At 34.9% G+C, this 144,179-nt stretch overlaps 1 protein-coding gene and 1 non-coding gene across 2 annotated transcripts; both read right to left on the bottom strand.

Moving 5' to 3' along the window:
• Positions 1–4,631: 4,631 nt before the first annotated feature.
• On the bottom strand, positions 4,632–114,065 carry HCRTR2 (hypocretin receptor 2). The gene is made up of 7 exons (XM_072832553.1): positions 113,643–114,065; positions 43,239–43,417; positions 35,917–36,160; positions 28,563–28,678; positions 14,755–14,975; positions 11,486–11,607; positions 4,632–9,400 (listed from the first exon to the last, which is right to left on the bottom strand). The coding sequence occupies exons 1-7, from the start codon at positions 113,863–113,865 to the stop codon at positions 9,171–9,173; spliced, it is 1,335 nt and encodes a 444-aa protein (XP_072688654.1). The 5' UTR covers positions 113,866–114,065; the 3' UTR covers positions 4,632–9,170.
• Positions 114,066–141,974: 27,909 nt separating this feature from the next.
• LOC140637476 (U6 spliceosomal RNA) lies at positions 141,975–142,081 on the bottom strand. Its single transcript, XR_012034577.1, has one exon. It is a non-coding gene; the product is annotated as a U6 spliceosomal RNA (small nuclear RNA).
• Between the last annotated feature and the right edge of the window lie 2,098 nt (positions 142,082–144,179).

A 144,179-nucleotide genomic window follows, 5' to 3' on the forward strand; every position in this document is an offset into this window, starting at 1 on the left:
AATTCAATTTATTGAGAAATATTAATATCTTAATATAATGAACTTACTGAACTGGTACTGCAGGATTCTGAAAGGATTTCTAATACATTACTGAATTAATAATTTCTGAGAGGACAGTTGTTAAGACTTTTTAAAAAATGTTTACCTTTTCAGTCTTAAGAACACCAGAACTGAGTTATTCATCAGGATTTGAAACCTACCAGGTGGGAAAGTATTTAAGTGGATTTGACATTTTCAAACAAATATGATAAAATATAGCTGCAAGGGAGGATACATACTTAAAAGAGAAGGGATAGTTTTCTAATAAGAAATATTTAGTTAAGTCAATTCTTAAAAGCCAAAATGCTTGACAGAGAAAGAACCCTCCTCTTAGAGTAGGAAAAATGCAGTATGATTAACTTTATAATCCAAGGAAGGGAGCTCTGCTGCCTTTTCATGATGCCAGAGTGTGGTAAGTTCTACTATTACAGGAGCTCTCAACAGAAGGAATAAAGCCATGGGATTTATAAAGTAAAAGGGCCTCATCTGCAGAGATATTCAAAGCGGCTAATTTAATATTTTTATAAGATGAATCAATAGGAAATTATTAATAGCTAGGCAAGAAAAGAAGTGGGATGACCTACTCCTGCCCTCAAACATACACAGTTAAAAGCAAAGACTGGACAGTAAGAAGAGCTGTAGAGGATTTACAAGGTCACATTAAGCAAATTTATATGGTTTTAAGGATAATTGGTAAGTAACGTAATTATTTTCAGAACAATTTCTGATGCAGGATCAAAAACACAAAGGGCCCCTGAAAGCTGAGAGAGTGTAAAGTAAGTCATGTGATTCATGCCAAGGCAGACTCTCCACTTGGAGATGTGAGTCTCTGGTATGCAATCCCAAATAAGGGAAGGGTGACTGGGGCTGATGGCCTGTCAGTCTAACTCAGTAAGTCTCTTATGCATTGCTTGAATTATTTATTTTCAACACTATAGCACAGCAGGAACTCTTGCATGGAAAATGTCCTGATTTTCATTAAAGCAAACAGAATTTTTTTGAACCAAATAATGTCTAGTAATGAGTTCAGGACTCATTTTTCTTTAGATGGGGAAGAAAGTAAATCCAAGATGTGACTAATAAACTGAGGATAAAATAAAAGGGTAAAGAATCCAATAGTCCGTTTGGGTTTGAAGGAAGGTATGGGAACACAAGCATGAGATTAAAGGATAATAAATTGTCAGCTCGGAATAAACTATCAGAGTTTTGCATTTCAGAGGAGGATATGTTGCCATAGGGGATAATAAGGCACAAAGTGCAATTCATAGACTACCAACTGCACTATGCAAACCTATGAGTGGCTTGGTGAAGAACAGTGGAAATCAAAGTCGTATATATTAAGGTAACCAAGGGAGTGTACAGCTGGATGCTGGGTACATCATCTACATGGACCTGGGGCTGGAGAGTGTGACTTCGATCTAGGAGCTAATGTATGTGAATGAGGGGATGAGAGATAAAAAAAGGCTGACAATGCTGGCAAAGAAAGAGAGAGGTAAATAATGATAAAGCCCTCAGAAAGGCCAGGTTTTACTGATGAATAGAAGAGTAGTCATCTGGGCCTAGGATGAATGACAGGGAGAATGCTGGTGCTACTTCCCAAATCCATGGTGGTTGGAGAAGGGGAATTAGTGTTCCCAATATATGGTTTAATTTAGATTAAAAAAAAAAAGATCCAAACAGTGTAGACTCTGGGAATATAGGGCATTTTGTTCTCAATGCGAAAAGGGTTTCAGAGGGATCCCTGGGTGGCGCAGCGGTTTGGCGCCTGCCTTTGGCCCCAGGCGCGATCCTGGAGACCCGGGATCGAATCCCACATCGGGCTCCCGGTGCATGGAGTCTGCTTCTCCCTCTGCCTATGTCTCTGCCTCTCTCTCTCTCTCTCTCTCTTTCTCTGTGACTAAATAAATAATAAATAAATAATAATAAATAATAAATAAATAAAAATTTAAAAAAAGGGTTTCAGAGAGCACATGGAAAGAATTGAGAAAAAATAAAACAAAAACATGAGTTGGGGAAAGAATTGCCATGTGATTATTATTAATTCATTAATTCAAGAGATACTTATCAAGTGACTTCTATATACCAGGCATCATTCTAGAACCCAGGGATATAGTAGTAAATAACACAGAGAAGGTCTGTGGCACCAAGAATCTTATATTTTTATTTATTATATGGAATTTTGGAGGAATTGGCAGTTATAGACTTTTTTTTTCACTGTCCCAAATTGTTATAACTATATGAATACCAGTCAAATAAACAAATACAGAAAGGAAGAAGAAGAAAGAAAGAAAGAAAGAAAGAAAGAAAGAAAGAAAGAAAGAAAGAAAGAAAGAAAGAAAGAAAGAAAAAAGAAGGAAGGAAGGAAGGAAGGAAGAAAGAAAGAAAGAAAGAAAGAAAGAAAGAAAGAAAGAAGAAAGAAAGGAAGGAAGGAAGGAAGAAAGAAGAAAGAAAGAAAGAAAGAAAGAAAGAAAGAAAGAAAGAAAGAAGAAAGAAAGAAAGAAAGAAAGAAAGAAAGAAAGAAAGAAAGAAAGAAAGAAAGAAAGAAAGAGAAAGATTATTTTTATGGAAAATGCTGTCTAGAATAGAAAAAATATGAAACCTAGATATTTGTATAAGAGAGTAAAACTAGCCACCAAACTAAGAAATATAATTGAAGAGAGGAGTAAACCAGATGAAGAAAGGAAATCTTTAAAAGGCTGAGGCATGAAATTAGCACACATTGGGTACTATTCTCAGACTAAATTATATATATATATATATATATATATATATATATATATATATATATTCAGGGTTTTTTTTTAAGATTTATTTATTTTAGAGTGAAAGAGAGTGTGTGAGAAGTGGGAGAGTGGGAGGAGATAGAGAAGGAGAGAATCCTCAAGCAGATTCCCTGCAGAGCACAGAGCCCAGATTTAGGGCTCAATCCCAGGACCCTGAGATCATGACTTGAGCAGAAATCAAGAGCTGGCCTCTTAACCGACCTTGACACCCAGGCACCCCTAACTCAGATACACACACACACACACACACACACACACACCATACACATATATATAATCACTCAGACATACATATATATACATGTGTATATGTGTTGGTAATACTCTAAAATGACAATTTTCCCCATTCTTTAGTAAATACTCTTCATGATATAGACATGACTTCATAAGCAAGTTCTCTACTTCATCTATCTATACCATATAAGGAGAACTCTTCAATCTGTGTCCCAGTGAAAAGAGAACATAACTTCTTTCTGGGCATGATCTTTTATCACATCTACAACAAATTAAACTTCATGTTGCCATACAGATTTCCCAGTTCCACAAATACTTTGTCTGTATCCTTTTTTCTTTGGAAATTATCAGTCTAACTCAAACTTTGTGAAATTAATTGGAAATTGATTACATAATAAGCAATAGTTTTTTTTAATTGAATATTATCTTTCTGCTATTGCATTGGGGCTGAACCTGTGAAAAGCAATGGATGAAATAGATATTTTATTTTAAAAGATGAAACAAGTACCACTTTTTTGGCATAAATCCCTAGTGACCTGCCATGGCCTTGGCCTAAGAATCTCAAAGTTGAGATCCCTTCCAAGTTGAAGCAGCAAGCTTAGCTAGGGCTTGGAATGGAAACTGATACAGATCCAATAGACCACTGACCAATAGACCAATAGATATTCAGGAGAGAAAATAAATGGCCTGTTTGGAGAGGATGTAAAATTAAAATTTTTGGCTATAATAATGCAAATATTTTTTTCCTTTTTCCTTGAGCTCTGCTTCATTTGTTCTTAAATTAACCATGTGTCATGGTTCATTTCAAGAGATAACAAGAGGCACTGAGTCATACCTATTGTTTGGGGCTGGTCTGAAAGGAGACAGGGAACTCCATAGGGTGAGGTGGGCTGTAGGGAGAGGTCTGCTCATGCTTAGCTTCCGGGGAGGCTGGGGTAAGGACTAAAGCTGGAGAGTAAGGAAATAGTAAAAACAGGGCAAGATCAAAGAGGTGCTTCAAGAAACTTACCTCATTACCCATTTCCCATTCATGGCCACTGGCCTAAATGAAAGCGGAGATGAGTTACATCTCTTCAGGGCTGACTCTGAGAGAAGTAGCCAAGTACCTAGTCTATGATAATAGATTACTCAAAGCAAAACACCTTCACCCCTGAAATAGCTAGTCTTGGGATTTTACTCTGTTTCACTTTGTCTCTAGAAACCATCCCATACTCAAGTCACATTTCCCTAGATGGAGTCAAGTATGTACCTTGCCCAGTTACTTTGACTCCATTTTTGATACAAGCTAGAATAAAGAGTAGTAAATAAAAATGAACTTTTAAATAAAAATCCTTGGCAGTTGATGCTGTCATTTATCAGAATCATTTAAGAAATGAGAAGCAGAAAATATACATTTTAAAATTTATAATTAACTTAAAAGAACCCTAAAAGTTTTATATATAATGACCAAGAAAAAAATTGCTTAATTTTGGAAATGCCATACTTATTAGTCTAATAATAAATTGAAAATCACAAGGTCATAATTTTCTTTAAATACAAATAATATTCAGTCTCTTGAATCTGATAAAAGTTCCAAAATTTAATGATATATGTCAGTGGCTTAACATAATTTTTATGAAATATTTCTGTATTAATCTTAACCATCCTTAGTTTAGTACCTGCTCTTAAAAACAACATTAAAAATCTTTTATATCATGATTATCCCTGGTTATATAAACTTATTGGGAAAAATATTTTTATCATTAAGTACCACACCAGAGGGCTTAATTTAATCCTTAACTGTGAAGATTTGACACTAGTTATGAGTAAATATCCAACGTATCTAATCAACAAAAACAAGATTTTTCATACAATAGAGAGGGCAGTGTAAATGTGATTATCGAATTCTCAATATGGTTTTTACTTAAAAAGTACATGACAAGCATCCTTCACAGTAGTTGGTGTGTAATCCCATTGGATTTGATAAGAAATTTCTTCATGAACACACAGTAAATCAGGCATAAAGAACTTTAAATGTATAACTATTAAACAAGTGACATGATGTTACATACATGGAATACAACAATTATAGAAATACATTTCAGGAACTTAAAAGACATTCTAACCCCAAAGCTTATAAAGAAATTGTAAGAGAATAGAAATACGTGGCAAATGGGAGGGAGTGTTTTGTTTTGCTCCCTCTTTGATTGCAGCAGTATTCTAGAATACAATCCTCTTTGAATCTGGGGAGATAACACTGTTTTCCATACCTTTGCACTTCATTTTCTGAGGTACATGAAGTAGTAGAATAGATTTAAGTTAATAATATTTTTTGTTTACATATTATCACTAAAAAATCAATTATTTTACTTCATGCCATTTGGAAACTAATTGTATATAACCTAATGGAATTTTCTTTTTCTGACCTGTAACTTGTAGAAAGTAGAAAAGTTGTCTATTGTAAAATTAACTGGAATTGAAAAACTTTCTAAGTTGCAATAAATAACCAGATTTTTTTTTTTGAAATGCAGTTGATTACTATTATCAAGCATGAAAGATTCTATTATTATACTGGTAATAAAACAATAATAGCCCTCCTCACAATTTGTGTCCATAAGCATGTTTAGGTGTTTTCATTGTGATAGTTCAGGTTTATGTATATTCAGAACTCATTTTACAAACATATTTACTTCTTTGATAAAAAAAAAATGCACACTGGGAGTGAAATTCAGTATCACTATGCCTAATACTTTTGCAATTAACTCATCAATGATTTGTAATAGTTATTTGATATCTAAGAATCACTCCAAGTCTTGCAGCACTTAAAAGTCATTTTCCTCAGAAACTGGGAGTCATCTTTTGCCAAGAATGAATGAATTCAAATATCAAAGTGTTCATGGGTTTGTAGAAATTCAGAAATAATGAAGTTCAAATGTATTCTATATTCGATAAAATTATCTCATCCTTATTGATAACAAAATTTCAGTAACATTAATGACATCTTACATTAAATCTTTGAAATACAGCAAAAAAGACAGATGCATATTATATGTATAGCATAAAACCTTTGTAACATAGTCTTTACATAAGAAGTCTCTCTTTTGTGTTATTAGCGCATAATGAGGGGACTAGTTGACCCTTTGTTCCATAAGATTGGCAGGTTTTGGAAACAACACCTTCTCTACCCCTTGTCCTAGGAAGGTAACCATACTTCATCCAGACCTCTTAGTAGGGGGTTCCAGTATTAACATGTTGAAAGCAAGCAACACATACAGTCTGCTACTCCATTACCACTGTTTCTTATAAGTCCTGGTGTTTGTTTTCCTTCCAGGCAATGATCATTCTTAGAAACTGTCTACTTCCACAAGACCGTCTTTCATAAGTGTAAGTAAAACTGGAGATTTAAAAGTTTTAGTTAGAAACTCAAGTCATCCAGGTATCTGTAAAGTACACAAGGGCTTTAAAACCAGTCTTCATTCACATTGCGCTTGTCACTCCGGGGCAATTGGTTCATATCTGTCTCTTTGAGATGACACTGCGTGACATTTAACATTGATATTCAGCCTCTTTTTCCAGACATCCAACCAGGTTGACAGTAGTGATGACGATGGTCCCTGCACAGATACCTGTGCAATAAAATACTTAATTTTGCATGGGCTAATTAGCAGGTGCCAGGTGGTATTATTTGGAGCAGTGGTTCTCAAGTTTTCAGGTGCTTCAGGATAATCTGTAGGGTTTGTTAACAAACAGAGTCCTGGACGCCACCCCCAAAGTTTCTGATTCAGAAGATCCAAGATAGGATGGAAATTTGCATGTCTAATATGTCCTTAGATGAGGCTGATGTAGATGGTTCAGAACCACATTTTGAGAATCACTTATTTAGAGCAAAGGCATCTTAACTTATGAGTCTGTCCTTCACAGGCAATCATACGATGCTGCCTCCTGGATCCTCTCTCTCTCTCTTTCTCTCTCTCTCTCTCTCCTTCTCTCTTGCTCTCCCTCTTTCAATCTCACTCCTTCTTAAACAATAAAAAACAACTAGATATATTACAGTCTTAATAATTTAGCTCTTATTCTGAGATACCACTTAGACATTAAGGCATACTATCAATATTACTTGAAGGATACTCAAACTATTAAAAATGCTAGCTCTCATCACAATCTGAGTATTAAAACACTCCTTTCACACAGCATAAACAAGAAAGTTCCCAAATGTGCAAAGAGAAGGAAGGAGAGAGTTATAATACTTTGCTTTTGTTGTTATCTTTCTGTTAATTAGCAATATAATTTCAATAAACTTTATATGTGAGGGTGGTTTTTGTTTTGAGTAGGAAAAAACACAAGGTAGTCCCATACTCTAAAATAGGAAAACAACTTGTGGACAATTTGCTTGTATTACTTCTTTTGGAAAATGATGAGTTGGAAAATAGCATGCAAATGAATGAGATAATTTTTATCTTCTATAAAAATCTTTCTTAAATATTATTCTCTATATCTTTTGTTTCAATAAAAATAAGGATATCTGCTGCTGTAATATAAGAAGAGCAGAAAGTTTCATGAACATCTCTTTTACTTCAATTTTTAAAAAATATTTTATTTATTCATTCATGAGAGACAGAGAGAGAGAGAGAGAGAGAGAGGCAGAGACACAGGCAGAGGGAGAAGCAGGCTCCCTGCGGGGAGCTGGATGTGGGACTTGATCCCGCGTCTCCAGGATCATACCCTGGGCCGAAGGCAGACGCTCAACCACTGAGCCACCCAGGTGTCCCTTAGTTCAATTTTAAAATGAATATTTGAATTAGAAAAATTTTGCAGAGGGACAAGTTTGAAATATTCAGTGCTTTGGATTGCAGATCTCACATTTGTACAAAACACTCTATGTGGCTACTCATTTGTGTGTGAGTTTGGAGCCAGTACTTCCAGCCTAATCACCTGTAGGCCTACGTGGAATTTGATGACATCAACCATGTCACTGTAAGAATCAGAAACAAAACAGGAAAGCTTTACTGTTCATGTCTCATGTTAGTTGCTTCACTGCCCCACCCACATTTGAATCTGTCCTCAAGAGTGGTTTGCTGTCTGGTGAACTCTATCAACATGTCTCCCTCAGTAACCTAGAGCTCTTTTGAAGGCACATGTACATCTTCCCTAGATGTACCTCATTCTCCAGCACCTAGCACAGTGGGTGCTCATATTTAATAAATGTTTATGAAATTTAAATAAATGTAAGTATTTACCATCAAATCTCCATGGCAGTAGTAACTGTTCCATAGGGGACCCAGCTCTGACTCAGTAGTCCACTACTCTTTTTCTTTGTAAATTGCATTCTTAATTTAATCCAGCAAGGACGACTACATCATTTTTATTGGTTAGAAGAATCCTATCTTATTTTCAAATGTTGAAGTCTTTTCTTAGAGATGGAGATTGTTATGTATTTGTAGTTACTCCAAAATTATTATTTTAATACAGTCTTACTGGCCATATGTTGTGATGAGAAATGTTAGCAGTGGTAAGGTTACAAACCTGAGAAAAATGTGTAAATGGGTGATAAAATTCAGGGAAAATAAAAGTTTAATAGTATGTATTTTTAAATAGTTTTGAAAGATAGCTTTTGAGTTATCTCATATAATATACTATTTTGTATATAAATATTCTCTCAGATGTCACATCATAATGACAGTCTTTTGTGATTTTTGAAACTACGAAGTCAACTAACATGTCTGTTGTAAATTCAGAGTTAGTAATTGCTACTTCTTTTAGTAGACAAAAGAAAATCATTGGATAACTCTTGGTAATTTTTTGCAAACAATCTGCAGGTGAGAGATTAAAATAACAATTAGAATTTAAAATATTCAAACATTTAATGGACATAAATCATAATACGTGAAGCTAAAAGTGAAATAGCCTAACGTAAATTCAGTTGAAAGTCAAACTTCTAACATGTTTAAATCCAAAGCTGAGAAATTATTTTAAACTGACTTTTTTTTTATTTCCAAAAAGCAATAGATTAAAAAACAAAAAAGGTCCACAACGTAATTTTAGCTTCAGATCATTAGGGTAATAAAGTTTGTGTACACAGAGATTTTTAGAAAAGAGTAGTTTTCCTCAGATATCCCTGTCATATGAATGAATGTTCTACCAGTTTTGAAGTGGCCCTGCTCCATTGGCTGCTGGGAGTGTGCTTATGCTGGTGAGCACAACTTGCTCTGAGAGTTTTGATACGTTGTCGAAATTGCTGATCTGGGTGGTCAGAGACTTCCGACTCTCTGTACTCGTCCGGCCCCGGGTGAGCCGGTCCTCCTGGCGATGGTGAACTCCAAGGCAACAGCAAGAAAATGCAGCTTTAAATTCCTCTCTAAACTTTCCTGGCAAACCAGGGAGAAAGAAAGGAAAAAGAATTATGTGTAAATATGATTCAACAAATTGTGCATAGGGTACCACCCAGTTGCTCCCTTGAGCCAAACTAGCAATGAGGTGCAGCATTTTGCAAAAAGGGGGAAATGGGAAGAGGAAATGGCATTACGGGAAGCTTGCTAGACTCTTGAAACAATAAGCTATTTCCATAAAGTAATCTGACTGCCTTTCATGTGGGATGTTTGCAGTTTGTTTCACTCTCTCTTAGAGTCCCATCTTCTATATTTGTGATTGGGGGCTATTATAGATAGCTATAATAAAAATGATCATCGGTAGGATGTTCAGAGATACTTAATAATTTCAAAAATGAGGAAACCTGTGTTGGATAGAGCCTGAATATTTTGAAATTACGCCTACATTAGACTCCGAAGAAACTGTTCTACTGGCACACTCAGTTCAACAAGGTTATCTAGAAAAAACATCTTAAAATATATAGAAAATTTCTAAAATTTCATAATCTCTATAAGGCAGTAGAAAAAACAAGGAAAAACTACAAATTTTAGAAGTTATTTCTTATCTTTACATTACTGATGTGAAATTGGAGAAGTATGAAAATAAAAGTCATTCTTTTAAGGATAAATGAACGGTTTTGGTGGTCATCATTTCTCCTCTCTGAGCTTCCATTACCAAACTGGGTGACTGAGTGATTACACAAGAAGAGAATGTTCAAGGGACTTGGACAATCACAGGCACATATCAAGTTCCCAGGGATTCTCAGCCACCTACCCTGCCTCACTCCACCCCACAATAGCACTTTGACTTGGTTCTGTTGCTTTGACTTCAAACACTTCTCTCTATAGACTTCTGTAGGTTTGATCTGCTTAGTGCAAGGCTTGGGGCTGTAGTCATCTCTAACCCCAGTGGCTTCTCCACTGCTTTCCAAGCCACAATTCCACATGGTCCCTTGACCCCTCAAAGGAAGCACATGAGCAGTGAGTGGAATTTGGTTATCTCAGATCTAATGATGTCTTTATTCTGGAGATGGGTTGGATGTGGCAGGGGAAGGCAAGAAAAGGGGCAATCCAAGCCAAAACAAACCCCACATATACACCACCCGAGTCTCTGAAAGATGAAATAAAGCAGCTATATTAAGGGTATATGTCATGATTGAGAAAAAAAAAATTGTTAAAAAAAAAAATCTCACTGACTGGGTAGTTGGTCCTTTTTTTTTTTTTTTTTTAAATAACCCATACAATCTACAAGGCCAAAGATGAAGTTGGAAAATACACATACTTTATTAAGTATGCAATAAAACGAATTGCCTTTTCTTCCATATCAAATTATCATATATTTGGAGATAGCAATGAAACAGAAATAGCCGAGCAGTGAGAGAAGACAGTGTCAAGATGTAGCTAATTAAAACACAACTATAAAGGTCAGTCAGGCAAAATGTTTGTAAATAAAACAACTAGATAAATGATTTTTTACAATTCTGTAGGTTCCATAAACAGAGAAAGATTAAATCGGATACAGATGTGTGTCTGTGTGTGTCATTTAGCTTGTGTGTTATTTAGAAGTAATATCATTTTTTGTGGTCAGTGAGAAATCTTGAGATAACCCCACGAGATGTTACTCACAAGAGAAATGTAAATACAGAAAAATACCCCAAAGTGGAATGGTTCCAATTCAGTCTCAAGGAGGCAATCTCAATGTTGGCAAAGGAAATAATATAGCAAGCCTGTTCTTTTTTTTCAGACAAAATTATTTTACATTTTGGTAAATCATAAGTTTAATATATGACAAGCAAGATTCTGTGTTCTCCAGTTCCTACAATTTTCACTTTCCTCCTATTCAACATTTCTTTTAAATTTTACAGGCGAATAACTTAGATGATTTTCTCTGATGAGTTAGGTAACATGTGCTCCCTTTCATAAGGGAAAAACCTCAAGATGAATTAGTTCGAGGGAAAAAAATATCTCATTGTATAGCAATTAAGCTCTTCACATATTCCGAGAGCATTCAAAACCTTTTGGTCATCGATCCGTTGCGCTTAGCTGGGATTGTGGCTTATGTTGAAGGAACATTTGAAAACTCACCACTGAGAAAATTATAAATAATTGGGTTCGCAGCACTATTAGCATATACAAGCCAGTGTGAAAATGTAAACCAGGCATATACGGTCTCTCTGTCTTCCGTGTGGGTAAACATCCCAAATACTCTGTGGGAAAAACAAAACAAAACAAAAAACAATGATGGGAAATCCAGGGTGATTCTGAAAAGTATTTTTTAAATAAGAAAATTATGAGTGAACATAGCCCTTGATGGAAGCTGCCTAACCTGTGTCTTCCTCGGCAGCAGGCATTGGTGTATGGCACTGTACTGGGTTTAGAAAAATTTCAGTGCCTGAACAAAATCTCCATCGCACAATTAGTAAATCAAAGGCCAAATGAAGTCAGATAATGATCTTTCGCTCCTATAAACAACAAATGCAATAATACTATTTCTGGTGGGTAAGAGTATAGACGTTGAATACATAGGTGTCCCTTCTTTCATTTTGTTTCTAAATACGACTGAACAATTTTTGTTACTATTCCATTTTGTGTGTCATTTATTTATTTTTTAAAAATATTTTATTTACTTATTCATGAGACACACACACACACACACACATAGAGAGAGAGAGAGGCAGAGACACAGGCAGAGGGAGAAGCAGGCTCCATGCAGGGAGCCCGACGCAGGACTCGATCCCGGGTCTCCAGGATCACACCCCGGGCTGCAGGAGGCGCTGAACAGCTGAGCCACCAGGGCTGCCCTTGTGTGTTATTTAAAGAGCACTCCCAAACTGCAGTCTTTGAGAACTACTTCCTACCTGCCTTTGTGCATTGATCAAAGTATAATCTTCCCAGCCTTGTTGTAAGTTGCCTTCTGGGACTTCATTACAGCCAGAGAGAAACTAGTTTTCAGTAGGCAAAATTATGGTAACTTCCTAAAATTCCTGGGTTTTAGTATTTTCATTGATTACTTAAACTCTGAAAAATATTTCATTATTTTAAACTTAAATATCATTTTTAAGGGCAGCCCCAGTAGCTCAGCGGTTTAGCGCCACCTTCAGCCAAAGGCCTGATCCTGGAGACCTGGGATCCAGTCCCACATCAGGCTCCCTGCATGGAGCCTGCTTCTCCCTCTGCCTGTGTCTCTGCCTCTCTCTCTTTCTGTGTGTCTCTCATTAATAAATAAATAAAATCTTTAAGAAGTATATCATTTTAAAGATTTGTTCCATACTCAGAAATATTCCATCTATCAAATTCTATTCACTAGCCAACAGCAGGTCACTTGTAACTACCCAATAAATTTTATAGGCTGAAGATTATGATGCATTTCCTGCCAGAGGCTCCATCACTGATTGTGTAATTCGATTACATGTGATGGTGCCCATGATAGAAATGCATTTCTGGAATAAAGTGATGCTCTGTGGAGTACTGGAGTTTTACAAAAATACAATATGGAGGGAAATAACATGGACAAATGGAATTAATGGTATGTTATGACCCTCTGGCATAATATGTCTTTGAAATCCTAGACAAACTAGAACTGCTTTACAGAGGCTGGTTTTAAGGAGTCAGACAAAAAACTGTTTTAAGGAAAACAGTGTAGGAATGTATTGGTAAGAGACAGGAAACACAAGCATAAGGTACAAGGGCAAGCAAAGGGATAAGCATTTGAAGAAAATGTGTGTGGGAAAGAAAAACAATTTCCAAGGCTATTTAAAGTTTTTCTCAAATTTTGTGGAAAAGAGCAGAATGCTAAAAAAAAAAAAAAAAAAAAAAAAAAAAAGGAAATAATTTAACATAGACTTTCTTCTTAGCTGTTTATTTTCATTGGAAAGGGAGGTCTTTAAATTAGAAAAATAAGGAAAATATTATGGACAAATAAATATTTGGAACTAATTAAAGAGCAAGTACAAGTGCTGAGATGCAGGGAATCCAAATGAGCAGTGCAGAGAGCAGTGAATCTAACTTTCATTGAATTTAGACAGACTACCATAAAAGTACAAACATTTTTCTAAATGACTACTGAAAGTCATTCAGTAGTATAGCATGTTTACAAGATTCGTAAAAGTAGAAAACAGCATCTAGCCAAAGATCACAATAGATTTGTATGGGATTTCTGTGGTCCAGAAAAATCAGACAGAAACTAGGAAGAGATGTGGAAGGCAGAGGAGCTTTCAGTTTCTCGTGAGCCAGTATGTATCTCAAGGCTTCACGCTGCCGAAAATCTGACGCCTTTAAGGCTATGTCTGTACTAAATAATACTACCAAACAAAGATTCATTTTCCATCAAAAAAGTTATTAAGCAATCAAAAACAAGGGCCAAGAAGAATGAGAAATCTTTGCAGCTGGTTATACCACCTTTACTGTGTGTGACTCCAGCCAAAGCTGCGGCTCTCCAGAGCCTCCAGCTGTGAGGAATATGATATTGACTCTGAATCAGGGAAAAGTGAGAGGAGCAATCCTAGTTTAAGTTCGAAGCCTATTATAAACAAAATTACTATTACCTTGGGGCCAGTCTGTTTGCAACAGTTATGATAATTCCCAATAAAGTTGGCTGGCTGTGAAGTTCATGTGTACCGTGGCCCCTGCATCGCTGTTCGCTGTTCGGTTGGTCAGTTGTTTTAACTGAACAGTGTATCTGTAGCCTAACAAATAACACACTTTCTCACCGAAATGTTTTGTGCTAATTTTTATTAATAGTCACCCTGAGCCCTTGATTCAGTGCCTTCAGGAAATGGATTTTTTTTCCCCTATTTAAACATTCAAAACACAGTTTGAGCTGTGATTCCATTTTTTTGTATGTGCTTACAAATGCACTTTTAAGTATAATTAGAATGCTAACAAAACATCCCTATCTCTTTTTATCTTTCTGTCATAATTCCCTATGTATGAGGACAAAGTTTTGGAAAACCTGTTTGTTCTGATCAAAAAAGAGCCCCAAGCTGTAAATGAGGTTTGTTTTTTGGTTTTTTTTTTTTTTTTTTTTTTTTTTTTTTTGCGTTAGAACTTTTTCTGCAACTAAGGCTCAGCAATTAGCTTGAAGAGGTCAGGGGAACATCTGTTTTTTGTCTGCCATTCAACACGGAATTTCCAGGACAAGAGCCTGTGGAGTCTGAGCATTCTAAAAGGCTCTCTGCCTTACCTGTTGGGAACAACAGCACTTTGAGTTATCTGGCCTAACAAACTATCTGGGCAAAGGGCTAGGGTTTTACTCTGGTTTAAGAAGAAGAAAAAGAAGAAGAACAAGAAAAAGGTATTCATTAAGAACCAAGAAATGACAGTCACTTTATTTTCAAAGAATACATGAACTTTACCTCTTTAGCACGTTGAGGATGCTAATTGGTAAGTAGCAAATTGCAAACACCAAAAGTACAACCATTAGCATCCGGGCTGTTTTCCGTCTGGCTCGGATCTGCTTTATTTCAGCGGCCACAGCGCTAATCCTGGACTTGGTCTGCTGTCCTGGCCCTCGAGGCTGTGAAGCAGGCTGCAGGGGCTTCCATTTTCTCTGAACTACAGATGATGTTCCAGGGATCTAAAAGGAACAGAGACTCTTTATTGCTATCTGACTCAGGGAAGTTCCACTTTGGAAAACTAACTAGAAAATACAGGAAGGAGAGTGTTCTGGATACTTGTGGTCCAGAGAGCCGTGAGGGCCTGTTTCCCTAGAACGTTTGCTGAGCTGAATATGTTCTGGAGTAATACAGTTGAATATCAAATAGGAGTTTGGTTGGAAAAGAAGCTGAACATCCCATTTTTGTCAAGGTCTAAAGAGAGCTACAAATAGCTCTTTATAAACCGAAAACAAAGTTGTACATCCAGATGATGGAATATTATTCGGTGCCAAAAAGAAATGAAATGCGAAGCCAGGAAAAAACATGGGAAACTTAAATGCATATTACTAAGTAAAAGAAGCCAATCTGAAAAGGCTACAGATCTAAAGGCTACAACCATATGATATCTTAGGAAAAGTGAAATCAGAAAGACAATAAATAAGTCAGTGGTGGCCAGCGGGTGGTGGTGAGGGAGTGTTGGGGGGCAAATGGCAGAGCATAGAGGATTCTTGGGGCAGTGGCTAAATGTCATTATACATTATACAATGTATTTGGATACACTATCCAAACCCATGGAATGTACAACTTTAAGAGTGAACCCTTAGGTAAGCTATGGACTTTGGATGACTCTATGTCACTGTAGGTTCATCAGTTGTAACGAATGTATCACTTTGGGGAGGGATATGGATAATGGGGAGACACTGCATGAGTGGAGGTAGGAGGCATTTGGGAAACTTGCGTATCTTTCACTTGATTTTGCTGTGAACTTACAACTGCTCTTAAAAGCAAAACAAAGCAAGCAAACAACAACCAAGCACAACTCTTAATTAAAAGGAGAGAGAAGTAAAAACTGGCAAAGACCTGTAAAAGGACAACAATATCATCTTGTTAGGAATTCAGGCTCAGCTCAAATACCTCAGTTTAAAGAGAGGGGAAAACCCAACAGGTAATTGCAAAATAACCCGAATGGATTTTTTTTTCATGCATCAATACTGCCATCTGCTGCCAGATGGACAGATAGGACGCAAATACCTAGTGCTTTTTATTAGATTTTATTTCTCAGGTTTGGCCAAGGCAAACCTTGAATGAGGGAATAAAAAATAAATAAATAAAATACTCTCTGTTGCTTACTATTTCTTGTTATGAAATTGCTTGAAACCAATTTTGTGTTCCAGCCTGGCCTTTAAAACGCATACAAATACAGTGAGAATCCCTTGTGGTCTTACATTAACATTTCAAATAGCTGGAATTTGTAATAACAGTTATACAACTTGTACTTTTCCATTTCTTTTCAAAGTTATTTGATAATAGCAGGGAGTCCTTCCAACTATAATATTTTCTTAATTGCAAGCTCACAAAGATTGATAGGGTTTAGTGAGCAAAACAATAAAATTCAGCACACGTAATTTTTTAAGAGGAAAATGTGCCAACAAGAACACCATAGCCCTGTGTTCATTCTAAGACTCCATGGTCCTCTTTGTTTTGTTAAGATTATTCAATTGTTGCTTTTATCTCTGTGCAGCTAGCCTGCACAGAGCCATGCGCTCCTGTATTCTCTAAGAATGCACATTGGATGGGCTCTGTTGCTTTATACATCACAAGAACCAGGTGTGTTAGATAATCTTTGCAAACAGAATTTTACTTTGATTTCTACACAGACAAATTAATATGGAGCTTCTTTTGACCATAACTATTCTCTCTCAAAAAGAAACAAAGTTAATGAAAATCTGCCCTTAAATAGAAAAACATTTGATAAATTATATCTCTTCTGGATCTATATGTTCTGTCATGTAGACTCATCTTTCCACATAATGGTGATCTTATACATTTTCTTATCTATCTTACTGGTGGCGTGTGTGGGGAGGCACCGAGGATCCTTCTTCCTCTGTGAGTCTCTTTTTAAATAGTCATTTAAAAAATAACTAAGAAGAAGCTGCAATGGATGTTGAAAAGTTCCAGTAAAACTCTAACATGAGTAACCCTATAAATATCTGCTAAATGATCTTGAACTGTTTTCTAAATGAAACTTTGGCAAATCTATCACTGAGTGCTCCCCTGAAGGAAAGAAACAAAATTACGCATCTGGTAACTTCCTCAACCTTCAGAAACAGAATCCTCATGAAGGAAAACTGCCAGTGGGAGTATGGCTATGGTCCCTGCACTCAGAAGGAAAAACAAAGAAGCAAAATCAGTCATAATGTCCTCTTTTAGATGATGATGATCTAAATAAAGGATGGAAGATGTTTAATCCTGAACTCATCTTGAGGAGACCTACAAATGTCCCCATCGAGAAGTTGTATATGTCTACAGAAAGTCAGCATGATGATAATAGAAATCACTGATACTAATTGAGCTCCAGGAACACTGTATAGTCTTGAGTAATTACTAATGTGTTCCTAAATGTAGACTATTATAAATCCCACTTAGAGATGATCAAGCAGACAGTGAGAAAGCTTAAACAAAATGTCCATGTCTACGTCTAACAAGTCAGAATTGGCACTCAGGTCTGTCTGATTGCAAAGCTCATCTTTTCCCATTCTCACTAAGGCTTCCATTTATCAACTTCAACACAATGTATTATGGAAGTCAGTAAATTTTTTAATATATGCTTAGTTACACGAAATAATAGTCATACAAAAGGGCACTGAGAAATCCAACCTGGAAAGCTGTCCATGTAGGAAGGCCTTTCCCTGTCACCTCAGGAAGAGCTCAACAATCCCACCGTGGAAAGCATGTGCATGCATGCACGTGCGCACACAGTCACATGCATACATACACACACACTCTCTCTCTCCCCACTTTTATTCCTTCCACTATTATAAATTTTCAAATCATCTTTGATCATCCTGGAAGAGGTATGAATTCCATTCCAATTATGAATTGGAAATATCAAAGCCCATAAATAATGGATTTTGAAACCTGCTCTTTCATAAGAAGTATTTGGACCAGGATTAAGTTATAAGAAAAGGCAAACATGCTGCATTCATTAAAAGAATAGAGAATATTATGAATAATGAATAAATTTCCAAACTTAAGTGAGATGGATAAATATCTTGAAAAACAAAGATTACCGAAAATGACACTAAAGATGACCAAATTTGATGCTATCATACCAAACCTTGCTACATAAAACCTCCAGGCCCAGAGAGATCCAGTGATGAATTCAATCAAACAGTACAAAATAAATAATATCCTTCTTATTCAGACTCTTTCTGAAATTCAAAGAAATAATACTTTCCAACTAATTTTATAGGATTACAGTTACCCCAATAATCAAGGACATGGACATGATAACAAAAGAAAGCAATTGACTATCTCTCATGAATGGCGATAAAAAAATTGCTTAAAATATATTATCAAATCATATTTAGAAACATACAGAAAGATTAATAAAATTCACTCAACAAACCGGATTTATTCTAGCAATTCAGTGTTCATTTAACATTCGAAAATTAATGCAATTTATCTTATTAACAGAATAAGAAAAAATATGACTATCTCAATATAAAGGAAAATCATTTGAAAAATTCAACACCTTTTCATGATAAAAATTTCAGTAAACTTGTAAACTTAGTGATAGCAGGAAACTTTATCAACTTGGTAAAAGTCATATATAAATAGCCTTTAGCTATCATCCTACCTAATGGGGAAAGATTTAAGACTTTAAGACTGAGAAAAAAGCAATGAAATTTCTCACTGCTTCTACTCAACAATACACTGGAGATCCTAGCCAGGAAAAGAAGACAAGAAAAATAGATAAAAGGCATATAGATTGATTTTATTAAGGAGATACTATTGTTTACAAAGTAAATCCTAAGGAATTTCAAAGAGTCCACTAGAACTAATATGTAAATTGAGCCATAAGCAGAACCCCAGATCAATAAACAATCAGTTGTATTTTTGTGATATAATGATGTTATATATATATATATAACATCATTCAGATGACCAAAATATACTTCCCAGATAGATCTGATCTCCATCTACAATTCTTAAAAATGCTTCAGAGCTGTAAAGGTGTAATGGGTCTCTTGTTTAATGAAGGTAACCTAAGGTCCCGAGCTAGTGGCCAGAAGGACCAACTATTAAAGAATGGTAACTTTTAGTCCGATCCTCTGACCCCTGAGGAGGAGAGAGAAGCTGGAGTTGTATCAGCCAATGGCCAATGACTTAGTCAATCATGACTACATAATGAAATCTCTATAAACATCCAAAAGGACAATGGGTTACAGAGAGCCTCCAGGTTGGTAAACATATGGAGATGTATGGCGAATGGCAAACCTGGAGAGGACATGGAAGCTCCTTGCCCTGTGTATCTCTTTATCTGGCTGTTGATTCATATCCTTTATCATATCCTTTAATAAGCTCATATCCTCTGATTTTGAGATTTACATTAAAATCATATACAAAAAAAAAAAAAAAACACACAAAAAAAAAACACACACAAAAAAAAACACAAAAAAAAAACAAAAAAAAAAACACAAAAAAAAAACAAAAAAAAAAACACACAAAAAAAAATTAAAAAAAAAATCATATACATAATGTATATGTATGTATATGGGATTGTGTGTATCTCAGAAAAAAAAAAAGAGAACCAGTCTGAGAAATAAAATTTGGGAAATCACCCCATTAAAAAGTGCCTAGAAAATACATCACCTAAAAAATGCTATACAGTTATGAAGGAACCTAGTAAAGAGTCACTTAACAGTCAGAGAAGGGTGTAGAAATATTCAAAACAAAGAGAAGCAGAAAGACAGGAGAGCTATGGGAAGGTAGTATATAATCAGTGAAACCATGAACAGCATTGTTCAATGCTGGTGAATGATCAAGCAAGAAATCCTTAGGGAAATGGGTCAGTTGGTTAAGCATCTGCTTTTGGCTGAGGTCATTATCCTGGAATCCTGAAATCAAGCTCCACATAGGGCTCCCTGCTCAGCAGGGAGTCTTCTCTTCTGCCCCTCCCCCTCCCCCTCCCCACTTCTCTCTCTCTCTCTCTCTCTCTCTCAAATAAATAAATAAATTTATATGCCATAAATTCACCTTGTATGGGGTAATTAAGTAGGCTTTAGTGTATTCACAGAACTGTGCATTTATCACACCATCACCTGGAAATGAAAATCCAAATCTATTATCAGTTACTTCCCATCACCCCATTCTACTACCCCTTGTAACTATAAATCTTTCTGGCTCTATAAATTTGCTTATTCTCTCCATTTCATGTAAACAGAATCATAAAATATGTAGTCTTTCGTGTCTAGTTTTCATTTAACAATAATTTTAAGATGCATTCATGTTGTAGTATGTATCAATATTTCATTATTTTTTACCACTAAATAATATTTAATTGTATGTATATACCACCTCCATTCATTCATTAATGGACATTTGGTTTATTTCCACTTTTTGGCTACTATGTATAATGCTGCTGTGAACAGTAATGTATGAATTTTTATGTGGACACATTTTCAATTCTCTTGGGTATATACCTAAGTATTAAACTGTTAGGTCACACAGTAATCCTTTAAGATTTTGAGGAATGAAAAAAAAAAAAAAAGATTTTGAGGAATGGCCAAACTATTTTCCAAAGCAGCTGCATCATCTTCTACTTTTATATTTTTCCATTTTCCAGCCATATAATGAGAGTACTAATTTCTCCACATTCTCACCAATACTTATCTTTTAAAAAAATATTTTAGTCATCCTATTCAGTATAAAAAAGTATCTCACTGTAGTTTTGATTTTCATTTTCCTAACAATTAATATTGCTGAGCATCTCTTCCTGTGCTTATTGGCCATTTGTATATCTTCTTTGGAGAAATGTTTATTCAAATTTTTACTTACTTTCAATGGGTGATTTCTTTTTATTGTTGAACAATAAGAGTCCTTTATACATTATACAAGTCTTTTATCATATGTGTGATTTGCAAATATTTACTCTCATTCTGTGAGTTGCTTTTTCACTTTCCTCATGGTATACTTTGAAGTACAAATGTTTTATTTCAATAGTATCCAATTTACCCATTTAAATTTTTTTTTTTTTTGCTTGTGGTGATGGTGTCATTTAAACCATTAGCCTAAACCAATGTCATAATGATGTTTGACTACCGACATACAATGAATGTGTTTTCTTCTAAGAGTTTCGTAGCACAGATGGTCCCTGATTTATAATGGTTTGACCTTTGATTTTTCAACTTTATGATGGTACAAAAGTAATATATATTCAGTATAAATTGCACTTTGAATTTTGATCTCTTCCTAGATAGTAACTGTAGTGTGATATTCTCTCATGATTCTGGGCAGTGCCAGTGAGTTACAGCTCCCTATCAGCCATGCACTCATGAAGGTAAACAACTGATACATTTACAAACATTATTGTTTACCTTTAGTAAGTATTTAATAGATTAAATGAGATACTCAACACTTTATTATAAAGTAGGCTTTGTGTTAGATGATTTTGCCCAAATGTAGGCTAATATATATGTGCTCTGAGCACATTTAAAGTAGGTTAGTCTAAGCTATGATGTTCTATACAGGTTAGGTACTTTAAATGAATTTTTGACTTAGGTTATTTTCAACTTATGATGGGTTTATTTGTATGTAACCCCACTGTAAGCTTAAGGAGAGCTGTATTAGTTCTTACATTTAAGTCTATAATCTATTCTGAGTTAAAGTTTATGTATGGTGTAAGGTGACATCCAGTTCCATTCTTTTGAGTTTATAGAATTGTCCCAGCATCATTTGCTGACAAGACTATGACTTTCCCCATTGAATTGTGATGACAGTCATGTCAAAAATCAATTAATCATAAATATAAGGGTTTATTTATAGACTTTGAATTCTATTTCATTGATCTATGTGACTGTTTGCAAATACTACACTATTTTGATTATTCTAGCTTTATAATAACATCTGACATTGAGAAGTGAGTTTTCCAACTTTGTTCATCTTTTTGAAGATTATTTTGTCCATTCCTGATTTCGTGCATTTCCGTAATGATTTTAGTAGTTTGCCAATTTGTGCAAAAACAAACAAGACAGCTGGGGGATGGATAGGGATTGTGATGAATCCATTGATCAATTTGAGGAATTTTTCTATTTTAACAATATTAAGTCTTAACAAAATTATGTCATTTCATTTACATAGTCCTTCTTTAATTTTTAAATGATACTGTGTAGTTGTATATGTTATATACTTCTCTTAGACTTATTAAGTGTTTTACTTTTTTGGTGCTCTTTTAAATGAAATTGTTAATTCCATTTTTGGATTGTTCTTTGCTAGTTTATAGAAATGTAATTAATTTTTGTTTACTGAACTATTTTTCTCAAAACTTACTAAACTTGTTTTCAATTTTTTGCATGTGGATTCTTTTTTTTTTTTTTAAAGATTTTATTTATTTATTCATGAGAGACACAGAAAGAGGCAGAGACATAGGCAGAGGGAGAAGCAGGCTCCTTGCAGGGAGTGCGATGTGGGACTTGATCCCGGACCCTGGGATCATGCCCTGAGTGGAAGACAGATGCTCAACCACTGAGCCACCCAGGCGACCCTTGCATATGGTTTCTTCAGGATCTACTATATACAAGATCATGTAATCTACCAACAGAGATAGTTTACTTCTTTTCAAGCCTGATGCCTCTTGTTATTGTTCTTAATATTGTTTCTTGAATAATTGACCAGTATAGAATCTATCTCTATTCAATATTAAATAGAACTGATAAGATCAAACATCCTTGTCTTGTTCCTGATCCTCGCAGGGGAATATTAAGTCTGTCACTATTTTTTTAAAGATTTATTTATTTATTTATTTATTTATTTATTTATTTAAGAGAGAGAGACCGAGATCCTGACTGAGATAGTGAGAGAGAGCGTGAATGGAAAGGAGAGGGAGAAGCAGGCTCTCTGCTGAGCCGGGAGTCCAATGCAAGGCTGGATTCCAGGACCCTGGAATCATGACTTGAGCTGAGGGCAGATGCTTAACCGATTAAGCCACCCAGGTGCCCCAGTCTTTCACTATTAAATATGATGTTAGCCAAAGGGTCCTCCAGACCTTTTTATCAAATTGAAGAAGTCTCTGTTATTCCTTATTGGTTAAGTGCTTTAATTTTGAAAGGGTATTGTATTTTGGCAAATGCTTTTGCTGCACGACCACATCATGTGAGTTTTGTCTATTATCTGTTAATGTTGTATTATGCTGATTGATTTTCATATGTTAAACCCTCATTGCACTGCTGAGCTAAATCATACTTGATCATCATATATAACATTTTTTTTTACATAATAGGTTTGGTTTGCTAGTATTTTGTTGCGTATTTTTATTTTTATTTTATATTTAACCTATTTGTGTCTTTGAATATGAGATGTGTCTTTTGTAGATAGCATAAAGTTGGATTATTTTATGTTTGTTTGTTTGATCTATTCTGCCAATCTGGAGTGTTTTATCCATTTACATTCAATTATTTAATTTAATTATTTAATTAATTAAATATTTGAAAAGGAATGATTTACATCTCTCATTTTGCTTTGTGTATATACATATACATATATAATGTCTATTTTGTTCCTCTATTCCTCTATTGCTGCTTTATTTTGTGTTAAATAGATATTTTCTAGTATACCATCTTTTTTTTTCCCTTCACTATAGGTTCTTGAGTTATTTTCTTGGTGGTTGCCTTGAGAGTTGTAATTAACAACTTAAACAATATTTGGATTAATGGCAATTTAATTCCAATAGTGTATAAAAATTTTTCTCCAATCTTGCCTCAGTTCCAACTCCTGCTTTTGAATTACATATTTACATTATAAGCTGAATCTCTACAGTTTTATAATTATTGTTTTCTGCTGTTGTCTCTTAAGGCAAATAGGAGAATAAAGAATTACAAACAAAAATACATTTATACTCTCCTTGTTTACCTAAGTAGTTACTTTTATTAGTGCTCTTTATCTCTCTCTGTGGACTTGAGTTATCACCTTTTGATTCTGCCTTTGCAATTACAGTTTGCTATTTCCTCCCACTAGACTGACTTGTCATCACCTAACATTAATTATTTTAATTTTTCTTGGAATAATGTTGAAGAATAAAGAGCAGTAGAAAAGACTGAGAAAAATTGAAACAGGAAAAGTTTTTCAAAGTTATAATCCTTGGTAAATTGAAATTAAGTTCAGACTCAAATATCAATTATGGTTCATCGCCAGTTCCTCCCACAGTACGAGACACATAGTCAGTACTTAATAAATACTTTTGGAATGAGTTAGTATGAGTTCACATGATGATTGAAATTTAAATGTTGAATTATCTGAGGCCTAAACCTGGAAAGAATATTGATAGAGTCACATAAACTAATATTAAGTGGGTCTTAAAACGATTTTTTAGAAAAGAGTCTGTAGAATTTCTAGATTGACTGAGTTCCCTGAATCACATTCTCAAAAAGGAAATTAAGACATTGATTATAGCAAAGCACTGGTTAATTCTTTTAACAAAGCTGAAAGCTTTTGAGAAAGTCAGACAAGGTCACACACTTTGCTCACTAATAATCTTACAAATTCCAAAGTATGTAACAGATTCCATGCATCTGTAATTTTAAGCAAATAGGATAGGCCCTCCATTTGATGGCTCACTTGATGTAGCCTATGGCACACAAAATGCCTTGGAACTCTGTTTATAGACATTAACAGTTGGAAATTGAGAGTTGCTCAAGCAGCATTCTACATAATCACCCATTTGGGGTTAATTTACTTTATTGTGGCTGCTAAAATGAGCTAAGCTGAACTTGTCATTTTCCATTCCAATCTGTTTTGTAAATGTTTTTAGTTTCACACCCTAAGCATTTTACTGCAAATCTTCTGGATCATATGGTTTGTGCTAGAACATTTCATCAAATGAATGTGAATTTCTAAACCTGTAATACAATTTTGAAGTTACTTTAGAGTTTGAGAAATTAAGAACTATAAGCTTAAATAAGGGAGAAATAAAGTAGCTGGAGTTTAGTAATTATCTATTCAATATTTTTTGGAATACTTTCTTAGTGCAAGATACCTTGTTATTTGTTGGGAATTCAATGATGAACAAGACAGATTTAGGTACCCACAGAAGTTTAAAGTTATGTCAATTTGTAAATAAGTGAATAAACAAATAAAAATATCTATTATATGTAATGCACACTTACTAGTGAAAGTATGGAAGTAGGGGATGCTTTTAACACTGAACATTTCTGGCCAAAATCTCAATCTCAGTCTAAAATATCTTCATTCCTACATGCTCATTAAATGCTTTTAATATTTCAAGAAATTTTTCAAATTCCAATTTTTCTATGAATTGTTCTCTGAGTAGTTAAGCAATGGATTCCTCAATATTTTCTTCTATTGAAATGTTCCAGAACTTTCTCTTATTCTTCTACTCATTTTTTTTTCTTATAAAGTACTTATTAAGCAACTGATATGCTCTAAGCATACACAAGTTGGAGGGATACAAGATAAAGGCTAGAGTAGACAGGCAAATACAAAAGATCATTGTAATGTTATTTTTAAAATCCTATGAAAATGGGGCGCTTGGGTGTCTCAGTTGGTTAAGCATTTGACTCTTGACTTCAGCTCAAGTCTTGATCTCAGGGTCGTGATATTGAGCCTGACATCAAACTCCATTCTCAGCATGGAGTCTGTTTGAGATTCTTTCTCTCTGTCTCCCTCTGCTCCTTCCCCCTTTTGCACTCTCTCTCTCTCAGTAAATAAATAAAATCTTTTTAAAAAAAAAAGTACTATGGAAGAGATCTACTTAAGAAAGTAGTCACAGGGTGATGGGCACTGAGGGGGGCACTTGGCGGGATGAGCACTGGGTGTTATGCTATATGTTGGTAAATTGAACTCCGATAAAAAAATAAAAAAAAAAGAAAGTAGTCACATACATTGATTCAACATATACTTGTTATTTTTAATATATAAGCAGAATTAACTAAAAGGATGAATAATATGTTAGGGTATTTTTTTTTTTTAATTTTTTTTTTTTAAATTTATTTATGATAGTCACACAGAGAGAGAGAGAGGCAGAGACACAGGCAGAGGGAGAAGCAGGCTCCATGCACCGGGAGCCCGACATGGGATTCGATCCTGGGTCTCCAGGATCGCGCCCCTGGCCAAAGGCAGGCGCTAAACCGCTGCGCCACCCAGGGTTCCCTGTTAGGGTATTTTAATTGATAAGCACTTTCTGTGCTCTAGACATTGAATTAATTCATCAAATAAGTGTAATAATTCTTTGAGGTAGATGTTACACAACCCCACTTTAAAATAATGAAAGAGAGGCAGAGAAATTTAAAGAATTGACAAAATTTATGCATCTATTAAATTGCAGAGTCAGGATTTAAACTCATACAGTCTGGACCTTAAGTCTGTGTTTTTGACTTCTCTGTACTATATCATTTCCTCAGCTTGTAAGAAGATCCTATTGCCCTTTGACTTGTAATGTCTTTCTGTGAGAAAAGTATCCTTTCCTTCTCCATGATCAAGCTTAACCAAAATATACGTGTTTTCCCTAAAGTATTAAGAGACTTAACATATGCCAGTTCAAAGCAAATATCAAAGAGACATCACAAATTTCTTCCCACTTCCTTGCCCTTTCCCTCAGTCACAGAATGGCATGTCCCAAGAATTGCTGTTCCTTTAGACTGAGTTCTGAAATAAGATGATAAGCATCCACAGCCTGTCCTCACTACTGGCATGGAACATGAGTGAGATACACTGTTGTTGTAAGCCACCCACACTGGGGTTGTTTTTTACAGCAGAATAACCTAGCAAAAACTGACTAGTATAGTAATACTTAGCAAGAGGTGGGTGCAATGGTAACAGACACCCTAAAATATGTGATATCATGGCCAGAGTATTGAGAGTATTGAGATAATTATACTAGGATTGAAAAACATAACTCATGTTCTACAATGGTACACATTTGTTACTTTAGTTGAAAAGACTGGGGGTCAGAATGCTAGTAAGTATTGGTACTGGCTACAACTTTAAATAAAAGAAACTGTTTCTTTGCAAAAATAGAGGAAAAGAAAAAAAATTGGAATTATAAGATATACAGTGTTGAAAAATGAAACTGTGGCCTATATTCAACCAGTAAAAGATATCTTGAAAGATGCTTTGACTAACAAAGGTTGAAGGAGACCCAAATTAAGACTCATTCTCAAGGACCAAATACAAAGTTTGTGAAATACTTTTAATGAATTAAGTTAGCCCAATAAATTCTTTCAACTAGGTAAAATATATCAGAGCAAACAGACTAAGGGCACAACTTTTCATGTGCCTGATAAGCTCTAAAATACTTAGAGAAGTACATCTCCAAAAAATGTGGAATTTTATTTTTTTTTAAGATTTTATTTGTTTATTCATGAGAGACACAGGGTGGGGGGTAGAGATGTAGGCAGAGGGAGAAGCAGTCTCCCTGCGGGAAACCCGATGCAGGACTCTATCCCAGGACCCCGGGATCACATCCTGAGGCAAAGGCAGACGCTCAATTGCTGAGCCACCCAGGCATCCCAAAATGCGGAATTTTAAAATAAAATGTATAAATACAAGAGGATGAGCTGTATACTTTGCCTAAACTTTTATAAACCATTACACGGTGTTTGTTGGTGATTTACTTGGAATCATCAATGTTCAGCTTAAATGTTTCCTGCTTTGAATTAGATACCCTTCCAGCAGGTCTTCCTCTGATCCCCTGGCTTATACTTACTAAGATGATTTTCACTCTGCATCTGACTCTTCCTTTCCTCTAGTCTATGAATTCATCAATGAATTTGACAGGAGCTTTTAGCTTTTTATCAGATATATATGGAAAAAATATGATAAATAGTTGATGATTGAATAATAGAGAATGAATACACTCACTGACATAGAAAAAATATCTAACAAACTACAATACTCCCACATCAGCATTATAAACAGTTTCTAAAAGTCTAAATTCTACTGTGCTACAAAAAAATAATAAGATCTTTGATGTCAGAGACGTAACACATAAAATAAAAATGTATCACATAAATCTCATTGAAAAGACAACATTCTTTACATACAGTCCAGGAAACATTAAAGAAATTTTTGTTAGTTTTCATACAAAGTAAAATTTATATCAGTCCTAGCAAAAAAAGTCGATTAATCACAGAGCTTTAAAATTTAAAGTCATTAAGGCAGTTCAAAAAATACATTCCCTAAATACCACCCTAAAAAAATGTCTAGAACAAGAGATATTTCCACGGTTAGTGCCTTATTTTAGAATACACACTCCTTTGGTTACCATATTATATTGGTTCAATCTACTCTTAAATTTTATTATTTTTAAAAATATTTCATTATTTTACAGAAAGAGAAAGAGTACATATTGGGGGAGGAACAGAAGGAGAGAATTTTCAAGCAGATTCCCTTCTGAGCGCAGAGCAGATGAGATTCAGGACCCTGAGGTCATGACCTGAGCCAAAATCAAAAGCCTGCCACCCACCCAACTGAGCTACCTAAGCACTCCTCTTGAATTTTATTTCTGAGTACATCCTAAAGAAAACACAAGGAAATTATTTGAAATTACATACCTGGCGACACCAGAGTTTACGAAATATTTGCAGATAAGCCAATACCATAAGACACAGTGGTGCCATGTATGTCACCAGAAAGAAACAGATGTGATACATCTTGGGGTAAATTTCACCTGGAATGAAAGCCAAAATAATAAAATCTTGTTTTATAAATCACAGAATTTTTTAAAGGTATATCTGTCAATGCTTTGCCTTAAAAGTACACATTAACTTCTATATGATTTGACTGGCATATTATACACACACACACACACAGGACACACACACAAATATTGTAATATAGTATTAATTACTTACGCTTAGTATATACACACTAAATGTGAAATCTTAATTTAACTTAATGTACTCAGAGGAATAACAATTAGCCATTTCTTAATCTGTGTTAACATAGGCTATCCACAGTCAAGCCTTCATTTATCAAAAAGAACTTTTTTTGTCTGATTACCTCTGGCTAATTAATAAAAATTAATTTGGATTGTGCTGTACTTGAATTTGCAATAAGAAACAAGACAATCAAACCTAATTGCTAATCCTTTTGGGAAAAGAATGTAAACTGAGGTGATTCCTCCTCATTAGAATTAGAAGTTTCCTGAGAAATGAGAAGCTATTCCCAGTTGTACCTCCATATACAAACGTGGAATAACTTTGGAAAATTAAACACAGTGAATATTTAATGATTCTTTTTGTGGATTACTAGTACAATATAAAATTCCTCTTTCAGTAATGTTGTGTGTATATATATATATGTATGTATGCATGTACTTTTAATAAAAGTGATATTTTATGGTTTTTTAAAGTTAATTTTTAAACAAATATGGATTTTTTTATATTCATCTCATTTATTTAGTCATAAGCACTCTAGGATTTCAGTAATTTCTTATCATTCAGTCTATGCACACAGGTGATACCTACCACAGATTAGGCCTTTGTTAAAGAGTCAATTATTCAAATAATAAATAATATTGCAGTTTAACACAATTTTTTTGGCTTTTCTAAATGTGTTTATTACTGACTTTTAATTGTTTTTACTAGTCTTTTTAAATATTTTATTTTTAAGTAACCTTTATATCCACTGTGGGGCTCGAATTCACCCTAGGAAGACTGACATGCTCCACTGACTGAGCCAGCGAGTTCCCCTACTAACTTTTTAAATGCTTTCAAGGATATTTTTCCTATACTCAAATTTGAATATATCACAGTAATCCAGCTACTTTTACTTACATGCAAAACAGAAAACAATATATCCTACATGGATTCCATGGATATTAAATGCAACAATTAGATATAATTCTAATTGAATGCTAACAAAACAAAGTTTTTTTCCCCTCTTTTTTCCACTTCTAAAAATTAAGCAACTTAAATCAACTTTGATAGTGGCAAAGAGGTTATTTCCATACTATTTTTGAGGGATAACACTATCACCTCCATGCATTTTATTTTTTTCATTGCTTCAGAAAGGGCATATAAAAGCATGAAGACTCAGTTATGTGATCAAATGTGGTAAGGACGATTTATAGTCAGGATTAGCCAATAATAACTATGAATATGACCTCAATAATTGATAACATTTATCGAACATTCATTTAATAGTCGCAAATGTATTTTACATATATGTATGAGTTGAATATCCTCCACAATCTTGAGTCCATAGCCTTGTCTTCTAGAGTTTGTTGAGTTTGATATTCTCCTAATTCTTCCTTCTAAAACCCTGTCTTCTTTCTCAGGCAGATATTTTTCTTCACTGTTATCCCCAGAGAGGAAGCAGGGTGCCTGTGCTGGCTCAGAGGTCTAAGAGCCCAACTTGGAGCATCAGTTTAGCTCTCAGTTTCTAACTTCTTTCAAGCTTATCCTATAAAGTAGGCCAGGTACAGAAAAAGTGATAGAATCCAAGCAGCCTGGAGGAATGACAGCCTTTCTCTTTGAAATGCTACAGCTTGAGCAGCATTTGGTAAGCCAATTTCTGAGGAGCTAGAGGAGGACATTTAGCACTTCCCAGGCACCTGAGTGGCTCGAACTTTTGTTTTAAAGGTTTCACCTGATCTTCCCACATAAAAATCCACCTTTGAAACTGACACACCTGTGAAGTAAATTGAGTAAGATTTACTTCAGAGTAAATGCCTATTTGATATCCCTACCTCAGAGTAAATTGAGTGAGTTGAGGGTAGATTTGAGAGTTAGTATTCTTCTTTTTTAATTACAGCTATGGATACCATCACTGTGACAACAGTTTGGGTTTTTAACAGCTGGGAGAGAAAGATTATTCTCCAGTCACTATATTTATAAATAGTTGGTAAAATATATAATTGGCTGGTTAATGCATATTATGATAATGAACACCCACACAGAGAAAAGTTGATCAAGTGAAATTGCACATGCAGGCTGGGATTGAATGTTTTAATAAAGAGATTATTTTAGATAATTGGGGAAATATGATAGTTTTAACATTCTTCATTTCATGCTTACAATCTAAGCTAAATGAAAACCCAGAAATGCCATTGGAATTCTATGTTTTATGTGTTGAAATTATCTTTGCAGTCTCTCTCTGCACTTGATGAACAATGTCTTCAATATATTTAAGACATTTATAGAAACCTAAAGTGTAGTGACAGGAAATTTGTTCCACTTAGCAATCGCACTATAAAACTGCATCTTAAAGATTGGCAATCAGGGGATCCCTGGGTGGTTCAGCGGTTTAGCGCCTGCCTTTGGCCCAGGGCGTGATCCTGGAGTCCCAGGATTGAGACCCACGTCAGGCTCCCTGCATGGAGCCTGCTTCTCTCTCTGCCTGTGTCTCTCCCTCTCTCTCTGTGTCTTTCATGAATAAACAAAAATCTTTAAAAAAAAAAAAAAAGATTGGCAATCATTCAAAATTGGTGTCTTTATTCAATTGATGAATAGACACAATGTGAATCAATTCTTGCATATATATCAAACCAATAGGTAAGAAGAAAATGTGGATATTTAGTCTTTGAAATCAGAGACCAAAGAATAATATATTAATAAGACAAGACTTAGTCTCAGATGAGTTGTTACATTATTGAGCCAACATGTTAATCTCATTATCCAAAATACTACAAACACTTTCTCTTTCATGTTACAACTATCAGGAACTCAATGGGCAAGTAAATTAAATATAATTTCCCATATATTTGATATAGACTATCCTTTACAAAGTTTATAGATCCATTAAAGTTCACCAGAATCCCTAATATATCTTACTATCTTCTAATAAATGTTTTCCATAAGTATATGCATACATATACACATATGTATATATTTTTTCAAAATCTTATAATAGGACAGATGCTATAATTAGTTTGATTGTAAAGAAGAGTTCCATTATTATTTCTTTCAGACCATCAAAGAACAATCCAGCAGTAAACTCTAAGGAAAGAGAGATTATGATTCCTCAGTGTCTAGAAAAATGTTTGACTAACAGTATATGCTTATTAAACATTGGATGACTGGTGAGACAATTGTATCTTTGAGTGCAGAAAATAAATTACTTTCCTTCCAATAGGAGCTATTCCGTGCAACTATCCATTTATGAAGCAAACAAGGACCTTTGGGTAAATTCTAGAATAATTTAAAAATTTTAGAAGCGTGAATTATTTTAACATCTAAAGACATGCTTTAAAGATCATTAAAATAAATATTAACACATATTATTTGTTTTTGAGTATCAAGTGTGTCTGCCAGAAGTTATGGTTTATGGTCATTTTTTTGAACAAGCCATAAGCAATAAAAAATACATGAGTTGCAGAAATAATTTATCCACAAAATATTAAATATTTCTGGTAATATTTTCAGTAAGACTAAGACAGCGTTCTTAGTTATTTTGTACCATGAGATAGCATTTGCAAGACTTTCCTAAAAGTGATTTGATATGAATCAAATGACCACATTGTTCACTGACTCCATCCATGCTAGAATATATTGGTTGTAAGACAATTATGATATCACCGTCTGCTTTTGCAACTACATTATTGATTTAACTTAGGATAAAAATTAGAAACATAATTCATGAATTAGGCTCAAATAGAAGATATTTCACAATAAATTTTTAAAAATTGGGTTAAATGGTTTTGGACTTGAAAGATGTTTGAACTTTAGAAAGCTAACATTGTAAAATATAATTTCCTATGGCCTTTTTAGGTTGTGACTATCACAACATGTCTTAGTTTTAACATTTTAATCTAAACATAGACTTTCAAATAGCCTACATCAACAAAGCTTATGCTATGCAAAAATCATTATAATAAGCAGTCTAATGATCAAAATGATAAGAACCTGCTATCGTTCTTTATATTGTTCTTGAAAGCATTAAGTGATTAACAATTTCATTTAATATTCAAAAAGTCAATTTCGTAAATTTTATTGTTTGATTATGTGGATGATAAATGCAATTTTGATTGCTTAGTTTAAGCCTTTATAATCATGTTAAGTAATTATAGGCTAATATAAAATCATCTCCAAATAGTTTTCTTAATATAAAATCATTTTAAAATAGTTTTCTTAAATTACTTCTGAAGGCTGAGTTTAGATTTTTAAATATTCAACAGTAGAGCCTCCTGGGTGACTCAATCAGTTACGTGACCCATTTTTGTTTTAGGCTCAGGTCATGATCCCTGGGTTCTGTGCTCAATGTGAGGTGGGCTTCATATTCTCTCCCTCTCCGTCTGCCCCTGCCCCTGCTTGTGCTTTCTTACCCCCTCTCTCTTTCTCTAAAATAAAATAAATAAATAAATAAATAAATAAATAAATAAGCAATAGTAGTTGCTGGCTTTTTAAAGAAAATGTCCCTGCTACAGCTAGATTGCAAAATGCTAAAGGTTGAAATGAATTTTATTCATATTTTTTGCTCAAAGCAATTAGAAAATGATGTGGCTATTTATTTCATCAGAATAACTGATAGGATTCCTTAGCTCTGCAATCTTTCTGCTAATGAAGATGAATGCTACTTGATTATTCAGGGCAACATTAAAAAAAAGAAAAAGGAAGAAAGAAAGGAAGAAAAGCTTATAAAAGCAGTCCACAAACTTACAAACCAATTACCAAAATATTTTTGAGAACATACTAATGACACGTGTTAAATAATAGGTAGGTATTTTAATCTAATTAATGTTCATAAACTTAAAGGATCCAACTTTTGAGTTGGAGGCTTAGATCTAAATATACTTCTTTGCTTCATAACCTGCTCAATTCCATCATTAGTTAACTAAAGTATTCTGATCAAGAGATCTTTAGGGTTTTCCAGATAGAACTCATGGCATTAAGAATTGCATTAGGGACTCCTGGGTGGATTAGCTGTTAAATGTCTGCCTTCAGCTCAGCGTGTGATCCTGGAGACCCGGGATCAAGTCCCACATCAGCCTTCCTGCATGGAGCCTGCTTCTCCCTCTGCCTGTGTCTCTGCCTCTCTCTCTTTCTCTCTGTGCCTCTCATGAATAAGTAAATAAAATCTTAAAGAAAAAAAAAAAGAATTTCATTAGGGACAGGTCACAATTGGTCCCCAAACCACCTTCTTTCCAAACATACTTCTTTAGACTGCATATCTCTTTATTGTGGAGACTACAGGTTTGGACTGTCTTCTTTACTTCTTCAAGTGGTGCTGCTCATTGAGTGGATTTTCTTGCTTTCTGGACACCCTTTCCTCTCTTCCCTGTATGGAGAATTTCTCCTTATCTTTAATTCTTTGCTGAAATGTTAGCAGCTCCTTCACAAACTTTGGTCCAAATGGCCAGGAATGAGTTTGTTCTTTCATTTGTGTGCCTAGCACTTTGGATACCAGAATATTAAAATACTAAGCACACTATAAACATTTGTTTATTTACCTTGCAGTCTCACTACATGGAATGTGTTCCCCTAGGCAGAGTCCGTTTCTCTCTAGGTTGGCATCATTCCTGGTATATCCTAAGTACTCAAGATTTTGTTTGAACATTAAATAAATGAGACTTAAGACTCTTAAGGAGTATTCTTACCATTTGAGAATTTTCCATTACTTTTGTTTTTGTCTGCACTGTTACTGGGGAAAATTGGGGAAATATGAAGATAATCCAGAGAAAATATAGCAAGTGAATTATAATGTTAGAAAGGAAGGCGAAGTCTAAATTTCAAAAAGGGCTAGCTAATTTTTGGGATTAGAGACACAGCAAATTGTGAAGTTTTAGTTAATATAGGTCTTTGGGTAATATATGAAAAATAATCCCAGGGTCTTTTCAATTTTATCCTGTTACAGTGAAAGCATATGCCTAATTTTTCAGTTCCTGACTTTTTCTTTTCAGTGTTGCAAATCAAAGTATCAAGGTAGGAGTTTCATATAAATGCAAAGATTCAAATACCTGAGAATACCAGATCCATAAGAAATCCATAGGATATACTGCTTTTGTTCATAATTTTCTAATAAGCATAAATGTACATCTGCCTAATAAACAAATTCTTTCCTAATGTTTAATTTCCCTAACTATGAGCTATTGTTACATACTTATCCAGAACAGGACAGATCAGTTTCCTCAAATTTAGTGTAATAATTTTGTAACTAGTACATGACATACTAAAATACAGGATTATTTAATTTCTTGTCATTCTTTGCTGTGTCCAGTTTTGTGTCCTGATCACACATTGATAGAAATGTTTACCTTGTTATAGAAAAACCTCAAAGGCTGTCACTGAGAGTTTTGAACCAAAGGAGCATAAGGCCTCCAAACTTCTACTCGTTTAAATTTAACTGTCATACCTATCAGATTGGAAACCAGAAAGGATTCATAATTAATATAATTCTTAAATCAGAAAATAATTATGCTAGTGATAGCTTATCAACTTAATATGTTATGAATAAACATAGCATATGGAGATCATTTGACTCAGAGAAGAGCATAGGTCCACATACTCAACTTCAGTCAGGTTTGCAGGCAGGACATGGGCTTAAAAATAAAATTTCCAGTTGTATCTAAGGAATTTACACTTGAGGCAATATAACCTTGTACTATTTTGTAAAATGTTAATTATTCCAGAATACATATCTGGATTGTAGAAAGGAGCCCTTTTTGTTTTGGAGAACTTAAGAAAAGCTGCCATAATCAATTCTGAATTCTAGAAAAAGCCTTTCCTTTTGTTCCTATCTGAAAAATATGAAAACCAGAAAACTGTGCATTATATTTCCAAAGGACTAAACAGGCAGAGCTATTCAGTGAAATGGTTTTGGGTTTTGACCTTGTTTTCATGCTTTTGCAAAACTGTACTAATAGATGTCAATAAAACAATAAAGTCAGCTTTATAATGGCTTTGCAAATCAAATTTTTAGTTTGCATCTGTAATATAAATGTCAGCTTATGGGCCATAATGTACTTACCACCCCAGCGTTCATCACACACTGTAAAGAGAGTGGTTTTATTGGCTAAGCCAGGGAGCATGGTGCTGCACTCCATGACGATGGCCTGAGGAATCATTATAATGCAGGAGACAATCCAGATGATGACAATGCTGTTCCTGGCCCTCTTGGCTGTGCTCTTAAACATCAAAGGGTGACAGATTGCATACCATCGATCCAAGGCAATGCAGCTCAGTGTGAGGACAGACACGGACACTGACACAGTCTAGGAAGAAAAAGAACATAGGATAAGAGAAGCACTCGGTGTTAAATGGATTGTTCTTAATATACTTACTATATTAAAGAAAGGGTTGCACAGATAATTGGATTCAAAGTTGTGAGAAAATGTTCCATGTAAGGTTTTTCTTACTATCTTACATATTTTTATAAAAATATAATATATAAATATAAAATATTAAAAATATATTATTGAAAACCTATTTCCTATTAAACATGATAGAGGTGCCATGAAAACTTTGCCAGACTATGAAATAATTTTATGCTAAATCTGTTAATTTGTAATATGCTATTCTTTAAGTAATTATTGCTATCATTTTAACTTGCAACTTTGCATTGACGGGGAAAACAGTCTTCAAAAAATAGAAGATATATATTTATCTTGAACTGGAAAACTTTCACTTACAAAGATAATATGACATATCTTGCTTTTAAAATATCATATAGATATTTGACTGTGATGCATTTAATTAACATTTTTAAACATTTATGGATACCTCAGTCTATTTTCAAATAACAAACACTCTTTGGACATTGGTTTGTTTCCAGCATGTTGCACCCAAAAGCAGAAGTTACGTTAGAAGCGAATTCTGTATGGATTTCCTCACCAGAGTTTGCTCATTGCTGGTGTAAGCAACTTGCCTCTAAAACTCAAATAGATTCACGTAGTCCATATTTCCATAGTTAATGTCAGTTAATTACAATGTGGGGCTCGATTTCATGATTTAGGAGATCATGACCTGAGTCAAAATCACAAATTGGGTTTTATTTTTTTATTTTATTTTTTTTTACAAATTGGGTTTTAAACAGCCACCCAGGCACCCCACACATTTTACAGTTTTAAGCCAAATGTATATGTGCTGTTATCGTTTTCTGTTAAGTGAGTGAAACTGACTGGATACAATTATTGTTACTCTGATTCTTTTGGTTCTCTCTTGAAAACAGTACAGTTGAAATCAATTCTGCAACAAGGTTACCTGGGCATGAACCCCATCTCACTTGATAAATGTATGATCCTGGGTAAGTTCCTTAACCTCTGTATACCTCAGTTTTCTCATCTGTAAAACTGGATGATAATAGGACCCAATCATGGAATAACAGGGAGCGTCAACTGGGATGTGAAATACCTAGCCCTGGCCTGCTGCATAAATGTTGTGTAAGTGGTTGTTATTACTTACTATGATATGGCAATGATAATGATTGTACTTTAGTTTTCTCTTCCATTCTCAAGCTTGGCAGCCTATCTTTTAAGTGGAACAGATTGCTTTTTAGTGAGGAAAAAAGCATAGATTACAAGTAAAGGCCTAAACTATGCTAAATTCTTGGAGGTTAATTGCATTTTGAGGGTAATCTTAAAGGTTGAACTCTATCAGAGATGGTTTAGATTGGTTGGTGACTCTTGAGAATTACTTGGTCTTAGAGCTAATTCAAGTGTCCTTCTTAAACCAACCCCTTGCCTCCCAACTCTCATTCTTTCCCTGCAAATATGCCAAGCATTCAAGGCCCCTCAATGCTATTGGTAATTTAGGAATAGAACAGTGGTAGTCTAGATCTGCACAGCTGACCTTCATAGTTGCTGGGCTGGGGATATATTTATGCAATCTAGCTATCAGAAGTGTAAAATGCTCAACAAGGCTTAGTATTTATCATTCATGAATTGTAATCAACATGGGTGGGTGGGATAGAAGTAGCATGCCTCAAATTCAAAAGTCATTTCTAGCATTTTCCCTTACTATTAAGCAGTAATAATCAATTAAAAAGCAGTTCACTTGAAAGACCATCATCCAGTGTCAGCAGTGAGCCAAGGAGCAGTGGCTTCTCTGTTATGTGGCAATATGATAGAATATGCTGACATGGTTAACCTAACAGTAGAATCTATTTAATGGATGCTTGGCAACCAGTGATTTTACATCCACTGTTTGACTACTGTATTTGCTAGTGCATAATACACACTAGTATTCAATTAACAATATTGTCTTGGGGGTATATAAAATTGCATCTTAGATTAGGTGATTACAAATGACAATTTCTTGCTGCTTTTACTTCTAGGAGTGCACTTCTGGGTGCCTTTTTCATTTAGAGTTTGATATTAGCTTAAATCAACCTGATAGCAAATCATCTGTGAATGAATCCAGTGGAGATTATGAATTTTATAAATGAAGTGGGATAAGATGACGAGAACTTCTTTTGTTAGATGCTTGACCTTTCACCCATATTATGGGCACCCTGTGGTCAGGGCAATGCTGGAGACTTGCTTTGGTAGCCAATGAGTCTGTTCTATGCTAGCATATAGCTATGACAAAAAGACCTCAGAGATCTAAGGCAGGTAAAAATGGAAATTTGGGGGGGCACCTAGCTGGTTCAGTCAGTATAGCATGAGACTCTTGATCTCAGGGTTGTGAGTTTGAGCCCCATATTGGGTATAGAGATTACTTTAAAATTTTAAAAATAAAAAAAAAGAAAAAGAAATTTTGCCATACCACAGATTTGGATATGGGCAGTAATGGATTGGAAGGTGAGAAAGTGTGACTGAGGAGTGAGGGACCCTCCGCTCTCCCCCCACCCCCACCCACCACCTACCACTTCCATTTTATTCAGGTTTTGTTCTTTTCCTGACCTTTGTTGTGTGGAGCTTCTTCTGCAGTTGAAAAAAAAAGTCACCCTGAAACAGTACCTAACTGCTCCTCTAAGTGTGAGAAGAAAAATGAAATATGTTATAATTTTCTAAGAAATTCATGATAATTATTCAGTAAATAGCCCAGTAAATGTTAATGGTCTTGGATTTATAGAATTATTAAAGATACAAAAGGGTCATTTGAATTATTCAGCAAAGCTTTATTACCTTTGTGAGATTTTTATGATTTGGGGGCATTTTCTGAAGTGTTACTGTGTATCAGTCATAAACCTAAAGGTTGTATTTAGAAGAGAAAGGACCTATAAGTCATAGAAAATTAGTACATGTCCAAAGAATCTTAAATATAACCAAACAACCTTAAAATCGGGCTGGATAAATGTTTTTGTAATATGATTTTAAACATTTAATAGGACATGTTTCATATCAGGGACAAAAGCCATCAGTTTCAGAATATCACCAACTAAGGGAAAATATTCAAATTTGAATGAGTGGCTTATTGTCCATTGATACTGTTCATTCCATTTAAAGAAATTCTACGAAAAATGGGCAATCAATGCTGAGAACATTTAGAGATACTAGTTTTACCAGTGCACCAAGTTATTTGTGCCTTTATAACTTTTCATCAAGAAGTAGTGCAGATTGAGGTAATGAATGGATCTAGTCTTTTTCATTGGACTCCGATCTTGTGGCTACTCAGGAGTTTTTTTTTTTTTGGCCTATGGAGGAGAGAATCAATTGAGGTCTTGATTAGACAGGACACTATTTATAGAGAAGCAGACAAAACCTCTCAGGAAATGGAGATGTTTCATCACTGCAGGACTTGCTACTAAGTTGTGCTCAATGAAATAGTACTGTCAGTAACTTTAAGAGAGACCCATGCCCTGTATCACTCACTGGATACATACTATATCCAGTTTGTCTTTGAGTACTCACAGGACAGTCTGGAATACCTGGTCTAAAAAGTTAGAGCAGTTGTATTAGAGCAGGACTATACATATTATAGGATGATACACTCTTCCCTCATCATCCCACAGTTCACTGGAAAATCTTCTGGTTTGTAGAGATAGCATAAAATATTTTTGCTCAGCAAACAGAAGATTCTGGACAAGTGTAGCGAACTTGAAACTTAAGAGGATCTCTCAAATTTTCCCCTGGGTAGTTATTAGAACCAAGAGATGGTGAAATATTAGAATTCTGGGCTATTTGTCATTTTTCCAGTGTCTCCATGCAAAACCATAAGACTCATTTCTTACTGATTCTTTTTAAAGATTCTATCTATCTATCTATCATCTATCTATCTATCTATCTATCTATCTATCTATCTATCTATCATCTATCACCTATCTATCTAATTTATTTATTTGACACAGAGAGAATACAGGAAGAGAGAATATAGGTAGGTGGAGTGGCAGAGGAAGAGGGAGAAGCAGACTCCCCACTGAGCAGAGAGCTGGACTTGGGGTCTTGATCCCAAGACCCGGAGTCATGACCTGAGCTGATGGCAGATGCTTAACCGACTGAGCCACTCAGGCACCCCACTGATTCTTTTTAATAAGGATCATTTTCTCTGTTGCTTAATGTACTATTTATCTCAAAACAAATAAAATTACTGAATTATGTAACACATTCATAATTTTCATCTGACTGATCAAACTAACCTTACAGCTAATATTTGCAATAAAGCTTATAATGTCCATGGCATTTTATACTTGCTATTCTATCAGTGATTTCTAATCTAATCTAAAAAAATCATCACTTCTCTTTATAAAAGGTTATTGAAGAACTTTTTAGCTAAAGATCTCTTCACAACACTTCAGAACAAAAAACTTTATCAGTATAATTTCTAGCAATGGGCTATTTGTGTCTCCCCAAACTTTTTGTTTTATTAAAACTTTATTTTTGGGGTACATGTAAGATCACAGCAAAATTGAGAAGAAGATACAGAGATTTGCCATATGCTTCTTGTCTCTCCCATTATCAACATCCCTCCTCCATCAAAGTGGTACATCTGTTATAATTGATGAACCTACCTTGACACGTAATAGTCACCTAAAGTCCATAACTTATATTGTGGTTCCCTCTTGGTGTTATACATCCTATGTGTTTGGAAAAATGTATAATGACATGTATTTACTATTATATTATCATAATCTATCTCATCCCTTCCCACCTCTGGCAGCCATTTATCTTTTTATTGTCTCTCTAGTTTTACTTTTTCCAGAACATCATATTATTGAAATCATACAATATGTAGCCTTCTCAGCTTGGTAATAAGCATTTAAGTTTTCTCCATGTCTTTTCATGGCTTGATAGTTCATTTCATTTTAGTTCTGAACAATATTCTACTGTCTGGATGTACCACAGTTTATTTATCCATTTGCCTACTGAAGGACATCTTGGTTGCATTCAAGATTTGGTGATTGTGAATAAAGATGCTATAAAACATTTGTATGAAAGGTTTTGTGTAGATGTAAGTTTTCAACTCCTTTGGGTAAATACCAAGGAATGCCACTGCTGGATCATATGAAGAGAGTATGTTTAGTTTTATAAGAAACTCCCAGAGTATGTTTCAAGGTAGCTGTACCATCAGAAATAAATCGGAGCTCCTGTTGCTCCACATCCTCACCCTCATTTGGTTCAGTGTTCAAGAATTTGGCCATACTAATAGGTATACAGTGGTATTTCATTATTGTTTTAATTTGCATTTGGCTGATGATATATGTTGAAGAGCATCTTTTCATATGCTTCTTTGTTATTTGTATATCTTATTTGGTGAAGTCCTGTTAAAGTTTTTTTGCCCCATTTTTAAATAGGGCTATTTGTCTCCTTATTGATGAGTTTTAAGAGTTCTTTGCATCTTTTGGATATCAGTCCTTTATTATATGCATCTTTTGAAAATATTTTTTCCTGGGTCTTTGTCTTCTCATTCTCTTATCTTTCATAGAGAAGTTTTTAATTTTAGTGAAGATGACTTATCAATTATTTCTTTCAAGGATCATGCCTTTGGTGTTATATCTAAAAAGTCATCAACATAATCAAGATTATTTAGGTTTTCTTCTTTGTTATCTTCTATGAGTTTTATAGTTTTACATTTTATACTCAAGTCTATGATCCATTCTGAGTTAATTTCTGTGAAGGGTGAAGGATCGGTGTCTAGATTTTTTTTTTTTTTTTTTTGCATGTCCAATTGTTCTACCTGCACCAACTTTTCATTACTGGGAGCCTATTTTCATCCCTTCCAAAGATTGTAATCACCATCTGAGAAATGAGGGAGTAGGGAATGAGGGGAGGAGGATGGTTACAGGAAGACAAGCAGAGAGTGGGCACAATCTCATTCACTGTCCAATTGCTAAAGGGAATCCACCTCTTTGAGGGCTGTGGCTGTGGCCACTAGCTTGAAAATTTTCAAAGATTTTAGAACTATCAGAATATCCATCACAAAATTATTCTCTGAAAGTGTTTGTTCTCAATTTCTTATAGGACAATTCATTGTAGAAAAGCTACTTTCACATAGAATAAAATGTCTAATTATGATGATGACTGATATTTATTGAAAGTATGCTATATTTTCACAAGATTGCCATCTTCCAGAGGGTAATCACTATGACAAGTAATTTATAGAGAAATTAGCTAAGTAAAATGTCATAACAACTATAGGAGTTAGTTATAATTAAAATTATTACCGTTCTCTAATAAGTGAATCACAAAGAGCTTATGTATTTGGCTCAATAGCATATATTAAATAAATAGCAGAACAGAGATTCCAAGCCTGGTAGTCTGATTCAGAACCAACACTAATATCTGATCACTGTATTGCTTTGATGATATAGCTTTAATGTCTTAGTGTGAAACAAAACCACTTATAAAAATAGACAGACTTTGCTTAAAAAAAAAGACTGGAAAAGGCTCAATCATTAATTTGTTCAATTTCCTTATTTTACAATGGAAAAGTTAAAGATCAAAGAAATAATAGGTTTGTTTAGCATCTAATGATGAATTGAGTATCCTATTGCTTTACTTTTTACACAGAACTTATTTACGAAAAAGTATCAAGTGTTATTTTTCTTAAGTTTGCTAATTCCTTAAGCAAGTGTATTTTTCTCTTAACTCACTAATTTACCACATGATTATAACTGAAAATACTTTCAATACTTACTTGAACATACTTTTTCAGGGCAGCCCCCGTGGCGCAGCAGTTTAGCGCTGCCTGCAGCCAAGGGCGTGATCCTGGAGACTCAAGATCGAGTCCCACATCAGGCTCCCTGCATGGTGCCTGCTTCTCCCTCTGCTTGTGTGTCTGCCTCTCTCTCTAGCTGTGTCTCTGCCTCTCTCTCTAGCTGTGTCTCTATGAATAAATAAATTAAAAAAAAAAAGAAAATACTTTTTCAGTAGCTTCTGTGTTTAGATAAGAAGAAGTGTGAAAAACAATTACCTGTAAATAAGGAATAACTTTACAGAGGGATTGTCCAAAGAACCAGGTCTCAGTGATGTCCACAACCAACGTGGCTGGAAGGCAGGTAATGGTCACAAGCACATCAGCTAAAGAAAGGTTGACTATGAAGTAGTTGGTTACCGTCCTCATGTGGTGGTTCTTCCACACAGCCACACAAACTAATTTGGGGGGGGAAGAAAAAAATAGTAACTGTTAAGGATTAAATACTTGCATCCTCACAAAATTCATATGTTGAATTCCTAACACCCTGTGTAATGGTATTAAGAGGTGGGTCTTCATGAAGTGAATAGATTATGGTGCTAGAGCCCTCAAGAATGGGATTGTGCCTTTATAAAAGGGACCCTAGAGAAATCCTTTGACTCTCTCACCATGTGAGGACACAGTGAAAAAACTGCTGTCTATGAACCAGGAAATAAGGCCTTGCCAGACACTGAATCTGCCAGTCTTGATCTTGGACTTCTCAGATTCCTGAACTGTGGGAAATAAATTTATGTGGTTTATAAGCTACCTAATTTATGGTATTCTGTTATAGCAGCCCAAATAGATGAAGACAGTAACTATACAAAGAAAATAAGTAATGATGAGGAAACACAGACAAGCTAATCAATACTCCTACAAAGTCCACAATAAACATTGAAGAAGAAAGATTTTTTTAAGGCTGTACTGTTCTCGTTGAATCAGTTTGTGTAAATCCTGAATCCGTGCATAACATCAGTTCATTTACCTTACAAGACATTTCTCAATGGATCATAAGATTGCCTCCATTTCTACTTGATTTTGAATTGTGATTCCCAGCAGTTAAAGAACAATCTTTGATTCTTCTTTCTATTCTCTCAGTACTCAGCATGTAGTAGAGACTCAAGAAATATTTACTGAAGTGAGATGAATTAGGAGCTAGCTACTTCCAATGAACTGTGGTGTTTGCCTCAACCATGACATTGACTATCTGCTCCTAAACTCTGCATTTGAAACTTCTAATTGATGAAGAGTTTTAAAGCCAAAAGCCAAAAATTATTCAGCTCCTATCATTGGCAAACATTGAGCTATATAGTTCATATACTTAGGTCATTTAATCTTGACAATCCCAAGGGAAGACATTGTTACCATCATTTTATACATGCAGTATTTGAGACACAGGGAATTTGTAGAGCTTGGCTAGGGACAAATGGCTCATAAAGCACAGAATTACACCAACCACTGGGATTCAACACAAAGTAAGGAGCTGATCTTTTCACCATGCTTTTTTCTTTCTTTCTTTCTTTCTTTCTTTCTTTCTTTCTTTCTTTCTTTCTTTCTTTCTTTCTTTCTTTCTTCTTTCTTTCTTTCTTTCTTTCTTTCTTTCTTTCTTTCTTTCTTCTTTCTTTCTTTCTTTCTTTTTTTCTCTTTCTTTCTTTCTTCTTTCTTTCTTTCTTTCTTTCTTTCTTTCTTTCTTTCTTCTTTCTTTCTTTCTCTTTTTTTGAGGGGGAAATGAGCAAGTTATAACAAAGCACATATAAACTCTAGAGACTCAATCCTCTTTCCTCTCTATTACTCTTGATGGCCTCTACACATCACCTCAAATCAAACACATTTTTCAATACTTTCAGAGTTGAGCCTTCCTCGTTGCCTTTCAGTTTATCTTCATATTAAAAAGCTGTTCTATCTTATTCAGTTGCTCTTTATGGAAAGAACATCCAGTTCCTCAATTCTCTGTCCTCTGTGTGGTGTATCCAAAGATTACATAGTCAGTGGCTCAAGAATTATATAGGTGTGAGAACTGCTACCCACATCTATTGATGGGTTGCTTCACTGAAAATAACTGTATTTGCCTTGGGGATGATCAACCTGTCAGAGCTGTCACCTATGTACCCAAGTGATGCAGTAATTAGTAACCTTATAGAGTGAAGAAATAAAAGCACACTTTGTTAAATTTAAGTCACTAAATAAAGATTTCTTTTTGACAATCATGTATTATTTGAGAGTTTCATATGTTTAAAAATGCTTTCAGTAGCTTCTGGAACTGAAATTACCTTTCAGTCACCAACAGAGGCTAACTCAATACCTGAATTTCTGAGCATTTAATCTTTAAAAACTTTACATATTTTTCTAATTCCAGCACATTAGTACCCAAAAATTCAGATGAGCTTTATTAGGATAAACTGTAGTCTTTATTATTTGAAAGTAATACTGCTGAATGATTTGCTTCCCAGAAACACTTGAAGACACACACACAGACACACGCACAGGCACACTAGCAGTGACTAACACATTATCATGGCTTGTTATGGGAAAATTGATATAAGTGTCACACCACTGATGGTCAACGAATGGTCCAAATGGTGCAATTTTGGATTTAGGAAAGAAAAAAAGACTTAAAAAAATATAGTTAGTTCCAGAATGACTCCCAATTCTCCATAATTTGGAGGAAAAGCACTGATGGAAATACAGTGTTGATGTATTATGACTAGCCAATATGAGAAAAGTATAATTTCAGGCAACATTTCTATACAACTTACTATGTGTCATGCCCTGTTCTAAGCAATGTAAATTGTTAACTAGTTTAATTCTCATGATAACACTGTAAGTGATTATTATTACTATCCCCACTTAACAGGTGTGAAACAGGCTAGAAAGGTTAAGGAAACTACCTAAGGACAAATAATCTGTAAGTGCTAGAGCTTACATTAAATCTTATCCTCAATGCTATGCCATTTTAATATCTTTTTTGAGTATAGTTGACACACAATGTTACATTAGTTTCAGGTATATCACTTCATGATTCAGCAAATTTATACATTATTCTATATTCACCACAAGTGTGGTGATACCATCTGTCTTGTTACATTACTATTCCAATATCATTAATTGTATTCCTTAGGCTCTGCCTTTTATTCCCATGACTTACTCATTCCATAATTAGGCCTCTAGGGGTTAATATCCTTATAAGAAGTTAATATCCAAAATATATGAAGATCTTATACAACTCAACACCAAAATAATAAACAATCTGAGTAAAAAATGGGCAGAGGATCTGAATAGTCATTTTCCAAGGAAGACATATGATTGTCAACAGACACATGAAAATATACTCAACCTCACTAATTTTCAGGGATATACAAATCAAAACCACAATAAGATATCATCTCATACCTGTTAGAGTGCTAAAACAAAAGATATAAGAGAGGTTGGAAGATGGTGGCAGAGTAGGGTAATCCTAGGCTCAACTTGTCCCACAAATACAAGATAACTATCAAAACATCCTAAGTACCCCAGAATTTGACCTGAAGCCTGGCAGAACAAACTCCAAAATTAAAGTTAGAGAAGAAGCCACATCAAAGAGGGAAGGAAGAAAGAGCAGAGATGCAGTTTGTAGAGAAACAGATCATGGTGTTTGTAGGGAACCACAGTTGCATAGAAGAGCTAGAGACAGACTAGCACACAGGAGAGTGCACAGGAAAAACATATCCCCATGGCAGTTGGGTTGGAAAATAAGAGGGGCCGAATTTTGTGAGTTCTTTCAAATAGCAGGGCTCAAAGCCTGGAGTTTTAAAGGTCAGGGGGTTTGGCCAGGATAGAGCCTGGAGGACGTAGGGCTGCTCTTGGAGAAAAGGAAGGGCAAATAGCTGGCAGACATATAGCATGGACACAGCAATTTGAAGAGCATCTGGGGGACATTAATAAACATACAAAAATTAGAGAGAAAGTAATTCAAATGTATCACTGAAGAAAATAAGCAAACCATGAAAAAGAGAAAGATAAAGAATATCTTCAGAAACAACATGAAACAAGTAATAAAATGACAATAAATAATTGTCTATCAATAATTACTTTGGCTGTAAATGGACTAAATGCTCCAATCAAAAGACACGGGGGTGACAAATTGGATAAAAAAACAAGACCCATATGTATGCAGTCTACAAGAGACTCATTTTAGGCCTAAAGACACCTGCAGATTGAAAGTGAAAGAATGGAGAAATATCTATTGAGCAAATGGTTGTCAAAAGAAAGCCATAGTAGTAATACTTATATCAGACAAAATAGATTTTATAAAAAAGATTGTAATAAGAAACAAAGGACACCACATAATACTAAAGAGGACAACACAACAAGAAGCTACAACAATTGTAAATATGTACCCAACATAGGAGCACAAATACATTAAATAGTTCATAACAAACAAAAGGGAACTAATAAGTAATAATACAATAATAGTAGGGGACTTTAACATCCCACTTATATCAATGAGCAGGTCATCTAAATAGAACATCAACAGGGAAACAATGTCTTTGAATGACACTCTGGAATAGATGGATGCAACAGATATATTTAGAACATCCCATTCTAAAACAGCATAATATACATTCCTTTCAAATGCACATGGAACATCCTCCAGAATAGACCATTGGTTAGTCCACAAAAAACAAGCATCAACAAATTAAAAAAGATTGAAGTCATACCTTTCATCTTTTCTGACCACAATGCTATGAAACTAGGAGTCAATGACAAGAAAAAAGCTGAAAAGATCACAAATAGATGGTTGCTAAATAACATACTACTAAACACTGAATGAATCAACCAGGAAATAATCAACCAGGAAATAAAAAAGTACATGGAAACAAATGAAAATGAAAACACAGGTCCAAAACCTTTGAGATGCAGAAGTAGTTCTAAGAGGGAAGTTTATAGCTATACTGGCCTACCTCAAGAAGCAAGAAAAGAAAAATCTCAACTAAGCAACCTAATCTTATACCTAAAGGAGCTAGAGAAAGAACAACAAACAAAACCTAAAATCATCAGAAGGAAAAAAAAAATAAAGATTAGAACAGAAATAAATGATATACAAACTACAAAAAAAAAAAAAAACAGATTAATGTAATTAGGAGCTGGTTCTTTGAATAAAAAATCCTCAAAGAGTTAAAAATAGATCTGCCCTAGGACCCAGCAATTGCACTACTGAGGATTTACCCCAAAGATACAGATGCAATGAAATGCCTGGACACCTACACCCCGATGTTTGTAGCAGCAATGGCCACAATAGCCAAACTGTGGAAGGAGCCTCAGTGTCCATCGAAAGATGAATGGATAAAGATGTAGTATATGTATACAATGGGCTATTACTCAGCCATTAGAAACGACAAATACCCACCATTTGCTTCGACATGGATGGAACTGGAGGGTGTTATGCTGAGTGAAATAAGTCAATAGGAGAAGGACCAACATTATATGGTCTCATTCATTTGGGGAATATAAAAAATAGTGAAAGGGAATAAAGGGGAAAGGAGAAAAAATGAGTGGAAATATCAGAAAGGGAGACAGAACATGAAAGACTCTTAACTCTGGGAAATGAATGAGGGGTGGTGGAAGGGGAGGTGGCTGGGGGTTGGGGGTGACTGGGTGGCAGGCACTGAGGTGGGCACTTGACGGACTGAGAACTGGGTGTTATTCTATATGTTGGCAAATTGAACACCAATAAAAAATAAATTTATATATATATATATATAAAATTTTAAAAACAAAATGAATAAAGAAGAAATCCTATAGGCATTAAATATCATTTTCCTTCCTTTCAAAGAAGAATATACTCCTCAGCAGTGGCTTGGTAGCAGGGCTACACACAATGCCCCAGCTTTTGGAAGACCTCTAAAGTACAGTCCACTGAAATCTTCCAGAGCATTTCTCTTCTGAATTTGTAATTTGGAGATGTTTAAAAGATTAAGAAAAATTTATGATTCAAAACTCACATTTTTAAGCCAAAACATTAAAACACTTAGGTGATTTTTACATTATAAAAAAATCAATAAAATTGATAGACCTCTAGCCAGAATTACCAAGGGAAAAAAAGGGAAAGGATCAAAATAAACAAATCACAAATGAGAGAAGAGAAATAACAAACAACGCCATAAATACAATTACAAGAGAATATTATGAAAAACTATATGGCAACAAATTGCACAAGAAGAAATGGATAAATTCCTAGAAACATATAAACTACCAAAACTGAAACAGGAAGAAATAGAAAATTTGAACAGACAAATTATCAGCAAAGAAACTGAATAAGTAATCAAAAAACTTCCAAAACACAAAAGTCCAGGACCAGATGATTTGACAGGTGAATTCTATCAAACATTTCAAGAAGAATTATTACCTATTCTTCTCAAACTATTCCAAAAAATAGAAAAGAAAGGAATACTTCCAAATTCATTCTATGAAGGCAGCATTATCCTGATACCAAAACTGGATAAAGACATCACTAAAGAAGAGAACTACAGGCCAATATCCCTGATGTTGCAAAAATCCTCAACAACAAAAAATCCAAAACACTAGCAAACTGAATGCAACCATACATTTAAAAAGTCATTCACCACAATCAAGTGGGATTTATTCCTGGGCTGCTAGGATGATTCAATATTCACAAATCAATCAACATGATACACCGCATCAGTAAGAGAAAGAATAAGAACCATATGATCATTTTAGTAGATGTGGCAAAAGCATTCAACAAAGTACAGCATCCACCCATGAAAACAAACAAACAAACAAACAAAAAAAACTCAACAAAGTAGGTTTAGAGGGAACATATCTTAACATAATGAAGGCCACATATGAAAAACCCACACCTAACATCATCTTAAATGGGGAAAAATTGAGAACCTTTCCTGTATGGTCACTACAAGGATGTTCATTCTCATCAATCTTATTCAACATGTTACTGGAAGTCCTAGCCTCAGCAATCAGACAACAAAAAGAAATAAAAGGTATCCAGATTGGCAAAGAAGAAGTAAAACTTTCACTCATTGCAGATGATATAATACTATATATAGAAAACCCAAAAGACACCACCCAAAAACCTGCTAGAACTGATAAATGTACTCAGTAAAGTTGCCGGATACAAAATCAATGTGCAGAAATCTGTTACATTTCTGTACACTGATAACGAAGCAGCAGAAAGAGAAATTAAGAAAACAATTTCATTTAAAACTGCACACAAAATAATAAGATACCTAGGAATAAACCTAATCAAAGAGGTGAAAGACCTGTACTCTGAAAATATAAAACACTATGAAAGAAATGAAAAACAACACAAAGAAATGGAAAGATATTCCATAGACTGGAATAGCAAATATGATTAAAATGTTTACCCAAAGCAATCCACATATCTAATGCAACCCCCATCAAATGCCAAAAGTGTTTTTCACAAAAGTAGTTCTAAAATTTGTATGAAACCGCATAAGACCCTCAAAGCAACCTTGAAAAACAAAGCTGGAGGCATCGCAATTTCCTGTCCTTAAATTATATTACAAAGTTGTATTAATCAAAAGAGTATGATACTGGCACAAAAACAGACACATATATCAATGGAACAGAATAGAAAACACAGAAATGAGCCCACAACTATATGATCAATTAATCTTTAACAAAGCAGAAAAGAATATCCAATGGAGTTATGCCCATTTGAAGACAGTCTCTTCAACAAATGGTGTTGGGAAAACTGGATAGCTATATGCAAAAGAAAGAAACCGGACAATTTTCTTACACCACACACAAAAATAAATTCAAAATAGATTAAAGACCTAAATGTGAGACCTGAAACCTAAAAATTCTAGAAGAGAATACAGGCAGTAATTTCTTTGACATCAGCTATAACAACTTTTTTCTAAATATGCTCCTGAGGAAAGGAAAAGAAAAGCAAAAATAAACTATTGGGACTTTATCAAAATCAAAATCTTCTGCACAGTAAAGGAAACAATCAACAAAACTACAGGGAAAAAAAAAAAACGCCAACCTACAGAATGAGAGAAGATATATGCAAATGAATGTCTAACAAAGGATTAGTATCCAAAATCTATAAAGAGGTTCTTATAAAATTCAATACCCCAAAAAACAATGCAAGTAATAAATGGGCAGAAGACATGAACAGACATTTCTCCAAAGAAGATATACAGGTAACCAATGGACACATGAAAACATGCCTATTATCACTCATCATCAGGGAAATAGAAATCAAAACTACAATGTGATGTCATCTCACACCTGTCAGAAAGGCTAAAATCAACAACACAAGAAACAACGGGTGTTGGTGAGGATGTGGAGAAAATGATCACTTGGCACTATTGGTAAGCATGCAAACTGGTGCATCCACCGTGGAAAGGAATATAGAGGTTCCTCAAAAAGTTAAAAATAAAACAGCCCTATGATCCAGCAATAATGCTACTGGGTATTTCCCCAAAGAATACAAAAACACTAATTCAAAGGGATACATGTACCCTATGTTTATAGCAGTATTATTTACAATAGCTGAGTTATGGAAGCAGCCCAAGTGTCCACTGATTGATGAATGAGTAAAGAAGACGTAGTACATATATAGAATGGAATATTATTCAGCCATAGAAAGAATGAAATCTTGCCATTTGTAGTGATGTAGATGGAGCTAGAGAGTATAATGCTAACTGAAATAAGTCAGGAAGAGAAAGACAAATGCCATATGATTTCTCTCATCTGTGGAATTCAACGAACTAAACAAATGAGCAAAGGGAAAAATAAAGAGACAAATCAAGAAACAGACTCTTAATTATAGAGAACAGAGGTGATGGGGGGATGGGTGAAATAGGTGATGGAGACTAGAGTACACATGTTGTGATGAGCCCTGGATGTTGTATGGATTTGTTAAATCACTATATTGTACACTTGAATCTAATATAACACTGCATGTTAACTAACTGTAATTAAAGTAAAAACTTAAACAACCAAAAAAAAAAACCCAAGAAATAAATATTGGGGCAAGGATGCAGAGAAAAAGGAACTCTCATGCACTGTTGGTTAAAATGTAAATTGGTACAGCCACAATTTTTAAAAGTATGCAGGTTCCTCAAAAAACTGAAAATAGAAATACCATATGATCAAATATAATCCCACTACTGGGTATTTCCCCAAATAAAATGAAAACACCAACTGAAAAAGATATACACACCCCATGTTTATTGTAGCATTATTCATAATAGTCAAGATATGGAAGGAACTATCTTAATATATCTTTGAAACAGAAGTTGAAAAGGAAGCTGTCACATCACTGTTTGACAGACCTTTAACACAGGTCCATAGAATTTTCAGTTGGAGATCATTTAGTCTAACTTGACATCTGATGTAGAAATCATCTCTGCAACATTCCTGATCCATTCCATTTGAACATTTTTACTCGTGGGCAATTCATGACTTGCTATAGCCCTTGATTTCTCTTTATGGTGGTTTTAGGTGTAAGGAAGTTCTTGCTCATATGGAGCTAATATCTGCTTTTGTTTAATTTTCATGGGTTCTTAATTCTTTCCTGGAACTCAAGGAATAAACGTTATCTATTTTTTTCTACATTGCACCTGTATTCATTTCCTAAGGCTGCAGTAACAAAGTACTACATATTGTGTCTTAACACAACAGAAATTGGCTGTTTAACAGTTCTGGATACCAAAAGTCCAAAATCAAGGAAGGTATTAGCAGGAGCATGCTCCCTCTGAAATATGAAGGGTAATCCTTCCTTGATGGTTGCCTGACTTGTGGTGTGCTGATAACCTTTGACACTCTGCTTGCAGTTGTATAACTCCAATCCCTGCCTTCATTATTATGTGGTGTTCTCCAGAGTCTGTCTAGCTGTCTTCTTATAAGGAGACCAGTCATGTTTGATTAGGGTCCCCTTATACAAATAATACATACAATTAATAAAAATTAAATATTCATAGAATTGATTTTTTCATAAACTTATAGTATGTTACTGCCATTGGTACAGTACATTTAACTATGAGCTCCCTTAAAAGGGGGGGAGGGACAATAGTAGAACAGAGTATTTATTTTCTTCATTCCTTTGGATTAAAGCCTAGGAGCTTACAGAGAACTTATCTGCTTATCAATTATTCTCTTGACTCTCAATTGTTGATTGACTTTAGTAGGTCCCAAGACATGAACTTGGTACTATTTTTGAATTCAGTTCCCTGAATGATCATGACACACCAATACTAAAGTCCATTATAGCTAGTCTGCACTTATAAGTTAGTCTCCATTACCCAGGATCAATAAGAAAGAGTTGAGCCTAGAGGTGATGAAAGGAATAGCAGAAGGCAAGAATGCAGATTCAGTGAAATCACTCCTAGATAAGAATCTGAGGATATACAACTCCCATTTATTCTCTGCAAGACTGACAGATGGAAAGTGGCTCAAGCTGTATGGGGACATCTGTAGCTTATGATGCAAGATGGAATTTTAAAATAATATATAGAAATAGTCTTTAGAAATAACCTTAGCTATTTGCCTGTTATTATATGGGTCAAAATTTAAACTTATTTTCAAAGGGGAAAATAAGGGATGCCTGGGTAGCTCAGTGGTTGAGCGGCTGCCTTCAGCTCAGGGCATGATCCCAGAGTCCCAGGATCGAGTCCCATATTGGGTTCCTCGTGGGGAGCCTGCTTCTCCCTCTGTCTGTGTCTCTGCCTCTCTCTCTCTGTGTCTCTCATGAATAAATAAAATCTTTAAGAAAAAAAAGGGGGGAAATAAAATATTAGTTTAAGTAAGGACTTTGCCATTTTAAACTGACTTTCAATATCTAGCAGGCCCATGGGAAAGTTACTTTCTCTCTCAATCAATATTTACGCTTGAAAAAATTTAAGCTGAGGTGATTTACTATTCATCTGTTGGTGGTATGACCTGATTAAGAATACATAAACCACGTAAGTGAGATTGTATCCCTTACTGAACATACAGTTGGGCCTTGAAATGCCAACTAAAAGTTAGTCTTATGATATTGACTGTGCATGATATATAATTAGTGTATTTCTGAGTACCTTGAAAAGATCTGTACGGCATATAGCAACTTCATTTTAAGCATTTTCAAATTTATTTAATTTTTGTAACATTAAAATAAGTTATAGAATAGGCACTATGCTAACTGAAATAAGCCAGACACAAAAGGCCAGTAATTGTATGATTCCACTTAATATGAAGTACTTAGAGTAGTCAAATTCATTGAAACAGAGAGTAGAATAGTGATTGCCAGATATTGGGAACAGGGGAGAATAAGGTGTTATTTTAAGGGGAACAGAGTTTCAGTTTTGCAAGATGGAAAAGTTCTGGAGATGATGGCAATGTTTGCAGAAAAAGGTGAATACATTTAATACCACTGAACTGTATACTTAAAAATGGTTAAAATGGTAAATTTTAAGTTGTGTATATTTTATGATAATTTAAATTTTTTTCATGATATAAAGGGCCATAAAATGGAAAATAAATTTTTGAACCATAATGATGTACCTCAAAAATCTTTATTTCTTTTTATACACAGGGCTTGAATTCACAACCCTGAGATACTGTGATCAAGACCAGAGCTGAGATCAAGAGTCAAACACTTAATCAACTGAGTTATCCACATGCCTCAAAAATCTTAAACACAGATCGAAAAGGCCAGGGAACAATCTTAATTACCCATTTTATAAGTTTTTAAAAATTAATATCTAGTGAAACACAATTATTCACAAATATTTTAGTTCTAATATATTAATGGCAGTTTTAAGACAACAATCACGATTTTATATACAATTTTTATTATTTGTAAAACAAAAGTATTATTTATTATTATTTTGTGATGTTATAATTTTGATAGTATCATAATGAAATGTTAATTTCTTGGTTATTTATTTACATATTATGTATATGGATTTGTAAGACGATAATTCCTCATGGGGAGGATTGTGGGGAGGATAATTCCTTGATTATATTACATACATATAAGAGGGCAAACTGGTCAGAAAACTTTTAAAAAATTGTGTAGTTCCACTCTTTGCCACAAAGTGTCAGTGAAAGCCTTTGAAACTGTTTACTCCGTTAATTTCAGGGTTGTTTTAAACATTAAATTATCTGCAAAAATTCTTTATGCAGTCAAATGCTCTGCCTCTGATCTGCAAAATTATTTATAATGTGGATATAAGTACACTTGTTTCATTGGGACTTTCTAGACCAAAAAGCTTTTCTGAGAAAAGATAAAATGGCCAATATCTTTTAAACTACATACAAATAAATGAGTTAGGTAAAATAATTTTTTTTTTCTAAATGAAAACAACAATAAAAGGAATTGAATACATAAGGAAGATAGTATATATTTAGCTTCTGTAAGAAATCTATCATGAAAGCAGGTCATAGAACAGGGTCATCCAGAATCATTAAGAGTATAGACTTAAAAAGCAGGGAAGTTGATTATTGGTATAGTCCTAAAAGGGTAAAACTGCATGAAATCCTGAGGTATTTTCCTTTTTCTCACCTTCACTGCACTTCACAACTCAGGTATTGGCCCATCTTCCTTCTGTTAGTTTTGCCTTCTTCTCTTCCTGGGCCAATATACCAATATACCTGGCTCAATCTCCCACTCTCCACCTCCACACCTTGGCACCGTTACCTATAAATCTGTCTGTGCTCAGAAGAACAGTAAGCAAATGTGCTACTTTTTTTTTTCTACAAGTCTGACAGAGGGGACACTGCCAAGAGGCAGTGTATGTGAAATGTGCCACCCAAAAGGTTATCTGATATTAACAGAGAACAAACTTAAAAAATTACTATATATGCATACATAACAATATGTTTAAAATGTATTTCAGTTTTCGTTTCCTCAAGAAAATATAAAAGCCTATAATTTGACAAATGTGTTCTCATTGGCACCTGCTCGTTATGTTAATACAGGCAGGGGAATTCTCATGGAGACTAACGATGTCACTGTGGTGTTGATACCAGTGATGTAATGTGGAGAATAATTAAGGAACCACAGTCAGTAATTTGTCTGGGAAGAGATTTAGAAAGTCAGTATCTTCACAAACACAAATGTGCAGGGAATAACTGTGTATAGAAGAATGTTATAAAACAGAAATACAAAGAAGATAATAATTTACAGGAATCAATTCCAAAAGGAATTCCTCAGAGAGAAAAAATACAGTGAGAAAAGTGGAAAACTAGATTTGATTTTTTGGCTGTCTGTGAATTGCATGATTTCTTTCAGGGAGAGTCTCAACCACAAATTGAAACCAAGACTTTGTATGGGGGCTGCCAGATATCAAAACCCTGCTGCTATTATTAGATATTGCTAAGCCTTTATGGCTGACCTATAGGAAGGTTAGGAGGGTGAAAGACAATATGGTCTTAACATCTACAGTTTTATTAATGACTATATTTGGTAGCTATAACTTCAGTGAATTTCTGTGGAGAGATGTATCAACTTAATGGTTATCTATGTCTTTTTACTCTTTAGGTAAATCACTAAAAGTTGCTGTTCCCAGTACAAGCTTTCAGAATCGCATCTGGATCTCTACCCCATCCTCAAACCTTTTCCAAGACAAAGAGTCAGCTCTCGTCTTTCGTCTCTTTGCACTACTTAACACACAAGCGTTTGCTGATGTTTGACTTATGTTTATCTCAATGCCTACAGTGAACTTACCTTTTGCGTCTTCTTTGTAGAAATGTTTTCCTTCTTTTACATCATATATACCTTCAACCCTCTTGTCCTTTTGTTCTTTCCACTTTGTTATTATTTACTCTCACAAGCTTAATTCTCATTTCTAGGAGATCAATTCACAAAGTTTTAACACTAGTTCTTGGCTCTTTTAAAAAAAAATGTTCATACTAGAATTTGTAACGAGGTGTTTTTTTTTTTATCTTCTTGATTTCCATCTTCACACTCAACTCATGGATCAGGAAATGTATGTATTTCATGTTAAAGCATTTAGGCATCATCCTGCAGATTATAAAGAATCACTGAAGGATATTAAGCAACAGATTGACCAGATCTCATCTATCTCAAAAATGATTTAGAGAGAATGTAAAAATTATACATGCCTTTAAACTGGAAGCAGAGGGACCAATTTTGAGACTGTTTTAGAATTCTAAGGAAATAAATTGGCAATGAAAGAATCGGGGAGAAATAAATGAATTCAAGAAATTATAATGAGGTTGAAATATAAGGTCTTGGTAAGGGATTAGATATGAGGATGAGGGAGTTGGAAAAACTGAGGATGATAAGCAGGTATTCTGCTTGGTAGGTAGGGATAAGATCACGGTGTTCACTGAGCTATGGAATAAGGGAAAATAAGGTGGACTTATCTGGAAGTAAAGGTAAAAGATGAGGAATTCCTTTTCTCGTGAGTTGGAAACACTTGTGAACTATCCCACTATCAATATCTCTTTTGCATTTGGATGTATGGGTTTATATTTCGGAGATATATTTCAGTTAGAGGTAAATATTTGGGATTGACCAGGATAGAGATAGCAATGAAAGCTAACTGAGTAAATAATATCAACCAAAGGACCTAAGTCATATTTAGAGAGCTGTGCAATTTTAGCCACATATTCTAGGATGGCAAATATCCAAGAAGTGCCAATTTTCCTCTGAAGTACTAAATATAATACTGAAGGAAACACCAGTTTTATTATTACAAAACAGTTTCCATTTCTGGTAATGGCAAGTAACCTTGCTGCAGACCAAGCTTCCCATCTAAAACAACCAGTATCTTTTTTAAGACCTTGGAACACTACTTTTGCAATGAGTGGAAGGGACAATATCCTGGAAAAAAGAAAAGAAGACAGATGTTCACCTGATATTTAGCCCTTTTTTTTTTTTTTTTCTCAAAGCTTTTGGCAATTTGCAAGCTCCAGTTAAGTACAGAAGAAAAAGCAGCAGCCTACAATGTGAGAAGCCGAGCAGGAACTTGACTAGCCTTACTAAACAGAGGGCAATATCGGAGTTCAAATTCCGCCATCGAGGTCAACAACTCTGGCTTTCAGCCACAACCCCAAAGAGCAAACTCTAGTAAGGATAAACTTGAAGAAAACAAGATCTCCTAAGGAATGAAGCCTCACTTCAAATGTCTTCATTTACTGACTGAATAGAAGTTTTCTGTTCCAGCACTAACAGCCTGCCAAAACAAAAGCAAATTCTCTATAGAATATATCATCTATAACCTCAAATAATTTTTACATTTTTCATATAATATGTTACTCATTCAATAAAAATAATCATCAGACATACAAGAAATCAATACCAAGTGATCAAAGTCTATAGAAAAATAATGAAGTTTTCAGAAATTTGAAAATTATTTAAATAATAAGTTGACAAAATTACATGATATTGTATAGAATGTTAATAAAGAATTGGAAAAATATTCAAAGGGAAACTGCAGAACTTAAAAATGTGTTAACTGGAAACTTGATAATGGATTTAACAGAAGATTAGACAGACAGAACTATCTAATAGGACTATCCAAACTAGATCTAATAGAAAAATATCCAAACTAAAAAATAGAGAAAAATGAAAATACAGGAAAGAATGTGAGCAATTCATGGTACAAATTCTAAAATACATGTAAATGCATTCTCAATATGTGAGAAAAGATGGAGAATGACGTATTTTAAAAGAGAGTAGTAGGAAAAGATATTATCCAATAGTTTTGTTAAAACTAATGAAAAGCTGGGACACCCGACTGGCTCAGTTGGTTAAGCATCGATTCTTGATTTCATCTTAGGTTATGTTCTCAAGGTTGTGAGATTGAGCTCCATATCAGGACACCTACTTGACAGGGAACCTGTTTGGATTTCTCTCTCTTCCTCTCCCTCTGCCTCTCCTTCTCTCTCTCTTTCTCTCTCTTAATTAAATAAAGAAATCTTAAAACAAAACAAAACAAAACAAAAAAAAAACAATGAAAACGAATTAAAAGCCAAAGGTAGAGTCCTGGGACACATCACTAGAAATCTCATTCTAGATTAAATTAGTAATTAATTAATACTACATTAACTTATTGTTCAAATATTTTAGTAGTTACTTAAAAGATGTAATAAAAGAGCATATTTGTTAAACTTGAAGATGGAACAAAACTGGGAGAAATGATTAATGTTTTGGATTCCACATGACTCAAAAGCTTGTCAGGGTGGAGCAATGGGAGAAGCTTAATATGAACTATTATGAAATAAATGTAGTACTGCACTTATGTTCAAAAAGACATTTTAGATGTATTATATTTTACCTGAAAAAAAAAAGACTAACAACATCTATCCACAGATATCAAAAGTGCTACAAACTCAAGCAGGGGAAATATAAAACTACAGGAAATTATATTATAGCAAAACTGTTGAAAAACAGTTATAAAGGGGAAAAATCTTAATTCAAGGGAAAAAATGTGTCATTATCAAAGCATTATAATGAGCTTGACAGCTAAATAAAATTTCAGAAGAAAAAAGATAAGAAGCTAAAGGATAATTTCAGACAAACAAAAGCTGAAATAATTTGTCAACTGCATTCTCAAATGAAAAAAAAATTAAGGAAGTTAGAAAGAAAATCATCTAGAGTGTAGGTACAAAATATAGACAGTGATGAAAAATAATGGAAATGATAAATACGTGAATGAACATCAGTAACAATGGACTATATAAAAAATTAATTAATATTAAAATGTACTGCCATTGACACAGTTGTCATCAACAGGGAAATCTCTAAAAGAATAACAAGGTATGCCTGAGTAGCTCAGACAGTTAAGCATCTGACTCTTGAATTTGGCTCAGATCATGATCTCAGTGTTGTGAGAGTCTCTCTCTCCCTCTCCCTTTGCCCCTTCCCGACCTGTCTCTCAATAAATAAATAAATAAATAAATAAATAAATAATAATTACAGGTGAATATATAAAAAGCTAAGGGGGAGAAAAATACCTTTTAAAAGGCAGAAGTCAAGAAAAGAAATTGAACATATGGGACAAAGAGAAAAAAAGAGTAGAATGATAAATTTAATCCCAAATAGGCTAGTAATTGCACTAAATATAAAGGGATCTGAAACTTTAATTAAAATACAAGGATTATCAAACAGGACAAAAAGAAAACTCAACCAGATGCTGCTTATAAGGAGCATACTTTTAATAAAGGGAAGCAATGAAACTAAAAATTCAATGGTGGGGAGCATTTACCTTGCAAATACTATTTTAAAGAAGGCTGATGTAACTAAATTAATTTTGAACAAACTATATTTTAAGACAAGAAAAATTACTCAATATAAGGAGGGAAGTTTTATAATAATGAAGGAATCAATCCACCAGAAAGATATAACAATTTCCAATATCATAGCCACAATGATATATATACAAAGCTAAAGATAATACAGCCAAAGTAGGACTCACAGAGAGACATTATAAAATATCTAAGTAAATGATAGCATAAACACGACAACATACATTTCAGTTTTATTTAAATAACAAAATTGGCTTATATTTGTAAATTTCAATCTCAATCTCAATTCTCTGGAACACTATATCCCAAAATTGAAGAATATACATTATTTTACTGTATGCATTGTATCTGAAACAAAATTCACCATATTTGGGACTATAAAGTGAGTGTCAACAGATTTCAAAGGATGAAAATCATAAATGATATCTTATTTGAATTTAGTAAAATTAACATTCAACAACAAAATATTTGAAAAAAACCATTGATATTTGAATTTTAGATAATGCACTTCTATAAAACTCATGAGACATAAGCTAAAACAAAATAAAAATTAAAATAGTTTGAACTAAATTATAAAGTACAAACTATCAAAATCCATGAAATGGATAAGCTAAAGTTATGCTCAAAAGTATATGAATAGACTTAAATCAATCTATTAAAAACCAAAAGCTGAAAGTCAATGATGTAAGTATCCATTTCGAAATGGTAAAAAATAACAGAAAATTAAACCAAAGACAGTAGAAAAAAAGGATTGAAATAATTATATAGTAAATATTTAAGAACTAGAATCAAAAAGCCAAAAGTTGAAAACAGTAAAATTATTAACTTCATAACAAGATGAATACAAAATGAGTCACAAATATTAAAATCAGAATTTTAAAAATATAATTTTACTATAAATCTTTTGTCTATGAAGTATAGAGAATATAAGAAAAATATGTCATTAAATTTCAAATTTTAGATGAGATAATTTCCCTAAAACTATAGTTCATCACAACTGACAAAAGAAGAAATAGAAAATCTGAGATGTCATATCAATTTGAAAAACTGGAAAAAAAAAAAAAAAGAAAAACTGGATCTATAATTGGAAAAAAAGAATCTTTCCATATGGAAAATTCCAAGTCTGGTCCAAGTCCCTGCTCCACTGTGTTGGGTATACTTGGACCTAAGCTCGAGCTTGTAAATAAACCCTTGTGTGTTTGCATCGGTGTCAGCTCCTTGGTGGTTTCTCGGATTCACAATCTTGGGCACAACATTTGGGGGCTTGTCTGGGATCCGAGAAACCCCCAGGACCCCATCCAGAGGGTTTCACGCATGGTGAGTGCACTCCACTTTTTCCACCTTTTGTGCACATATTTTCTGAGAGCTCTAAATTGTACTTTTATCTGTAGAAATTCCAATCTGTATTGGGTCAACATTGGCTTAGGCGGACACGCTGGTGGACCGATGACCAGGAGTCTTGAGGAGACGTCCCTTGCCCCCGCCTGCAGGACGAGGTCCTCATCTGTAAGGAGGATGGAGGTCCTCGTCTGTAAGGAGGACGGGAGTCCTCCTCTGTAAGGAGGAGGGCCAGCTGCCAGCCCTTCGGGTTACTTTCTGTTTTGTCTCTGTGGCCGCATTGGAACATTTGTCTGTGTTACTATGTCCTTGTTAACTGTGCATTTGTCTGTGTTACTGTGTCTTTGTTAACTGTCATAGCTGTTTACACAAGGAGAGGGAGATTTCAAATTTATTGCATACTAGAATGGCCAACCTTTGACGTGAGATGGCCCCGAGAAGGAACTTTCCACCTACCTATTATCTTACAGGTTAAGGCCGTGATCTTCAGGGACAAACCGGATGGCCACCCTGACCAGGTGCCCTACATCCGGCAGGACACGATCGAGAATTCCCCTCCTTGGCTAAAACCATTTTTACTCCCCAAAGTGCACAACTCGGCTGAAGGTAAGGAGAGACTCAGGGTCCACCGCCAGACTCTAGGGGCAGGTCTCCAGGCTGCCGCGCGCAAGCCTACCAATCTGGCCGAGGTATGGTTATGTAAGACAGGGTAAGGATGAGAGTCCAGCAGCCTTCCTAGAGAGAATACTAGGAGACAAGAGCTTGCAGGACTTATAGTAGCAAAAAGAGTTTAGCAACAAACCAAACTAAGTGACCGGCAGACCTGAAACCTGGCCAAGATCCTGCTGGCCACAACCATGGACGACCCACAGGAAAGACGGAGGCACTTCAAGAAGCTGGCTTCAGGGACAGGTAAGGAGGATGGTCCTGGTCCCCATCAGGAGCTCCCTGAGCTGAACAAAAACCAATGTGCTTATTGCAAAGAAGAGAGCCACTGGGTGAAAGACTGTCTTAACAAAAGACCTAAGGCCCCTGCCAAGATCTTGGAGATGGAGAACCTGGACAACTAGGGGAGTTGGGGTTCGGCACTCCTCCGCAAGCCCAGGGTAACTCTGAGTGGAGGGGCAACCTGTTGAATTCCTAGTGGACACTGGGGCACAACATTCAGTTTTATTACAACCGCAAGGGAAATTGGCAAACAAGACTTCATGGGTGCAAGGGGTCATGGGAACCAAATAGTACTCATGGACTACCCGAAGAACTGGGTATCTCGGCATGGGCCGGGTATCCCACTCCTTCATGATCATCCCTGAGTGTCCCTACCTGTTTTTAGTTTGGGATTTGCTCACCAAGATGAGAGCACAAATTTGTTTCCACCCCGAGGGGGCAAAAGTCTTAAACAAGGAGGGGCACCCTATTCAGGTGCTTCTCCTGAGTTTAGAAGACAGATATTGTCTCCACCAAACGCCCTCAGCCCCAATGACTGACATTGACCGTTGGCTGTGGAATTTCCCCAAGCGTGGGCAGAAACTGGGGGAATTGGGCTGGCCCAGCACAGACTGGCCATATACATAGAACTAAAGCCGGGGGGACACCCTATCAGGGTCCGCCAATACCCCATGCTTCTCATAGCGCGTAGGGGAATCACACCCCACATACGGCGACTACTGGACTCGGGCATATTAAGGCCCTGCCAATCGGCCTGGAACACTCCCTTGCTGCCGGTTCGGAAACCGCACTCTAACGATTACAGGCCAGTCCAGGACTTAAGGGAAGTCAACTGGCGAGTAGAGAATATGCACCCTATGGTCCCAAACCCATACCCCCTCCTCTATTTAAAAGATGTCTTTTTCAGCCTGCCTTTAGCACCCAAGAGCCAAGACCTCTTCGCCTTTGAATGGACAGACCCTGAGAAAGGCATCAATGGTCAGCTCACTTGGACTCGACTACCACAAGGATTCAAAAATTCACCAACCATCTTCGATGAGACCTTACACGAAGACTTGGGTGAGTTCCGTTCTGAGCACCCTCATTTGATATCCTGTTGGTGGTGGAGGACCAGGACACATGCCTGTGAAGCACCAGGGACTTGCTCTGAACCATAGCAGCTCTAGGATACCGGACCTCAGCTAAAAAAGCCCAAATCTGCAGAGCAGATGTGAGCTACCTTGGGTACAAATTAAAGGATGGGCAAAGATGGTGGATGGATGCATGGAAGGAAACCGTCTCCTACAGCTGCAAACTGTCTGCCAGGATGGACAGAGGCATTTCCCACCAAACATGAAACAGCACAGACCATGACCAAGAAACTGTTGGAAGACATCTTACCGAGGTATGGTTTTCCTGTTAAGATTGGGTCAGACAATGGCCCAGGATTCATCTCTAAGGTAACACGGGGAGTGGCACTAGTACTTGGGGCAGATTGGAAATTACATTGTACAATAGGCCCCAAAGCTCAGGACAGGTAGAGAGGATGAACAGAACATTAAAGGAGACCTTAACTAAATTAGCCCTGGAGACTGGCGGGGACTGGGTGACTCTCCTCCCCTTCGCCCTATATAGGGTGAGGAACTCCCCATATAAGATGGGACTGACTCCCTACGAGATCATGTACGGTTTTCCTCCACCTATTATCACCAATTTAAAACCCGAGGTGCTTGCTGAATTTGATCACCAACTCTTTTTCTCCCTCCAAATGTTAAAACGAACCCATGAGCAGGTGTGGCCTAAGCTGAGGGCCCTCTATGAGACTGGGCCACCCCCAAGCCCCCATCGATACCGGCCAGGTGACTGGGTGTACCTGCAGAGATACCAACACCAGACACTTCAACCTGGCTGGAAGGGACCTTACATCGGGATCCTGACCAGTCCCACCGCTCTCAAGGTCGACAGGATTACTCCCTGGGTCCCCTACACCCATGTCCGGCCAGCTGACCCACACGCTGTTCTCAAGGACTTTGTTCCAGAATGGAAAGGCTAACCAGACAAGGACAATCCCCTAAAGCTAAGACTGTGCCGTTCTCACTTACCCCACTAATGTTGCTTCCTCGTTAGCCATTTAAAAATGTGCACGCAATTCAGCCTTGCTTTTAAAGTCTTTTAAGGGTTAAAAAGATGGGAGCATCTTAACTGTAGAGAGGCTTTTGCAAGCGGGGGGGGGGGGGGGGGTATATGTGTTGCCCCAAATGAGGAGTGTTGCTTCTTTACTGACCACTCAGGAATAGTCCAGAAATCTATGGCAAAAGTCAGAAAAGGTTTGGCTAGATGTAAACGGGAGCAAGAACAGCAACAAGGTTGGTTTGAATCATGATTTAATCATTCCCCCTGGCTCACTCTGAGACCAACCTGGACCCATGATTGAGTCCTTCCTTAGGTTCCTCTGAGAGGGAGAAATGTGGAGGCTGAGAAAAATCAAGGCCATTCCACCTCAAGTTTAGCATTAGCACAAGTACAGCCATCCCAGGCCCCTGAGAATAAGAGCTGAAATTTACCTTACTTCAGTTACAGGAAGAAAACAGCTTACAGCTTAACGTCCTAGAAAGCCCCATATTAGAATAAGCCAAGGCCAGGAAGCCCCTATTAGAATAAGAACGGAGCTCAATGCCCTTGAAAACCCCGTATCAAAATGTAAACAGAACTTGAGAAATTCCTCCACCCCTTCTGAAAATCCCCTAGACCAGCCTATAAAAAAACCAGCTATAACCCACTTCCGGGTCCAAGTCCCTGCTCCGCTGTGTCGGGTAGGTATACTTGGACCCAATCTCGAGCTTGTAAATAAACCCTCGTGTGTTTGCACAAAAAAAAAAAAAAAAAATTCCAAGTCCTTATGGCTTTATTTATTAATTATTCTAAACACTAAAGGCATAAATTAAATTTTTCAAAATTGAAGGAAAGAGCACATTATTTTCTTAAAGATTTTATTTATTCATGAGAGACAGAGAAAGGCAGAAACACTGGCAGAGAGAAAAGCAGACTCCATGCAGGGAGCCCAATGTGGGACTCAATCCCGGATTCCGGGATCACGCCCTGAGCCAAAGGCAGATGCTTAACTGCTGAGCCACCCAGGCTCCCCAAGAGCACATTTCCCAATCTTATATGAGGCCAATAAAAATCGTGGTACTAAAGACCTGGAAAAGATATTTCAAGAAAGGAAGTCATGATCTCATGAACTCTTTTGAAATAAATTTTAAAATTTTTAACAAAGTCAGCAAAACAAATCTAGTGATTCTTGTAAAGAGAATAATCCATTACTACCAATAAGGGGCTTACTTCAGGAATATAAATTTGAATTAATGCAAGAAAGGCACTCAATGTAATTCACAATATTAATAGAAAAAGTGTACAAGATTTATATGATCTTTCAATAAAGGCAGGACAACCATTTGTTATAGTTCATCATCCACTGATAAACAAATTCTTAGCACTGTAGGAATAGAAGGGCTCTTCCTCAATCTTAAAAATAATGTCAACAACAAAATTTGCTAATTCTCATAGTCTTTCTCCCAAAGATCAAGAATAAGTAAATGATTCCTCCCAATGGCCATATCAACTAAGCATTGTGCTGGAGCTAGCACAATAAAGTAATAAAAAGAAATAAAAGTTTAGAAAGGATGCAATAAAACCTACTATTATCCATAGAATACATAATTTTGCAAGTAAAATTATAGAAGAATCAGCAGGTGAACTATTAATTTTACTAAATGAATTTATCACATTAGGATATGAAGCAATACATAAAATATACTAAATCAATACAAAAATGTGTAATACAGAAACAAATTTTGTTTCTATAAACCATTCACAACTAGAAAATGCAATTTAAAAAGATGACATTACTAATAACATTAAAATACTAAATATCTAGGAAAGATTTAGTGAGAGATTCATACAACTTCTACACAGAAAATTATAAAATATCATGAGAATAACTGAAAAATAATAATAAAAATAATAAATGGGGGTAAAGCCATATTCATAGAGGAATAACTCCTATAAGGATATCATTTTCTCTAAACTTCTATAGATTCAATACACTTCCAATCAAATTTCAGCATTATTTTGGTGAAGACTGAAAAATCTCCTATCATTATGATCTTGGAATAGATAAGCATTTCTTCAAAAGATTCCCTTATAAATATTGAACATAAAGGAAAAGTTTGATCAGCTAAACAATCCTGAAGTTAAGGTGCATCCAAAGAGCATAAAAATATATGCCCCAAAGTGAGAGCAGATATTTCAAATGCATTTATTTGGAAAAGGTCAATCTGCATAATTATCTCTTGCTGTTAATGGGATTTGTTATTGCTTCTGTTTTTGTTGTTGCTTTTAATATATGTTTTACTGAAGAAAAGTGTGAAAATGAACATAACCACAAATATATCACTAGACAAAGCCTTGTAATTACTACCCAGACCAAGAAAGAGAATATGACTAAAATTCTAGCTCTATTCACATTTCCTCTCCACCAGTATGCCCCTGCAACCAAAAGAATCTGTACCTTATTTATAACACCACAGACTATTTTCACCTATTTTAAGCTTCATTTAAATGGAGTCAAGATGCATGTGTTATATTTTGTCTGACTTTCACTCACCATTATGTTTGCAAGTTCATTCATATAATATGGGTAACTGCAGTTATATAATTTTCATTACTGCATAGTATTCCAATGCATAATTAAATTATCAGTTGTCTACTATTGATGGACATTTTGGTTGGTTCTAATTCAGGACTATTGTAAACAAGGTTTCTATTAATATTCTTGTACATTCCTTTGACAGACATATGTATAGGTTTCTGTCAGTTACATATCTAAGAGTGAAACTGCAATCATAGAGTATGCATATAACCACCATTTCTACATAATTGTCAAAGAGTTTTCCAAAACGCTTGTTGCAGTACCTGTTTTTACTCCCACCAGCAGGTGTGAATGTTCACTTGCTTTATATTTTCACCAGCACTTGGTATTGTGAGTCTTTTCTCATGTTAGGTATTCCATTGGATCAAGTTTAAACATTTTTATATGTTTATTGGCCATTTGAAAATGGAAGAGAAAATTTAAAAAAATAATTCAAAATCATACTACCTACTTATACTTTGGCACTATTTATCTCATTATGGTCACATAAATCCTTGGAAGAGTTAGTGTCTGAAAGTATCTTCGATAAAATCTGAAAACAATAGAATGACCTTTTGGATAATAAGATGGACCACATGAAATGCATTTTCACCTGAGCTAGAGACTGAAAGAAAACCTTTCTACTGGGACATAGGTACATTATAATTATAAAAAGTGCACTCTGCTGCAAAGCATACTGTTTGTAATTTATAGTAATTTTTATTTAATGAACATAGTAGATCTGCTGCTTATTACTACATGCTTAACTTTACTAAATAATTAAAAACAATATTTCATTTGCCACCATTGAATATATTTTCAATAACTGAGTAAAGAAGTGGAAAAGGGGATAATAAAATTTGCATCTTTTCCAAGTATTACTAATTTTAGGCTTGTCCTGGATTCTGACATTCACATGAAGTTTGATAACATTGTGTAATAATGCTTTTAAAAACTGATTAATTAGTATCCAAAGATGTATCTTTGTCTCCCACTTGGCTATATAAAATGTGTCTTGCTTTTCTTGGATCATAAGACATTCAATTCTCCAAATCACTGCTAAGAGTTTGGCATGATATAATAATATTGTTTTCTGAACGAGAGTAGCCTAGTTTTTAAATCATCAATCTACTTATATTGAAATTTTTCTCTTCAAAAAAAAAAAATAGATGCTGTGGAGGTAAAGGTCACACATTTTGGATTTTAAAAAACCCAATTCAAATCCCAGCTTCAGTATCTTTTAACCTTTGGCAAGTTACTTAACTTCTCTCTGCTTCAGTTTTGACATATATAGGATCAAGATGCTTATATCTACCTCATAGAATTGTTTTAATGAACATAGAAGTTCTTAGCACAGAGTTGACAACATAAATGCAAAATAGATGTCCACAAAAATTATATGGTTTCAACAGAGTGAAGCTTAAAATTCTCCCTAAGTTATCTCTCTTATCCAAAAACAAAGACTTTTAGCATTGGATATTTTTTAAAATTTCACTGGAGGGGTGCCTGGGTGGCTCAGTCAGTTAAGCATCTGCCTTGGGCTCAGGTCACGATCTTAGCATCTTGGGATCTTGGGATGGAGCCCAGTGTTGGGCTCCATGCTCAGTGGGGAGTCTGCTCCCTTTCCCTCTGCCCCTCCTCCCTGGAGTGCTCTTTCTCTCTCTCCCTCAAATAAACAAATAAAATCTTTACAAAAATAAAATCAAATAAAATTTTACTGGAGATTCTAATCTTTACTGGATAGATAAAATCTGACCTGTAATCAGTGATCAATAAACATGTTCTAGTTTTAGAACTCGCACTGGGTAAGGTAAGATGACATGCTTTTAGACAGCATGTCAGAGAAAGTGATTTTTTATTTTAACTTAATGCAAGAGGAAAAAAAAAGAATATCCACCTGGCTCCTCTAGACAAGAGCAATGGCTTAAATGGCTGCAGCTGTTCAAAGCTCACATCCCATAGATTCAGTGAGAATTCCCAAGAAAATAGGAATTGTGTAGTGCATTTTAATAAGTGAATATGTAAAGATTGTATTAATTAATTGTCCATTTGACTAAGTAATATCCATACCCCAGTGAATGGATATGAAAGTGAATTACATGCAAATTAATGTAAATAGTTGCACATTGACAAAGAGAGGATGCTCTTTGAAACAACTATTAGTATTGTTAAGTTTTTAATTATATGCTGACACTGAACGTTTCTGTCAGAATAGATCTTTGAAATTTAAAAAAGGGAAATGATTTGATACACAAAAATATGTTTAGGAAAATGAGTTAGGACACATCTGTTCTGTGGAAGATGGTGGACAATTAACAAAGATGGAGAAAGTAATCACAGTAGGAAAAGAAGGGTGGAGGTGAGAAGCTTATGAGTTTCATTTTGAAAATGTTAAATTTGGTGTGCTTAAGGAATATCCATCAAGAAATGTGTTGTGGTGTAGTTAAATTTAGAGCAACAACAAACAAAAGAATCTTCAATCTATGCTTGAAGAGTCATCTAAGGTGATACAGCATTTATTAAAGGGAAGCCTTGTCAAAATAAGCCCACAATATCTTGTCTCATAATTTTGCAAACCTTGGCAATCTTTTTCCTTTGATGGATAAGTTTATTGCATTTTCTTCTTTTCTTTTTTCTCTCTTTTTTTTTTTCTTTTTTGGTCATATAATATTTAAAATAGCTGAACCTGTTATATTAGGGTCATACATTTCTAATTTGAAAGGACCTGAAGCAGACATTTGTTGGTACAAATTCTTGCTTCCTTTACTTAAAAAGTGTATGTGCCTTGGTTTCTATGATAAATCAAGAACCTTAACACTATTAGAAGTTAAAGTGGATGTTTCTTTTAATTCTATTCTCCATTAAAACAGAGAGAATGATTCACTGTGTAATTTCATATGGATACTTTGTTATTGTTTCTCTTCCTAATTTTATTACTATACATTTTAATTTTATAGAAAATGAAAAATTTTAAAGGTTAAAGATTAAAAAGTACTCTTTTCAAATATTTATTTATTTGAGAGACAGTGAGAGAGAGAGAGAGAACAAGCAGGGGCAGAAGGAGAGGGAGAAGCAGACTCCCTGCTAAGCAGGGAGCCCAAAGACACAGGGCTCTATCCCACAACCCTAGGATCATGACCTAACTGAAAGCAGATGTTTAACCCACTGAGCCACCTAGAGGCCCCTAAAAAGTACTCTTAATAGAACATGTAAGCGTATGCCTATTTATTAAAAGTGAGTGCTATTTATAATTTTCATAGATTTTTGCTTAGTTTCAAAATGTGTGTATGGATGCTAATGTATACTGATGGGATATGTTTTTCAACAAAATTGCGTCTTTTTCTCAGTGCTTACCGATACACATCTCTGAATGAGACTACAATGTGGAAGCGGTGGGAAAGAGCCTAGGGGGATAGTAGTTATGGGAGATATCAATTACCTGGGCTAACCATGGAAATATGAAATTATCTGATCTTTCTCATTGACTCACCACCCCCTAGCAGAGGGGTGTACAGAACTGCAGCAAATTCTCTGCCATTCCAGACACAAGTTGGGATTAGAGGGGAGTGACAGGTTCTGAATCAGGATATAGAGGCCAATATATGGTATGGGCCTTGGTCTTGTTGGTTAGAAATGAACTAGAAAGGAAGTCTTTGTACTGTTTCCCTGGATAGTAACATTCAGAAGACTGAGCTACACATTAGTTTTTGCCTGAATTCTTATTCATTAATTTGTTATTTCAACACATTTATTAAAGATATTTTGGTTTGAAAAATAACTTAGGCATGTTTTGCCACATGATTTTCATTTTATGCAAAATACAAAACCATTACTGTGCTTTGAGTTATTTTAATCTATTTTCAATATGTGTGTATCCACTTATATTAAGTGGAAATTCATATAATAACTAATATATGTCAGTCATTATGCTGGGTGATGGTGAAAAATGTTCTGATGTCATTCGTTCAATACTTCCCCCTGCACATACTGAAATAGATCAATTCAGGAGAAATAATATAATTTCCCTAACTCATCTCTAAACCATACTGTACATGTGAAATTCATTTTAGTTCATTTAAATGGATCCTCCTTAAATTAATGGATAAACTCTTCTTTAACCCATTTAATACATTTTGAAAAAATTCTTGAAATTTCTGAATTAGGTCATGACTGCTACTGGTCCATGAACTAGACTTTGAGTAATTAAGCTCTAAAGATCCTGTCATTTCAAACTTTTCTTGTTATTACTGTTGTTATTATTATTATTAGAGATACTTGTGCAAATACCATCCATATAAAGCATTTATGAAGTTTATGTTCATTGGTCAAATATGATTCATTTGTTATATTTAGATCTATACTACATAATTTAAAATGGGGTAAAGAGATCTTGAAAAAGATTCAGCTATTTTTTGTTAAAGATGTCATCTTAGAATAGAGATAAATTCAATTGTTTAAAAAGTTTAAGAATACAAGTGAACTTCGTGTGTAAGAAATTTGTTTTCATTTGATACAGCAAGTTGAATTGGACTTCAACAGATAAGGGGAATGTAGATGAGATCTCAGGGCCTTTTTGTTTGCTGCAAAACATTGGGACATGTTGGAAAAAATTTTGTTTTATTCGTAATGTCTATCAACATTATAACTAGTAGTTTACTGAAGAAATCAGTAAATCATTGTGGGTTCAATGAAAACTAATGGGTGTAATCAATATTATAATCTGACTTCTCAATAGTCACAGACTATACAGTGTGGGAAGTCTTACATTTCAATCTATATTTCAAGCTAGTGATGCTTTAAACAATATACCAAAATGAATTCACAAGCTAAGGGTGGTCAAACCCTAAAATATAACATAATAGGATTTTCATATTTTGATTGTTGCTAATTAAACCTTCTGTTTTCTTTCCAAATTGGATGTAAAAAAAAAAAAAAAAAAAAGTCTGTTTGCCAGGTTTTAACCTCTTTGAACTCATACATACAAATTTCAACCTTTGTCTTTACCCTCATTCTGCTTGTCTTATCTTCCCCTGCTCTATCATTATTCATATAATGCTATATGTCCACATGCTCTTTCTGCTATGATTCTGTTATTCATCACTGCCCTGGGCTCTCACTACTTCAACCATGACTTCTGCATTTGTTCTGAATCTTAACTGACTCCTCCCTCACTGTCTGTTTGTACCACAGTGCCTTAGGCCCAAACAAAACTAACCTACCAAAACATCTTTCTGACTCTAACCAGTGCCTAAATAATCTCTTATCTTCCAACTGTCAAATTATTACTAATTTAGATAGTATTAATTTTTATGTCCACCTTTATATATCTACCTTCTCTAAACTTTCTGTCCCAGGACGTTGATATCTTCATTATATAGTTTAATCCACATTCCTAAATCTCAATTTCATTTTAAGTTTAATTCTGTTTATCTTTCCTTTTTCTCCTTTCCTTCTTCCAATATAAATCGACTCTTCAGTTTTAATTCCTCCCATTTTGTCATCAAGTATACTAAGAGCATCTAATTTAAATCAGGTACTATGCATCATGGAGAAACTGGAGATGTATATGATGTAGTACTTGTCCTTAGGATAGTTTCCATAGGAATAGAAAACAATTATAGGAACATCCAAAGACAACCAATATTCAAATATTTAATTCTGTGTGACTGGCTAGCTATATTGTGCAAGGATAGCTTTCATGCTGTACCAAAGTCCCTGTCCAAACACACATTTTAGAACATTAGTGCTTTTTATATTACAGTAAATTAGGATGGGTTGGGGGGGGGGGCACCAGCACACGTGCGCGCGCGCACACACACACACACACACACACACATTCAAGAAATGAGGGAAAGAAACTGGAATCAGAACTGAATTCCAATTCACTTGCAAATACATAATAGCTCTGTGACTCTGGTCAGCATATTTCAATGATCTAAAACTAATGGGGACACTAATCCAAACCACATGGAATTAATGTAAAAATTAATAGAAATAACACATATTGACTTCTCTATGCCTGACTCCCAGTAAACAGCCGATAAATATTTGCCAACTGAGTAGGTGTCTACCACTTATTACAAGAGTATAACCTTAGAAGACACTTAAATCTCTTAAGCCCTAAAGGTAACCCTGCGATAAATATAGTACTGACCTCATAGATGCTGTCCATAAGGGCTAAGTGAAGAAATCCAAGTAACAGAACAATGCCTGACATATAGAAGAAATACTCAGTAAACATGATTCATAATTATTTTTAGATTATGATAATTTTTCTTTGTTTTACTTCACCCATATTTAAAATTTAAATTCTATCACTTTTATAAAGTAGATGCATTAAATTTGAATTAAGAATAGCTATTTTAATGAAAAAATGCTTCAGTAATATCTATGTCCTGTTTTCATCAGGTCTTTGATACTGCAAACAATTTTCTGGGGTTTGATATCACTCTACAAATTCAAAAAGCTCAGAGATTGGACACTTGTTAAATGAATTTAGGTGTCCTTAAACTTTCCTTATGCATATTGATCTCTCTTTTTTTTCTTTATGACTGCATCCTGAACAAATAGAAAGCACTTTAGAGCACTTTAATTCATCTTATATTTAAAAAGTAATTCATCTTATAATATGAACTTAAAGAAGCTTATAAAGTCACAGAAGAAAAAAAGGAGGAGAATAAGAAAGGAGAAAATTGAGAAGAATGGAGGAGGTGTAAGAATCAGCACACTCTTTAAAAACATATGCATGGTGACATTTGCTAACTGCTGCTCTTATAGGTCTTCCAAGGATTCCATAACCCAATGTCCCTGAACTTAAAATCATCTTGTTTACCCCTCTCATTATACACTCATGCCCAGTGAAGTAAGGACAAAACAGTCTGGCCTGTCTCTCAATGTCCTAAGGACCGAATGAAAATGTTTTGTCAATGATAAGCATATGAAGTAGGGCTTACCAAGCATTTTAAGTACAAAGACTCTTATATAAGGCAAAGAATGCCAAAAGCATTTAATAGTAGTTATACTTAAAAGAAGTTATTATGCTTAATAGAAATTATATTTTAGTTTCTGTTAAGAAAATAGTTTCAATTTAATTATAATAAAATGTTTAAATGCACTTACAATTTATTAATTACAGCATCATTCTTCATTCATTGGAAAAATGTAAGTATATGTGGAATTATAACATACTGTTGGCATTACCAGGTACTTGAGCATTGTTGAATGAATAGATGTATGTATATGTCACATTTTCCTTATCCATTCATCCATCGATGGACACTTACATGATTTTCCACCTCTTGGCTACTGAGAATAACGCTGAGAATATTGAGAGTAATCCTGCAATAAGCATGGGAGTGCAAATATCTCTTCTAGATCTTGTGCTTTATTCATCATGGTCAGAAAGATACATGGCATGATTTCAGTCTCAAATTTATTAAGATCTGTTTTGCGGTCTTACATGTACTCTCTCCTGGAGAATGTTTCAAATTGCATTTAAGAAGTTTTCTGCTATGTTGAGTGAAATGTTTTGTATATGTCTGTTAGGTGCATTTGGTCTATAATGTTCAAGTTTTCTGTATTATTATTTGATGTTCTGTACGGATGTTCTATTTGTTATTGAAAGTGAAGCACGGGGTTGCCTGAGTGTCAGTCAATTAAGCATCCAACTCTTGGTTTCAGCTCAGGTCATGATCTCAGAGTCATGGAATTGGGCCCCACATAGGGCTCTGCACTTGATGAGGTATCTGCTTGAGAATTCTCTCTCTCCCTCTCCATCTGCACCCCCCCCACACATGTTCACACACTCTTTCAATTAAATAAAATCTTTGAAAAAAAGTGAGATACTTAAATACCCTATTGTCATGTTGCTATCTATTTCTCCTTTTATTTCTGTCAATGTTTGCTTCATATAGTTTTGTTTTTAATGTTGAGTGTATATATAATTGTTATATGTTCCTGGTGAGTTCACCCTTTTACCATTATGTAATGTCCTTTGTCTTTTGTGATAATTTTTGACTTAAAGTCTTCTGTCTGATATAAATACAGCCACACAGGCTCTCTTGGTTAATATTTGTGTGTAGTATCTTTTCCCATCCTTTCACTTTCAGCCCATGAGTGTCTGTGAATCTTTTGTACACATCATATAAATGGATCTTGTTTGTTTTTCTTTTCTTAATCCTTTCAGCTGTTTTTTAATTAGTTTAGTTCATTTATATTTAAAGTAATTGCTATAGGAAAGGACTTACTATTGCTATTTTGCAATATGATTATTCCTCTGTCTTATAGGGTTTGTTTGCTTTTGTCCTTTTTCTCTCTTGTTGATTTCCTTTTTGATTTGTTCATTTCTCTTTTTGTAGTGATATGCTTTGATTCCTTTGTTTTCCTTGGTGTATTTTCTTTAGGTATTTTCTTTGTAATGACTATGAGGCTTACATAACAGCTTAGGGTGATAAAAATCCATTTGAAGCCAATAACTTTAACTTCAATTGCATGCAAAAAACTCTACACTTTTAATTTTCCCCCAAACCCATATTTTATATTGTTGATATGACAGTTTCCATCTTTTTACATTATGTATCCATTAATATATCTTATACTTTTGTCTTTCAATTCATAATAGAATTAAAATTGTTTACAAACTACCATTGTAGTATTGTATTATTCATTTTTTGTCTATTAACCTTTACTAATGAGTTTGATATTTTCATATGCTTTTGTGTTATTTAGTCTTCTTCTTTTTTTTTTTTTTTTTAAGACTTTAATGATCTCCCTCAGTCTGTTATTCTAGGTAAGTCTTTATCTCTCTTTCATTTTTGAAGGACAGTTTTGCCAAGTATAGTATTCTTTCTTGATAGTTTCCTTCTGTCTATACTTTACAAACTCTTCTGTTCTGCAAGATTTCTCCTGAAAAATCCACTGATGGTCTTACAGGGCTTTCTTGTACATGATGAGTTACTTTTTTCTTGATCCTTTTGAAATTCTTTGTTTTTGTCTTTTGACAATTTAGTGTTTCTCAGTGTTGTCTCCTTTGGGTTCTTCTATTGAGAATCTTTTAGGCATCATGAATATGGATGTTCATTTTCCTCTGAGATTTGGGAAATGTTAGTCAATTCTTTAAATTAGCTTTCTGATCATTTCTCTCTCTACTCCCTCCGGGACTTCCATTTTCATTTATTGGTCATTTGATGGTACCGTATAAATCTCTCAGGCTTTCCTTATTCTTTTTCATTATTCATTCTTTTTGCTTTTCTGATTGTATAACTTCAAATGACCTGTCTTCAAGTTTACTGACTTTTTCTTTTCTTGATCAAGTTCATTATTGAACACCTCTAACAATTTTTAAAATTAAATTATTGTATTTTGGGGGATCCCTGGGTGGCTCAGTGGTTTAGGGCCTGCCTTCGGCCTAAAGGAGTGATCCTGGAGTCCTGGAATTGAGTCCCACATCAGGCTCCCTGCATGGAGCTTGCTTCTCCCTCTGCCTGTGTCTCTGCCTCTCTCTCTCTTTCTCTCTCTCTCTCTCTGTCTCTCATGAATACATAAATAAAATCTTTTTTAAAAATAAATAAATAAATTATTGTATTCTTCATTTCAGAATTTCTGTTTGGTTCTTTTAAAAATTTTATATTTTTAAAAAAAAAATAAATAAAAAAATAAAAATAAATAAAAATAAAAATTTTATATTTTTTTATATTCTCATTTTTTTTCATGCTTGGTTTTCCTGAGCTATTGAACATTTTTGTGATGGTTATTTTGAGTCTTTGATAAAATCATATACCTGTTTCTCTAGAGTCAGCTTCTGGATTAATTTAATATACTTGATTGGGCCAATGTTCCCTGTTCTTCATGTGTCTTGTAACTTTATGCTGGCATCTGCATGTTAAAACAAACCAACATACAAAACAAGACACACACAAAAACAAAAACAAGCAATCTCACTCAATCTTTACATACTGGCTCTGTTCAAGGAATGGCCTTCACCAATCAGTCCAGAGATTCTGGGGACTTCTCATACCTTGTCTATGGAAGATCTTCTAGACTTGTGTGTGTAAATACCTAATTGCTTCCTCCCCTTTTCCCCAGAATATTGTAATCTCTTATTCCTTCTAGCCCCTATGTATCAGACTGTGGGTCTTTTGGTATAAGCAGTACCAAGCTGCCAAGCTCTCTTTTGTTCTCAGTTTTCCTTAGGCATCTAGAACACATGGGGATTCTATCAGTGCTCTGGGACAGGTGAGGCAAAAACTAGTACCTCTAGCAGTCACCAAAGAAGCTGGGACTTTACATATATATTCCAATTTTTTCCTTCCTCAGAGAGAAACTGAGTGTTTGAATTTTCTCATGCCCCTTCCCTACCAAACCAGGGGGAGGGGCTCTAGTGAGTAAATGCATCCTAGTCTGAACATTGCCTCTTTTTTCAGTGGCCCCCAACCTGGTGTCATTCCCTATCAGTGCTTAGATTTAGGCAAGACAGAAACAAGTCCCATTGGCCGGCCCCTGAAGTCTGAATATTAGACATACAGTTCAGTCTTCTTTTCTTTCTGGGAAGATATTTGTTTCCAATTGGTCTGTGGCATGCTGTGAAGATGGGCTATGGTGAAGGAGTGCCACAAATTTTCCTACCAGTTTTGATATGGCTAATTTCATGTTTGCCTGGGATGTGGGAACCTCTTAACAGGTTTCTGAATTTGTCACAAAGGGAATTGGTCCATGTGTTGTCCAGTTGGTATGTCTGTTGGGTGAAGAAGGAAGATCTGGGGCTTTCTATTATACAATAGAAAGCTGATGTCACTGTGCAGTTACTTATTCATTTTAAATTCTCCCCAAATTTTTAATGTGGCAAAACCCATGGCAAATAATTTAAATAATTGTTGTATGTTTTATGTGTTAAAAATCTTAAGATACCATAACCTTGTTACCTTATTGAAACATGACTTTTAATAAACAGCAGCAAATTCTGTACCCACCAAGACTCTAAGGTTGCTATTTCATGTTCTTTCTTCTTTATTCTACTCTACCTTCCCAAGTTCTCTAATACCTCAGGGCTTTATGCTCTGTAATGACACTTTCTTGTTCCTACCAAGGCTTTGAACTTGTTCTGCTGTTCTTTTCTTGTCTGCCCTATATTCTCCTACCTCTCTTTCATTTCATGTTCTTTAATTTTCTTTTCTTCCCTGAGAGTCACCCAGACATAATCTGATCCACACTGGAATGAAAACCAAGATTCACAGTTACAATGTCAATGAAACATCATAGCAAGCTATCCACATTCAACAAATGAGCACTTTTGTAGTATCTCTTTGAGGCACTGACATTATTTAGAACGCCTAAATAGCTGGACTTTTAAACTAGGCAATCCCATATCAGGTACATTTTTATTAGACCAAGGAAATATTGCATCAATTATGATATGTTTGTTAGTAGAGAACAGCTTAAACCACAAGGACACTTATTATTTAACAAGAACCCAGACAAATTCTGTCTTGAGGTTGGGTCAACATTTTGTGAAATAAAAAGAACCCAATCTCTATTCTTCAAATCTGCCATTTCAGCATATGGCTTTTATCCTAAACTTAGTCATCAGATAATTATAAAATATCTACCTCAAATCTTCATATCATACTTTCTTATAACTGCATCCAAGTCAGGAAGAAAAGACCTTTTCTTTTTTATCGTTTCTTTAAGATATTTATTTATTTATTTATTTATTTGAGAGAGAGCAATAGAGTGCACAAGTAAGGGGGAGGGGCAGAGGGAATGAGAGAAGGAGAAGCAGACTTCCCACTGAACAGAGATCATGATCTGAGCCAAAGGCAGACACTTAACCAATGGAGCCACTCAGTGCCTGAGAAGAGTCTGAGGCTCTTCTCCTGGTGCTTTTGTTTTCTGTTACACAGCAAAACCTTTATTAGAATCTCCAAAATTTAAATCCAATTCGCCAAGTTATTGGCATGTCCATCTCCATAGCGATCATTGAGAAAGGGAAACAGGATTGATACGGTTGCTTTAGAGAAATCATAATTCATCACTGAAGCTGAGCGTATTGCTACTTGAAGAAACTTAGGATGATATACTAGGAAAAGTGAGGAATAACATTAGTAGTTATCTACCCATGTCCACCCTAGTATCATTTCCAAAGATGTATAGTCTTGAGGGGTCAAAATTCCTCCACTCGCACTAAAACAAACCTCATACTCAGAACTGTAGCCATCCAGGACTTCTTAGGACATATCATATTCATCTTGCATCTTCAATACTGGCATGGGAATTGCTGGACATTCAGCATACAGCTATCTGTAAAGACAGGTATTTCCTCTGTGTGTAGGGGAGGAATTTAACATTTGTTGTTGTTCAGCACTTATAGAGAGAGTGGGTGCTAAACAAGGATAATATAGCCATGGTTTCTACTCTCACAACACATCATGGGTCAGGTGATATCATTGAACAAATAACAATAAAATAAGGTAAGTGTTGTAAATATCCAGCACACTGTGAGAGTACTTGGAAATTATTAAAAGCTTCCCAGAGGAAGTGATAACTCAAGTTGAGACCTAAAGGAGAAGTAAGCATTGGCAAGCAGCTCCAAAGCAAGATCACTGTATGTTCAAAGGTCAGGGAAGAATGGTTTATTCAAGGAAATGAGGGAAATTCAATAAGGTTGGATGGCAGAGTTTGGAAAGAAAGTCATGAAAGATGGGACTAGATAATGAAGGCTTTTTAAAAAAAAACAACAAGGCATTTGTAATTCGTCCCCACCTACAACAGAAAGGGACAGGCAACACATAGAGCCTGAATTAAATGTAATACTGAGCAAAATGGAGATTGCAGGAATAGGAAAAAAAAGAGCCCATCTTTTCCTGTCAATATTTAGGCCATGTCTTTTCCAGAACCAAACAGAGTATTACTTGCAGGCATTTTAGTAGCAAGATGAATTATAATCATTTGCAAGATACTTATAAGATTGAATGAAGGTCCAGGACATTCATAGTTTGAAATTTACTGTACCTTTAAAATTTTTATTTTTTATGACCTCATGATCAAATTCTATAAAATACATTTGATCTCAGCCAAAAAGCAGAGAAGCAATAAAATTCTATAAAATAAAATAGACTTGATAATACTCTTAAGAAGTGAAAACAATGTCAATTGATGTCTGAAAGGGTTCTACAGTTCAGAAGAATGTGACAAAGTCAAGTTGTACTAGTCAAGATCTTTCTGTTGTAAGTTAAAGAAAACAACTCTTCTATGAAAAGAAGTAGAAATGTGCTTGTAAGGATACAAGCATGTCTTACACAGCCCAGAGACACGTTCATATCTGGCCACCAAAAGGGACTATAATCAGGAAATAGAAAGCTATCAAGGCCATTTGTGTGTGTGTGGTTTTTTTCTCTCTCCTTTCCTTGCTTAACTATTTTATTTTTCTCTTTGTTTTCTCTGTGACCTGGGTTTCTCAGATACCCTTGCAACAGTGGAATTTGAGTATTTGTCTCATTCTAATGTAAGTGATGTCAGAGATGAGCTACAACTTCTCAGTTCATATGTAAATTTTAAGAAGAAAACATCTGAGTGTCCCCAGGGCAGATGTCCACCCCTGGTCTATTCAGTGAAGATCAAAACTACAGGGCCACAGAGTTGGTATCTGCTGGCCACCCAGTCTTACAGTTTTGGAGAAAGGTCTCCCCAAAAAGATGTTCTTTTGAGCTAAGGAAAAACCCCAAAATTCTTTTACAGTACTAACAAACTAAAGACTTCTCCTATTCTAATAATTGTTATTAATTATATTAATTATTTAAATTATGTAGCCATACTTATATCTATGATTATGCTAGCTTAATAAATCATACATTTCTAATAATCCTCTGTGTCTATGTATTTTAGTAGTTAAAATAAAAGAAGCTATACTGAGTTAGATAGTTTTGAATGGTCCCATGCTGAAAAATAAACCAAAGGACATTTGCAGAACTGTTCCATTCGATGAAGTATTCTATAATCTCTCTCTAAGCCAATTTTCTCATTCAATAAACCTTTTTCACTGACACTTAAATAGCATGATTAAACCTTCTTTATTATCTGACTCATTAGTACATGAATTCAGGTGGCTTAGAGATTAAATCACTACCTCATGAAGCATGCCAATAACATATGGAAGGATATAATTGTCTAGAATTCCCTTAGGGGGCTCTACTTTAATGGATTTAGCAAACAGTCTGATTTGCATTATTATTCTGTTAATGTAGCACAAAACTTAATACCAAAGAGTTAACTTCGAAAATATATCTATAATAAAATAATCACAGTAAGTAAAATAAAAATAATTTTTCAATTTGCAAACATTTTTCAGTACTTCACATCTTCCTGACAGATGCTTCAGCAGCAGTAAACATATTTGTGCCTTGAGTTAAGGCCCAAAAGACATGATTAAAATGACAATGTAATTCAACATAGTCCTTATATTCTAAGTACTCTGCTTAGCTCATTGAGAACTCTAGTAACTAATGCTTTTGCACAAATGACGATTTAATGCATGATTCTATCATTTACATAGTTCATCTAAGCCTAATGTTGATTAAAACATAGCTCATCATTGAGTCCATCTAAATATACCTATACATATTTATCATTACGGATTTCATCTGGAGGTTCTGAACTGCACATCCCAGCAGAAAATGGCAAGAATGATACCAGCTTAAAATGTGAGATGCAACTTGATCCATATGAATCAGAGTAGAAATCATTAGATGACATGGATAACACCCTGGAATAACCTCTTGCTCCCATCAGAATATATATCTCTTCAGGATTAGATCTAATCAGCAAGGAGGCAAATTTATGAATAATGCATTCTTAAGTGGTGGTTTCCAGATAGAATCAGAATTCTGCTTCTTTTGTTAAAAAAAAACGCAGCTCTTGTTAAAAAGATTAAATGTTGTTTAAGGTAGCAATCTATAGTTGTTCACAGGTCTTACATATATAAATCTCAAGCCATATCCCATGATGATGACATTAAAGTTCAGCTAGATCCAAGGAAGATATATTAAAACAAGAAAGGTTGCATGATTTTAAAAGCTAAATTTGTTCTAGGATCACACAGATTACAAACCATTTCTTTTAATATCTGGACTTGTATCATATTTTTTAAATGACTACAGACAGATATCTAGCAACAGTTTATTGCATGACTTCTCTTGATATTAGATTATTTTCGAAGATAGAGAAAAAGCGAGTTGTGCTATTTTACTCTTAAAAGAAATTTTACAGGTCATCTGGTCTGAATTCCCATTCAAGGTAAAAATCTTTAGTACAATAACCCTATTACAGTGGATTGTTAAAACATTTAAAGTGTTTATGAGCTGATGTCATCATTCCTGTCCATTCTATCATTTAATTCTTATATGTTCTCTGTTGTAAGCTACAATTTTCTCCCTGCTGTTTCCACCCTTTTGCCCTAATGCAACTTCACAGAAAATGAATTTGGTTTTTGTTTCCTACATCTCATAATCAAATAGGACTTCTAGGTTTATTCCAAATGGCAAGTTTAAAAGAAATCACATGGATATTTTTCAGGCTTGATATGGGAACCATTGTAAAGAGAAGTAATCATTAAATTTATGGAAAATTAAAATCTTTAACTTATTAATTTCTATATTTAAATGAGCCCAAGGCAAAGAAAACATTCTGTTTTACATATTACATATTTCATTTGGAATGCCAACAAACATTTTGATAATTGAGTGTTTTAGTTTTATAAGATAGGAACACACACATCTATAAAATAAGCTGTCTTTATCTTATTAGTAAAATGTATTTATTGATGAATATAAATTGGAGAGAATTTAGAATTAATTTTTTACCCTGCGATAAAGTATGGTAAGAGGACTTAACCTCAGCAATCTACAAATTTCTGTATTTAAATACCAGGGTTATTTGACTTATGAGATATTTTGGAAGTTATCTTCAGTTCTCCCATTTTGTAGAAAAGCAGATCAGGGCGGCCCTGATGGCCCAACAGTTTGGTGCTGCCTTCAGCCTGGGGTATGATCCTGGAGACCCAGGCTCCACATCAGGCTCCCTGCATGGAGCCTGCTTCTCCCTCCGCCTGTGTCTCTTATTTTAAAATAAAACAAATACTTACTAAATTCTTAAGTCTTACACAGTTTCTACTACCTCCAGTTTCTGTGTGAAAATCTATCTTTTCAAAAAGGAAAATCGATATCTTTTCTCACACTTTACCTTAGCTCATCTTTTCAACACATAGCTAGTTTCATAAAAGAAATATAAATAGGAGATTAAATATTTTTCTTTCAAAGACGACGAAGAAAATTTCCAAGTGTACCCTCAGTCATGAGATCATTTTTTGTGTATAGGTGTCTTTCAACTTCACATTTTTATAATTATTCACAGCAATTCTCTAATTTTCAAATTGTTTCAAATATGAACTCAAATAAAAGTTTTAATTTTTATAAGAATTAATTGTTAATTTGTAAACTACACCCACACGTATATTAAAATTGTTTTAGTCTTTCCTTTCTACTTTCAAAATACCTGAAATTTTCTTCAACCAATACTTGGCCTTCTTTTAGTCTTATTAAATACTTCTCAAAGTTTTAATAAATATTTATTTAGAAAAAAAATTATTTAGGCCCCAGTCTTCAAAAAAATGAGAGAATGCTTTCAATAAGTGAAAAGGTTAGTAAACATTAATTAATAAATGTAAAAAGTTCATAATTTAAAAAAAAATGGAAGTGCAAATATAATAATAAGTGTATGAGAAAATTCAAGCTAAGTAAACTATAATAGATAAACAATAGAGATGTGTTATACCAGGCAACCAGAGTAAGGATAAAAACATGGATAAGAATACAATTGATGAGAGTGCCTGGGTGGTACAGTCAGTTAAGTGTCTGCCTTGGGTTCAGGTCATGATCCCAGGGTCCTGGGATTGAGCCCCACAATGGGCTCCCTGCTCAGTGGGGAGCCTGCTTCTCCCTCTGCCTGTTGTTTCCTCTGCTTGTGCTCTCTCTTTCTCTCTTCGTTAAATAAATAAGTAAATAGTTTTAAAAAAGAATACAAGTGATTATATGTCTCTACCTAAAAATAAAATATATGGGCCAACCAACAAACAAAAACCTCAAGAAATCATTCTTGAGGGTGTTCTGCCTTCCAAGTACTTCCTATTTCTTATTTTATTTTCTTTAATCGTAAAACTCATTGAAGGAATTTTCTATATCAATGTGTCTAATATCTCTTCTATTCTCTCTTGAATTCATTCTACCTGTCTTCTTCCTACCACATAATGCACCAAAACATTCTCCCAAAGATCATCAGTGATGCTCACAGTCCTAAATCTCATGGTGCTTTCTCCCCTCCCATCTCTATTGATTTTTTAGTAGCGCTTGACAGAGCTGATTACTCTCTCCTTAAAACAGTTAAATACCTAGGCTTCCTTAGATTTCTTCTTCACTAACCATTCTTCTCAGTCTCCTCTCATTTTTTATTGTTTTCCTAAGATTTTTTAGAGCACATCCCATCTTACTCCTTAGGTGTTTTCTTTTCTGCATATTCACCTACTTAGTGATTTCATCCAGGCTCACCACTTTAAATACCAAATACAGGGGCAGCACAGGTGGCTTAGCAGTTTAGTGCCTGCCTTCAGCCCAGAGTATGATCCTGGAGTCCCGGGATCGAGGCCCACATCAGGCTCTCTGCATGGAGCCTGCTTCTCCCTCTGCCTGTGTCTCTGCCCCTGTCTCACTCTGTGTCTCTCATGAATAAATAAATAAAATCTTTTTAAAAAATTATAAATAAATAAATAAATAAATAAATAAATAAATACCAAGTACATTCTAATATTTCCCTAAAGATATCTTCAAATTGTGCTTCTCTATCAAACTCTATTCCCATATATTTAGGTGCCTCTTTGGCTTCTCTACTTGGATAGCTAATAGACATATCCAACTCAAATATCTGAAAATAAAGTTTTTGTATTTTTAATTTGAACTTGACCAAATCCAAGCTTCTGCTTCCTTAGGACAGCAACTTTAGTAACATCCTTAAGTTCTTTCTCTTTCTTTCTTTTTAAATCATTTTCCACAATTCACTTGTCAACAAATATTGGTGGCTCTACTTTCAAAATATGATCAGAGTATGATAGTTCTCACTATCTCCACCTCCATTGCTTCCACTTTCACCTAAGCTAATATGTTCTTTCTGAAAGCATTGTAATAGCCTATGAAGTAATTCTCTGCTTCTAGTATTGGCTCTAGTCATAGCCCAGGTTCCTCTAGAAGAAGATTTTTTTTATATATATTGAAGAAGATTCTAAGAAAAGAATTCAAGTAAATGTTGTTTATTAGGGAAATGTTCCTCAGAAACACTGTTGAGAAATAGATAAGTGGGGTCAGAAGGAGGAAAACTAATAAAAATTATGTCATGGAGCAAGATACCAGTGACCTCAGCTTACCTAAGAGTATTACTCTCATGGTAATACTGTAGAACACACAACTCAGAGTTATCCCACCCAAGGAGTGAGAGAGAGCAGTGTTATTTACCTACTAACTTCCTTGACTTACAGGTTGAGAGTGCTTCTGGTCTGTGCTGTGTGGCACTTTCAGTTGGCTGGACATGTGGACAGATTAGGCTCTTTCAGCACTTATAAGAGAATACAGAAAAAACCTTAAGTTGCCAAATTAAGCATTGAGTGGATACAAGTAGAGTCAATATAGCATCTGATATGTTCTTACAGTATATTTTCAACCCAGCCACAGAGATCCTATGAAATGTGTTTTACTGCTCAAACCCTTCTAATGGAATCCCATTTCACCTGAAGAAACAAAAAAAAAAAAAAATCTTAGGTCTTTATAAATTCTTATCAGATATTCCATCTTTTCCCCAACTACATCTCTTTTCCCCACCACTAATTCCTTACTCTTCCTCATATAACCTAGATATGATTCTACATCAGAGCTTTTACACTAGCTGTTTCCTTTTTTGGGAATGTTCTTTCCTAGGATACCTTCATGAGTTCTCACCCCCCGCCCCAAAAAAAAAATCTTTGTTCAAATGTTACTTTTCAGGGAGAACTTCTCTGACCATCCAATTTTAAGGTAAACCCATGCCTCCCTAGTCATTCCTTAACTCCTCTTCCATTTTATTTTTTTTCCATAGCACCTAACCTCATCTAAAATTTTAATGTACATATTTTAGTTATCACTTTTGTTGACTGTCTCAACTCTCAGTAGAAATGAGCTCCATAAGGTCAGTCACTTTTTCTTTCTAGTTTATTTCTTTACTCCTGTACTTCTAACACAACTAAGCACATAATAGCTCCACCAGAGAATAAATAAAAACAAAAACAAAAAGCCTAAACCATGACTACAGTATTGAATTTCATTGAATATCATTATTTAATAAGAGAGATAACCAATAATCAAGAAAAATTAAATATTTTTCAAGCTTGAGCTTTGCAGGCTATCAAATAAGGTTTTATATATAGGTCAAATGAAAATAATCCATCCTTGAGAAAGATTTTATTTTATATACTCATATAGAGATAGTCTCTTTATAAAGGTTAGGGCACATAGTTTATCTCTTCATAGAGGCAATTTTAGAGGATAATTTAATTATGCTGTTATCAGTTCTGATTTTGACATATCAATAAAATCTGGAGAACTCTAAATAATAAAAATTAACTATTCCTTCTCAAGCAGTTGTTTTCACATTTTAAATCAATTTAAATATATATTTAAACAACTCTTGATGTTCAACCAAATACTACATAGATAAAATGAGAACTGCCAAGGCTCAAGGGGCATGAGTGTGTGTGTGTGTGTGTGTGTGTGTGTGTGTATAAGGGTGTTGCCCCCCATACTGTTTGTCCTTTCCATGCTTTCAACAGGGCCATATCCAGAAAGAAGCCATGCTTATGAAGACAGATCTGCTCCTGAAGTTAGGCATTTATAAGGCAAAGATCACCAAGTCTAGGATTCAGATTGACTGTTCCTTTAATGAGGTCTATCACCTCCACAAAAAGGAGATATCTTGCTTATGAATATTCAGTACATATTTCCAGTGATATTAAATTTTATAAATGGGCAAAAAGGAATAAACAAGAATAAGTAGTAGAAAGAAAAGGAACAGATCTGTACATCTAGTAGTCATCATATCTTGCTTGAAAAACAAAGATAGAAATAAAAAAAATAAATTATCCTGATTATCAAAGCTTTTCCTTAAAATTTAATTAACATATTATTTGACTTGAAAAATTTTCTCACTCTTTTTCCCAGATTTTAGAGCCTATGGGCTTTCATATAACCTTGAACTTCTCCCTACTGTGAGTGCAGGGATAGTCTTTTTAATTTTTCTCAAGTTCTTTTCTAATATTAGATTCTTAAAATTGCTTCTTCAAAAAATGTATTATTTAAATCTATGGTCAAGAAACATTTTGAAACCAATAAAACCAGTAACCATATCATAAATTTGAACAAATATAAATAGGTGTTAGTAGACATTTTTATCCTAATTTTCTAATACTTGTTATAAAATTTGTGTGTGGTATGTGGATCTAAATAGTCTGGAAAAAAACTAGGTACATCCAAATTTTCCTGAAGTATAGAATATTCAATTAATCTCTAGTTAGGTAGAAGGTGGAATACAACTCTTAGATTTATGTAAATTCTTCCTAAGCATTGTATGTGTCATATATGAGTTCATTTATTCTCTTGAAAAATTACTTTTCCATGGCTTTTTTGCTACTGATAAATCAGTGCAGCTAAAAAATAAAAAGGATAATTTATGCATTATGTCTAGAATTTAATAATATATTCATAAATGCACCAAAAATCACCAAAAATCTCATTTTTCCATAGTAAATTAGAATTGTATCATTGGAATTTACTTTTAAAATTTCACACAAATATATTTTGGAAATGAACATATGTGTATTTTTTTTAACATATGTGTATTTTGATGCAGTTTCTCTAAGCTTTTCTGTTCAGGATTTCCAGAATAATTAGTATGACCTAAACAGAAACAAAGAAAAATGAACAGCAAAGGTCTAAGTCTAAACACAATTTTACTAATTGCATTGTTGATACAGTTCGATGGAAATTCTTGGGCTAGTACTTCTCTCCCTAAAGCAGAATAGGACAAATGGCACCAAGGAAGAAAGTCTGATACATCTGCTCTGCCTATACCTAATTCCAAGATATGAGGTACTTCAGTGATCAAGAAAGAAAAAAAAAAAAAAAGATGGTCATCTTCTAAAATTTGGGAAAATTTACCAACATCTATCTTAATTTCTACTCTCATCAGCTCAATTCTTTCTATATCCATGCAAGCATTCCACATGGAAGCAAGCAGAAGGAAGATAGGAGTCTTATTTATGCAAGCAAAAAGTTGCAAATAGGTAGAGAGCAAAGAGTAAGGTAGAATCAATGTTTGCTTGGTGATTTAATAATCTCTTTTATCTTTTAGGTTCAACTTTATTTCAAGAATTAAAAACTGCAGAATTAGTTGAGTTAGATTTTAACATACTTTTTACTATACAAATACTTTAATACTAGCTCCCCAAAGTCTGCCTTATGTATTTCACACCTTTAGATAGGTACTGGACCCATAAACTTGACCCTGTAGAATGAATCTGAGAAAGAAAAACTGCCAGCAACCAAGTGGACAGGAAGGGGGGTGGCACTTGGGGGACGTATTACTCCTCAAATTTAAAAATGAATGTTAATGGTAGGGTAAGGAAAAATATATGAGTAAAGAATAAAAGAATTTGGACTGAAGACTCAAAAACAGGGCATAATTTAAAATTATTCTAAAAGCAGGTGAAAATCTTGAGAAACATTTTGCTTGAGTTTTTCCAAAAATGGAAGAGTATGGTGGCCTCTTTGGAAGAAGAGTAAGGACTCATTAACAAAGCAGAGCTGAACAAAAAGTAGATAATTCAAAATAAAACTGTACAATGAGACTTGAAATTCAATGCAAGAATTTAAAAGCTACAGGTACTGGAAACTAGAACTGACACTGCAGAGAAACATCTCAGAATTCAGAAGAGAAAGAGAAAAAATACGTAAGAGAAGATAATAAATAGAACAAATATACAGTTTAAGAATTATATGTACTATTGAAGAAAATTCAAGAATAAGCAAATAGAATTTATGAAATAATACAAATGTTTTCTAGATATAAAATTCAAATCAAGTGATATATGTTCATATAACATCAGATATAAGTGATTCCCAAGGAGGGAGGAAAATATATCTCAAAAAGAAAAATGGCTAAAATTATTTCTTCACAGTCCTGACTTGCAAAAACCTTTGAAAAAATGTATATACAATTAGATTTTTAAACTTTATTACTGAAGAATTTTATGTCCAGTCAATCTTTTGTTCATTTGCAAACTAGTGAAATTGTACTCTCGGTAGGGAAAGGAGAATTTGGATTCACAAAAACAATACATTTATCAAAATCAAGACATCAACACTGGAAAAAAAAGGTATGAATAACTATAGGTGAATATTGAAAACCAATTATATCATAGAATAACAACAAATAATTTGAAAAATGTATATAGAATTCAAAGTAAATAGCTATTGTATAAAATAAGCTTTATGGAATATATAATAATATTGTGTAAAATATAGTGAGCAGACAGGAGGAGTCAAATACTGCCCAGATAAGAAGAGTCAAAATTGTATGTAATGTCTTGTTATAAATGGCAAAAATCAGAAATTACTCTGTAGATTTTAATTTTGAGACTAGGATCAAGGAAATTGTAAAGAAGCATATGGAATCATAAAAAGTAAAAGCAGGGAAGAGGGAGAAAAGGCAGTTAATGCCTTTATTTATTAAGCAATTGGTAGACTTAAAAACAACCATTGTAAATCAAGCTTGTGAAACCCACTTTCAAAATCACTAAAAAAAAATTTAAAAAGCAGATAAGAAAATAAATAAGCACAAAAACATATATAGTAAAATTAAGGGGAAAAAAGACATTTTAATTATAGAGAAAATATATAGTAAAAGAACTCCTAAAAGTGCCTGGGTGGCTCAGAGGGTTAAGTTTCTGACTCTTGGTTTTGGCTCAGGTCATAATCTCAGGGCTGTGAGAGGGACCTAGTGCTCTGTGCTCAGTGGGGAGTCTGCTTGAGATTCTCTTCCTCTCCCTTTCTCTCTCTCTCTCTGCCCCCACATCCCCCACTGCATTTCTTACTCTCTCACAAATAAATAAATCTTTAAAAAAAACACCTAGATTAAGCTAAAATTCTTTATAAAAGTATCTTGAATTATCTGCATTTTCATCCTGATTGCTGTAATCAAGGGATCTTCCAGGTGGAAAAATCAGATGGAAATATTCACCTGGGGCAGTAAGTGGCAAAGCTCAGGTTTTTCAAGCACCAAAGACCAACCTTAACCACTATGCTCTGCTCATTCACATTCATGACACAGGATGTAGATTTTTAAAATGTATTCATTCAAGTCCTGAGCACATTCAGAGTATGCAGCAAATAATGTTTTGATGGTTTTAGATTTTTGATTGACTGATTAAATCCTTCCCTTATGAATTTTTCATTTCATTCACACAAATGGGAGAAACCTGGAATTCTAATATAATATTTTCTCTCATCATCAATTATAGTGAATGTTTTTTCCCCTAGCTTTAAATTATACCCAAATTACATGTTCTTGCTATTTTTTTCAAAATAAAACAAATTTAATTATTTTAAAGTACACATAAGAGGCATTTAACACTATTATCCTTAAATGTATAATTGCATTTTGTAGTATTCTGTCCATTGCCTTTTTTCTTGATAGATATATTACTAAAAAAATCAATAAAATACATTAATCTGCATATGTGTATCTGGAGTAGATACATTAGAAGGAGAAAGGAGATAATTTGACAGACAAAAACAACAACAACAACAAAAAAGCTAGTATTAAAGAATCGAAAGGAAACAGTCATGACTCAGTTTTTCCTAGAAGGAACCTACACTGCCCAAGAAAGAGGTCACTGTTCACATTCCTGAAAGTATTCAGTGCTTCTCTTTCTAAACATCTTTAGTTAGTAGTCTTTACTTTTTCAGAATGCTGACCTATCCCTAATTTTGTGACATGTTACATTTAAAAATGATAAAACACACAATATCCTCATTTTTAAGATTAGAAATTTAGAGGCACCTGGGTGGCTCAGTGGTTGAGAGTCTGCCTTCAGCTCAGGTCGGGATCCCCACAGAGAGCCTCCTTCTCCCTTCTGCCTATGTCTCTGCCTCTCTGTGTGTCTCATGAATAAATAAACAAAATATTGTTTTAAAAAATTAGATTTGGGCTGGATGATATTGAAGGGAAATTCTTTTTCAAAATTTGCAGTGGATATTTATGCTTTTTGCCATCCAGCATCCATTTCTCTCTCTCCTGTGAACATGACCTGATTTTTCTTTTGAGGGGACCCCTCAAGCATCTCACTCTTCAGATAAATGCATCCAGTGGCCTTGCTTTGCTCTGTTCCACTCTCTGGACACATGATGTAGAGCTGGCCAATTAGAGCCTCATTTCAAATTAGTATTCATAAGTTAAGGATGTTATGTTGGCCCAAGCAAAGTCAACTGGGTTCAATCTAAATCAATCCTAGAATTTAGGTATGAGCAACCAAAAGAAGGGGAAGATTTTTTTTCCACTGGGGTTGAATCTCGTGTGTTATAGGCCTGGAGTTCTTGGCAGCATCTTGTCACAGGGAACTAGAAAACGAAGCCAAAAGAGAAGAGAGGAGTCGGGAGTTGGAGACAGATTAGATCCTAATGGCAGCATTGGGACCTCTGAATCTAGCTATCTGTGAAATGCAGTGCTGGATTTTATGGTTCTTTGAGCCAATAAGTAACATTGGAATTTGAGTGATCAATGTTAAATTTGATGTTAGGATTGTGATTAGGATTAGGGCTTGTGTTAGGTATGTTTGGGGTTAATATAAGGGTTACAGTTAGTGGTAGGATTAGAGATAGATCTAGGGTTAGCTTTAGGATTTTGGTGAGAGGTATGGTTGGACCAGTTTTGTGAGTAGGTACAGAGACAGAATTGTGGTTCTTTTCAGGCTTGGTTTAGAGGTAAAGTTGGGTTTAGTTTTATAGGTGGTTTTTGGGTCACAGTTAGGATGGGGTTATGGCTATAGGCAAAATCAGAGTTAGTTTGTGGGTTAACATTAGGTTATGCTTAGAGGTAGGATTGTTAATGTTATGATACAGGTAGGTATATAGGAAGGATCAGGTTACTTGTTAGTGTTACATTATGGTTAGGCTTAAAGGTAGATTTGAGGTTCCTGAGGAAACAACACACTCCTTGACACATTCAGTCAGGGCTCCTTAGAAGACCACCCAGCTGTGAGTACATATATCATCTTTGTCCTTCTACAGAAACAGAGAAGGACAATCTCTGAGGCATAAACAATGTTAGAGAACAAAGATGATCATAGGGCTCACTTTCCTTCTTCATTTTTTCCTTTTTTTCTTCTCACTTGTATAATGCAGGTTGGTTGCTGTTTTAATTCATACTTTTCAGTACTGACTATCCAAATCTAATGAGTATAAACAAAATAAAGCTCAACTAACTGGAAAGGAGTAGTCTCACTGGATCTAGAAATTCCAGCATCATTAGGGTTCCCTCCATCTCTTGGTCTGTATCTCTGGAAGTGCGCCTAACTCTCCCACTATAGATGATTTTCTTCTACATGGCAAAAGGAAAGATCTTAGCATCTATAGATCTAATCATGCTAAGCAGCAAAATCTTAGGTAAAAAAAAAAAAGTTCATTTATCTCCCTTAAGTCACATGGAAAATCCAACAGACAAACTTTGATTGTTTCCATTTGGGTCAAATTATCATCCTTTTGCCAAGCACTATGGCTGAGGGATGGAAAATGATGAGCTCTTTCTGACTCTGATTTTGAGGGTGAGGTAGTACTTTGACGATTTCTTCTCCCTTCCACTACATTTACATGAAATGAGTTTCCAAAAGGAAGGGGTAATACTGATTTGCAAAAAAAGTCAAATGTGGTTACTGGAAAGACAAAAAGTAGGTATCTATTACAGATCTCTATGTAATAGTGATGTTTAAAATTGTTGCCATTTTAGGCATTTTTGAGATATATAGAAATTACTTTCTTTTTTATTCATTCATTCATTTACATTTTTAAAGATTTTATTTACTTATTTGTGAGAGACAGAGAAAGGCAGAGACATAGGCAGAAGGAGAGGGAGGCTGCTCACTGGGAGCCTGTTGTGGAACTCAATCCCAGGACCCCGGGATAATGACCTGAGCTGAAGGCAGATGCTCAATCACTGAGGGACCCAGGCATCTCTCTTTTTTAACTTCTATATTCTTTCTATGCTTGCTTCCACTACTCTTACTCTTTCTGATTTTAATTTAAGCCATTTCCTCTGGTTTCATATTCAGTGGGCACCTGGAAGAACTTGATACAACATTTTTCTCAAAATACCTCTATCTAAATACATTTTAAAAGTTTTAAGCTAGTCTTCAAATCATTTTGGTACATTTTCCCTTTCATTTTATTATTGTGTATATGTGTGTGTGTGCCCGTGTGTGTAATGTTTTCCTCCCTGAGGTGTTTTATATTGTGGTATTTCTGTATTTTTTTAAAATCAATATCGTATAGATTTTTTTGTTTCTTTCATTTACCCTTTCTCTTCTCTATTATTAGTGGGTATCTTCTTCATTCTTTTCCTGTCCTTTATTCTGAAAGTTAATGTCTTCAAAATTATCATTTTCACCATGTTTTGGTGATTGTTTTACTGGAAAACAAGACTAGTAGAAACAAAGTGTCTCTACATTATTAAATTTTTAAATATTTTATTTTGAATCACTCTATGTTTGCTTTTAATCTAATTTTGTCGTCCCAAATGATTGTATTTTCATTAAAAGCAATAAAATTTTTAGTTTTATAGAAACTCAAGAGGCCAAAATCTCTTTCTTTTAAAAAGTGCCAGAATCGATGATAAAGAACTATCATTAATATCTCATTGTTTTGGTGTCTCCATAGTCATATTTCCAGCCCACTCAGTGACAAAGACACAAAATTAAATACCAAACTTGCAGAAACTGAATATTAGGGAGCTGAACAGAATCTCCCATGGTAAATCTCAAATTTATTTCTGTGACTTTGTTCATCATGCTTATTATAAAATTAGGTTCTAATATTAGTATTTTAAGGTTTATAGTATCGATAGTAAAATTGGAATAACATAACTAGAGTTAGCATCTCAGGTATATTTTCTACGTTGAAACATGAAAATGAATATCTATATTTAATTATATATTGAATTGTTTTCAAAATTCCACTACATGAGGAGGTTCTCCATATGACATACTTATTTTTTAAACAGAATGGGCTAGCATATAAAAGTATATCTTTAAGATAAATTCTACTTCCTTTATTAGTGTTGTTTAAAAATAAAGCATTATTTTCTTACAGAGAGAAGTCATATAATGACTTAAAAATGCAAAATAAAATAATATTACAACTTTAATTAAATGAACTTGCAAATGACCAATGTCCCCAATAATATATGATTCCTAAAGTTACTGCAAATAAGGAAAACCCAATTGTCTAAACTAGCTATATAGACTTTATTTTAAGATATGCGAGATTTTATTCCACTTTCCTAATGTTAAGCTACTAATACAAATGTAAAAGATATTGTCCTTTTAATTCAATTCTCTATGGCCATGAAAATAAAGGGAATTTAAACAAGTGAATCAAAAACCTTGTTTAGGACACTATTTTAAAATGTGAGGGCAGCCCAGGTGGCACAGCAGTTTAGCGCCACCTTCTGCTCAGGTTGTGATCCTGGAGACCGAGGATCAAGTCCCACATCAGGCTCCCTGCATGGAGCTTGCTTCTCCCTCTGCCTGTGTCTCTGCCTCTCTCTCTCTCTTGTGCTCTGTGTCTCTCATGAATAAATAAATAAAATCTTTAAAAAAATAAAATAAAAGGTTGTGAAAAAAGTAAAACTTTACCTAGCATTACAGGGGCAGACAATGAATTTGAGATTTATTCATTTCTGTTCCATTGCTGAGGTGCTAACAAGCTGAGAACCAGTATTAAGACAGCAATAGAGAAAGAAAGGACATGCAAAAGTCAGAAAGCAAGTGGTATTAACATAGCCATTAAAGGAATTAATATTGTAGTATTGTAGTCCTACATTGATAAAATGAGCAATGCTAGCTCTAATAACTTTTTAAAAATCGATTTTAAAAAAGTAATAATAAAACAGCCAAACTATTAAATTTGATGATATTTCAGTCAAGTCTCATAGGTAAACAGGAAGATAGGATAAACTGGTTTGCCAGGGAGGTGATTAAACCCTAGGGGAGAAAAATATTCGGAGTGGAAGGGAGAAAAATATTCTAAAGGACAAGACATTTTATGAAAAACTAAAGATTGTGAAAGTTTAGCTTGTTTGGACTGTGTCTCTACAGCACTGTTTGCTCCATTTCTGTCCCTCCTGTCATTCACTTCCTGATGTCCCATCTTTTGTGTTACTGTTTCCTTCCCATCCATTAAGCTAATTTTGTACAGATGTTCAGATGTTCATATATTTCAGTATGCTGTTCATATCTGTTTAATAGGAGATAACACATTGTGGTTTTATGTAATATATTGCATTTTTGTCCTTTCCAGGAGATCATTAACTCTGAGGAAAATAATGATATCTCTTTGATCTTTGTTTGTTCTAGTATCAAGGAGAATGACTGGCAATAAAAAGATGTTCAATAATTATTTCGTGAATGAATGAATGAACGTTCTCTCATTATTCAGATTTAATTACACTCATTCAACAGTAGCATACCACCCAGATTAGATCTCTGGAGAACATCAGTATCCGGGCTGCAGGATACTGACATTTTCTCTTGAGAAAATGGTATTCCATGATCTTCTAAAGGAATCAATGCCTATGAATTTGCAATTATTACCCAAAAATCTTCAGTAAATCTCTTCACTTCTTAAATATGAGCACAGACCATGTTTTCTTATACTCACACTATTCTAAAAATAGAAATTTAAGCACTTAATTATAATGCTTAATAGAAAAATGAGCATAAAAACTATAACATATATACTGTTCCTGTGTTATATACAGAGTATATAGATTAATATATAATACTTAGAGATTGCCTGCAAAAGAGGAGGACAGCTAGATTTTGTATAGAATGAATTAAAACTGTGTTATTAATCTATACTTATCTTACTTATCAATACTCTAAGTAAACACAAAATCATACTTGGAATCCAGTTACAGGGAAGTTGAAGATAATGTTTTATTTCTTTTTTGTTCTTTTTTTCTTTCTTTTTTTGGATAATGCCTTTATTAATAAAAGCCAAGGTAGTTAAGAAACAAAAAGATGCTAAATATTTATCTAGAAATGAAAATAGAAGCTTTACATTTGAGTTGCTTGAGCTGAATATAAAAGAGAATCGAATTATCTGTAACTAATGACACTAATAACTTCTTAAAGTACATGTTAGTATACATAAGTTCTTATGTACAAGAGTATCAAACATCTACTAGTCTTATTGTGTGTGTATATATACATATAATTTACATGAAAAAATTTAGACTTACATGTTCCAAATCTGAGCGATTGTAGTCCAAAATAAAAATGTTTCTTCTCTAAGCTACTATAGCCAAATATGTCTCAAGCCTTATAAACTTTTTACAATACTCTTGTAACACCTACTCTTTGGAGGTGAAATATTTGTAAACTCCAATATATTGAAGAGAAAGGTAAGTAACCATTTGTCTGCAGTGGATTACATAGAGCATGCTAAAGAGTCTTATGTTTCCTCCTTGTCTCCATATAGGGGATTAAGGATATCTCAGTGAAAAATTGCATTTCTAAAGTCACAGATATAGACTTGTAGACAAGTCCTTGGAGGAGAGTTTTTATTCCTTGTCTTAATCCATATCTACCCACTATTTCCATATCTTCAATATCATTGCCAAAAAGTGTTTGATGTTTTTAGAATTTCATGTAATCCCACTATCTCTTCTGTGACCAGCAATTCCTAATATTTATTATAATATTTCTGCTTAAAATGTTACATAACTAAATATTACTTTGATGGGAAGCAGAATATGTGACCCCAAAATATACCACTTAGCATTTGGATTATTTTGAGCTGATGATAATCAAGATGTAGAGGACTCAAGAAAAACTTGAGAACTTGTATCTCTTCAGTAACTATTTAAAAGAATTTGGATAGGGGGCCTGGCCCAGAAAGAGATCTATCACTAGAGATAAATTTTTATTTGAAAGGCCTATCTCTGTGGAAGCACAAGCATCTAATTATCAGACATCTGCTCTTCTTATTGCCCTGTGAGTCACCCTTTTCCCCTTTGAAGTCCCAGGCTATTATCCCATTCCTTAGTTCAGGATAGCATGCAAGCCTCAATTGCCCAACTTGGCCTTGGGTTACATATCTTTGGAGCTCTCATACCTATGAAATTAAATTTGTTTTTCTCTTATAATCTGCTTTATGAGAATTTGATTATTAGACCAGCCAAAGAACTTGGAAAGGAAGAAGGGAAATTTTTTCCATCCCTACAACTTCAAAGTTATCACTGCAAGAATTGGGCATTTAGCCTTTCCTTTTTCTTCTCTAACTCCTCCTATTGGCCATCATGCTACATTTTCTTGTTTTCTCTGCCTAATCCCATTGCAAAGCATGTCTTTTAATCTTCTTTCCTCTGATATCTCTTTATTAACACAACTGAATTTGGGTCAGATGCACAAGCACCTGACTTTCAAGTTGGCTTCCAAAAATAGGAGGCCTCAAATAATAGGGGGTTTACCTTTACATTTTCTTATGGCAAGGATTTTCAAATTCAGTGTATTAGAACCTTTTTTATTTACTATTTGATTTAAATTGTTTATTTAAATGCAATATTTAAATTTAATAAATTTTAAAATTTATTTAAATTTAATAAATTTAAATTTAATACATTGTATTTATTTAAATTTAGTTAAACTATTCGAGGGTAGAGTTTAGTGATTCATCAGTTGCATATAACACCTATGCTCATTACATCAAGTTCCCTCCTTCATGCCCTGGCTTGACTTTTTACTTAACCTCCTGATTTCACATTCAAATGCTCATCATACACTTAGCTTTACTATCTCAAATTTAGAATGTATAGCACCAAACTTTTGATTCTCCTTCCCTGATTCACATCTGCCCCATTCTCCAGGGTCCTATAGCTCAATAAACAGTACCACTATCCATCTTAAAATGAAAATTGACTCCTTTCTTTCTCTTACAACCATATGCAATCCCTCAACAATCCTGTTGGTTCTATTGTCAATATATGTCCTAAATATCACCATTAGAATATAAGTTTCCTAAGAGAAGAAGCTTTATCTATTTTGTTTGCTGCTGTAAGCACATAATAAATGTTTTTGAACAAATGAATTCAATTAGTGTTGCAACAAATGCCTTGCCCATCAAGAAATTTACATTCTGTGTAGCTTTAAATTATTCCAAAAGACATTGCCTTAGAAATTCTCACATAAACTGTATGCATTGCTTGCAAAGAAAAACATCACTCAGAGTAATTGTGAATGGCATGTGAGGGAGCAAGGCTACTGGACAGCTCTACATGTATATTCATCTAGCAATTCAAACTTAAACCTGCCTTGGCCAAATTCATAATGATTTCTCTACTAATGACACTTGATTTTCTTTCTATATGTTCTTATGTTACGAAAAAGACAAATAAGATAATCGATGTACTTGCTTTATCTAAAAATTTCTGTTAATCAGAAGATTTTCACTCTTCCTATCAATCTCTACATCTGATGAGTCGCTAATTTCTATATCCATAACGTCTTTCATATTTGTTTCCTTTTTTCCCCATATTCAATACTACTGCTTTGGTTTTGTCTTCAAAATCACTTTCTTGGATAGTCTCAACAGATTTACAACTATCTTCCCAGTATCTGTTCTCTCATAACTTCAATCCATTGTTACAATTGTCTCAGGTCAATTTTACTTTGGGAAGCTCTGATATATTAGAACTCATTTTCAAATAACTCCAAGATTTCAAACTTTAAAATCCAATCCACCATGATGTAACACTACTGGTAAGACTGGGGCAGATACCAACAAATAAAAAGACCATGGGAGTAAAGCAAAGCATCAAGGGAGATGATTTAAAGTCATTTTTTGAAACCACTCAGAAAAGTCCATGAAATGCTGTGTTTTAATGGAATTCCCTGGATGGTATTTCAACATAGCTGACATATATATATATATATATATTTTTTTCAGTCTTTAGAACTTTTCAAAATTATACTCTCATATCAAAAATACCTCAAATGGTAACTCCTCAGTGAAGAAGTACCTCCTACCCTAAGTAAGATCCAACTTTTATGCTTTTGATTTCTAACTAACATATGCCTCTTCAATAACCCTCATACTATAGTCTATTGTTTCCATGTTAGTCTCTCCTACAAGATTAGAAATTCCTTGTAGGTAAGGACCATGCCTCATTCACTTCTGTATTTCCTCCACACAATGTAATAGAACAGATTACACATTGTGAGTGTTCAATAAATATTTGCTGAATGAAATAAGAAAAGGAAATAGCTTCAAATTAGATAAGCCCTAGAAAACCAGTGTGTTGGTGCAGGCTGCTTTATTTTTTGGTGCATGTGCCTTTTGCTGCTACAGTTGGACTGAGACCACTGATTCTCTATGTTACTTTTACCTCCATTTGGATCATAAAAATATATTTGAATAACTTCAGACTAATAATCTGTAGATACTGCCATTGTAGCTGATGGTGACTCAGCACTTAGAGAGGCTTAATGAATTCCTATTTACCAGGAGAGAAAATCTATGTCAGGCTTGACTTGCTACTGCTCTTCTCCTCTAATCTCTGTGGCCAGGTACCAACAATGACTTATAGATCACTAAGGCTCTGGTGATTAGAACCAGAAACTTCAGCTGAGTTTACCAAAAAATGTGCATGAGAAGTTGTATTTTCCTTACATTGTGGACATCATATTTTTCAACTTGCTATGCATACTAGCATAGCTGCCCTATCAAAAGAGGAATGGAAATGGAGAACAGAGATTATATTTACCTACTGTTCAGAAATGGGGAAGCTAAGTGATAATATGTAAAACTATTCAAACAACTAACATGATAGGAACTCTCTAATATTAAATTTCACTACGTGGGAAAAGGAGAAAATAACAGCCGTATCACACAGGTGGTTGTAGGATTAACTAAGACAACAGATGGTAAATGTTTTTGTTGAAGAGTTATATAATTAGGACAATGTAACAATTTTTTTAAAAACCTAACATGTAAATTCTAACCTAATTAAACCTAACATGTAATTCACTTGATTCATAATATGAGAAATATTAATACAGTTGGTTCAATAGGTCAATGGTTTGGTAGAATTACAATACTTTCCATCCCTGGTAAGAGTGTACATTTGTACAGTTTTTTTCTGAAGATTTATATATTTATTTGGGAGAGTGTACTCACATGCCTGTATGAGTGGTGGGAGGGGCAGAGAAGAAAGAGAGAGAATCTCAATCAGACTCCACTGAGCATGGAACCCAATATGGGGCTCCATCTCATGATCCTGAGATCATGAACTGAGCCAAAATCCAGAGTCAGATGCCTAACCAACTGAGCCATCCAGATACCCCAAGACTGCATTTCAATTTTTTTTAAAGATTCTATTTATTTATTCATGAGAGACACACACACACACAGAGAAAGAGAGAGAGAGAGAGAGAGAGACAGGCAGAGAGACTGGCAGAGGGAGAAGCAGGCTCCATGCAAGGAACACAATGTGGGACTTGATCCCGGGTCTCCAGGATCACACCCCGGGCTGAAGGCAGTGCTAAACCACTGAGCCACTCGGGCTGCCCCTGCATTTCAATTTTTAAAAATTTATAATATGATGGATATTTCAGGAACCTGAAGATTGAAATTAGTCAAAAGGGCTTATTGTCCCCTTACCCTCCATTAAATGAAGTGTCTAGAATGATCCAGCTCTGACCAATATTACCTTTACATTTCACCTGAACTTAGAAATTTTTTTTCAATTGTCTGGACAGTCTAGTGTATCAGAGTTGGCATGTCACTGGCAATGGGAAAGAATGACAAAGAATTCCTAAATCTGAGATTCTGTGGGCACTTCTGAAACATCCTGGGTTAAGAGGGAGATATGCTTAGTCCTTTTAATTGCAGGAAGTAGGGAATCACCATAATATTCAGTCTCAGCTCTCTTACTTAATCTGAAACATCAAGGGTCAAAAGTTTCCTTAGACTTTTATTAAACATAAAAGACAACTAAAAGTTAATTTGAAACAAACACAGCTTAAGTAAGGATTTTGTATATTACACGTTCTTCTCAGTTATTGCAGAAATATGGCATGTTATTTGGAAGGATCTGGGTGTAACTTGCTTGAGAAAAAATGAAGAAACTTGCCACGGTTTACAAATCCCATTTACTTTTCACAGGGAGAGCAAAATAGTTTCATAGTAATATCAAGGGGATCTCAGTGCTGGAGAGGATTTTTACAGTTGGTCTTTCATAGTTATTAATCTCATAATCATATATTATTTTAATGCATGTGTTCCTTAAGATATTTGAAAACTCAAATTATTAAGGTTTTATTTTTAATTTTTATGTAAAAGAAATGTAAAGCCTGCAATGTTTGATTTTAATATACATAAAAATAAATAAATATATTAAATATATATATATTTATATTATTATATTATTATATTATTATATTATTATATTTATTATATTATTATATAATATATTAAATATATTTAAAATATATATATTTAAATTTACATATATAAATTTAAAAATTATATATAATATATATTATATTATATAATATATATTAATATATGATATATTAATATATTTATATATATTTAAAATATATAAATTTAAATATTTAAATTTATTTATTTATTTATTCACACTTATTCCTAAGGAATTCCTCCTGGTAGAAAACCAGTATTTTATTTGGTAGTTACAAATTGTTGTATGCCTGGCATTGTTCTAGACACTGAGGATGCACCTGCAAAAAGAAAATAAAGAAACTGGTTTAACAGAAGCTACATATTACCTGAGGGAGACAATAGAAAAATTGACAAACCAACAATATAATTTCAAACAGTAATAAGTTCTATGACAAAAAAAGGGATGGTATCATAAGACATGAAGAGGGATTCAGAGTGATCCAGAGCAGGCCTTCTTAGAGACTTTCTTTGAGGATGTGACAAGTGAGCTAAGTAGGAGCTAGCTATAGGGGGTCAGAGGAGGTTAGACATTGTGAAGACTCTAAAGCTAGAATACATGCACTCAGTTCAAGGAAAATACATGTTGCTACAATGATAGATCGTCCAAAGGATACTCCTTATACAGATGCTTATCCAAGGACTTATCTCTGATGTATACATTCTTTTTGCTTCCCTAAAGGCTAGTTCATTTACTCAGGGAATAGTAGAAAGTATCTCTTAAGTTTATCAAAGTCAAGGGATATACAGAGTTTTTAGAATTTTTCAAATTTGGAAGGTAGCTTCTTAATCCTGCAAGAAAAAAACTAGTGTGCATTAAAATCATATTGTCATATAATGCAAATACCTGTGTGTGGATACACATGTTTTTATTTTTATGTTCTTATTTATGTTTTTATTTTTATGTGTTTTTAAGTTTTTAAATTCTTATTTTCCCCTTTCCCACTGAGACAGTTTTGCCTCCCAACAGTGACCAGTTGCAAAATTCACCATGCCTGGGGGAAAAACACATAGATTTATAAACTAGGTAATCTTATTGACTTTCAGGAATCTATGAGTCACCATCACCATCTCTGATGACTTCAAAGAACAAGGTCTTTCTAGGCTTTCCTGAGTCTAAAATATAAATCAAGTCCAAGCCCATTAATGTCCTAATAATTATGAAGACTTTTTCCTGCACCAGCTGGTGAAATTTGTTAATGAATTTCTTTTTGAGCTTTCTAGGATTGGGGAACTTTTATAGTAAATATTTTCATTGGCGAGATTAAGTTTTTAGCCATTCTTTTATAACCAAATTTGACTCAGTTTCACCTAATCACAGAATTGTTTCATAAGCACTTAACCATACCTCTCTACTTCTGTCTCTGAAAGACCAGTATAATCTGCACATTTTAAGAAAGACAAATTGGCTTCAAAATGGCATTTATCAGGAATATAGTCCTCTACCAAACTGGATGACTCATCAAATTCATTCTAAATTGATAAAATAAATTATTATAGACAATGGCTTTCTGACCCCATTTCTAGCAATGTAGTGATAACATCAAAGGCATGGTTGTAAACCATGTATCTTATAAATTCATTTTATAGTCACTGAGTAGGAATAAGAAGTCACTGAAAATCTAGAAAAGGATGCTGCAATTTTTAATAACTTGTATTCCCATTATGAGCTAGAATAGCAAATAAAGGGTTTTAAACTAACAACAGCTTTAGAAATTTTTAAGTGTTACCATGTCAATTTGTGAAGAAACGTTCCCTGTAATTCCCTAATGGTTGCCCTGGGGTCAATACAGTATCATCTTCGATTATTTGAATGATAAAATACCTACTTAAGATAAAATATCAAAGGAACATATTTAGAAAGTTACAAATAATTTGGAGTAAAAATTTTGGGGCTTTAGTTGGAAAATATGAAAAACTTTCATTAGATCTCAAATTTTTATCTTTGTATCTCAGTATGAGGTCAAAAATAATTTAAAGGCCAAAAAAATGGATAGTTAGGAATATAGTGACCCATCAAAACCTCAAAAATAAGTTATTACGAAAATCATTTCAGTGAAAAACTATACAGAATTTGGAAAATGTTAATAGAGCTATGGCATGTAAGAGTCTTCAGGAAAGATGTATGAAAATTATTTTAAAGATAAATTACTTCTGGAAGAACCTGTCTGGGTGGCAGAGTTGGTTGAGTGTCTGACCCTTGGTTGGGGCTTGGTCATGATCTCAGGATTGTGAGATTGAGCTCCACATTGGGCTCCATGCTCAGTGTGGCATCTGCTTTGATTCTCGCTCTCCCTCTGCCCCTCCCCCCTGCTCTCTTTCTTTATAAAATAAATAAATAAATATTTTTTAAAAAAAGCTTTAAAAAATGAGAAATTACTTCTCAAATTGAAATAGTCTACAAAGTAAACATAGCAATAGTTTTTGCTTTTAGTCATCTCCCTCTTCCCTTCCTTTGTTTCCTCTTCATTTCTCACTCTCTGCTTTTCTCTTTTCCTTCCTTATGCAACATAATCACTAGAAATCCAAGAGTAAGAACGAAAGTGGGAGCTTCAGGGCAAAGCTGTAACGTTTTGTAATGAGATCTGAAAAGTGATATTTCTAGTATCCTACAGGTGATTATCTAGAAAATATTGATTATGTCCTGTATTATCAATTTTTGTTTTCATTGAAGCAGGCTTGATTAAATGAGCCCCAAACAAAACACAAATCCCAGTGAAAACTTTTTTAAATATCTTTTACAAATATTATTCACAAATAGGTTTATTCTTTACATTATACCTACAATGCTCTATGAAAAATGCAAACTAACGACAGCGCTATCTTTTAAGTCTTCAGAGCCTCCTCTAAACTGCAATGTCAAAGCTAGATGAGGTCTCCAGTATGATACACAAGGTCATTAATAACCCAGTCCTCAGATACTGCTCCAGCTTCATTCCTAGACTCTCCTCATCTGCACTTACTTACACTGGAGTTACCCAATTGCTTAGCATTCTCTTCATAGCCCATTCTATTTCACGCCTCTTTGATTTTGCTCATGTTGTTTCCTCTGCTTAGAACATCCTTACCCAATTTTTTTCACCTGTGTAACTTGAATTCATGCATTAATACGCAGCATGGGTGTCATTTCCTTCTGAATCTTTCTCTAATCCCCCAAATGGAACTAAGTGTCCTTCTTATATGCTTCCACTGCATCCTGTTACCCATCTATCAGAGCACTTGTCACAATTTACTGAGATTATCTGTTAACATGTATATCTCTTCAACCAAAGTACAGGCTCCTTGGTTTCTATTATCTTTTTACACCCTTGTTTCTTAGCACAATAACTGGCACAAAGTCTCCCAATATTTATGTTATTTCCATTGGCAGAGATCCAAAATGTGAAATGGATATATCTTATCAGCTTCTTTTAGGCTTATGCCATTAGGTACTTGATTCCTCTAACTCCCCTTGTTCAGATTCCATGCATGTTAAAAAGACTTTTAAAAATACTTTTAACTATTGCATAGTTAGACAGAGACAGTGTTCCCTCATGCTTTCTGTAACAGAGACAGTGTTCCCTTATACTTTCCAGTCCTGCTTGCAGTTAGGTTGGTAGAATATGATTGGTTTTGACCAAATGATTATGGGCATGACTGACATTGTCAACACTTGGCAAAGGTAGTTTAGAGCCAGTATATTTTCCCAGTTTACTATTCTACTATGAGGCTGCTTGATACTTTATAGGCCTAATAACTCATCCCTGAATTTAAAAATTTAAAATAAGAAACTTTATTATCTAACAGTTTCTAAAGTGTCTATGAGAAATGTAGTGAGATAATTCGGTCTCAGAGTATGTTATTAAGTTTCAGTCAAGCTAGGGGTTGGCGACATGATGATGTTATGTTCTCTCAGACTGGCTGAAGGATTTGTCTCCAAGATATGGAGTTGTTTGCAGGCCACATTTCCTATATGGTTGTTGGCTGGATATTTCAATTCTTTACTCTGTGAGTTGCTTACAAAGCAGAGCAATTACTTTCTCCAGATCAAGAAATCCAAGAGCGAGAGAGAAAATGGGAACTCAAGGCAAAAGCTGTAACCTTTTATAATGTAATATTGAAAGTGACACACTATCACTTTTGACGTGCATTACTGGTCACTCAGACCAATTCTGGCACAGTGTGAAAGGGAACTACACAGGGTGTAACTATGAGTTGACGGGGGAACGTTGGTAGCCAGTTTGCAGGCTAGTTATGATGGAGGCCACATATTGAGGTGGTACATAAATCATGAAGGACTCTTCACCCATGAGTCATTGTATGAAACAGACTCTCCAACCCACATTAAATGTTAAGCGGACAAGAAATAAACTTCTGTGACATAAAGCCAATGAAAATTCAGGCTTACTTGCTACTGTGGCATAGTCTAGCAATTCCAACCATTAAAGCTCTTCATGTAGATATGACTATTATGGAAGAGACTATGATGATTGAAAGAACTTCAAATATTCTAAGATTTGTAAAAATAACTCCTTATTTTAAGTCAAAACACTGGAATTATTACCTTTTCTTTTTTGCCAGGTTTGTGAATTTGGTTAATGTGCACCTATACTCAGAACATTAACAAAATCAGGTATTAAAGACATAGCTAAAGGCCAAACAAAAGTGGTTAGCATCCCTTACCATAGTTTCCTGGAATACAAGAAACTGACAAGCTTTTCTCAAGCTGACACACAACGCTTTGATATTTCCAGTTGCTCAAACTTTTAAAATAATTTTTAAATCATTTCAAGTATTTGATTCATGAAATAAGACCTACTTCATAATATTGTTGTGAAGAGTAAGTGATACAATATAAATGTACTAATGTCTTCTGAAGGATAAGATGCTATGTAATCATTAAACATTGTTCATATATATTTGATATTGAAATAAAAATACTGGAGAGAAAAATACTCAGTGATGATAATCCCAAAATATTTTTAAAGAATTAAGTACATATTTATTCTGAGCAGTTTGCTTTGTTTAGGATAAAATAGTTCTGTTGGAAACAAATTTAATGCTATTCAAAATATATATCCTATATTCATTTACTTGGTTAAAAGATAATCCTTCATTGAGAACAAAAGTATAATGAATAAATTCAGCCCAAAGAGTCAGCAATTCAAAAGACTGATCATATATGTCATGTACTTCATCCAATAGCATCTCAAAGTGTTCCACTGTCTGCATTTAAAGGTCATTTCATGTCTGGTGTGATGGGCAATGCTCTTTGGACATACATAACACCATTATGCTCCAGGAACACCATAATGTGATATAAAGATTGACTATTTAATCACATCAACAGAAACTTATGATTTTTTGAAAAGTTAACAGTCATTATAAAAGAAAAAAAATGAAATACGTGAGTAGGTGGTTTGAAGACCAAAAACGAAGAAAAAAAGAGATCTTTAGATTATTTGACATGTTAAATGTTTAGTTTCTCAGTCTTAAGCTGTATCTAAAGACAGCACATTCAATAATAAAATAATCCTTGGCCACAATTATCTAACATTTACCAGTGAGTCACTCCACCCCCATCCCAAACAGGCAAAAGTGTATTATTTTGGCAGCACCTATTTTACCTTGAAATTTTCTCTTGTAAAGTAACCCTAGCCTGACCTTGATTAGCTTATCAAATGAGCTCATCCACATAGCTGAAGAACTGTAGTCTATCAGAGATATAGCATGGCAACATGCCAGAACAACTCTGTAAATTGTCTAAAGGGCACATCTAAGCATCACTTCCACTCTTTTTTCTTCTGTATTTCTGAGTCAAGATTAGAAACAAGACAGGCAGGATGAAGTAATGGAACACAGCTGGATCATGGGAACTGATCAATCCATATTTGAAACTTAGTTCTGCTCCTAACTGATCAAACTTTGGAACAAGTTAAAATAGCTTTTGAATTTCATTTTCCTCATTTGTAAAACAAAGCTATTACTCTCTTTCTTATAAGTTTGCTATGAGGCATCAATTATAGATATATTCTGAATAAATGAATATATATATTCATTGTGGAGCTTAGCATTCAGGACTTAGCATATAGTACTCAATAAATATTTGCCTTTCAGTGAGAAAGGGAACTAGAGATGAATCCTTGCTTCCCCTATCACAGGTCACTGACTGACTCCTATTAGTGAGCCAGTAGTTAACAGAACCTATATACCTACAATTTTGGTCTATGTCATAATGCTCTAAGAAGAAAGATAGAAAAATCCTCTTTCACTTGTAAAAGAACACCAGCAGTGTATACTCCTGAAATATGGGGAGCTGAGAGAGAATTTAGGAGCTTTGGAATGCTAACACAGCTGTAGTACATGAGGATTTGCAAATATATTCTAGAATATAGAAGGATGAAAATGAATGTAAATGCATATGTATATCCTAATGAAATCAATAAAAATTTTAAAGACTGGAATATTGTATTTGTATTTGAGTGTTGAATTTGGCCTCTTTTGAAAATTGGTATTATTTTCATTATTTCATTTTCCTCATTTTTTCCAAATATAGGAAAAATTCATTACATTTAAATTATCTGTAGCACATATTATCTCATTATTGTCTGTACATGATAAATGTTGCCATGATCTATGCAGTAGCCACTTAAAAAGTTATCACTGAGATTCTGTTCAAATAAAAAACATGGTTTATTTTACTCAGGAAAACTAGGTGGGTATACTGTTTTGGTAAGATTTTATTTATTCATTTGAAAGAGAACTCGAGCTAGAGAGAGAGCTCAAACACGCTCAGAGGGAGAAGGAGTGAGAGAAGCAGACGCACCGCTGAGCAGGGAGCCCTAAGGGGCTGAAGCGACTAGATCCCAGAACCCTGAGATCATGACCCGAGCTGAAGGCAAACGCTTAACCTACTGAGCCACCCAGGCACCCACAGTAGTTACGGTTTTAGTAAAAGTGTGACAGCATCAGTTTAATTCTTATTCAGATAAGCATATGTTACATTCTGTTGCCAAAAACACACAAATTTAAAGCTCAGTGGCTAACGTTACCTTTTACAGTCATTATTCATGTTTCCGTCAGGTCGTGACAGAAATGAGTAATGTATTATCTCTAACCTCTTTCTGTCTCCTGTGTAGGAAAGGGTGGGTTTAGAAACACCCACAGATGTGAATTGGGCATTAGGAGAAACAGGAAATAAATGTTTCTTAGGCTTAGAAGTAGTGGGAACTTGTAACTCTGCCAGTTCCATATCTGGGATATATGATTAGCTCCATAAGAAGCAACCCATTACAGATATTCCTCATCCACTCCATTTAGTTTAAATGTTATCAGGTAAAGTTCTTAATAGGCAGTGTGCTTCAGCTGAGTTAAATCAACACATTACCTGTGTACGTGTGTGTACATATGCTATTTAAAACATTAATAGTGATAGACCTAACAACAGCCCAACAACCACCCAAAACTCTGAATAAATGGGACATTGTACAGGCAAATTTAAGCTGACAGAGAATTTTATACTGATGGTTAGCAAAGGCTTTTTACTGACAGTCAGGAAAGCAGTAGTATGAATGCACTAAACACCTGTTATGGGATGAGTGGGTGGAGCTGGTATGGAAAAAGCGAGCAACATCTGCCAACTCCATTTTACTAATAGTTTTTAGGAAGCCTCTCAACTGAGAGAAAGCCTAGAACAGAGGCCACAAAGAGTTGCAGAGCTACAGAGCCGCAGACTGGCCATGGAAGCAGAAGATGGTTGCAAACTACATCACGGAGAGATTTCATCTCTGGGAATGAAGGGATAGAAATTGGCATTCAGTGTCTACTAGGTGTCAATAAAACTACACACACACAGATGTGTGTGTGTATACCTCTGTGTATTTGATATTCTTATAAGATTTCTACAAGGCCTGCATTATCAACCTTAATTTTCAAATAGAAAAAACAGACTTAAAGAGTTCAATAGCTTGCTAATGGTTACACAAGAAGCAAGAAGCACAGCTGGATTGATGTCATTTGTTGAATGTTCTCCTAATTTTTAATATGGAGACAACAACAGGGAATATAGAAGTATTCCAGGTAAAAAATCATGATATCTTTGAATGCAGAAGTAAGAGAGGCATAGACTTACTCATTTCCTCCAGCTGTTTAATGTTTGAATTGAATAGAACCCATCATTCTATCCAGTTTTAACTCAAGGAAAAATAAGTAGAAATAACATCAAATATATTCCTATGAGTGTCCTGAAGAGCTCTCCCCCCAGTACACAATTTTAAAAACATAATATTGCTCAAAATGTACTGGTCATATAATTGAATGCATCTATTTGGCTATAGTACAAGACATACTTAGGAATAGGTTATATGTATCATAATTTTGAAGATACTGGAAAAACACTCTGTCCAAAAAGAACTGTGTCCTATCATCTTTTCTATGACCCAAAATTCTATAAGTAGACATGCATATGTCTTTTATTAGAATACATACACTCAAGACATTTAATGTAGAGTAACTTTTGTCTTATTTTTAATGACTTGTGTTGCACTTTTTTTCAAAGAAAACTGCTTTCCATCACTGGGAAGAAATATCTGATACAAATAGGAGAAGGGACACAATGAGAGAGATGAACTGTGGAGAGAAGAAAAAGAGATGGAGATGATCAAGACTTTGTCATTCTGCTCAGGGCATATCCTGTTACATCACTTTACAAAAGGACATTGTGGGGGAAATGACTTCTAATTGATCATATTGTATTTGAAAGTTCAACAAGGTTGAGATTTTCCAAGTAGTCAGTTACATGAAAGTACAAATGGTGAATGGACCCAAAGGGTCAGGGATTACATCTACTGCCTACACTGTGGTCTTTCACCTTCATATCTAATGTTGCCTCTTTATCTTGCATGAATAATGTGATTCCTTGTCCTGCCACTTTATGCATAAGATTACTTTTACCAAAGGGGCAAAAAGGCAATTCTCAATCTAATCCGTTTTGCAAATTTGACAGTGATATCAAAGAGCAGGAAGTTGTCTGTGAGTAATGACACACTGATCATTTGTTTAAATGTCAAACTTAAACTTCATCAACTTTCAGGGAATATGTCAGTAAAGAAAGGGTTTCAGTTCACCCAGAGAGGATTTCACTGAGATTTAGTCCTGAAGAAAATAGCTGTCAGTATTTTGAGAGCACAGTTCTTTGTGTAAATTTTTCTTTTTAAGCTGAATGAATTGGCCATTTCAGCACTTGGGGCTGTGGACAGTGCTCTCTTCCTTGACCTTGTGAAACAGGTAGAAGTGTTTCCTTCTTGAGGCGAAAACACTCCTCAGGCTAACAAACATGTACCCCTAAACTATGTAATTAGAAGGTGAAGACTATGCATCAACATTCTGTGTAAAACCAGAATAAAGTAAAAGCGAAGGGAAACAAATTTTATCACATTATTTAAGCCTGAAAAACAAATCAGGGAAGGGAAATAGTTATCATTTGCAGTTACTCCTGCAAAACAGGTCAAATTTTTACTGCAATGCAATAACATTCCTCTCTGGATAGCATTTTGTTGGAGACAATGACAGAGCTATTAACCCTTCATGGTAACTTATTAACAGTAGACATAGATGCGAGAGAGAACAGGAAGTACATTTTCTATGCTTGCAGACAACAGGAGCAAATTCATTCTCTCTATACTTTCTAGCTCTAGAGTGGAGTATCCATGGAGAATTCTGGATCTAAAGTCAGAAGAAATGGAGTTGAATGTGAATCATGTTCTTTAATGAGCCATTTCATTTCTCTAAGTCTTGTTTCTTCTGTCAAATGTGGGTTACTTTGAGGATTCTGTGAGGGTTTATGTGAAGGGGTCTGGCACATGGTAGGTATTCATTGGATGTTAAATTTAGATCACTTACTTATCATTAAGTGTTGGCATAGTACAGTGATATGTTTCTATGCTGATGGTCATATGTTTTAATAGCTCTAACTCTAAAAGCGGATGCCAGGAAGGGAAGCAAGAAAGGCATGATTATTAACAAACTTATCCTTATAGCAAAGGACCTTAAGCATGTGTACATTCACCTTCATTCACCTTGTTTGCATCACCCAGAGAGAGATTCCCTTATGTTTATTTTTAAAACATGAGCAAAACAGAAGTAGCTTGAAAATAATGCAGTATTATTGAAAAACAAAAGTTTTCAGAGGATTCATATCTCTCTTGAAAAATAAGATTCTACTAACTCTCCGCAGAATGCTTCTCAGTCACATACTACCAACTACTCTGCCTGCTGAATTGGTGAGAGACTGCTTTGAATGCTTCCTACCCAGACTGACACACTTGGGCAGAGAAGGTAAAAATCAGATCAGTGCTGAAACCCAGTAAGTTCTTATCATCCTCCAGTGCAGCTACAAATTCTTTGCTTTGGACTTCAAAGCCACCCAGCCTATCTCCCCTCACTCATCTTCCCTTTTTATAACTGAAAATCAAGAGCCTCTTCTTCTAGCTTCCCCCATCTCCTCCTGTCATTTTCAGCAGAGATTGCCTCCACACTGCCCTCTGCATCTGAAACACCTCCCACTTTCCATTCATCAAGGTACACTCTCCTTCCATTCACAATTCATGTTAAGTCCTCCCTCCCTTCCAAAGCTTTTTTTTTTTTAAGTGGATTCCCCAGCAGCCCTAATAAACTCCATCATTACAGCCCTGTACCCTTCTGTAACCCCTCCCCAACACTCAGAAATTGTGCTGAGGTGGGAAACGGACTGGAATATCTATCTTTGCATAGGAACTCAGACAGGGGCAGACAGGGAGTCCAGCGTTAAGCTTTTCTCGTCTTTGGGGGGAAAAGACCCATTACAAAATTTCCCCAAGCCTGGCAACAAGCAGGCTCTCTCTCTCTCTCTCTCTCCTCTCTCTCTCTCTCTCTATATATATATGTTGAGCGGATGAATGAATGAATGGATAGGCAGATGAATGATTGAGATCTCTTTGGTACTTTTCTCAGATGCCCCTCCTTCTTGCTGGCTCCTAGCATGGTTCCTGTTTAATTCAGCTTCTGTGCGTGAGTGCCCCTCCGTGCTTTGCTTCTGTCTCCACTCCCTGCCGTTCCATTACCACCTCTAGACAGAGCCTAAACCTCCAAAGGGCACTCTACCCAGCTCACAAATCCTTTGTGACTTCAATGGCCACAGAGGGCTTGCTCCTTAGGAGCCCAGCTTTGCATTCTGTCAGCTTTACCTCTCCAGAAAGCCCCCCCCGTGAAACATGAAACACCGGGCTACGTTACACAAAAGGATGACTAATTTCCCCACATCCAACCCCATCCACCTGGAGACCCTGTCGCGTTGCCCCTGTCTGGGCGCTCTGTAACCGAGGTGATGGCAAAGGAGAACGCGCTTCCCCGCTTCCCCCTGCACAGAAAGGGATGACCATTCCAGGGCTCGCTCCTGGTTCCTAAAATCAGAAAACTTTTTTTTTTTTTTTTTTTTTTTTAATGGAAAACCCCACCCCGAGAGCAGCGACCTCTTTGTTTGCCTCCCAGGGGGAGGGAGGGTCTTCAGAGCCCCGGCAGCCCCGCCCGCGCAGAGGGGCCGTGACAGCCCTCGGGAGGGCTGCCCGGGGCCAGACTCACCCAGGACGTTGCCCACGAGAGCCACCACGAACACGATGATGTAGCCAGCGATCAGGACCCACTCATATTCTTTCGGGTGTAGGTATTCCCTCCACAGGTACCGCAGGAATTCCTCGTCGTCATAGTCGGTGGGGTTTAAAAAGGGCTCTTGAGTTTCATTCAGCTCCGGAGCAGATGACCAGTTGCGACAAGGGGGGGAGTCCTCCAGTTTGGTGCCGGACATCACGGGCTCGAGTCCGGCTCCGCTCAGCGCCGCGAGCCGCTCTCCGCCTGCCCCATGAGCACTGTGATTTGCGGTGCGAAAGGCGGCGCGGAGGCGCGACGAGAGGCTCCAGAGCAGAAAATGACGTGAAAAGTTCCTGAGCCAATGCCTCCGGAGTCTTGCGCCGGGCAACTTCTGCGGCGGCGGCTTCTCGGTCTTTGCAGACGATTTTGCACCGGGAAGACAGGCGGCTGGGGAACTAGGGACCCGGCCCTGGAGGCTGCAGCAGGGACACCGGCAGGGGAAAGCCACCTCGGGCTCAGCTCAGGCTCAGTTCCTCCTCATGCCAGCGCTGAATCTGCAGCCCACAGCCTCCGCCCGCGCCGAGGGAGAGCAGAAGCCCACGGGGGTGGATGGGGAGGTGAGGGGGTGGATGGGGAGGGGGGGGGCATGAACATTATTTGAACCTATTTCTCCGTGGGTTAAACCTCCCTCTCTTCTACTTTTCTCCTCCATCGCTCACGTGCGGTCTCCATAACCCATACATGGACAGGTGTAGGTCCGTGGACCGGGCAAACACGTCCACACATGGTTAATACAGGCTCTGTTGATGCGTTTGTCTCTTTAATGTAAACATAAAAGTAATGAAGTAATAAACATAAAAGCGCGCTGCCCCTCAAGCAGGACTTATGCAAAAGTGTCATTTCAGGCGAACGTTTTCATATTTGTTTGGCTTTGCCGACTTAGCACTTGCTGAATCTCAGAGATGTCGCCTCCGCTCCCCACCCCCCCCCCGCCCCCCACCCTTCTCCAAACTGGGGAATGAGACCATTTTTGAATTGAAGGATATATTTAGCTGGAATTTGCACTTGCAACGTTAAGTGTAATAAGAAACACAGCAGCAAAAGCTTGAAGGGCACTAGGGTCATAAATGTTCTCATAGTTAATGTTATCAAGCAAAGGAGACACCTACATGTTAAACAGATTCTTAGGAGGATACAGTGGTGGAAGCACAAGTGCTCTCCAGTGAACATCACACCTCACACCCCACTGATCTTTCTCCTTCTTGACTCAGGACTGATGTCATCTGCCACTGGAATGAAATTGATTTCATGTCTAAGAAGAATATTTTGGGATTCCTGATAGTGTGAGTCCAGGATCCTTTCATTCTCAATATTCATGATAGGACATGGAAGGGACTTGGACATCACCTAACTTGAACTTAGGTTAATATTAGAAAACTTCTAATAACATTGCCGATGTTCCCCCACTTAGTTTGGATGGAGCACCTCAGTTTACATTAAAATAAGGTCTTAAACTGACATATAACTTTCTTAGTCTTCTACCTAAAATCCCAGTTTGCCTCTTGGTGCAACATGGAATAAATGTTCCACGTGACAATTCATCACATATTTAAAATAAGTATCATACCCCCTTCCCTTTCCTCTGCTTTCTGCCTGATTATTTCCACTGTTTTTCAAATGACACTATCCCCAAGACCTCCACTCATTTGGTCTTCCTTTAGACAGTGGTCAATGTCTTACATAATATAAAACTAGGAAGCGATGCAGGAAGTTGGCTTGGGTCTTATTGATACCAAATGTACATGATCTTGTGGATGCACCCAATATCTATATCTAATTATTTTTTTCAAATGTCACAAGACACTGTTGGCTCATACTGACTGTTAAGTCATCCCCCCTAGCCCTATCCTAGTCATAATTCTTTACAGTTGTTTTGTACTTTATAGGTAGCAAAATTCTTTCATACATGTTATTTTAAAACTTCTGAGGGACTGACATGATTAGCCTGTTTTACGGGTGAGGAAACTGTTCTGGAGAAATTAAATGATTTACCAAAGGTCAAGTGACTAATCTGTGGCAAGACCATTCAGTTCTTCTGATCCCAGCTTGGGGTTTCTAGGATTCTAGAGATGTCATATTTCATAAGAAATGCTATTGTTATATATATTTTTAATCCACACTCTTCATTTTTTAAGAGAAGAAAATAAATAGGCATTTGATTTCTTTGACAAATATTTACTCAGTATTTCTATTTCACTCTCAGTGATACAAATTAAACAATGTTACCACTTTCATATAGTTTACTTTCCAAGGAAGTTAGAAAGTGAACAAATCAACTAATAAATACCTAAGAAAATAATAGGAAGGCATAACTGTTATGAAAACAAGATAGGGTGAAGTGATGGTGAGTGGAGAATCCCAAAGGCCATGTTAGAAACAGATGGTCAAAAAGGCCTGTGTGAAGAGGTGACAGCTAAGTAGGATACCCACATGATGTATGCATATATTAATTTCATTTTGTTAATTTGAAGTTTAACCAGATCTTAAATGCTGCTGCTATTACCCAAAGCATTAGCCATTTCACCAGACCTCTTGTCATCAGTAAATTTGACAAGCAGGCCTTCTGTGGCTTTGTTCAAGTTCACTGATAAAAATCTGCTAACTTGTGGTATAATGTGTCCCTCTGATTTATTAATGTCTGTGTTTTCCTCTTCCACGTACAATTCTTTTAAAAATGGGAAAGATTGTTGCTACTTTAGTTGCAGTCTATAATCATTACTGTCTTCAAATTTCTTGTCATTGACAATCCACAATATGGACCCAGTGTGCTATTTTTTTAAGTACTCATAGCCATTGGGGGGGTGTGTGTGTGGCACTTCAACTTGTTTATACTTCAGTCTATTCTTGTTACATCTTCTACCTGCAATTAATCATCACTCTTTACTAAAAGTAGAAATAAGGAGAAATGAGAATAGTTTCAAAATTTTATTCTAATAACTGCTTTATATTGTGACAAGCCTCATCTTGAAAAGTATTCTATTTCTTTCTGTCCATAATTTATCAGGTGTTTTATTTTAAATACATGGTACTCTACTGCCGTACAAAAATTCACTCAAATCCTTGAATTATTATTTTATTGTTTGTAAGCACGTCAGAAATTATAAATATTACAGTATTCATTTCGATGTGATATCCATCTTTAGATCTTTTGATACCTCTTAGGGCACTTGAAAATAATTTTTATCTCTCTAGGTATTGTTTTCTTCAATTCAAAATCTTTCTATCTTTCTGTTGGGTGTATGGAAAAGGAGTCAGTCCAATATCACAAGATAGTAAGGGACCAAATTTGTCTAGGGATGACCTCTTAAGATTGTTATCAGAATTAAATCAATTGATATTTTTAAAACAGTGTCTGTTTTATAGAAGGGATCTGAAAATGTTTGTTGAATAAAATTTAAAACTATGTGATCTGATGGTGTGAATATTATTTGCTTTACGTATCAATTTATCTAAGTGTTTATATTTTTAAAAAAGAGAAACATAGCTCACAATAGTCTGAGTAATTCTGCTTAACTATCCATCTTAAATTTTTTATGTCACTTTTAACTCTCGGACTAACCTGAATATATTAAAAATAAGAAAGAAGAGGAAAATAAAACTCAAAACCAGATTCTTTTTTCCCTTCAGTGGTTGTAGTTATGTTGCTTAGAGATCTCAGATTACATGGGCTGTCCCAGATTTTATATTCTTACTCCTGATGTCAGACTATACTTTTTGCAGCATATAATAACTTTATGAATCCATTTCATGAAATATTTCTGAATCTTCCCTATGTGCCCCGGAGATTAGTTAAGAGCTGGAGGCATAAAGATCAATAAGACATAGTCTAGCCTCAATGATCTCACAGCGCACCAGAGAATTAGAAGTGTTATGATTATAGAATCACTCTGAGTTTCTAGGGTAGAAGGATGCAGAGAGTGTCATGAAAAAACACCTAATTCAGCCTAGAGAAAACCAAAATGGATGGCTCCCCTACAGGGAAAGTCACTCTTGAGCTTTACTCCTTGAAATGAAAGAGAAGATTACTAGTTGGTTAGGGATGGGAGGTGTGCAGGTCAGGAAGGCAGCATTTCCAGAAGACTTGGAAGCAGGAGAAAACATGGAGTGTATAGACAAAAGCAAGGTGAAGTGAACAAAGTCAGGCTTTCTCAATGTCTCTGGCAATGATGTGGAAAATGGATTATAGAACGGTTAGACTGATGACAGGGTACTAGGTAGGAGACTAGTATAATGATCCTGCTGTCACAAGGAAGATTGTGGTTCTGGGGATTGAGAAGAGATGGGTGTCATTAAAATAATAACAATAATAATGGTTTGAACAGACATCATCCAGAATGCAGCCATCTTGTTTTATTACTTTATTGAAGAGGGCTGACTACATGGTAATAGTATGTTTGAGGCTTATTTCTCTGTTTCACTGTGTATTTTGAAGAATAAATTGAAGAAAGAGACAGAGAGGATCCCCATGTTGACTTTCAAGTATTTGAAAAGAAAATAAAATCAACCTGAGCACTATCCATAATGACTCTACTGAGCTTACATATACCCCAAATAAATGCATTGATTTTGCAGGAAGTTGTCTGACATCTCTAGGCTCCAAACACCACATTATCTTATAATAAGGCCTTCCTAAATCTTTCTGGAAAAGTCTCTGTTTCATGGGGTGGGGGCTAGAAATCTGTTTTTCTGGAGAAACTGGGGAAAGAGATCTCTGATCACTTGTTCCTCTTAGGAGAAACACTTGAGTGGGTTGCTGAGAATGAAATACCCATGTTCTAGGAGACTCAGACATAAATAATCAAAATCGCATTTTACAGATTACTACAAACTATTGCTGTCTCTTTCTCTTCCCATCTTTCTTTTACTCCCTCCCGTATTTACTTGTATCTTATTTCAGACTAGATTCTCTCTGTTCCTTCTTGCCTCCTATCCTGCATGATCATATCTGACATGTTCCCTTTACGGTTCTTTTATTCAACAATCTATGGAAGTCATGCTCTATCCATATCTCTTGTTGAAAACAGACAAACACTGTTTTGCTCTTAATCAGTTTTTGTCTCATGAGAAGCATAGAGGAGTAAGCAAGTAATTTAATTCAGTAGAACAAAAGTCCTTATGTGTACACCTAAACAGGTCTAAAAGTACAGGAAGAGACATTTACTCTGTCAGAGTGGGGTCAAGATGACTATTAGAGGAGATGTTATCTAAGCCCAGAACTGAAGAATGGAGAGTGGCAGCCTCTGGTGGGAAGGTTGGGAAAGATAGATGGTAACAGAATGGAAGCAAGTGACTCTTTTGTGAAACATGAACAGCCAGCTTTTGGTGAGTGCTTATGTGGACTAAGCCCTGTGCCAAGCACATTAATTGTGTTAACACAATTGATCTTCACAACTCCATGCCGTAGATCTTATTAGTTATTGCATCAATTTTATAGACGAAGAAGGGAGGCATGAAGAAGTTAAGTAGCTTTCCCAAGGTCACACAGCTAGTAAATGGACCTTGAGCAGAGTGGTCATGATCCAATTCCAGAAATATGTTTTAGGTTTTTGAGCTTTGTCATTACTCTATTCTGTTCTCACAGCAAAGAACCAAAAACTTTTCGGTGTGATCAGCTGTTTCCTTTAATAGTATTAATAATACTATAAAATTTTGATTCTTTAAGGACACATTTGTAAAATCACATACACTTCATATAATTTTAAATGTCCAGTTGTATTTTAAGTAATGTTGAGGAGCAGAGTTGCAGGGGAAATTGTTATGCCCTTCAAGGTGATGTCTCCGTGGAGCAAATAAGTATCTTTCTTTGCGCTCTTAGATATAAATGCTTTTGTGCACACTATACAGTTAAGGGCCTAAGTGTTGTCTAATTCATCTTTTTTTTGTACCAAGAACCTAGCACAGCACCTTGAATATAGCTACTGGAAATCACTACTTGGTGGTCAGGACTGAACTGAGGAAGAGATTCCTTTACAAAAAGTGATTTTTATGAAAAATTATACAGTTGTGTCATGTTGGTTTATGAGAGACCATGGGAATTCCTGAATATGTAAGTATATCATTGACTCTTACTAAATCTTTAGCTTAGAAAGGACTTAATCTTTTTATCTATTGTCCTACTCTATTAATTCACTCCTTTCCATAAACTAAAGGTCCTTTTTATTTTTAACAATGGCAAATGGTTAAAATAAGAGAATAATAATAGGCAGTAGAGAAAGATAATGAGTTTCAATGCAATCTTACAGTAATTGAAAGGAAGGTACACAACTTTCCCATATGCTCCCTGCCCTGACACATGCACATCCTCTACCATTATTAACATCCTGCCCCAGAATGGTACATTAGTTTCAATGGAGAAACCTACACTGATACATCATAATTACTCAAAATCCATAGTTTACATTAGAGTTTATTTTAAACTCTATGAATTTGGACAAATATATAATGACATGTACCTATCATGTAGAGTATTTTCACTGCCCTAAAAATCCTCTGGGCCTTACTTATTCATCCTTTCCTCTCCCTTAATTCCTGGAAACCACTGATCTTTAATTCATAATTTCTTTCTTCATAGCTTTTTGGTTTTCAGAATGACATATAGTTGGAATAATAAACTATGTAGCCTCTTCAAATTGACTTTTTTCATTTATGGATATGCATTTAAGGTTCTTCCATGTCTTTTCATGCCTCGATAATTTCTTTCTTTCTTTCTTTCTTTTTTTTAGAACTGAATGTTCCATTGTTTGAATATATCACAGTTTATTTACCCATCTGCCTATTAAAGGACATCTTGGTTGCCTTTCAAGTTTGGGCAATTTTGAACAAAGTTGCTACAAATATCTGTGTGCAGGTGTTTCTGTAAGCATAAGTTTCCAAGTTCTTTGGGTAAGAACCAAGCAGCAAAATTGATGGATCATATAGTAGGACTATAAGAAATCACTAAAGTGTCTTCCAGAGTGGCTGTACCATTTTGTATTCCCACTAGCAAGAATGAGAGTTCCTGTTGTTCCGTACCCTCACCAGCATTAGGTGTTACCAGTGTTCTAGGATTTGGCCATCCTAATGGGTATATAGTGGTTTCATTATTTTAATATGCATTTTACTGGTAATATATGATGAGGAGCAGCTTTTCCTTTTTTTTTTTTTTTTTTTTTTTTTTTGCTATCTGTATATTTTCTTTGGCATGGTGTCTGCCAACGTGTTTGGCCCATTAATCAGGTTATATGTTCCTTTGTTGACCTTTGTTTTTTCTTTCCTGCAAATACCCCAACCCCCACTAGGTTTATGTGTTTATTTTTTTTAATTGTATTTTTGAAGTATAGTTGGCATACAATGTTATATTAGTTTCAGGTGTACAACATAATAATTTGACAATTCTATACATTAGCCAATGCTCACCACAATAAATGTAGTCACCATCTGTCATATAATGTTATTACATCTTGTTGAGTTTTAGGAATTCTTTGTATATTTTGGATAACAGTCCTTTATCAGATGTGTCTTTTGCAGTTTTTCCTGTCTGTGGCTTGTCTTCTCATTCTTTTGACATTGTCTTCACAGAGTAGAAGTAATAGATTTTATTAAATTTTTTAAGATTTATTTATTATACAGAAAGGGAGAGAGAGAGCACAAGCAGGGGAAGTAGCAGAGGGAGAACGAGAGGGGGAGGGAGAGGGAGAGGGAAAAAAAGCCTCCTTGCTGCTCAGGGAGCCCAGTGTGGGTCTGGATCCCAGGACTCCGGGATCATGACCTGTGCTAAAGGCAGAAGCTTAACCAGCTGAGCCACCCAGGTGCCCAGATATAACTGATTTTAACAAAATCCAGTCTATCAATTATTTCTTCCATGGATCATGCCTTTGGTACTGTGTCTAAAAAATCACAGACATGCTGAAAGTCATCTAGGTTTTCTGCTATGTTATCTTTTAGAAGTTTTATGGTTCTAAATTTTGTATTTAAGTATGTGATAGACTTATGAGTTAATTTTAATGAATGGTATATGGCCTGTGTCTAGATCCATTTTTTGTTTTGTTTTATATATGAATGTCCAGTTGTTCCAGCATCATTCATTGAAGCGACTCTTTGCTTCATTGTTTCATCTTTGCTCCTTTGTCAAAGATCAGTTGATTATATTTACAAGGGTGTTTCTGGGCTTTCTATTTTGTTCCATGCCTCTGTCTATTATTTCAATATCATGCAGTCTTTTTTTTTTTTTTTTTTTTTTTTTTTATTGGTGTTCAATTTACTAACATACAGAATAACACCCAGTGCCCGTCACCCATTCACTCCCACCCCCCGCCCTCCTCCCCTTCTACCACCCCTAGTTCGTTTCCCAGAGTTAGCAGTCTTTACGTTCTGTCTCCCTTTCTGATATTTCCCACACATTTCTTCCCCCTTCCCTTCTTTTCCCTTTCACTATTATTTATATTATATGTTCTCATTCATTTGGGGAATATAAATATCATGCAGTCTTGATTACTGTAACTTTAGAGTAATTCTTGAGCTCAGGTAGTGTCCAACTTTGTTCTTTATTCAATATTGTGAGGGCTATATCTCCCCTTATGTGTCTCCACATAAATCTTAGAATCAATATTTTGAAATCCATAAAATAATTTGCTAGGATTTTAATTGGGATTGCTTTGAACCTATAGATCAAATTAGGCAGAACTCACATCTTGACAGGACTGGGTTTTCCTATCCATGAACATGGAATGTGTATTTAGTTCTTTGATTCCATTTATCAGAGTCTTGTAGTTTATTTATATAAATCCTATATACATTTTGTTATATTTATATCTAAGTATTTCATTTTTTTGAGTGCTAATGTAAATGTTATTGTGTTTTTAATTTCAAATTCCATTTATTTGTTGCTGGCATGAAAAAGGAAAACAATTCCTTTTGTATATTAAACTCATATACTGCAGCTGTGCTGTAATTGCTTATTAGTTCCAGAAGTTTTTTGTTGATTCTTTTGCCTTTTCTACATAGACAAAGTCATCTATGAATATTAGTGACCAATAACAATTTCTTCCTTCCCAATCTGTGTACATTCTATTTTCTTGCCTTGTCTAATTACATTAGCAAAGACTTATATTGCAACACTGAAAAGGAGTGGTGAGAGGGGACATCTTTGCCTTGTGTCTGATTGTAGAGAAAAATCTTCAAGTGTCTTACAATTTAGTATGATGTTAACTGTTAAGTTTTTGTAGACATTCTTTAAGTTGAAGAATTTTCTCTGTGTTCATAGTTTACTGAGTTTTTATTATGAATGGGTATTGAACTTTATCAAATGCTTTTTCTGCATCAATTGATGTGATGTGATTTTTTGTTTTGTTTTGTTTTTAGCTTGTTAATGTGATGGATTACATTAATTTAATTTTGAATGTTGAACCAGCCTTGCATACTTGGTACAAATCCCACTTATTTGTGGCATATAATTCTTTTTAATACTCTTTAGATTTAATTTGCTAATTTTTTTTTTAGTATGTTTGCACTAAGTTCATGAGAAATATTAGTCTGTTTTTTTCTTTTCTAATGATGTTTTTGGTTTTATAACTTGGTTAATGCTGGCCTCATAGGATGAGTTAGGAAGTATTTTCTATGCTTTTTATTCTATTTTGTAAAAAGTGCTACCTCAACAAATATACATGGTATGCACTCGATATTATGGTGAAAGATATTCATATACTGAATTCTAATGTTAAAAATAACTCTACAGGGGATCCCTGGGTGGCTCAGCGGTTTAGTGCCTGCCTTCAGCCCAGGGCGTGATCCTGGAGTCCCAGGATTGAGTCCTGCATCTAGCTCCCTGCATGGAGTCTGCTTCTCCCTCTGCCTGTGTCTCTGCCTCTCTCTCTCTCTGTCTCTCATGAATAAATAAATAAAATCTTTTAAAAATAAAAATAAATAAAAATAACTCTACAAGCTTTTAATCAGGTAAAAATGCAACTATTGAAAGGCATAGTGCCATTGTGAAAACTGGCATCTCCTTTTGTTATTATTTTCTAATTGAGATAAAATTAACATAACAAAAAGGTCACCATTTTAATAATTTTACAGTACACATCTCAGTGGTTTTAAATATATTTATAATGCACAGCCATCCCCACTACCTAATTTCAGAATGTTTGCATCACTGCATAGAAAACCGCAAACCTTTCCATTCATCTATCCTCCCATATACTGGAAACTGGATTTAACTATTCTGGAAATTTCCTATAAATGGAATTATAGGCTATGTGAGCTTTGTTTCTGGTTTATTTTGTTTAGCATAATATTGTCAAGGTTCATTAACATCATAGCACATACCAGTATTTTTATGGCTGAATAATATTCTATTGTATGGCTATATCACTTTTATTTACCTATTCAAAAGCTGATAGACTTTGGAGTTTTTTTCAACTTTTTGGCTGGTATAAATAATAGTCTTAAAAACAACCATGTACAAGTTTTTGTGTGAACTTATGTTTTCCATTCTATTAACTATATAACTATGAGTAGAATTACTATTTCATATGGTAATTCTATTTTTTTAAGGAATTGGCAAACTGCTTTCCAGTGTCCATACTCTTGTACATTACCACTGACAATGTATACATTGTAGGTATCTTCATGGATATTAAGTGGTGTTTCACTGTGAGTTTAATTTTCACTCCCCTATTGACTAATGATACTAAACATCCTTTCATGTTCTTCTTGACCACTGTGTATCTTCTTTAGAGAAATAGCTATTCAAATTGTTTACCTATATTTTTTTAGTATTTTTTGTCGACTTATAGGCATTTAAAAAAATATATTCTGGTTACTAGACTTTTTTTAGACATGATTTGCAACTCTTTATGAGTTGTATTTTTACATTTTTTTAAAAATTGTTTTTATTTTTACATTTTTAATAGTGTTCTTTGATGAAAAAAGATTTTAATTTTACTTTTCAATTTATCTATGTTTTGTTATTTTTGCTTTGGAATTATATTTAAGAAGCCATTGTCTAATCCAAGGTCACAAAGATTTACATACGTGTTTCCTTTTATGATTTTTATTGTTTTAGCATTTGCATTTAGGTCTTAGATCTGAGTTAACAGATATATGCAGTGTGAGAAAGAGGTCCAAAGTCATTTGTTTCTATGCAGATATTCAATTGTCCCAGCACCATTTGTTGAAAAAAGTCTTTTTTTCCCCATTGAATGGCCCCAGTACCCTTGAAAATCATAGATGTAGAGATTCATTTTTGGACTCTGATGTATGGGTTCATTTTGGACTCTGAATTCCTTCCACTGATCTATATATCTATCTTTATACCAGTATAGCAATGTTTTGACTACTGTAGCTCTGAAGTATGTTTTGAGATTGAGAAGGAGGAGTCCATAAATTCTGTTCTTCTTTTTTAAAGATTATTTTGACTACTTGGAATCCCTTGAAGTTCCATGTGAATATTAGGATCAACCTGTCCATTTCTGAAAAAGAAAAGAAAGACAGTTTCGGAATTTGGACAGAAATTGCACTGAATTTGTATATCAATTTGCAGAGTATTGCTATCTTAAGTCTTCCAATCTATAAACATTGGATGTCTTTCCATTTATTTAGATTTAACTGCTTTTCAACAATATTTTATTTTTTCTAGTCTATAAAATTTGCAATCCCTTGGTAAAATTCATTCCTAAGCATTTTATTCTTTGACATTATTTTATAAATGGAATTGTAAATTACATTTTTGGATTTTTCATTGTTAGTGTATGAAAATACAACTGATTTTTGCATATTGACTTATATCCTAAAACTTTACAGAGCTCATTATTAACTCTGGTAGTTTGCATGTGCAGAATCTTTGCATTTTTCCATATATAAGATCATTTCATCTGACAGAGATAGTTTTGCTTCTTCCTTTAAAATCTAGATGCCTTTTCTTTTTCTTGCCTAACTAGCTAGAACTTCCTGTACAATGTTGAATAGAATAAGTGAGAGTGTACCTCCTTGTCTCTTTTCTGACCTTAGGGGGAAAGCCTTTAGTCTTTCATCATTATGATGTTCGCTTTGGGTTTTCAAAGATGTTCTTTGCCAAATTGAGGAAGTTCCCTTCTATTCCTAGATCATTAAGTATTCTTATCATGAAAATAAAACTTTGGACTTTGTCAGCTTTTTTTCTAAATGTATTGAGATGATCCTGTGTGGTATTTTTGTTTTGTTTTTCTTTTATGTTATATTACTGTGGTACACTGCACTGGTTGATGAAGTTTAACTAGTCTGGTGTTCCTGGCATAAATCTCACTTGTCCTTGATATATAATACTCTTACTAAATTGCTAAATTCAATTTGCTAACATTTCTGGAGGATTTTTGCATCTATATATTAGATACTGGTCTGTAGTTTTCTATCTTGTGATATTTTTGTCTGGCTATGATATCAGAGTAATTCCAACCTCCTAGAGAGATTCTTTGACTTCATTTTACTATTTACTAGTTGTTTGAAATGGAGGAATTCGCTCAACAATTTAAAGCTTTAGAATTCTCATCTCTGGATTAACTATAACTCCACATGAATTATTGTGAGGGTCAAATGAGCTTACTATATGTGCTTTGTAAACTGTCAATCACAGTATTTATATCAAAATGTAAGAAGTGTTGATGTAGGAGTTAAGAATAGCACCAGCAAGTGGAAGAGTAGAATTAGAAACATACGTACCTTAACCAGGATTATATACTGGTTATTTCCATTGGTTTTCATTATAGTATCTATAAAATAAGTTATATTTATTCTTTTTGTGTTACATTAATCACATTAACAATGATATATTACTAATACTGTACATATTGAGTGCATACTGCCCCATATGTATTAACTTATTTAATTTTCATAACACCACAATGAAGATGCTATTATTTTCCTTCATTTTCTAAATGAGTATGGTACAAGAATACCTCAGAGATATTATAGGTTTGGCTCCAGACCACTACAATATAGCACACACTGTAATAAAGCAAGTCAAAGGAATTTTTCTTTTTTCCAGGACATATAAAAGTTCTGTTTACACTACATCCTAGTCTTTTAGGTGTGGATTGAGTCTTTTTTTTTCTTTTTCTTTTTTTTTTTTTTAACTAGCAACTTCAACTTTTAATAATGGAAACAATTTACCATTCCAGAAACAGTTGTAGGGAAGAAAAATCTTCCTTATAGAAATAAACTCATCAAAATTATAAATATTATAACTTTCTTTTTACTTCTGCAATTTAAAATGTCCCCCCCGCAATACTATCCCCTTCACTTAGCAACATTCCTGTACCATCACATATTGAAGAGAAAACAGTATTATAGCAAAGCTTAGTTTAACGTAAGAATTAGTACAGTGACTTTTAAAAATCCTTGGCCTTAGTGGCCTTTCTTCTTTTATACATGAAAAATGTTACTACAGTAACCAGTGTTTGGGAGAGAACATCAGTATTCAAAGAACTATATACTGACGGAATTTCAATACAGCAAGTTTTCCAAAATGCAACTTGTGGTGCACATAACAATGAATGAGGTTCTGGGCACTACAGATGAGGATGTCTATTTTAGACAATTTACTTCAAGAAAAAAACATTTTCCAGAGATAGCCATCAGCTACTTCTTTGCAGTCATCAACTGTTTTTCTAAGTAAGTTATGTAATATTCTAAACATTTTGTTGTCATTTCAACAACCTTCTCAGCATCTTCACCAGGAGTAGATTGCATCTTAAGAAACCACTTTGTGTGCTCATCCATAAGAAGCAATTCCTCATTCATTTAATTTTGATCATGAGATTGCAGGATTTCAATCATATCTTCATGTTCTACTTATATTTCTTGTTCTCTCACTATTTATACCACATCTTTCCACCATGAAGTCTTGAATCATTCAACATTATCCGTGGGGGTTGGATTCAACTTCTTCCAAACTCCTGTTAATGTTGATATTTTATTTTTTAAAAATATTTTATTTATTCATGACAGACACAAAGAGAGAGAGAGAGGCAGAGACACAGGCAGAGGGAGAAGCAGGCTCTACTCAGGGAGCCTGACGTGGTACTTGATTCCGGGTCTCCAGGATCACACCCCAGGCTGAAGGCGGCGCCAAACCGCTGGGCCATCGGGGCTGGCCATAATGTTGATATTTTAATCTCTTCCCATGAATCACAGATATTCTGATTGGTATCTAGAGTAGTGAATCCTTTCCAGAAGGTTTTCAACTTATTTTACCTAGATTCATCAGAGGAATCATGATTTATGGCAGCCATAGCCCTAGGAAATGTATTTCTTACATAATAAGACTCAAAAATCAAATTACTTCTTGATTCATGGGCTGAAGAATGGATGTTGTGTTAGCAGACATAAGAACAACATTTACCTTGTCTATCTCCATCAGAGCTCCTGGGGGAGCAGGTGCTGTCAATGAGGAGTAATATTTTGAAGGAATTTTTTTTTGAGTAATAGTTCTCAGCAGTGGGCTTAAAATAAGTAGTAAACCATGCAGTAAGCAGATGTGCTGTCATCCAGGCTTTGTTGTTTTGGTTACAGATCAAGTAAAGTCAATTTAGCATAATTCTTAAGGCCCTAAGAATTTTGAAGTGGTAAATTAACATTGACTCCAACTTAAATTCACCAGCTGCATTAGCTCCTAACAAGAGTCAGCCTATCCTTAGAAACTTTGAGGCAGGCATTGACTTCTCCTCTCTAGCTATGAAAGTACTAGATGGCATCTCCTTCTGATATAGGGCTGTTTTGTCTACATTGAAAATCTGCTATTTTGTCTAGATCTTTAATAATTCTCTTATCTAGATCTTCTGGGTAACCTATTGCAGCTTTTTATCATCATTTGCTGCTTCACCTTGTGCTTCTATTTCATGGAGATAGCTTCTTTCTTTTTTTGTTTTATTTTTTAAATATATATATATATATATATATCTTACTGCTGATATATATATATATATATATATATATAGAGAGAGAGAGAGAGAGAGAGAGATGATAGATATAGATATATTTTATTGGAGTTTGATTTGCCAACATATAACACCCAGTGCTCATCCCATCAAGTGCCCCCCTCAGTGCCTGTCACCCAGTCATCCCATCCCCCCACCCACCTCCCCTTCCACTACCCCTTGTTTGTTTTCCAGCGTTAGGGGTCTCTTATGTTTTGTCACCCTCTCTGATATTTCCCATTCATTTTCTCTCTTTTCCTCTATAATCTCTTTCACTATTTTTTTATATTCCCTGTATGAGTGAAACCATATAATGATTGTCCTTCTCCGATTGACTTACTTCACTCAGCATAATATCCTCCAGTTCCATCCACATTGAAGCAAATGGTTGGTATTCATCATTTCTAATGCCTGAGTAATATTCCATTGTGTGTGTGTGTGTGTGTGTGTGTGTATCACATCTTCTTTATCCATTCATCTTTTGATGGACACCGAGGCTTCTTTCTTTAAACCTCACAAACCAACCTCTGTCAGCTTCAAACTTCTGTGGCTTTCTCACTCAGCCTTCATAGAATTGCAGAGTTAGAATCTTGTTCTGGATTAGGCTTTAATTTCAAAGAATGTTGTGGCTGATTTGATCTGGCCAGATCACAAAAACTTTATATCAGCAATAAGATTATTTGTTTTCTTATCATTTATGTGTTCACTGGAGTAACACTTTTAATTTCTTTCAAAAACTTTTCTTTTGCATTCATTCACAACTTGGCTATTTGGCACAAGAGGCCTAGTTTTTAGCCTATCTTGGCTTCAACAAGTTGTCCTCCCAAATCTTAATCGTTTCTAGCTTTTGATTTAAAGTGAAAGACATACAACTCTTCCTTTCACATGAACACTTAGAGGCCAATGTAGAATCATTAATAGACCTGATTATCTCTCTCAGGTAATAGGGAGACCTGAGGAAATGGAGAGAGATGAGGGAATGGCCTTTAGTGGAGCAAAGTAAACATAACATTTTTGGATTAAGTTTACCATCTTATATGGGTGTGGTTTGCAGCACCCCAAAATGATTACAATAGTAACATCAAAAATCACTGATCACCATAATACATGATAATGCTGAGAAAGTTTTAAATACTGCAAAAATTACCAAAATGTGACACAAGGTTGCAAAGTGAGCACATGCTTTTGGAAAAATGGTGATGATAGATGTACTCAATTCACGGTTATCACAAACCTTCAATTTGTAAACAACACAAACCTTAGAAGGTTATGATATTGGGCATCTTTTCATGTGCCTGTTGGTCATTTTGATGTTTTCTTTGGAAAAACTGGCTATTTAGTCCTTTTGACCATTTTGTAATCAGATTGTTCTATTGTTGTTGTTATGAGTTCCTCATTTATTTTTAATATGAACCCCTCACCTTTACATTAATGTTTTTTCTTCCATTCTATAGGTTGTCTTTTATCATTTTATTGCTTCTCATGCTGTGCAGAAGTTTTTGAGTTTGATAAAAAATCCTGTTAATTTTTGCTTTTGTTGTTCAGACATCAACAGTTTTTATTTAATTCCAGTAGATTAACAGTGTAATATTAGTTTCATGTGTACAATATAGTGATTCAACACTTCCAAACACCACTTAGTACTCATCACAAGTGGACTTCTTAATCTCCATCACTTATTTAACCTATCCTCCCACTCACCTCCCCTCTGGTAACCAATGCTTTGTTCTCTATAGTAAGTGTCTCTTTCCTGGTTTGCCTCCCTTTTTTTTCCCCCACTTTGTTCATTTGTTTCTCAAATTTCACATGAATGAAATCATATGGTATTTGTCTTTCTTTAGTGTATTTCACTTAGCATAATACTCTCTAGCTCCCGACAGCCAAGGTGGCTTAGCGGTTTAGCGCCACCTTCAGTCCAGGCCGTGATCCCGGGGACCCGGAATCGAGTCCCACGTCGGTCTCCCTGCGTTGGGCCTGCTTCTCCCTCTGCCTGTTTCTCTGTGTGTGTGTCTCTATGAATAAATAAGTAAAATCTTAAAAAAAAGAAAACTAAGGGACACAGTCCTTTAAAAAAAATACTCTCTAGCTCCAACCATGTTGTTGTAAATGGCAATTTCATTCCTTTTTATGGCTGAGTAATATTCCATTGTATAAATATACCACACTTCTTTATCCACTCATCAGTCGATGGAGACTTGGGCTGTTTCCATAATTTAGCTATTGTAGATAATGCTGCTATAAACATCAGAATACATGTGTCCCTTTGAAATTGTGTTTTGTATTCTTTTGGGAAATGCTTATAGTACAACTTCAGGATAATAAGGTAGTTATATTTTTAACTTTTTGAGGAACCTCCATACTGTTTTCCAGAGTGGCAGGACCAGTTTGTATCCTTACCAACAGTGCAAGAGGGTTCCCTTTTCTCCACACCCTCACCAATACTTGCTGCTGTTTCTTGTGTTGTTGATTTGAGCCATTCTGACAAGTGTGAAGTGATACCTCATTGTAGTTTTGATTTGTATTTCCCTGATGATCAGTGGTCCTCTGATCAAATGTGCAACAAAATTTTGAGACACTATCCTAAATACTGTCTACTTAAAATGTAGTCCTCAGACCAGTAGCACTGAAATCACTTAGGAGCTTGCTAGAAATGCAGAAACATGGAACTTACCCGAGACCTACTTAATCTGACTCTATATTATTAGCAATATCTGTAGGTGACTCAGGTGATGCTGAAGTTGGAAAAAATGATTAAAATTTAGGAGATAAATTGAAAAAAAATTCTGAGCAGAATAATACATTTAGAAAACAGTTTGGGCAAAAATATTGGTATCAAAATTATCTGTAAAGTAATGTTAAGGAGAAAAGAAAAGCATTCATTTTTTTAAACTAACCTTTACCCTAACCTGATATTCTGATTTTATTAATCAAATGTCAGGTGCTTTATCTGCAAGATTAATTATTCCAACTTCTTTCCAATAAGGCATCTTACATTTGCCCAAGACTCAATTAGCATTTTTGACCTTGAAATGTCAGTTTTGTTATAGATCTGTATTGTGAAAATTAATGTCTGCAAGTCTTTTTCAGTGTAGTAATAAGAATTTTATAACAATATGGTACTTTTTGCTGTTACGTGAATAAATTATTGCTTTACATTAATGCAAGTATCCTTTTTCAGGTTTTATGACATTCACAGTAGGTATTTTATGTCGTGTATTGTTGCTTTCTCAGATAAATGTTGAATAAATGTCAATTTCAAATAAATTTCATAATTATTCTTTATCCTTCAATGATTTATTAGCTCAGCAATACTGTTTGTCTACTATGTACCAAAACATTTTACAGGGGAAGTTTTTACAAATTCTGTACAATTGATGCCATATGCTATTCATATCGAAACTAGGCTTATATAAAGCAAATATTAACAGACCTAAAAAGGAGAAATAGATAGCAATACAATAATAGTAGAGAATTTTAGTACCTCCTACTTTCATCAATGGGCAGATTGTTCAGACAGAAAATCAAAAAGGAAAAATTGGACTTAAGTGGCATGCTATGCCAAATGGACATGACAGACATTTGTAGACATGTCATCCAAAAGGAGCAGAATGCACATCCTTCTCAAACACATGTGGAACTGTCTCCAGGATAGATTATAGGTTAGTTCACAAAACTAGTCCTAATAAATTTAAGAAGATTGAAATCATACCAAGCATCTTTTCTAACCACAATGGCATGAAACTAAAAATCAATTATAAGAAGAAAACTGGACATTTTATAAATTATGGAGATTAAATACTCCTGAACAACTATTGGATGACTAATTGGTCAAAGAAGAAATTAAAAAATAAATTTAACAATATCTTGACACAAATGAAAATGGAAATACAATATCCTGGAACTTATGGGATGCAGAAAAAGCAGTTTTAAGAGTGAAGTTCATAGTGATAAATGCCTACATTAAGAAACAAGAATGATCTCAAATAAACAACTAACTTTATACCTCAAGGAACTATAAAAAGAACAAAGTAACCCCAAAGTTAGTAGAAGGAAGGAAATGAAGATTAGAATAAAAATAAATGAAATAGAGACTAATAGGGAATAGCAAAGATCAATGAAACTAAGATATGTTTTGTTTTGTTTTTAGAAACAAAACAGAGGAACCTTTAGAAAGACTCACCAAAAAAAGGGAGAAAAGTCAAATGAATAAAATCAGAAATGAAAGAGATGTGCCAACTGATAGCACCAAATACAGAGGATCAAAAGAAATACAATCTTATGAACAAACATAGGCCAACAAATTGGACAACCTATGAAGAAATGAATTCCTAGAAGCATGCAACCTACCAAGATTTATAACAGACCAATTATTAGTAAGAAGGTTGAATTAGTAATCAAACACCTCCCAATAAACAAAAGAAAAGTACTAGATGGCTTCACAGGTGAGTTCTACCAAACACTTATAGAAGGAATAATACCAATTCTTCCCAAAGTTTTCCAAAAAACTGAAGAGGAGGGAACATATCTAAATTCATTTTATTAAGCTAGCATTACTTTGATACCAAAACCAGACAAGAACAGCATAAGAAAAGAAAATTACAGGCTAACATCCCTGATAAATACAGAAGAGAAAGAAAGAAAGAAGAAAGAGAAAGAAGAAAGAAAGAAAGAAAGAAAGAAAGAAAGAAAGAAGAAAGAAAGAAAGAAAGAAAGAAAGAAAGAAAGAAAGAAAGAAAGAAAAGAAAGAACGAACGAACAAGAAAGCTTAGGTTGGAAAACCAGTAAGGTAAGAAAAAGAAAATTCAGCATGCCAACTGCAATAGTAGATATAAGAACAGAGCATTATCAAACAAAGAAGATGGAATGCATTCCCTATCAATGGCTGTTCTTTTATGAAAGGGTTGCAATTTATATTATGAATGAAAGATGTAGGGTTATTCTGGTCTAAGTAAATGAGGGAGAAAGCTCAGAAAGAATAAATACCAAGTTGTTTTTTGTTTATTTTTTTAATGAGAAAAAAATATGTTCTGGGGAAAGAAAGAAGTCTGGTGTGGCTTCAACATAGTATGAAAGGAGGTGGGAAAGGACAGTGGGCAAGATTGTTATGAGACTTTATATACCACAGTAAAGAGTCAAGCCATTTTCCACTGGTGTGTGGAATTGTCAGAGGTTGTAACATATAAGCAACATCAAGAAAGTGCATATTTGGAAAGAATACTGGGTATTTTAAAAAAGATTTTACTTATTTATTTATGAAAGACAGAGAGAGAGAGAGAGAGAGAGGCAGAGACATAGGCAAAGGGAGAATGGAGCTCCCTGCCAGTAGCCGGATGTGAGGCTCAATCCCAGGACCCCGGGATCATGACCTGAGCCAAAGGCAGACATTCAACCACTGAGCCACCCAGGCATCCCAAGAATACTGGGTTTTAAAGTGGAAAATAAACAAGCTGGGAAAAAAAAATCAATGAAGACCAAGCAGGGGTTTATTACAATAGACTATAAATCAGATATAAAAATTTAAAGTACTTCAACAATAAAAGGAATGAGAAGGAGGAAGTACATTTAAACTGCATTTGAGAAATAAAAATCTACAAGACTCAGTGAAGAATATGAAAGGGAGAGGGAGTGAGAAAGGCATCAAAGTATACATGTGACTTCTCCTTGGGGTAGTATGCTAATGATTAACAAAAATAGGAGGAAAAGGCATTTGGATGAGTTTAATTCTGGTATTTTACCCTTTTGGAAGATCTTGGCATAGCTCCTAAAGAGACAATGTATCTACTAATCCCGACCCTACAGAAAAACATGGTCTAGATTTCTGAATCCCGACCCTTCCGAAGTCATTAACACACACACAGGTGGTCACTGATGCTGAATAGCTCATACCACTCAGAAATTGATAAAAAGGAGACCTGAGTCAAAAATCCTGTAGACCATCAATATTTGGACAGTGTGTGGAAGAAAACAATTCTTCAGGCTACACTGAGAAAGAGCTGTGATAAAGTGAGAGAGACAGGACAAAGTAATGTCACAAGTGAATTATTACAAGAGAACTGAGAGGAAATGTGTTCCAGTAGAGATCTGCTACTGTTCAGTTTTCCCGAACATGATTACATGACTAATTGTGAGTTTTATTCCTTTCTGAAGAGACTGATAATTCCCTAAGACCAATATCAGGGCCTAGATCAAGCAAACAAAAAAACTGAAAATCACTGACTCTGCTGCTTAAGCTTATCTTAACCATATCACAGGATAGCTAGAGTGAAGCTGCTAGGCAGGAGAACCAGCACCAGGCTACCTGGGTTCAAAGCTTGGCTCTACCCAGGGTGCTTAAGTGATCCTGAGTACAGTATTTCCCTCTCTGCACATCTTTTTCTCTCATGTTAAATGGATGTCATTGTTTCCCATCTCCATACAATTATTGTGTGGATTAAATGAGATGCTAAACGCCAAACAATAAAAAAAAAAAAAGCTGGCACAAATTATATGCATCAAATAAATGTTAGCTATTATTATAAACAAAATGTTCTTTAGCTTGGCTAGGATCTCTCAAGGTGATATCAGTCAAACATATATGATTCCAAATAAGACCAAAAAAAACCCCCAAATAAATAGAAAGTATTTGTTAAGCAAGTCACTAAGTTTCTGGCAAACTTTCCTTTTTAACTAATCATTTTTTTTAACCTTGTATTGGGAAAGGCAGAAATATTTGAGATGACAGTGTCAACAGTAGGGCCCAAATGCAGGGTTTGTGTCTTCCAGAATAATCACAGAAACTGGATAATTTTATTCTGCCTTCTAAGGAAAAAATGCCAAAGAAGCCTTGGTACATAAAAATGGCTAGAGTATCTAAACTAAAAAACCAAATGTCTACAACATACTATAAGAAGTCAAGAAACCCAAAATCATCAAGTTGTGCACATTAAATATATATATAGTTTTTGTATATCAATACCTCAATAAAGCTGATCTTTTTTTTTTTAAAGCTGATCTTTTTAAGAGAGAATTTGTGAGATGACCTTTCAAGCTATTTAGCACATCCTTTAATTAGACGGTAATTAATAAATACTGGAAACTACTATTTTACAGACTTAAAGTAATTTTAAAGTGACACATTTTGTCTAATAAAACTGATTATTTAGAAATTTAGAAATAATAGCTTTCATATGTAACATTTTACATACAATGCAAGGACCTCTTTACTTATCACTCCACCTACCTACCTACCTACCTATCACCTGCCTCTACTTATTTACAAATTATCCCCAGGTTCTGAGATGTTATAGGAATCGATGAGCATTTCAAAATGTCATCTCCTTATCTCAAAATATTATTTTGACCACTTTTACTGGGCTTGAATCATAGGTGTTTCCTTGATTAGGAATAATGTAGATGACTCAGAATTATGGGTCTGGTAATACACACAGCTGGAAAAATATAATTATTAAATCTTGGTCTTGCTGTGTCCATTTTAGCTTAGCACTGCTTCTTAAATTAAAAAAATGCATAATCAAACACCTGGAGAACTATGCTGCAAAAAACAAGAAGAAATGACATATTCACCATCCATCAACTGGTTATATAGTGAAATCTTTAAAAGTCCTTGACACACAAGTTTTGTTCAAGAAAATAAACATGCCATTAATGCCACTGAAAAAAAAATAGTGAACTGATGTGTGATCTAATACATGCCATCATTTCTCTTAAAAATTCTTTAACTAATTCTTTGTTAAATTATTTAAGATTTAATGAAAATAAACCTCACAGTTTTCCTTTATGTATTGTTTTTGTATTTATTTACTATTTAATTAACCACAGTGGATTTTTCTGTCGTTTGATGATTATAATGTGAAACATTTCACTGACATAATTTAGAATATGTTTACAATATATTTTCCTTTTCCCATTATTTTATTCCTTTTTAGTTATGAAGAAAATTCTTCTATGTATTTTATATGGATTTTGATAGCTTTTTCTCTTGTTTTTGGCAAGTTTCTTTGTACACATTTCCTATTTGCAATGTATTAATGAGGCATGTGTAAGTTAAAAATTATCACAATTTGGTATCTGTTAGAACAATATTTTTGTTTCCTGACTTAATTCTCTAATTTCTATCTACTAGTCGTCATTTAGGAATAGTTGTTATAGATTTTTAAACATCCAACAGCTGATCTACACATTACATAAACTATTTCATCCATTTGAAGTATATCTTCTTTTAGATAAATAATTTCTATAGAAATTGTTTATGCAAAAGTCATATTCTTTAAACAAAATCACTATATTTATTAGCAATTGGAGCACAGTATGACATAACGTGTAGAGAATTAAACTGGAATTCAGGAATATTTCTTTTTCCTGCCTTAACTTTGTAAATGTAGGTCATTTGCTTCTCTTTCCTAATTTTCTCATATTTTCATCACATTAACCATCACTTGATAAGTGACTAACAAACACCTGTTGAATAATTGGGCACTTACTAAGCAATTATGAGGGAAGGGGCAGATTGCAGCATATGTAGATCCATCGTCTAAGACTCTCCTCTATGCTTCTAATCCCTGTCAGGACAGATACACTGGTATCTGAATTAAAATAGCACGTTCCTTGTGAGTGAGTATACATTTACAAGACTATACTAACATACTTTTTCCAGGCAACTCTGAGTCCAGAGAAGGAAAGTGTGATTAAAACGGAAAGACAGGTCTATTGCCCTTGTTCCACAACATGCTTTTACATACATGTTTCAGTTTCTGCTCCATAAAATGCTAGTTCTCTCATGGTATATGTGTCTACATGTGTCCAAGGTTGTTGCTGTTTTTTAACACATATTATATAAAAAGCATTTTGCCAATTCTAGATCTCTAAAAATATGAGTTGTGATCACAAATAACATGTTGTGATGTTATCCAAAAAAGACTTGATGGGAAGGAAGGCAATGTTCTTAAAAATGGTTTTCATTGTTTTCCCTTCCTCACCTTTATCCTCTGCCTCTTCTTAAAAAGAAAGGCTTTTGATTGTGAATTCGTCACAGGAAACGTGGCAAGAAGCTCTGGGTGAGGAGCTTGGAGAGAAAGGACTGAATCAGATTATGAAGGAGGGAGCAATTAGTCTAACACAGAGCAAGGGGTACTCAAATAGATGAAAACAGTTCAAAAGCAAGCCTCAACTCCTTAACCAGTCATGTCAATTTGTTTAAAGGTCTCAATATTTTCAATATAATGAGAAAAAAAGGAGAATAGACAAGCAAGATGGATGAAAGAATGAGGACATTGGGGGAAACATCATGTTGTTTCTCCTGTCACTCAAAATGAGTTAGATTAAATTCTACAAAAAGCAGGAGCACCACTTCATTATGCTTTGTGGTTTTTCTGAACAAGAGGCCAGGTTCTCTGGGCATAGACAGATGTCAAAGTGTCCTGAGAAACAGCTATAATCTTCAATACAGACAGTTAAACCACCATGGCTCCATTTCATAATGATAACAATGACATTTCACAGATATATTTTTTTAAAGTGACCCCGCCAGCTTTAAATATTTCAAGTTGGTCAATTTTATGCCACCTGAATTTCAAAGAAAAACTCTCTTTCTAAAAAAAAAAAAAACAAACTTAAATGATCATCTTTAGATTCCACTTAATTTACCTAGGATACAGCCAGATTTAGTTGCAGTTCAGAATGATGCTTGGTTTCTCTTTGACCAATTTAGAGAAAAAAAGTCCTTTGCTGAAGTCAAATCAGGATAGATAATTATGCATAACAATACCCAGCATTTGTAGAGTATCATGCTTTGAAGTTTATGATTTTCTCAGTGCTTTTAATTCACATTATCCTGCTGCTTTTGATCCTGTCCCCTTTACATGTGGGGGGGAAGTCAGGTATCATTCTACCTTACAGATAAGCGGAATTGAGACTTTAAAGATTTCAGAATTGTCAACTTTGTCAAGGAGTATTAAACCAGTAAGCAAACAGTCACAAAATTCAGCAGTATCAGAATTGGGCTTCAGTCTTTTATTTTGTATATTATTTTGCTCCCTAAACAACAATCGTGACATGTGTTTGGTGCATGAAAGTGGGCTTCTGGCTTGCTGCAGATGTCTCAAGTTGTTTCCATGTTTGCACACTAATCTTTTGCAGGCTGTTCTCCATACTGTGGCCAAGGAAGTCCTTAAAACACAAATTTATCATGTCCTTCTCTCCTACTCCAGAACTTCCAATAGCTGCCATGATACCTAAAAGTGAATCTGCAATTCTCATTCTGATCTTTGAAGCCCTCTAGGATCTAGCTTCCAAGACCTTTCTTTTAATTCTTCATGCCAAAGCAGCCACAATGGCTTCTCTCCCAAAACACCAATGGAACTCTAAACTTGGGCTCTTGCACCCAATATCCACCTTCCAGATGCAAATAAAATGTATGCTTCCAAATTTGACCCTCCAACTCTGTATGACTGACTTAGGTCTTTGCTTATTCTCAACTTCTCAGAGGCCCTCCACCTCTAAGGAGCACCACACATCCACACTCACTGTCTCTGTCCCTACTATCTATATTTTTCTAGCACCTTTCCAATCCTCTGGCTATTTAGGCTGTTGAAAATGACACATGTTAAAATCCTGGCTCCAGAAAAAGTTTGAAGTTGGGGATGATAGTTCAGAACAAATTAGTTCATATGCAGTAGTGCCTGTAACCAAAAAGCAGACTTTTCCAACATCTATTCTTCAACCCACTAGCTTGAACTAAAATACTAGCACCATAGTAGCATAGACATACTGCTTTGCAACACTGGCCACATATTTTACCCAGTAGAAGTTGAATTTTAATCATTAGTTTCTTCATTTATTTAAAGTACTCATTTGTTTGATCAAGTTCACCTCTGCAATTTAAATTGCAGCACTTCACTCACATACATTTTGTTTAGAGGAGCACATGTTATTTCCTGGATATAAATACGTACTCTTCCTTAAAGTGGATTAAGCCTCACTATTGATCATATGTAATATCTTTATAGGCAAATGCTTTAGGAAGAATATTATTTCATATTTTCAGCATGCTTAAACACTTAAAGCTCCTTTTTCTTTTTTTCCCCCTACACACATGCTATTTCACTAATCATGGAAAATGGATTTGGAAAGAAAAGTTCTAAAAATGATCATTGTTTCTAACCATGAAATGAGCTCTAAGTTTCCTGTACCTGCATAGAGGAGAAAGAACAGAGTATACTATGCTTGTATCATCAGCAATAAGAACTAGGAATGGAAGAATCTTCAGGGCAAAAAGTTCTGACCACATTTTTAATGGTCTGACCCTGGTTCTTACGTGTCACAGAATTTGGTCTTTCATTTCCTCTATATCAACCCAACACATTTTCAATAACCACTAAATTTGATTTTAGTGTTTTGCAGTATAGAGATTGCTGTCACAAAAAACAAACAAACAAACAAACAAAAAAACCCTGCCATTGGTTACCCAATAAGGCAGGTGTTAATATTTATATCTTTTTTACATTCAATAGGCCCGAGGTTCAACAAATGGTATGATCAAAAACCAAAGGAAGGACATTTGACTCTGCAGCTCACCTTTTTTCCATTAAATCATGCTGTTTCTTTGATTTCTAAGATAGAAGATTGCTCTGGTCATTTACCTAGCTATTCTTTAAAGCTTTCTGAGTTCAGAGCAATATTGAATGATAATCCTTCCCCATAATTATCAGACACTTCTAGCTACAAAAAATAAAATAAAATCACAGATCTACCTCTCTGAAGTAATACAGTAGATCTTGGGAGTTTTTAATGCCTTGCTACTAGGAAAAAAAATAAATAAGCAAATCTGCTGCTATACTTATTCCTTCTTTCTGTTTGGCATTAAGTTGGATCCACCTAAAATCTCAGTTCCTAAATAAGGATTGACAACAATCTCAGGACAATATAGGTTGTTGTTTTCACAAAGTGTAAGGAATGCTTTAGCTGGCTGTCTTTCAGGGTGTTGGCACTTTAAATGTGGCTAGCATATATGATGTGTTTTGGATTTAACTTAAAGGGATATTATCTTTTAATTCTGTAATTTATAGAAACAGAAATTGCAGAAAACCTTGGTATGGAAAATTATTCTTATATTTTTACAGATTGTATTTATTTATGAGAGACACACAGAGAGAGGCAGAGACATAGGCAGAGAGAGAATGGGGCTCTCTGAGGGGAGCCTGATGTGGGACTCAATCCCAGGACCCTGGGATCACAACCTGAGCCACAGGCAGATGCTCAACCACTGAGCCACCCAGGTGCCTCTCATATTTATTTTTAATGCTCCTTTTCCTACTTGTGAATATTATTTATACAAAATCACCATACCAGAAGACTTTTAGCACTTAGTCACATCCAATTCTCATCCCCTCTGGGCTCACACAAGGCTGAGACCTCCCACCATGTGACTGTTTTTTGATAATGGTTTGCGAGAAGAAATGATGAAGTATTTAACTGCTGGTCTGAGACCCTTCAGTGCTCTTTCCCTGAGACCTTTCAGTTGCTCTATCTCAGAAACTCAGGAGACATCAAGTTCCAGATGGTGTAGCTGCAAGACAGGGGAGCTTTATAGCCAGAGTCCCCATGTGAGAAGAACACTTTGTGAAACCATGTAAGCCATGTAAGCGAGAGTGAGAAACTTTTGGGAGTAAGCTACTGAGATGTAAGGTTGTTTTGTTACTGCCTATCTTAATTAAAAATCCTAAGAGTCAAAAGAGCAAAGGGATTGGATTCAGAAGATATGGATGACATCCAACTTAATAGCTTTTTCAACTTGGATAAGTCCCTTAAATTTGTTTCATATGCTTCCTTTCTAAGATAGAGATGATGAAAATATTCTGTATCTTCTTGAAAGAGAGGCTTTGAAGATCAAGTTACATAGTGTAGATTGAGTTACTCTATAACTTATATTCATAAGTGTGGTGATACATTTTTTATTTCTTTGATATTGTGATTTTCTGATTAAGGGGATTTCTTTTCCTCATCTCCTACATTCCATCTCTAGAAAAAGCAGACAAGAAGACCAAAGTTAGAGTGTAGGAATGAACAGGATGCCACTCTTTGTTTTTAACCTATTATTATAGGCATACTATTCTTAGAACCAAGGTATTCCAGATTCAAGTTCAATTCCATGACATCCAGCTGAATCAAATTTGTCTGTATGCTTTTCTTCTTTAGTTCTGACCATCAGAAAACTAAGACACGCTATTCCATTTCTTCTAGTACAATGTGGAGCACGAAGTAAACTATATGTTCAGAGAGCATCAAATCAGTATCTATTATTTCTTGGATTCTTCTTTATGCTTTAAATTATTTATTGAGCAGAAAAAATACAGAATGTTTCATGAATTTGCATGTCATCCTTGTGCAGGGGCCATGCCAATCTTCTCTGTATATTTCCAATTTTAGTATATGTGCTGCCAAAGTGAGCACTATTTCTTGGATTCTTAAATCTGATTGCCCATTCCAACAAAACAAAAAGACCGGCAAAGCCAGTAGGCATTCATAGACATCTCTTTTACTGACTGAATGGGCACATTCAGTCTTCTTAACCAAAGAGAGAAAGCAACATACAATTAACTTTCTACATTTTGAGCTACAAAATTTTTCCATGTTTTGTGTCCTCCCCACATAAGAGATGCTGGGGATATGGGGTGACTCTTCAACTTATCACCTAATCTCTCCATGAATAAGCAAAACAGTGCAGTCATTGGAGAGATGCTCTAGATAGTGGCTAAGAGTGGGCTCTGTGAAGCCAGACTGAATTACAGCTTTACTGCTCACTAAGTTTTACCTTGAGCATGTAACTTCTTTAAGCCTCAAGTTTGTAAAGCATAGGATATAGTAAACACATAACTTATACAGTAGTTTTAAAAGTTAATGAGCTAATATACGCAGTGTTTAGAAAAAGGCCCATGACCTAGTGAACACCGCATGGCTTCCTTAATATCATCTCCTTTTAATCAAACTCTAAGCTATTATAACATAAGTTGAAGCAATTGGATGCTTAAAAGATGGGAGAAGTTTGTGGGAAAAGAGAGGACAGGGCTTTTTAGCAACTTTCATGAACGCACCAAAGCAACAGAAGCTGAGTAAACTGCTGTTATGAACATTTTATGATCTCATGATTGACTAGAGGTCTACAGAACTCTTCACTGTTATGGGCCCCAATTTGTGTTTCCTTCTACAGAACACCACATTTAAGTGAACCAGTTATGGTTTATGGCTAAACTGAAGTGTAATCTGCCACAAAATTATCCCTTATTTTTGACAAAAGACTTTTCTGGTTAATCAAACATGAAAATTCAATGTTACTTTGAGTTTTGTTTTGTTTTGGTTTATTTGTTTGTTTGATCCTGCACATTTATCTCCCTCTTCTAAGCCAAAACTGGTCAAATATTGTCTTCATGGAGTCTTTCACACTTCCTTTCTATTGACATTTCACAAATCCAGACCTTCATGTTCTACTGCCTCAGTGCTCTGGGCTTTCCACCGTACATTCTGCTACCACTAGGCTTCACCTCACCCTAGCTAGAATGGGTAGAAGAGCTGGTTTTTATATTTCTTTCCAAAGATATAGATTGATAAAATAGCCATTTGGGTTCACTTCTACCACTAAAATTATTAAAGTTTTAGGGAAGAAATCATTAGCCACGTGGTAGTTTTGTCCTAATATGGTAAGCCACATATGAATTTAAAATAGCAATGCCCCATTTTACATATGATACACATACATTGATTGAATAGGTACACATGCATACTATGTACATATATACATATACATGTATATATATATAAGATGTGGCATTGCTTTACATATACATGTAAATTTGCATATATATTTTTAATGTCTTCCTTCTTAGAAGGTACAATGATTCTTCACAATAGATATCCATGCTAGCATGAAAACGGATGTTAGTCATGAGTTCAGATCCAAAAAGAAATTCCTGACTTTCAGATTACTATGCAATCATTGAAGAAAGCTTTGAAATGGATATATTTTTACTTTGGACATTTGTTATTTGACTTGATGCAAATTTATAAAGGCCTGAATTTTATAAGGGCCTCCATAGTACACATACACATACACTTATGGAAAGCAAACAAGTGGGAGAAATATGCTTGCCAGCTTCAATTTTGTATACATAAAAATGCATGAGAGAAGTGACTGAAATCATAGGAGCAAAGAGACAGGAAATGTCAAGCTTGATAGATTATGCCAAGGGAAAAGATTTACTCTAAAAATAAGTCCTACCATTTAACCTACTGGTGTTAATTTGATTTTATATTCAACACAAATATGTTGTAACTATCAGCAATTAATTCTAGATTGTTATTCTACTGAGCTAGGACTTTTGTTTTTCAGTGGAGCTCAGAATTTCAAGGCCCCTAATCAGTGATTGTCATTCAGGACAGTTTTTAAAAATTGTATGAATGTAACTACACAACAGACTATTTTGTCCCCTATTGTTGACCAAAGACTCCTGTGCCTTAAAAGCTATAGTCATTAGATGTGTTGTTTCCAGGTGAA

The sequence above is a fragment of the Canis lupus genome, chromosome 7 (genome assembly GCF_048164855.1).
Source record: "Canis lupus baileyi chromosome 7, mCanLup2.hap1, whole genome shotgun sequence".
Taxonomy (NCBI): domain Eukaryota; kingdom Metazoa; phylum Chordata; class Mammalia; order Carnivora; family Canidae; genus Canis; species Canis lupus.

Bases quoted from the DNA above. Each gene is read 5' to 3' on its own strand.
- HCRTR2 (XM_072832553.1), bottom strand. From the start codon at position 113,865: ATGTCCGGCACCAAACTGGAGGACTCCCCCCCTTGTCGCAACTGGTCA. The intron at 14,976-28,562 runs GTATGTAATTTC...TGTTCCTTTTAG, and splicing joins GTAAACTCTGGTGTCGCCAG to ATCCCTGGAACATCATCTGT. The intron at 9,401-11,485 runs GTGAGTTTTCAA...CTGGTTTGCCAG, and splicing joins TATTTATAATTTTCTCAGTG to GAAAGTTTAGAGAGGAATTT.